The sequence below is a fragment of the Typha angustifolia genome, chromosome 12, assembly GCF_048772165.1.
Source record: "Typha angustifolia cultivar Huaian chromosome 12, ASM4877216v1, whole genome shotgun sequence".
NCBI lineage: Eukaryota > Viridiplantae > Streptophyta > Magnoliopsida > Poales > Typhaceae > Typha > Typha angustifolia.
This window is the reverse complement of record NC_133250.1, coordinates 7564338-7686233: the sequence shown is the minus strand read 5'-3', so window position 1 is coordinate 7686233 and position 121896 is coordinate 7564338. Positions and strand designations below refer to the sequence as shown.

Here is a 121896-nt window from a genome sequence, read left to right as displayed (position 1 = left end):
GCCATCTTGTGTCTCTGAACACAATAAGGGCTTGCGTTCCTTCATCTCTTCGATGAACGATTTGTAGCCGCACTTGAGCCAATCCTATATGGATGGATCTGAAATTACTTCTTTGAAGCTCGTTGTAGCTGTCTTGTTGTATAAAGGGGCGGTCTACTTGTTGGCCGTCCAGGCATGATATGGCCTCTTCAGATAGATGCTGATAAACACGGTGCTGATCCGTGTTACTTCTTGAGCTGTATAGTACCTCTGCAGGTACCATGTTTGCACGTTCTCTGAGAGATCGTTGCAGCTGTTGCTCTAGCTGTAGATGTTGCTCCAGAACTTCTATGTGTGGTTGACGTCGGAGGATGCGGTTGACACCCCTCTGGAGGTTATGCCTTATACGCTGACTAGCTCTATAGTCACGTATCTGGTCTTGGAACTCTGTTCCTACTGGTGTAAGCGTCTGTGATTGGGTTGCTGCCGACCTACAATCCATTTGGCTTGAGTTTCTTGATCTCATCGTTGAAGATGTCTATCGGATCCTTGAAGACCTTGAACTTGCCTTTGGTTTCGGCAGGTTTGCCAATAGATAGATCTTTGAATTTCTTTGTTAGATCGTCTATTAATGTTTTCTCTAAATCTTGATCTTGGCTTTTAAACAGCTCTTTGAGTGTTGTAAGTTCTGAGAGAATAGTGTTTTGTTGTGCTAGAACTCGAGTAAGAAGTTGAGTGATAGTATTCCCTTGCTTTGCTAGACAAACAAGGGATGATCCAGTAGTAATAAGGTTTGCAGGTGAGATGTAAGATAATGAAGGTGGATCTATGGGGTTTGTAGCTTCTATTGCTTTCTTAACAAATGGATTTGAGGATAGTGTAATAGGGATATTGTTACTAGCAGGAGTCTGATTACTCATAGAAGACTAGACAAACTATGATAAGTAAAACCTTCCTCTTCGGATATTTGCCTCTATTCGGTACTTAGGTACGCCGACCTCTTCCCTATGACCTTCTTCCCGCTGGACAAGTTTCTCCTTAGATTTATCGGTTAAACATAAACTAGTATGAACAATCTAATACAAGTGAAACAAAGCTCTGATACCAAGTAAGGAAGCGGAAAAGAAAAATGAGAACCGATGATTTTGTTGTAGGGATTTTGGTGAATCCAACTACAGATTTTTGTATTAGATTAATAAACAGACTGAAAAATAGACAAACAAACGGACGGAAAAACAGACAAACCTTGGGACTAAGAAGAGGTTGTGAGAATGGAAAACTTGAATACACACTGGATCTGATACTGGATGATTTTGGTGTTTTACACTGGATTCGATGTCTAACATCTGATATGGCTCTCCATTTATAGAACATATGGAGGCTTTACAATCCGATCCCCGCTTGCATATAAAACTACCTATATTTCAACCTAATCACAGAGAGCTCCTCCTTTAATATTTCCAAATCACAACACATCTTGTTGTAGATATTTTCTTTTCTTAAGTAAAACTGACTATAATTGCATTTGATTAAATGAAAATAATAAACAAAAGCACCAAGAACACAAGAACCCAATAAACAATCCAAGCTCTGATATAAGTAAATAAATGACGGCCAGCCATTCGTACTAGAACTTGTGATAAAGATTGAAGCTCAATTGTGAACAACAGATTAAACACAAGTATAGTTTATGTGACTGATTAGAGCTGCAAACCAATAAAAGGATGCGGGGATTATAACTCAAAAATTCTAACGTCCCGACATAGTTTAGAAGATGCATTAAGAAACTACTGTGGGAGCCACCATCAAATTACTGACTCATAGCACTCGGATTAGTAAAATAAAGTAAATAAAACCTTAGGCTGCACTGTCAACGCTCATTGGTTCTGTATCTTGCTTTGGCACTGCCTGGCTTCCACCATTCTGCAATAGAAAGAATATGAGTCTTTTACACAGGGAGGGGAGGAAACCAGCGGTGACAACTGAAACTTAACGAGAACTGAAGCCATAAGTCACAACTGAAACTTAACGAGAACTGAAACCATAAGTCATTGATTTAAGGCTGAACCTATCAAGATCATTCTATTTTGAGCTAAAACATTCATTTCTTTCTAGGGATCAAAACCGAAACCAATATAAGCCGAAACTTCAAACCATATAAAAATATTTATATAATTTTACTGTTTACATGAATCTCTACCCTACTTTTCATATATATATTTACTAATTGCGCTATAAATTTTAGTAATATCATAATTTTGATAGATTAAAAAAATTAAGTATGAATACATCCAATATCCAATCTATATCTATCTGATATAGTAATTATATTCACTATTTGAATATGTATTAGGAAGAAAAATAGAAATACGGATATAATTTTATCACTATCTAATCCATATCCAGTCCGTTTTCAACCCTATACACAAGTCATCTTCCCAAGGAGTATAGAAAGTGTCAAAGTGTTGAGCAGCTTACATTAGCTTCCGTGTGCTCCAGCTTGCTCATCTTCGCAAACATGTTGCCATAGAATTTGGCATCTCTCTTGTTATATTCCTTCACCTTCTCCTTCAAAGTTTTGTACTCCAATTTCACATCCCTGAGATGAACAGACCATGAGAACAACTATCTTCAAAATAGCAACTCATAACAAAGATGAATGAGTTGCATGTTTTTCCCCAGTAAGTATACCTATTGTGAGGATCTATCTCCAGTGCTTTCTTAATGTCCAATTCTGCCAAATCAAAATCAATAAGTTGGATATAAGCTTGGGCTCTCCTGTAGAGGGCCTTCACATTCCTGCTGTCAGCCTCCAGCACCTAGAAATTTTGTCATTCATACCCTCGTAGTTAATAATGATTATTCTATCGTTAAAAAAAATCTAAGAAGTGCATGGATGAACAATACCTTGGTGCAGAGTTTCTCTGCCTGCTTGTAATCTTTCAGTTTCAGCTTGCAGGCTGCATTATTGAGATTGCAAGTGACCTTCAAAGCTTTGGACTGTTTCTTTTCATCATCACTGAAAGAGCTATCAAACTCCACAAATTTTGCAGCCTAGAAAGAGAGCAAAAATCAATTATGAATTCGTGAAAAAATGTGGCAGGCACAGCTAGTCAATCAGAAACTACTAATAACAATTACCTTCTCATATCTCTTGGAGGCTCTCTCATATTTACCCAATTTGAACAGCACATTCCCCTCCTCTTTCTTCTTACCAGCAGCCTCAATCTTCTCTACATTGTTCAAGTCCCAAGACTCTTTCTCCTGAATGGAAAATATAAATTCATTAATTTACAGATTGCATGCGACACCCTTCTGAAACTTAACCAAGGGATCATATATAGTTACCCACCTTCACAAAGGAGACTAGTTCAACCTCATAAATTAGAGTAGAGTTGGCAGGTACCACAGCAAGGTCCTGTTTTGACTCGGTGGAGGAGAATGCATACTCAGGAGGGATTGTAACCAGAGCAACCTCACCCTTCTTCATGGTCATAACAGCCCGATCCAGGCCATCAATTACTTGCTCTGTCCATCAATAAAGATATCAAGCTATGTTATCATGCAGAAAGTGTTTAATGAGAGTTGATGCAGAAATACTAGATGTTCAAGGGAAGCTGGATATAGTATTACCTTCATCAGTCTTGAACTCAAATGGTATCTCTTCACCATGTCCCTTCTCTACAAAAACAGTTCCATCTTGCAGCTTCCCAATCAGTTTCACTGCCATGATCATATTTATATATAAATGTTTGGGAACAATTAAACGAGCAAAAGGCAAATGAAGAAACATCTACAAAAACAGTTCCATCTTGCAGCTTCCCAATCAGCTTCACTGCCATGATCATATTTATATATAAATGTTTGGGAACAATTAAACGAGCAAAAGGCAAATGAAGAAACATGGATCATAATGTTTGCATTTTGTTAATACCTGTCACAACTGAACCTTCATTTGGGCGTTCATAGCCCTCTCCTTCCTTCAAAATTTTCTTAAGAATTTTCTTATCATCCCCAATCTCTGTAACAGTCTTCCAGGACACCAACTCAAGCTCCACATGAAGGGTTGCATTTGGTGGCACAGCACCCTCTTCACCGGTTGCTGGCCTACCTTTCTCACCAAATCCGTCTGACCCAAGAAGGTTGTCAACAAACTCGTATCAATACAAAGATAATACATAAGACCTGAAAAGAGACACCGTTTACAGATTTAGAAGATCATGAACTTACATTGTGGTTTCACAGTAAGGAGCACTTTCTCTTCTTTCTTCATTGTCTTCACTGCTCTGGATAGTGCAGAACAGAAAAATCCTGATGACAGAAAGAGGAATAACTGTTAGCAAACCACATTCCATATACACTAGCATAAGTTACATAGAGCAACATCAGGCTACTGACACTGACCATCCTTAACAACGAATTCAACTCCCTCAGATTTAGACACCAATGTTCCATCCTCAAGTCGTGCCTCATATTTTACTGAAGGAAAACAAATAATGTCAGTTCCAACCACAAAAACAAGAGAGGTGGAAGAAAGAAGTCAAGCAATCAAACATACCAAATACTTCATCCAGATCTTTAGGGTTCTCCCACTTTTCTCCTTCCTTCAAGATCTTCTTGAACAGCCCTCCATCCTTGCATATGTCCTTCACGCTAGACCATGAAAGCAACTCAACGTCGAATTGGAGGGTCGCATTGGGCGGGATGGTAGGAGGGGAGCCAGACTCACCATATGCCAACTCAGGAGGGATGGTGAAAACAGCATTCTCCCCCTTCTTCATTGTCTTGATACCTTGATCCCATCCCTTAATTACTTGGCCTGGAGATTTGAGCCAAAAAGAGAGGTGAATAGATTGCAAAAGGAACAACCTTTCACCAAAGTTATTTGACTAATAATACAAATTAAACAGTGCAAAATCACAACATCGAAACAAAATGCAACACCAAGAAATTGTTAGTCCAAACAAAATACGACTAACTAGAACAAGAGAGTCAAAACTCAAATACCAATTATCTTTTGACGTCATCAAATAATAGCATTCAAATTTGATTGCACTATGCTATATTGATCTAGGTACTACTAAAAAATCCAATTGCTTGAATTTGCATTAGTCTTCCATATCGATCCTCAGTCATGAGTATCCAAATCCAATTTTACAGCTTTATCACTGCAAATTATGTTTGGTTGTTTTCCTGCTCAGAAGTTCCTACTGCCACAACCTGAAGTATAAATTAAGAATCTAGAAGAGAAATTTGAAACTGCGTAATCAACTAACTGAAGGGGGAAATATATTTTCCTGCCCTGCTTGAGCTGAAATTTAAAGTCTCTCCTCAAACTTTCATCTGTGGCGGCACTTAACCCCCTTATTATTCTTCCCTATATGTAATTACCAAACAAACATTAGCTTTTATTTAAAAGATTAAAATGCCCCCTTTATTTTTCAGAAATAAATTTAAAATACATTTGCTTGTAAAATTATATAGGTTTCATACTTCTTTCATCTAAAGTCACTACAGTTTATAAAGTTTGAAGACTGAAAACATCCAAAAACATAAAAGATTAAAAGAAAAACATAAATCTTAAAAGTTTGAGAATCTTGACATAAGAACGTCCTCATTGAATATTTCTCGTTGCACACATACAAGCATGTTAAGTATCACAAATAAAAGTTAGGGGGCACTATGAATTCTGGCCAAACTACGAGGACGGGTAAAGTGTATTTTCCCTTGATTGAATGTTTAGAACTGGACAACTCCGGAAATGCCACCCTTCCACTGCATCAACTCTGACGAACAACACTACCTCACACTACCATTCAACCATTAAGTTCTTTTCTGGTGAGCCTATCTTCTATCCATTGAGTTGGACTACATAAATTACTGTTCCTTTACATTACATTCATCTAATCTCCAGCTCAATGCTCAGAGCACTCAAAACTCTATCATCAATATGATGGTTATCGTATAATAATAAGCACTATGACAGGAACGAATCAATAACAGAGGCAACCATCCCAAAACAAAGCTTGAAGGAGAGAAAAAAAAACTTCACCTTGCCCAAGCTTAAACTTGAACGGCGTCCCCCGATCGCGACTCGAGTCAAACTTGGTCCCATCGAGAAGCGTCCCAGTGTAATGCACTGCACCCAAAAATCCCCAAGATGAAATTTTCCTCCCCAAAAAACCATAAACTCCCACGGATCCCATCAGATACCTTCGACCTCGTCGCCATTCTCGGGGTAATCCCACCCCTCCCCTTCCTTGACGAGCTTCTTCTTGAGCCCTTCCTTCCCGATCTCCTTCTCCTGGCCGACTTTAAGGGCCGGGCTGTCGTCGGCGAGATTCATCATGTCCTCGTTCATCATCTCATCGCCCGCGGGGAGATCGAAGTCCTCGTCCATGTCGCAATGCGCGGATCGATCGAGGCTATTGAAGAATTCGAGCGAGTCGTGAAATGGAGAGATGAGAGAGACAGAGAGACAGAGAAGGGTTTAAAGCGGGTGGAAGCGTTGGGGATTGCGATTCTAGAGAGTTCTATAGAAGAGTGGAGGGCCGTGATGCTTCCAGAGGTTTGCTTTCTCTTTGATTTTATTTTAGTTTCTAATTTATTTAATTATATGGATTAGGGTTTTGAATCTTTTGATGCTCCACGAATGGAGTGGGTTCGTTGTGGTGCTCCGCAGGAGAAATATACGAATGTATAGGCATTACATTATCATCCGTAGATACGTCAAAATGATCAAGTGGGTAAGCTCGAGCTCAGCTCCACAAGGCTTTATCAAGCTCGGCTCAACTTGGGAAAGAGATTAATTTAAATTATTAGTATATATATATATATACATAAGATTTGATTTAGTTATGTGTTTGATTTAAAATTTCAAAATGATAAGTTAATCAAGATTCAAATCAAGTTTGATTCCAACGTGATTTATGCTTGAATTAGTTTTAATTTTGTAATATGATTGATTCTTCTTATCAAGCTAAGCTCGAGCTTAAAATAGGCAGAAGTTTTTTTTTTTTAGAATTGTTCGTCCAGGTAAAGCACTTGTTACAATTATAATTCTGCCGGTGGATAAGTCCAAATAGATATTTTATATCCGTGAGAGGCTAGATTAGCTAGTTTCTTAGCTGTGCCGTTGTTGGCATGGCTCGTAAAGCAAACCTTTAGTCTAGAGTAATGGTAAATCCACCTTCTACATTCAAGCACAATCGGACTAATAATCCAATTCTCCTAATTTGGACATCCTTTCACCTCCTTAACTAGTGTGAGGGAGTCACTAAAAATCCAACGGTCTTCATTCTTTAGGAACTTCATCATTATCTTTAGATCCAGCATAGCAAAAGCCTCTCTTGCTAAAGCATTAGTATAAAGCGATAGATGGATACTCTTGGCAACACAAAACTTGTTTGGGTGCCTGAGGAGAAGAATGCTGAGACCATCGATGATGTTACCCCTCTAGGAAGCATCAACCCAATACACCAAGTTGTCTTCTTGAAGGTTACCCTAGTTGAGACTACTAGCTGCACTTCAATCAACAACATCATGCAAGTCCCCTTCTGGCATGATCCGCTCTGTCGCCATCTTTAGAACCAAGCTGGGAGAGTAGTCAGAACCCCTAAAGATTCTCATTTCTTGCTTTCCATATCTCCCACATTTTATTGAAAGCGTGCACGAGCTTATCTGGGGGCAATTGATCCACCATGAGGGAGATCCAACAATCTAGACGAACTAACATGTCCATTCTCAAACTAAGCTCGCTTACAAATCAAATAGCCTAAGAGAAGTTGCAGCTCAGGAGGAGGTGATCCATATTTTTCGGGGTTGATTTGTAGACGGGATTCACATGGGATAGGTGCTTCGCTAACTCTTCTACAACTACAATAGCTCTGTTTAGGCAACGCTAAAGGAATGTCTGAACTCATGGTATAATGTTTTTGCATCCCCAAAAACTTTTCCAAAGTTTATGCTTCGTTACGTGTGAAGATGAGCTAATGTTGAATGCAGTCTTCACCGAAGACTCGCCCGACTTAGTGTGAGTCTAAGCAAGGTGATACTTGTTTGACTAAGAAAGATTATTTTCACTGTCAAAGCCACATTCCTAGGAAGTGCATATTGGAGCTTAGCGTCGTCCCAAGCTACGATATTCATTAGGTCCTTCACCAAAGCAATATTTGAGGGGAGTTCTAGTCCTGAGAGATCTAAGGGAGTCTATGGATCAGATGTGATAGAAATAGAGCATCCATTGCCAACCTGCCAAAAAACACTCTTGCGCAGATGCTCCCTTATCTTTAGGATGGAGCTCAATGACCAAGATGCTTGGGCCTTCGATCTAGCATGCCAGAAAGATTGGTCGAGGAAGTATCACTTCTTTATTATCGTTTCCCAATTTGAGTCAGGTTATTTGATCAGCCTCCACACTAACTTCATGACCAATGCCTTATTCATCAAGTCTAGCATCGGATGCCGAGTCCTTCAACGCCCTTCGGTTTACAAATCTCCTGCCAACTTCTCAAGTAGACATGCTTTTCACTCATTTGTGAATTCTCACCAAAAGTCTCTCATAAGACAATCTAGTTTTGAGAACATCGCTTCTAGGTATATGAATATCGCCATAAGGTAGAAGGGAATAGAGCACAAGACCATCTAGTCAAGATAAGCCTCTCTGTGTGTGAGAGAGGGTTTGCCTTCCAACCGGCTAATTGTTATGCACTAGAAGATCTGGACATAAGAAAATTATAAAAATATATATGGTGGTAACCTCACGAGTTACAAATCTAATGGTTTTAATTTTACGTAAATCGAAGGTCGAGATAAAAAGTTATAAATGAAATAGTGGAGAATAGATATACTTCTAAAAAGATAAATACGATATAACAATAGATAAAGATGAGATAATAAAATAATTTAACTCAAATGATCATTCCACAATAAATAATAATCAACACATAATCACTCCTATTTATAGGAGTAAAAATTCTAGCGTATTGGATCCACATGCGGATTATTTGATTTATTTAAAATTTAAAATAATAAAATAAAGCTAACTAACTAACTCAATTTGACTCGACTCAACTTCACTAACTTCACTGACTTAACTGACTCAACTTCCGTGGTCGGATCATTACATTAGTTTCTGCTTGATTTTTTCTGTAACAAAAATATAAGCCCTCAATTTCAACCGAGGCAACAAGTCAAAATAGTTTATCTAAGCTTAATTCTTTGACTCAAGCTCAAAATTAATTTCAAACTGTTGAATATAACCATCAGCCATGGTGAGAAATCTTTAACAATTTTTGACTTGATATAATATGTTAACTGATCATGTTTCTGTCATCACCCTGCTTAACCCGTAAAAAGATATACATAAAAATAATTAAATAGTTTTAATATGAAATAATAATTTGATTAAATGCTATAAATTTTGTGCTATAAATTTTGGGTTTAAAATGGTTTCAATTTTTATTGCCTTTTTCCTATTTCATCCTATAAAACAAAGGAATATATCATTGGATTATAAAATATGACTAAATATATTTTATCATTTTATACTATGCTTGAAATCACTTTATCCTTATGTATTTTAAAATATTATAAATGGATACTTATAACATAATTATCTTTGATGTGATATAAATAATAAAATATGTTCTTATAAATAATAAAATGTGTTTTTTTTATATAAAGTAAGTGATAGATAAATACTATGAATACTGATATAAAATAGGTTGATAGAATAAATATTAATAGTAAATTAGTAATTAAGTTACTGTATAGTATAAAATATAATTTTGATGTATAATATTTATATCTAAAATATATTTATTATGATATTTAGCTATTATTCTAAAATAAAAAGTAATATTTAAAAAATTTTATTTCTAAAATGAAGGGAGGGTTAATGTATTTGCGAGTTTTCTTGTGATTTGATTTCATATTACATTTTCACACTTTAAATTGGACTTGCAAATGCAATAAATAACAATGATTTCAAATTCTCCATGTACCACACTAACTAAGCCATATAATAGACAAATGCTACCTAAAATATTGATGAAAGTATAGGGCTTTATTTGAAAGTTTTCCTAGTTTAATCTCAAACAAATAAAACGATTAAAATAGAACAATTACACAACACATTGTTGGTTGATGGATTTAACGAAAATTTTCAATTTTTTTTATATATAAGAGAAAAAAATGTGGTGCTATCTATCCCAAAGAGAAAATATAGGAAATTATATAATAAGGTTTTTTGGACGGTATAACTCAAGTTGCTTAAATATCTCTACCCATCGCGAGTTAGAATGAAAAAATTATATTGTAAATGACTTAGCAAATGTACTTAAAGGTAGGATTTTTTTTTCTCATAATATTTGATAAAATTCAAGGTGCAAATTGAAATAATGAAAACTGTGGTATTAAATGAAAACATCCCTCCATTTTTTTATTTTTTTTTCATATGGAAGAGTTTTCTTTTGATTTGTTAATATTTATAAATTGAGCACTATTTTGACTAAATATTTGCAAAAGAAGATATTCTATATGTTTTACCAAATAGATCTATTTGGTCATTTGCACAAAAGCCTTTAAAATAGTAAAATTAAACTCATATGTCCATTATACACATTTTTTATTATAAAAAATTATATTTAATATAAAAAATTAAATGCATTTAGTTTTAACAGCTCTATTACTAAAATTTAAGAGTTCTTTTTCTACAAAAGCTGATACCCATGTACCAGTATGATAATTAATTATTATTATTATTATTATTATTTAAAATTGGCATGTAGGATTGATTAATTTACTGTTCCAATTAAGTTTTTAGATAATTTATATATAATTTTTAACAGTTGAATTAGGAGTGACAAGTTAATAATTATTATACAAAATTGAAGAAAAATAACATCACTAAAAGTTATAACCTAGTCTTATTCTACTTTAGTTTAAGTAAAAAGATAAGGATTTGGATAACTTTCTTTGATGTAGTATTCAACTCTTACTAGATTTCCGTGAAGTGACACCCTCCACCTCTATATATACTCCTAATCCCTCCAAGCAGCAACGTCTTTTCTCTTCTCGTCGACTGCGACTCCGGTGACAACATCGTCGCGTCTACCCCCGGCGACGAATTCGAATCCCTCCCCTCTTTCCGAATCCGGTAAGGATTCTTTTCTTGAATGTGCTTTTCGAGGGCTTTTTTGTTGTTGTTAAAAGCCATTAATTGATCTTGTTTTCTTCCGTTCCGATTAGAGGAAGAGGCAGTCGTGGTAACGGATCTAACGCACATCCGAGGATGCAAAATTCCTGTGAGGGAGAAGGAAGAGGTCGGGGTAGGGGAATTAGTAGCCTTTACGGTAGAACTGAGATAGGTGAGGGTTCAGAAGTCGGAGTTGGAGGCGGAGAAGACTGTAGATGCGACGGACGTGGCGGCGCACATAACGATCGGCACGGAGACGACCACATCGGAGATAAGAAGGACATGGGTGATGAGAAAGAGAAAAGTATGATTAAGGAGGGTGGTGATGAGAAGAAGGGTGTGGCTGAGGGGAAAGAGAGAGGTGTGGCCGATGATGCTACTGCTGGCGCTACTTCTTCTACGAGGTATATCATTGGTGTTCAAATTAATTATAAACTTATTGAATTAATGTGAAATTTTTTGGAAGCATTCTCAAAATTTTGACCAAACTGAGTAGATTATGAGAAGAATGTTTTTATGTTTATTTATTTGTTTATTATAATAAGCTAAGATAAACTAGAAATGTTTATCAATATCCTTACTTTTCTCACGTATTTTTGTACTTTGTAATAATGAGTTTGTTCTCAAAGTTAATTAATTTAAGCTTCATATGTTATCAAGTATATTTAAGCTTCCATGAATTGACATATTGCTATGCAATTCTAAAGTCTAAGAGATATGGTTGATGAATTGATTGACTGAATTTATATTGTACAGGAAAACTTATGAGAAGATTGGCAAACAGAAGGACTTTCCTAAAAGGAAACTAAAGAATGAGGAGGAACAAGAGGAAGATAATGTAATATCCATCTTTAGTATTGTTGCTAAATCTTATATATCTCTGCCTTTTTAATTTATTAATAAATATTGAACTTCTTTTAAGCTTCTTATTAATTTAGTAAGAATACATAAGTAGTTGTTCTACTCTGATTTAGTATTTGTTATCTTTTCTTTTCCTACAACAGAAAATGACTCTTTCAGAATATGAGAGAATGCTTAAAGAGAGAAAAAAATCTCTAGAAGTCTTGAAAAGGGAGGAGAGGAAGGTTGTTGAAGACCAATTTCATGGCATGCTTCCTATTCAGAGAAAGAAGGAAGATGGTTATTCGGTCAAGCTGGTTAGTTGATTGATTAAACTCATAGATAGATGCTCCATTGATATAATCACCAGGTAACTAATTTGCATTTTTTCTCCTGTCTTTTGGTAGAGTTCTGAAACTAGCAAACAGAAGGAAGAGAATGTTCGTAAGGTATTGTGCTAATTTAACTTAGTTACTCTGATTTTGTTGTTCCATTTAATTGTCTAAATAGTATTCATAATGTGTTTATCCTCATATTATTTATTCATTTTTGCAGTCGATTAGTATTAATCAGTTCTTGAAACCTAAAGAGGATGAGGATGTTGTTAAGCCTTTGCCTACTTTTGGAAGAGGTGCCATACCTCGGGGTGGACTCCGAGCTAATAGTTCTGGTCGTGGACGAGCTGCTTCTGTGCCTAACTTTGATGATGCTATTCATTTTCCGGCGTTGAAGGCCATGGATAAGGCATAATTTTGTTGTCTATCTTTTCTCATATTTGTATTTGCTTCTTCTTTTTTCTGGATTATATAGAGTAGATCAATACAATTTTTACATTTTAGGAGAATACTTAGGTACGGAATAGCGTCGGAATAATATTTCTATATTTTTATGTGTGTTTTAGCTTTTCTCTATGCGTTTCTTTTTAGACTCGTAATCATCTTAGCTCATTTGATGTAGCCATTATGAGTCATTATGTATCAAAAAAAAAAATTCTAAATCTTTTAGAAATCTACCGAAAAAATGTTTTCTATAAATATTTAATAGAACTATAAGACCTCTAAATCATAAATAGATTAGAGGGCAATTGAGAATTCGTGGTATTCAACCCACAAATATTTAATAAAATTATAAGATCCCTAAATGATAAATAGATTAGAGGGCAATTGAGAATTTGTGGTATTCAAGATCCGTAAATCATAAATAGATTAAAGGGCAATTGAGAATCCAAACGAATATGTCTTAAATATGAGAATATTATTTGGATATGTCTTAAATATGAGAATATTATTTTTTTGATTTGTAACTATTAATTTTAATAATCTAGAGATAAATTAGAGATGTTTATCACATTACAATTAGATAAACTAAAGAAAAATATTAGATTCATATCAAGAGGATAAGATAAATACAAATTAATTCTTATCACTCTTCTTATTTTTCTCGCATACTTTTATATTTATATGTATTTTTAATTATAGTTTTTTTTGTTTATTTAAAATACTGAAAAATTGAATGATTTCCTATTGAGCCTATTTATTAACAACTCATATGTTAAAAATAGATCTCTAGGTAATAAGTTTCTGAAAATGATAACTAATTTGGTCAAAAACTCAGCATTCTATTTTGAGTTTTTTTTTTGTTTATGGAATTAGAAGGAACCAGAATATTCCGTACTAATCACCAATTTAAAATCTTTAAATTTTGATCTCCAACTAAAGTTTTGATAGCTACTTCATATTAATGAGTTATATTGCTTTGTTGAACAACTTGTATTCTTTTCTATTTTGAACTAGTTAGTAAATTGATTGACTAAACTTATTTTATACTGGAAAAAGGAAATTGGCGCATAAAGGATATTAAAGCTAGAGATTTTAATTCTAAGAAAATAGTTTATTCTTCAAAACGAAACCAATGAGACAAAGAGAATGGGGAGTAACAAGTAGAAGAGAATTTAATATATCTCAGTTATTGTTAGCCCTAATCTTTTATATTTCTATATTTTTATAATTTATTAACTTGCATATGCTTAAGCCTTTATATGCTTGAGCCTTTATGTCATTGAAACAAAACTAGATATTTAATAAATACTTAACATCTCGTCTTAAGCTTCTTGTTAATTTATTGAGAATTTATCTTTTTATCATTAAATTCTAAGTCATAATTAATTATTTATCTTTTTATCATTAATTTCTAAGTCATAATTAATTGTTCTACTCTGATTTAGTATTCGTTATCTTTTTCTTTTCTTTTTTCTATAATAGAAAATTACTCGATGCTTAAAGAGAGGAGAATGAGGTGGCTATGCTTAAAGAGAGGAGAATGAGGTGCTTATATATTTATTTTTTGTATTTTCTGAACTCGAGGAGGATAAATCTTATTAGGCTTTTGCTTACTTTTGGAAAACTTGCGATTATTAGTAGTAGATATTGAGGTGGCTATTCTGGTCGTGGGTGCTTAGCTTTGACGATGATTTCCATATTTCTGGAGATTGTTGATAAGAAATAAATTTTGATTTAAGAGTATTTAGTCATTGGATTGGGTGTAGCATCAATCAAATTTTTATTAGGGAGAATATATTTATTTATTGTTTTTATGTATTTTATAATTTTTTTCTATATATTTTTATTTTAATAAAATTATAATTTGCTATTTGCAAACACCTTAAGTCATATTTAAACTAACACAGTTTAGATAGATATAAATATTATATCAAAATTAAATATATTTCTTAAAAATAACTAAAATACCCATAGTTTATTCTTAAATATATATTCTTCTCTATTCCTCATTTTTAGTCACATGATTACTTCTTCTTTTTAGCCAAATTAGATTCGATCAAAAAATTGGCTTTCTTCTTTTCTTGCGACTCTATCTTCTTCTCCATACATTAGGTATAGCTTGAATTTAATATTTTCATTAGGATATAGCTTAGTTTTTTTATTTAGACATAACTTAGATTTTTGAGAACCTATTTTCTCATTCACATTAAAATTGAAATGAACAAATCATAATGCTTTTTTTGTTACTTAATTGAGATAGAATTTGGTAATCTATTAAATTTAGTTAATAGATCTAATAGTAGAGTGTTTTTTACACTTATTTATTAAATTATAAAGTTTGATTTGTAGATAATAAAAATATAAAATATAAAGTGTAATTTTATTAAAAGGTAGCTATCCCGTGCAAATTATGTTTGTTTTTGTAGCTTTAATAATACTATCCCTCGTATTCAAATTCCAAACCATTTCCATATACTCTCAAAGTAATTCATCTATAATATTAAATATGCGGATAACATATTTCTAGATTACTAATTTTATATTATAATTTTAATCTATTGTATATGATAACTAAATAAAATCACATTATTATCCTCCTAAAGAAAAATAGTAACATTCAATTACTATTTTAAACTTTCATTGATTATCTTAAACTTAAATTATATTATTAAATATCATTAAATTATATTATATTAATTACAAAAAGTTAATCACATTCAATTCAAAATAATTAGAATTAAAATGAAAAGTAATACAAAATAATAGAATAAGTTACATAAAAATATTTAATGACAAAAATATAAAAATATAAAATTTTTAATATAGCAATAATTTAAATAATTATAAATATAAAATACTAATAATATAATAAAATAGAAATAAAAGCTGAGTAATTAAGATTATTAATTTTGTTATTTATATATCTAAATTTATTATTCTTATATAAAAGCAGTAATAATGCTCTTTATCCAGTCCGAACTCGTAATCTCGTACATAAATTTTATACATCAATCAAGGCAAGTAGGTTAATGGTTTTACTATTTGCAATCATCTTGTACGTATTTAACGTTTCCAATATGGCATAGCATGGCATACATAGACTTTTTGTGGGTTTCTACTATGACACTTGGTCACTTGGAACCTCCACTCCTGCAAGCCATAGCAATTGTCGACAAACACACGTTCCCCTATCCCAAAACCTCCCAAACCTTTCAATTTCTCTTAAAAGGCCGGCGACCTCTCATTCCTATCTTCTTCCCCTTTCCTCCTTCCTCTCCTCCGCCTTTCGTCGAACATGTTCGCGGCAATCGGTTCTCTGGGCCGCTTCTCCCTCCTTTCCCAGCCCTTCGGCATTGATGGGTCCTCTCCTTCCTCCATTTCCATCCCAAAGACTCCACCTTTACGTTTCTCGTATCCTAGGAGACCCTTTTCGCCATTATCCACCTGCTTGAACAAGCTCGCGTCGTCGTCAGGGAGCGGCGTCGAACAGGAGGAAGCCTCAAAAGCCGGAGAAGACGAAGCCCGCCAAGTTCGGGTATGATTCTTGCTGCAGGAATTGATAATTGGTTTTCTTCTTTTTGAGCGGTGACCATTGTCTCATGCTTTGTTTATGTGAAGAAGTAGAGGTCTGCCGATTGGAGGGCGGCGCGGGCTTATAAGGATACCGGAGTAATCTTTGATGGAAAGGTTGAAGGGTCTAATAATGGGGGATTGTTGATACGATTCTATTCGCTTCTTGGGTTTCTTCCCTACCCTCTTCTAAGTCCATCTCATTCTTGTAAAGGTACTAATTATTCTTTTCGCATTGAGAATTCATGCACAATGCTGAACTATGCTATGTAGTAGGAGATGATTCCTGGCTATATGCTTTTTGATACATAGAAATGCATCATAATCATTATCATTTATTCTTTCTCCCTCTGAATATAGAGTTGTGTCTCAAGTAACTAGAGGCTCCATTGAAAGAATTAACTTAACTTTCAGTTAACTTGATCGGTACAATGCTTATGATATTGGAGCCCAATATTAGACTTAGGTGGCAAAGGAAGCAATGGGGAACCCTGAAAATTTTAGTGTAGTTGACAGGTGGAAGGACCTAACTTTAGCTGCAGTGTAAGCTCGTGAAAAGAAGGATCAGCTTTTTAAAGTTCTCAGGAACAAGAAGAGGATGCTATGGATGAAGAATTGGATAACTTTTAATATATGGAGCTATTGCTATGATGCATTGGATCTGCATGACTGGCTAAACTAACTATTTTTGTTGCTGAGCATTAGTTCTAAACACTCTCAAATTAACACTCTCAAATTATCACTACATTGATTTCTTCCTTTTGTTGTCTGTCCAGAGGGATGAATTGTATGATCCATAAACAAGACAAAATTCACAAATGTTGTTGTAGGGATCAGTAAATATTGAAGGCCTACAACTAATTTTAAACTTGTGTAGGGGATAATTTGATCTATCAATAGCACCAGGGGTGTTGTATAGGGATTATGATCTTTTAATAACCTTCTTTGTCCATAACTCCTAAATAACACTTCCATCAAAGAGAGGCATGATTGTAATATGCATCAATGGGGGTTAAAGGGAGGAAGAAAGTCTTCACTTTTGCTCTTTTGGATTATCAAGAATATCTTCACTCACGCATCAGTGTATTGTTGTAAATGTCAACTCAAAAGCATAGATTCAAGTATCGGTCAATCCCGATCCGTATCGCCGAAATGGATCGGCCGATATGACCGATTTAGTCGATCCCCGCTTCGAATTGTTTGAAACGGAAGACCGATACAGTTGATACATATCATTTTTTCAAGTACCCGATCCTGATACTTAGAATCTTACTCAAAAGTTATACCTTTTCTAATTGACTTATGATATTATTGGCATATACCCTGATTTTAGAAAAATAGGACATAAAACTGTTAGTTTTGAAGCGGTAACTATTCTATCAATAGGTATGTGAATATAGAATTTTGAATTTTTAGTCATAATTCCAAAGAGATATAAATGTAGTGCATGAACATGTTGAAAACATATTCATTTCACTTTAGTAAAGTAGCAGTTGGATATGAAACTCTAGTGCTAGATGTCTGCACCGTTGTACTTTGAACTGGCTGAGATGATCATATGCTAATTTTTTTAATTTATTAACTTTCATGTAAACTAGATTTATTTGTTGGTTATTGCTGCAAGTCATGTCCTGATGGCTTGTTCTTCCTATAGATCCACTAAGAGCCATTCAAGATATAGCAAAGGATCTGGTAGGTTCATCAATTGCTGTAAAGGTCAGTACATTTCTTGGTCCAAGCAATACAAATGGTTAATTATTTCTCACTTCTGCTACTGTTGACACTAGCTACTCGTGAATATAAACTAATAAAGAGTGAAGTTTAAATGTGACCTAGTATGAAATTTAAATAAGAATACAATTGAGATATAAAGGAGTAGATAATGCTGCAAACATGTTAACATGATAAAAAAATTAAAGAAATCAGATTAATGCTAATAACCAGTCATAATGGAAGTTAAAACAGTGAGATGCGCTAATGTATTTTTCATGTAGTGTTTACAAGTACTCACATCAATAAAAGCAACTATGGTATCTTCTGAAGAGGAGCATATAGCCTTGTACAGTTATCTCATACCATCATTTACCAGTATTGCTAATAGAAGCTGTGGATGATGCACTTACAAGTTACAATAACAGCTTTAGTTTACTTTATTATCAATTGAGCTTTGGTTGGCAAGTGAGGTAGTAACTGTTACAGTGTCGCACTATACATATTGAGTTGAATTCCATATTAAAACCACTAAAATTTCAGGAAAATAACACCTCTCTAGTCATTGGTTGTGCATCGGGATTGCAAATATATATAATCGTAAGGTGGAGAGAGAAAGTTCAAAGTTGATTTTGTGTGTGTGTGTGTGAATTCCAAAGTACCAAGGTCCATTCAATGGTTACCAAAGTGCTAAAATCTTTTCCCAAAAATTTTCAAAAATTGTTTCATGCCATTAGGATGCACTGACCAACATTAACTTAATCTGATTTTTTTCTACTCTTTGCACATTTCAGTGCAAATAAATGATGCAGGTCGTTAGTGTTTCAATATGCTTGTAGTAAATGTGTGAACCTCTAATTGAAAGCTACTTACTATGAAGGGAGCTAATGATTTTTTTTGTAAATGAGGAAGTAATATTTAAAGTATCTTCTATAATTCACATCATCGTAGTGTATCAATATTCTTAATGTGTCATGCAAGAGGGATGTGCACCAGTTTTATAACAAATGTTGGAAAAGGTCTGATACATAACATTGTCTCTTCTGCCAAATAAAACCATTTTAATCAATAATCATCATTCAGCTCATGCCAATGAATATGCATGTTTTGAACTTTTTTCACTTTTATTTTCTAACTGAGCAACCTTGCATAATGTATAATAATCTTTGATTTGCTAACTCTGGTACTTGGGCATAAGTGTTTAATGTCAACTCTAGAATCTAGATCATACTCTAAACCCAGTTATACATGTGCCACATAATGCAACTTATCTGATTGGCATAATTTTAAGTTAGTGAAGTATTTTCTGAATGTACAGTCTTTGTGATATCATCACATAAATGAATAAATTGTATCTCTTAACTGCAGGATAGTAAAAGTAATATTGGTTGCTTCAAATATGCATGTAAGATGAATGTTATTAGAAGAAATTTGGATGGTCGATGGTTGCTAATAATGTGGAAAAGTACATTCAAAAGGCACTTTAAATGACACTTTTATCCTGATATCTTTCAGATACATCCTACACAAGATATACATCAATTTGTGGTGCTTGGAAAATCCTTCATTTCCCATATATTAGGCCAAAGTTAGTTGGTACCAAATTATTGGTGGTTTAAATTGTGAATCATAGTGATCAACTAATAATACATCTTTGAGTATATCTTATGAAACTCCAAAATCATGGCATTACACACACATGACTTTGAATTTGAATAATTGTCAAAAGTAACACTGTTTCAGCAAAACATTTTAGGTCATAGAGGCTAGTGAGGAAGAAAAGAAGCTTATTTTCTCCGAAAAGGATGCTTGTTGGTCAAAGTATTCTAGCCAAGCCAAGGTTGGGGATGTTTTTGATGCGAGGGTTGGTTCAGTGGAAGACTATGGTGCATTTGTTCATCTACGTTTTCCTGATGGTACCTCTTTCTCTTATGATGAAGTATTATAGTTACTCGCACCCCAACCAAATATCTTTAACAATGCTAAAATTAATCTTGACAGGTTGTTACCACCTTACTGGACTTGTTCATGTCTCTGAGGTCTCCTGGGATTTGGTCCAAGATGTGAGAGATTTTCTAAGCGAAGGGGATCCAATAAAGGTCAAAGTTATCCATATAGATAGGTAAGAATGCTATTTTTTCGTTACCATGTTTATGAATCATCAAAATGTTCCAGAAATTGTTGGTTACCACTATGCTGTGGAGCATGGGCAGTCGTCTCACATTGTTATATCTTATCTAAGACAATTTTTGACTTTCAAGTTGGAAAGTGTTCAACTACAATCAGTTCTTCCGGTGCATGGAGCCATGACATATACTATTGGAGTTGATCTTGAACAGTAGCTGCAAGATGATTTCATGAATGCTTTTGAACAAAACAATGGGATGAAGACAATATTGAACTTTGTGTTCCTTGTCGATAACATAGTCGTTTTCCTTGATAAAAATGGCATTAAATTGAACTCTGATATTAGCAAGTTTTTAACATGGTCGACATGCTAAACAGAATGAATTGATGTTTAAAGTTCATATTTGCAAGCATACTTAAAAAGTTTGTAGATACCTTCTTTTGTGTCACAAAATTCGGATATTCTTTGCATTCTGTTTGGACATTAGAAAGTTTAATTATTTCCTTTTCCTTGATATTCTGAGGACCTAATTTGGTTGCTTGCAATTTCTAATTTAATTTCTTAGTGTCTTAAACAACCAGGGAAAAGTCAAGGATTACTCTATCAATTAAGCAGCTAGAGGATGATCCTCTGCTGGAGACATTGGACAAAGTAATCCCTCAGGTTGGTTGTTCAGTATAGATATGTTAACATGATCTATACTACTTTTATAGTGGCTTATGTTACATGTTAAGTTACTTATTAATATTATTGCTCACAGGATGGCGAGCAAATGCCTGATGCATTCAACATGTCTTCTAGTACGAAAATCGAACCACTTCCAGGACTTGAGAGCATATGTAAAGAGCTATTACAAGAGGATGGGTATGGGTTGCAACTTATTCTCATTCTGAGGTTCAAAAAACAGTAAAAGCTATATTCTTTCTTCAGTAATTTGCTTCTAGCAGTAATTAAATGTTAAATTGCTAATATTACAAGGTAAAGGAGGTTTTTAATAGGAAAAATTACAAATATTGTGTTATCTTCTCAATTCTCATATATATTCTTGCTATCTGAATCATCTAATTCAGACACTTTGAATACAAAATTATTTTCATTCATGCTAATGAGGATTGTGCATACTGATTTTCAATTTTGGATTTGACATTGTCATGTTGGGAACAAATGACTTGTTATACCTTCTTGAACTGTTTCCTAATTACTTTTCATTTTTTTACAAACCTCCTACATATTACTCAGCTTATGATTTGAGGAAGTAATATACTTCCTATGTGAATATTCAGCTTTTGATACCTTCTGCGAAAGAATTGGTCTAATGTAACATAAAATATCCACATCTCAGCTGTCGTTGCTTCTGGATGTCCAAATAACGTTATCTTGATTGGGAAAATCCAACTGGAGATTTATTAGGATATTATGAAAGTAAGTACAGGGAAATATTGGATATTACATAAAGATGTAAAGAAATAGAAATCAGAGGGAATATTGAAGTGACCAACATACTCAAACTTCATCATAGTTTGTCAGCTCTTCTATTTTAGGACCAGATAATGTGATAAGATCTTTGGAGTTAGGAATTCTTTTGTTTCCCTGAACTTATTGCATAAGAATTTGAAATTTTATGTCACACATCATGCAACTAATAACTTTTTCTGACCTTGTAAAATCACCTCAGAAGTGAGTGACCTGAAATTTTGATTCTTATTGGCTATTATTTTTTTCCTTTTATGTACAAACTGATTTGAAATTGAGCCATGCGAATGGAGTGACAATCTTCTCCATCTGTTTCTTTACACTAACAATGTGAAGCTTCCATTTCTGAACAGCATAACGGATGTACAGCTTGGGCGCCAAGGATTGGAGAAGCGTGTTGTCTCACAAGATATGGAGCTTTGGCTTTCTAATGTAACATCATAACATGCCAACTCATGTATAAATGTGTTTCTTGTTCATTAAGTACGATCAAACTTAAATAGACAGATACATTGTTATATAGGTACCAGCGAAGGACAAACAATTCACACTCCTTGCTCGAGCTGGAAGACAGGTTGGTGCTTAATTCCTTGCTTTAAGATCTCACTGCAACGTTCAATATATGCTAGTTGTCCATGATATGCTTCTGTCAGCTGCTTTATGGAATGCTAGATTTGAAATATGCCAGTTGCCATTTTGACCAGTCACTGCTTCATCTTCTTGTCAGTGGCATCTTTTGTATGATGTTAAGAACTAGTTACTATGGAATCTTAAGTTTTTGGGGAATGGTCTTCCAAGCTCTGAAGCTCTGAAGCTCTGACACTCTTGATTTTTAAAAGCACATCTATTTTTATTTGTAAGTAAGATAAGAAAATTGCTGTCTATGGATAACTGAAGTAAGAATCGAGATTTCAAACACTCACTTCATAGTTTTTGGGCATTATTTTTGTGACAATATTGCGGATATTTATTTGAGGATGCTAGACCGCAATATTTGTTTGAGGAGATACGGGAGTCTTATTCTAAGTGAAACAAAGTTTGACACAAACTTTAGAGCTCAATGCAAGTCAAAAGCTTTATACTATTAGCTGAGGGATTATTTTAAAAAAAAGTTTAGCTGAGGGCCCAAAAATCTATATAAACTCTCTCATTTTTTCTTCACTTTCTAATGTGAGAACCTTTTCAATTCTACGCATCCTTATCCTAAACCAGTTGCCTTGCTCCATCAAGTATAACCGAACATGCACACTAATCCCGCATGCCTAAGTCCCCAAGAGCCCCAACCTAGGGCCTTTTAGCTCCACTAGTCCCACAACACTGTGACTATTGCATTAACTATGACTCATCCATAAGAACCAGCATATACACCGAAGCCACTAAATTGGTCACATCAAACTGCTTCAGAGTAGTGCAGAAATATTGAATCATCGGCTCTTATTGAAGAGATAAGCGAGTTCTAGCCTAAGTGAAATAGAGTTTGACACAAACTTTTGAACTCAATCCAAAAACTTAGGAGGTGAGAGCCCAAGAGTCTATGTAAACTCAATACTAGTCCCACAACACCGTGACTATTTCATTTTTTTCTCACTTTACGATGTGGGACTATAACTCTCACATGTGATACTCAATACTATTCAGATTATGTGTTGTCTCATTAGTTTTTATCATTTTTAGTTTTTTTCTCCTGTTCTTTCCAACTGTATGCTTCAATGCTTTTATGTATGCAGAATCAATGCATCATGATTTTAATAAGCAATTTGAAGAGTTCTGACTATTCCTATATCAGGATACCATTCTAAATTATCACCATCTTTTACCATATTAACATATCAGAAAGTACAGACAAATTGGTATTGTCTGCAAATATTGTCCCACAATAATCTTTAAGAACTCAATTACCTTTATTTTCACTTTTATATGCTGGTAGTCCTCTTCCAGTATACTGGACTTCTATTACACATTGACCACAAGGCGATAACAATCTCAAGTATGTTGCAATTAGTGCACTCTGAATATTTGTGCATAAGAAAATTACAAGAGAACAATTAAAGTATGGTGATATAATTTTAAGCTTATTTTTGACAGGTCCAAGAAGTTTATTTGACAACTACACTCAACCAGGATGGAATAAAGAAGGCTGTACAACGAGTATTAGGCCGTGTTCCTTGAGCTTATCTGACTGTGGTATGAATACAGGTGCTTTTTCTGCACTTTTTGATGATACCATGTGCCGCCTGTTCCACCTTTTACGTGTTGCGCAAGAATTGCGAAATGAACTGAATACTAGTTAACAAAAGTAGAAAATTCCAAAAGTTCCATAGAGAATGTTTATCTTCCAGATTCAATTTCTGTAAAAAAATCAGTGGGCTACAATCTGTACAGGGGCTTTGGATCTCAGTGCAACCATTCATGTAAACTCTTGCAAATAATTTACTTAATGAAAGACCGAACCAATTTCATATACGAATCTGCAAACGCCTGTCTTTATTGGATGGTAATTCTCTCATGTATTACAACAGCTTGCGTCATTCAATTTAGTTTGTAATCTTACACCCTCAGGGATTATATGTGCTGAAAATGTCTGGGATCTTTTGGATATGTTGGAAGTATGGATATTATTTCCAAGGCAACAAGTTGTACTGATATCATTATTATTAAGTATTAACCACACAAAATATTGGTTTTACCAACAATAATGTTGTCGGCACCACTAATTATCTGCCATGTATCTCATAAATAGATAATCTCTGCATCTTATCCAGCATAAGAACTATGCTAAGTTTGCCAAAGTACTTATTATAATTTATGCTAGGAGATGCTGAAGATCTACATCACCAATATGATTCATGAATTACTTTCTTTGATAAGGTGAGAAGATTTTACACAACTTACCTCTCATGGACACTCTTTTCTTTGATATGGGGGGAAGCCTTGTACAGTGGGACAAACCTCTATGCCATTACCTATGCTTAAAGGGTCATCATCATCATCATCATCTTCCATATGAGTCACGAAAATAGATTTCTTAATAATAGGGTAAGGCTGCATACATGAAAGATGGGTGATGATGATGACAATGGTAGTGGTAGTGATAGTAGCGGAGGAGATGTGACCACGACTTTTTTAGGTCATGGCCCATGTATATGCCCCTATAGGCATCATATGCAGTGCAGGACATACGGTATCTTGCCATAATCTGGTGATGGTAGTCGAGGATACAAACAACTATAGATGCCTCCCCATGTGAACCTTGATGAGTCCCTATTGGGACCACTCAATTCATGTGGACACCTCCTATACCACTCTTCAAGAATTCAGAGGCCCATGACCTCTCCCAGTCACCAAAGTGTACCTCAGGCAGTATTTTCCAGCTTAGCTTTCAAAGACATCTCCTGGAATGTCTGTCTTCCTGTCACTCTCATAGTTAGGCCACTGAGACTTCTCTTAGCCACCATGGTTAGATACAAAACTGTAGGCTGGACCAAACATAGGTTTTAGATGTGAGTCAAAGCTTTAGTCTAGTCCTCCTACATGATATAGAATATAAGATGTGAAGGGTTAATATATGATAGTGGCTTCATAAAATTTTTAAGCTTATTTAGAGATGAGGCTTATTACAGTTTGTCATGTGGGTTTCGTATTAAGTTTTGTCGCGCTTTATTGATTTATTCGATAGAATCATGTAGGTTTTTTGGAGCTAAAAAAGACTGTTTTGATGGTTATTCTTTCCGTTCAAATGTGAAGAGTGAGATTGTTGAAGTTGTAACATATATAAGTAAAGTTAGTGTGATGACACCTTAGAGAACAATTTGAGCAGTAAAATTATGGTGATGGTAAAAGTTGAGGGACTTTGGTAACTACAATATGGGCTTAATACTGAAGCTTATGATGTTATGGTCAAGGGCTCCTTCAACCTGGGACACAAAAATATTGTGGAATCTCTCAGCACAAGATTTATGTCTAACCTAATCTTATTAAGATAAACCTAATTACTCTTGGTTCTTAAGCTGTCTGGATATCAACCTGTAATATCTTCGAGGCGCAGTTCGGTAAAAGTACTTTCTTCTTTCTCTTTTATATTTATATTTTCTTTTTTACCTGATTGTTTTTTATGCTCTTCTGTACACAGGACTACTATTCAGAAGCCAGAGACACAAAAACTCATAACGGCCTGAAAACTTTTTTGAGTGCATGGAATAGAAGAAACTGTAACAAAAGATAGGTATCATCACATCACTGCAAACCAATGTTTTTCCTGTGTTTCAGATGTCCTGAATGCAGATAATGTAAAGTCATGTGTACTTTCAATGCTCAAATAAGGTGAAATCCTTGCTAAAATCATTGAAGAGATTACAGCATCAATGACATTACAATACATCAATGAAGCTAAAGTTACAAAACATAGACCAGGAGATGCAATTCTTTTTCTAATAGCTTCAACTACACTATTGATAGGAGGATATAAATGAAAAAAAAGTAGTGAGCAAAAACAATCTCTCTTCATTGAACTATATGATCCATGGCATACACACAACTAACCCTTTCACTCAAGGTCACCTGTGGCACAAACATTTGTAGTGGTAGGCACTGTTCATGGGATCGTTGGCGTCAACCGGGACTTGCTCCGCGCTGCACTTGAACCGACACCCTCTGCACTCGTTAAAAGTGCAAGTCGGAGCGGCTGAACCTATCATCAACCTCCTCACAGTCTTGCTCTTCCATATCCACATTTCTTCTTTGTTTAAACCCTATATATGAGCAAAACATTCAAAGGATTAATTAGTATGGAGTGCTAACTCAAAAGTCACAAGTAACTCAAATTCATATCTTTCACCTGTGAAGGGAGCTCCTTGTTTTGTAGAACCAAGTCTGGGTGTGAAACTTGTGCTCTATAACCTGCAACAAACTCATATAAATTGAGTAAGATAAAATTCATGAGGAAGTGAAGATAAGATAAGAGGTTACCTGGTTTGCAAAGAGCAACAGCAAGGATGGAAGAGAGGAGGAGGAGGAGGAAGAGGATGGGGGCTTTGGTGGGGCTTTTTATGGCCATTGCTGCTCCTAGTAGGCAGCAGAGAGGAGATAAGAGGTAGTCTGTGCAAAGAAACAGGGAACATATATAAGAATAAATTGGCAGTGGTAAAGAGTGTCAGATAGCACCCTTGATGCTGCCATGCAAGCACAGATTGCCAGGCCCCCCTACAAAGATCTTGCATGCTGTATGTGTGTATGTGTGCGTGAGAGAGAGAGAGAGAGAGAGAGAGAGGGGGGGGGGGGGGGGGGGGGGGGGGGGGGGGGGGGGGGGGGGGGGGGTAAAATTCCAAACCATCCATCAATAATTTTCTTCACATTTTGTCTCCAAATGCATGGCCTAATCTGTAACTTTTGTTCTTGTCCATATATACCTTGATCTTATTCTATCTCAAATTTCACTTCTTATGTTCAACAGTTTCACATTAGTAGTAAATATCCACCAGACTTGATTTAAGCTCCAGGTTAACTACTGCCTATAGCTCAATAATGACAAGAAAACTTCTATTTGAGATCAGTGATTTTATTGGCAAGATAAGATTCACCACTATGTTTAGGATCTGAAAAGCTCAGATACCTGCGAACTCCAACATAGAATCCTTATTGTTTTCGATGCAAACAACAGACGAGCTTTATGTCATGGCATTGGCATCCACCTTGGTTAGTTACTCAGTCTGGACCCCCGTAAAGAGTCGGCAATACTGTCATCATATAACATTTATAGACTGTTGATGAACAGCATTTTTATTTTACTGTCCTGATTGATGAACACCACTTTTTAGCTCTGGAGGTTTTTATGATTGTTAATTATTATGACAGATATTTGCTTCTGCTAACAAAGAGAACAAATCTGGAGGACAAGTCAGGCAATTGAGTTGACCAATGAGCAGGGATAGTGATTAAAATCGTCATCTACAGAGATGTTACTCCTCCTACTGCATACTTTTCCATGAATGAAAGAGGTGATGTAGATCATATTTTGAGTCTTAAAGTCTTTGAACATGACTACATAGTTGTAATTTTTAGACATGATTTAAATAGTTTAAATTACGCTAAGAAAATATGGTGTTTGATTGTGAATTAGACTAAGTCTAACAATTAATTACTTTTAATGTGGCATAAAAAAAGAAAAAATTTGTTGGTTTTGAAGTAAAATAGATGATATATAAAATTAATAGATAAAAATGCCCTTTTTAACTTTGATTGTATTAGATGGAAAATATTATTTTTAAATCAAATCAATTTAGTTAAAATCTAAAATTATATAAAAAAATTTGTTTTCTTTTCAAAAGGCCTAATCCCTTGCGAATCATTATTATAAAAAGAAAAGTTACGAACTTATACGCTAGCAATCTTATATACTGTAACTATACCCTAATATAGCTCGCAACCATACTATAATATCACTGTTTTTTCTATATATTGTGGACTTATAAGCTGTCAAGTTTACATTGCTCGCAACCATACTATAATATCACTTTTTATTTTTCTTTTATATAATTAATTTTAGATTTTTTATTAAAAATAAGTAAAAATAAGTTATTACGGACTTACAACTATTTGTAGGCTTAGAAGCATGCAAAGTTGGTAATCATATTATAAGCTAGGACTTAGTAAATTTTTAAATTTTCTTTTGGAGGGAAATAGAAGATAGAGAGGGAATTTGAAATAGGAGTGTTATTATTATTGTAATGTGACATAAAAAATAAGAAAAATTTAGTATGTGTCAATATACACAGTATCAAAATATTATTATTAAGTTTGTAAAAATTAAATAAAGTCATTTCAAAGATAAAATTATAATTTGAAAAAACTTTAAATTTATACTTATTTATATTTTCTCTCTCCTCTCTTATTCTTAAATTTGGCTAAGAAAAAAAAGTAGTATTTCGTTAATGAATATGGTTAGGGATCCCTAACCGAGTTTAGGGACCAATTTGAACTCAAACTAAACAACAGCTCGATAATCATAAGCTCTCTTAAGAGGAACCCCTTTTCGTTAAGCAGTTAATTACTTAATTACATATTTACCTACTCAATATCATATCGCACTAAACGTGCATAATCTACCCACTGAACTATTCAAAATATCACAATTTCCACCCTTAATTGCATGAGGATATATATATATATATATTGTGCTACATTTTTGTTATATTAGGTCATAGTGTAGAGGGGAAAATATAATTGACCCTTAAGTTAATCCTTATTCTAAATTAATTTCAATTATGTTTAGGAGTTCTGTTTAAACAAGGTATTGTATGTTTAAATATGAGAAGTCCCTTACCTTCATGGATAACTTCTATTAGTAGGATTGCAGCCTATTGAAACCAGCTTCTCCCGTAACTCTAACCTCTAATTAGTTTTGATGAACAGAAATTCCAAATAAATTCTCTCTAGAAGCCTTCGTTAGGTATCCATTGCATCAAAAAGAATAGAGGAGCTTTCTATTGCCATTACCCCAAAGACTTGCCTTTGAACTATCGCCATTTTTTGGTAGATCTTATCTATTTAATATCTCTCACCCCTCGTGACGGATGAAAAACATCGAATGACTATTTATCCTTTTTCTCTTCCTTTTTTCTAATATAATGGCAAAATGATCCCTAGTGATGCCTAGACTTGATCACGTGATAGTCACATGATACTTTTAGCGGATAACTAACGATTTAAATGTTCTATGAAAAATAAATTATAGTATTCATATAAAAATGGGTAATAGTTCCGGGATTTCTATGTGTAAGATATGCATGATCAAAAATTTATTCAAATTCTATCTCCATAAAAAGACCATACATACAGCAATCATAGTCCTGGAGCAACAGAAGCAAGTTAATTATGCCCATTTTTTTTTTTAATGTTTTATGCTTGGATAATTTAACTAGACCTATTCTTCTCTCCAAATACACTCTCCACTCTCGATCCGCAATGATGAATTGCACTAGAGTTGATTGAAATGAGTAGTTTCAGCAAATTTGAAGTCTTTTATCATGCCATTAGACAAAGGCACAAACATCCATTTCATTACATTACTAGCAAATCACAACATTGACACACACTAATTCCCCACACAAATTAAGGAGATGGAACACGACAAACACCTTCATCATCATGACGACCAAATAGAAACTAGACTAGAGATGACGATCAACTCATCCCTTACTTAACAAGAAAAAAAAAAACCTAAACCCAGTTCAACTCCACCAAATTTAAGTCCTCTATGCATGCAATGCATATCCATTAACACTGGGTAGGTGGAGTGAGGTTGCATTTGGCCGGGAGCTGCATGGCTCGGTCAGGATCGATCTCGAAGTACTGCAACAGCCCGGAGTTCTTGTACCTGCACAGGCATTGCAGGTCGGCTTTCGCAAGCGCCGAGCAGCAGGCGTCGGTCGGCTTGTCGACGGGCTTGTTGATGGTGATGCATGGCTTGCATGCCATCAGCCCGTCGTCGCTCATGTTACATATGCCATGCACTCCATCCGCTACTAGGAGGAGTGCAACAACGGCCATGGCCAGAGCTTGGAGCTTCATCTCCATTTCTCTTTTTCTCTTTTCTTTTCTTTTCTTTTTCTTTTTCCTTTTTGTGAGTTAGTCGATCTTGGCAGTGGTGGTGGTGGTGGTGGTGGTGGTGGGAGAAGAGGGAAGAGTTGGATGAGGTTTATATAGGAGGAGACCAGTGAGGTTGGGGGGAGCCCGTGAGTGGTAATTTGTCGTCAATGGTCACGGGAGGCATTGGAGGCCACAAAGATTGGTGGTGGGACTTCTTATTGAATTGGTGGATGGGGGACTACCTAATTAACTTAGAATACTACACATATATATATTTATATATTTGTTTCTTATGATGGATGGAAAAAGAGTTTGCTACTTCAATGTATATCTTTGATATAACAAAGTACTATCAGATGTTAACTAATCACTCTTGTTAGAACCACTGTTTTTTTGCTTTTGTTACTTATAAACATTCGATAGAGGTTGAATTAGACTTCAGTATCTTTTGCTTTGATATTATAAAAGTTTTAAGTTACTAGAGAAGGAACACAATATGTTAACTCACTAACTATTTTAAAAACTTAATCTCTGAGCGATCGAGATGTTTACGACCAAAGTTCGAGTGTGTGAGTGCATGTGACAAAGCTAATGCTTGTGAATTTTTATGAGTGTGACCATGGAGATGGATTTGGTAGGAGATGGTTAAATATTCCTAAACCAGCTAAGCTAATAAGAGGATGCATCCATGTATGCATTATCTTAGTACTTATTATCACATGTGGTGTGGCCGCTACTTGCTTATTAGATGCCATCCAGTCAAATATTTTAAATATTTAAAGAAAAACAAAAAAAACTCCCCTCTTAGTACACTGCATTTAGCTAGCAAACGGTTCATTTTTCTTTCTGGAGTTATATCTATTACTCAAAAGAGTCAAACCAAGTTGCATGTAGGGTCAAGTATAAGTTTGGATTACATGTAGTTGATTCATTTCAACTCTTTTTTTTCCTTTTTTTGAATTTAAACTTGATTTTAACATTCTCAGCTCAGTTACCCCCCCAGTTTGACAACTCTAGTTTTTGGAGTGTTCTAATGTACAATTGGTAAGAATATCAAGATAATCTAACAGCTCGACTCACACTTACCTCATCATTGACTTAAACTTAAAATGAGCCAAGCTTGAACAATAAAAATAGGATTGAAACTGAATAAATCTCGAATTAATTTTTATATTATCTTTAGAAGCCTTGAAAAGAGAGGAGATGAAGGTTATTCCGTCAAGCTAGTTAGTGGATTGATTAAATTCTTAGATAGAGATGGTTTCATTGATATAATCATCAGTAATTAATTTGTATTTTTTATGTCTTTTGGAAGAATTTTGAAAAGAGCAAACACAACACAAGAGAAAGTTTGCAAGGTACTCTTGGCTAATTTAACTTAATTACTCTAGTTTTATTGTTCCATTTAATTATTAGGATAGTTTTTTTTTATAGAGTAAAATTTATTATCGAAATGCATGTTGCATGTTTAGTCTCTACTATTATAGTATAAATAACATTGGACTTGATATTGTTGTAAGTAAATTTTGTAGAGAATTTAGAAAAGAAAGTTAATATTATTTCTTTTTCTCAGTTTTGGACTATACTTGTGAATTGAGTATATATCATTATTACACAGAGAAAATGTGTGTATAATTTGGGACCATGAGATCTTAATCTGATAGTTCATATGATCTTTTATCCATGGATATAATCGGTTCTTTCAATTCTAATAAAGCTTTATTCAATTCAAGCTTAAATCAAGCTTGAGCTGGTTGGCTTGATTAAGACTTGAATTGGACTTGTTTAGGGCTTGAGCTCGAACTAGGCTTTAAGTCAGCTCAACTTGGATAGGCTTGACTTGGGTTCATTTTAAAATTTGAGCTCAACCTCGAATTAGACTCGAAGTGAGCTCGGCTTGATTGATATCGAGAGGCAAGTCTAAACTTAACTTTTAAGGCTCAAAATTAATTGATCATACTCGATTAGCTCGATCAAGCTCGCCTCATTAACACTCCCTTGAATTGCATCAAATAAAAATTAGCTCTGATATAATATTATATAGAGATAAATTATTTTTCACCCATTAAACTATTACTCATTTTCATAATGACCCCCTTAATTTTTTTTTTTGTACACACTGACATCGTGAACTATTAAAAATACCCCACCCCTTAATGCCATTAATAGAATCGATGAATTGACCAAATCGCCCCTCCACTTATTATGGTGGATAGCTACGTGGCAGAGCTAAAATTAAATATTTTAATTTTTGTTTGAAATTCCTACATTGCCATCTACCCTAATCCCCTTTCTCCCAAAAATTTTTATTCCTCTCCCCTCAAAGAGCTTGATGGTGTCCTTCATCGTAGACTTGATCAAACGGCCCAGCTCGCCCGTGCTTGGCCCGACCCGACCCAATTTGGACCGGGCTAAGCCCAGCTCAAACAGAGCCCGAACTACCCATGGGCGACATGGGCCAGCCCTTTGCCCACCGACCCGGCCCAGAAGCCCGCTCGTTCAGCTAGCCTGTTTCGCCCGCCCATTCAGCCCGCAACTAGGCCCGCCCGTTTTGCTATAGTAGCCTGCTCGTTCTGCTACAGTAGCGTGCCCGTTCTGCTATAGTGAAACCAACGAAAATTTTGGTGTTGTACCATTTTTTTTAAGCACACCTTTAAAACTTTTAATTTATTATTATTATTTTTAAATGGAGGAACTAATTTTTTTAAAAAAAATAAGCTAACGATAAAAAATTTCTAAAAGTAGCTAAAAGGTGGGTTGGACCGAGTGATTGGTGGGTCGGGCCAGCCCAGCTAGCTCGATCTCTCATGGGCCGAAGGGCGATAACGGGCTAGACTATTCTAGTCGGCGAGAACATGGCCCGACCCGAGTGATTGGTGAGTTGGGCCATGAACAAATACTTAAGCCCGATTGGTCCGAAAAGCCTAACCCAAATCTAGCCCGACCTGCCCGATGATCATATCTACCTCCTTAGCGTGATCGATGAGGATCCACTCAACCTCTCTAGTTAGGTGTTTCATGGGGCCGAATTCGCACTCGAATCTCCTCGACGGTGCCTTAGTCGGTGATGGTGCTACTTCTGCATCCCTTGGTCTTCTTCCTACAAGCGTCTAGATGTGTCACCACTAGACACTTAGTGGTGGGAGCAGATGCAAGTGAGTGAGAGGTCTAATGACAAGCGATGATCCTAATGCAAACTGAGTCAGATCGAATTACATCATGAGAATATTGGGCTCAATGGATCGAGTCTATTTATCTTTTAATTAATTTATATTTATCTCTTATGTAAACCCTTAAGACAAGTCTAGTTAAGTCATGTAAGTCAGTAAGACAAATTCAATTAAATCACATAAGTTACTAAGATAAGTTCAATTAAGTCATATAAACCTCTAAAATAGGTCCTACTCCGAGTCGTATAAGCCTTTAGGACTAAGTTCAAGTATGATTATTGTACTCAACCTCTATATATAGAGGGGCTGGGCTTCTTTGTTTATTCATTAAAGCATCCAAGTATTGAGAAATTATTTTAGTCTTAAGTTTATCTTAGACTAAAATTCTATCTCAAACCCATAACCACCACCTCCACCATGAGCCACCCTACTGTACGATCGTCCACCACCATCCTTGGCCATCCATCACCCTCCGACAACTGTCGCAACGTCTGATATTACCTTGCTGTCATGTTTTAATATTTCTTTACTATTTTAATTATATCTTTTCATCTAGACATTCGATTAATGTAAAACTAGAGCCATTAGAACCCTGTCTTATGAGGTTACCACCACTTAAATTTTCATAATTTTTTTACATTCGGATCGGTCCAGATTTAGTTCGTAATAGATCCTCATAAGTGGAGTAGAGAGTTAAAGACACTAATGAAGGTGATGGAGTGGTCAGAGCTCATTGCTGGCCCTAGGCACCACAGCGCACTGGAGTGATTAATGGACATCGGGGGAGGCGACGCGTCGCCGCTCACCTATTTCTCTTGCCTTCTCTAGAGCTATGTAAAAGATCTTTCCCTTCTCCCTCCTCTTTCAAGTGGGATGACGAGGGTGGCGAGATGATCGACCGCCTATGTGAAGTACACATCGTCTCCATGAACCCCTCTGATAAGACCTGGTTTATGTTCGGCTTGATTGGCCTCTTGTAGAGTCGGGTCGTGTTGGCTGCCATCCTCACCACCCATAGGAACCGATGCTCGTTGTTCTCCAACCCACGCACGATCCCTCTAATATGCTCCTCTATGAACACCCAAGCTCTTGAAGCAAAGTAACACGATGTTGAAAGGGAGCAACGAGACTAGACGAGGTCGTTGCCGATGTTGGCAACGAGGCGGAGGAGTTGAGGAGGGGTGTCAAGGTGGAGGGAGACGACGTATTGGCCAGTGCTAGAGGTAGCGACAAAGACAATGAGAGCGATGAGAGAGGAGGAAGAGGAGGAAACAAAAGAAGAGAATAAGAGGGTGAGGAAGAAGAAGAAGAAGAAGAAGAAGAAGAAGAAGAAGAAGAAGAAGAAGAGAAGAAGAAGAAGAGATCTAAGGGTACTTGGGTCATCATAAAAGTCAATCTTAAGTTGTCACGTGTATATAAGGATATTTTAGCCATATTATTATCACGTGATCCTCACATGATAATTTATTTATGAAAATATATAATAAAATCATAACAAAATGGGTTAAAAAAGATATTTCTATAGTTCTCGGTGCTAAAAAAAAGTTCAGGGGGTTTAATTTTCTTACAAAATTAAAATTTATATTTGTTAAATTTTTATTAAAATATTATATCCACGTAGTTTAAATTCTGACTGGTTGCATCTAATACATTGAGCAGGATTGGCACTAATATCTAACTCATAATTAACTTACGAACTTATTATCTATGGATAAAAAAACTTCCGGAAAGTCCCGGGATACAATAAAAGTGTCACCGTTGAGTTCGTTTAGATCAGCCACGAATCCCATCATCCACGTCAGCTTTTTCGGCATTCTTGGAAGGGTGGCCCCCTCCTTGCTGTGTCCAATCCTATAATTTCACACCTGGCAGAGAGCATCTTTTTCTTAAAATGAGAAAATAGCTCAGATGTGAAATTTAGAGTGTTGTTATCAATGGCTGCAAGAATATCCTACAGCGAGGGTATTTGGCAGCCCATGATAGCCGGGCGTAGGAAGTTCCTGCGTACTTGTCTGCGGATGATCAAATCTTATTGTTCTTTTATTTTAGGTTACTAGAAGAGATCACTTCTTTGCACAAAGGATATAACCAACAAAAAGAAAAAGGGGGCAAAGGTGCTAATAATAGCCCACTGGGCAACCTGTGGGCGTGCTAAGATTGGAATGAGGAGGAAGAAACAAGAACAAAAAGAAAAAAAATAAAAAGTAAAAGTCTCCTCCTATAAAGTGGTAAAGAAATTATCTTTTCAAAAGCTCACCACTAAGCAACTAATCTTAAGTAAAATAAGGTAATGCACCCATCATTAAAGTAGGGGTTCAAACTCTCTGCAACTAAAATTATAGAGCAACTCTAGCTCGGCTTAGCTCAAGCTCGATTTAGTCTTTAATCGGTTTATATATTTCCTTATAGATGTTATGAATAGTTTGGGACCGTTAGATCTTAACCTAATAGTTTATATCATCTCTTATACTCCTAGTGTTGATCTAAGTTCATCTAATCCTTATCGAGCTTGACCCGATTAGCTTTATTAGGGCTTGGATTAGCTTATTTTAAAACTTGAGCACAACTTATGCTTGAATTGAACTCAGTTTGAAATATACTTAAATTGGGCTCATTTCAAATTTGAGCTTCGCTTGAACTCAAATTAGGCTCGGTTAGGAATCTACCAAGCCAAGCTTGAACGTGACTTTTAGGGCTCATTAGTTTTGAGTTTAGCTTGATCAAACCTTTAGTTAATCAAGCTTGACTCATTTTAACCCTTGGAGGTACATGAGTCAAGCTTGGGTAAGAGCTGGTTCATGCTCGACTCGGCTTGAGAGGTAGATTTTTCTAGCTTGAGCTTAATTCGAGCTAGAAAAGCTCAGCTCGCCTTAGCTCATCTCCAACTTAATAAGGGTTGAGCTCGGCTCTACAGCTCGTACAGAAATTATAAAAAATTAAAAAGATAGACATCAAAATAATAATATCTCTGAACAGAAACTAGAGTTTTAGAAAAGCAATGTGTGATAGTTGATGAATAGGCTCTCCTTTTAATCTTACAAACTTTTATTATGCCCAAAACATTCAAGCGAAATTATAGAAGCATCAAGTTTTGCTAAGAAGAGAAGATTTATGAGAACAACCAAATACAACAATTTGAAAGGAGTAATATGACAGATACCTTTTAAATGTACAGTGGCGATGACTAATGGGAGCTTGGAGTGCTGAAGATGAGTTTCAGCTAAGAGAGTGTGGGGAGGGGTATTGAAGAGGCTAGGGTTTTATTTATGTACATTATACTATTGGTTAGATCTAAGATCTAATAGCTCTAAACTAATTATACAAATATACGAGCCTAATTGAGCCGAACTTGAGTGAGCACGAACTCGCAAACCCACAGACTTTTTCTTATGGCCCTACTTATAAATAGCTTATAAGCTCACAACCTATCAAGGAAGAGGAAAAAGAAAAAAAACTATCCTACCTTTCTTGACCTTTTGTGTATGGAATGTATCTCAATCTTCTTTACTCTTTTTCATCTTTTTTCCTCACGGCTACATTAAGCGTCACTGTGGTCAAAATACGTAAAAGTGGGTTCTTTCTTTCCGAATACATTCATATCCCATGCTTTTATCTCTGCTAAACAACCAATCGGCTGGCTTATTAAGTTTACTTGAGACATGCAACGTATGATGTATCTCATTCTCTCTAACACCCAAATCTTCCACACTGCATACGCGCGCGTATTACTTCCAGAGTTCAGAGAGTCCCACAACCAGAACACTCGCAATCGAGTGGGGTCAAGTCAAACCCCGACAAGGCATTAAAGAAACTCGACAGTAAAAATTTAATCGAAGAGTTTAATTTTTGATCGAAAAGTACTCCCGTGAGCCCAAATCTGAGCATTGGTGCAGGCTAGAAGAAGGAGAAGGAGGAAAGTTGAAAGAAAAAGAAAAAGAAAAAAAAAAAAGGAGCATATCTCTGCTGAGTCCTGGCCCATCCCCCTACTTTAAATTTTCACTTTAGCCCCTCAGGCGTGGGCATAACTGACCAAAAGTTTACTACTTTATCGGCATGAGAGCAAACCAATCGACCTCTCTTTATAACCTCATCCTCTCAACTCCCCCAGCCTTCTATTATTCCATTCTAAGCGCTAAAAGAGATCATGGAGGTAAGTAGATGGAGGAGGGGTTGAGTACTTTGTTGGGTCCTTTTCTTTCTCTCATTCTCTCTTTCTCTCTCTCTCGCATTCTTTTCTTGATGGAGTTTGGGGGGGATTTTGTGATGCAGGAGGTGAAGAAGAGGCAGCAGATTCCACCGTTTGGGAGTTGGAACTTTTGTGATGAGATTCCAATCACCCAGTACTTTGAATCAGCCGCCATCTTCTTTGGAGGAGAAGGTGAAGACCTCTTCAAGGTGGTGAAGCCAACCAAGCTACACCAAGACTACCATAACAAAAAGGTTTGAAAATCTCTAGAATCTACTACATTTTTGCTTGACTTTATTTATTCTTTTTCCATATTTTTGATGTTGTTTGAGTTGATTGTTAAATGCAGGGGAAGAAGGGAGGTGTGAGAAGAGAAGAAGGGAAGAAGAAGCCCAAGAGAGTAGATGAGGACTTGTACAAGGTGCCACCTGAGTTGCTCTATCAAATGCCAAAGAGAACAACAAGTGTATTAGTACCAAAGAAGGTAAAGTATATTAACAATCACTAGTACTCCATTTGTAGTAGATGGCATCAAGTTTGAGAGTTCTGATAGGAGCTTTTGCAATTGCATTGCAGAAGAAGTTGCTGTGGAATTTTTGGACAGGGTGTTTAGGCCTCAATTGCATTTGCCTGAAGGAGCTCTAGAGTTAGTGAAGTATTATAGGATTATAGGCTGGTGTGTCTTTGTATTTTGTACTTTTTCTTCTTCTTTTTTCTTCTTTTTTTGCTTAATTACAATATAATCAGTGGTGAGATATATAATGTAAAGTAGCATGGCTCTGAGAGGAAATAGAAGAAGGTTTCAGTAATTAGCATGCTTGCTATTGTTTTAGTAGGATGGCATCAATCATGCATAATTAAAGGCTATTCTTCTTTTCTTCTTCTCTTTTTCTTTTTTTCCCTCTTCTTTTTCTTCTTCTGATGAAAGTAGGAGGGAAAATAGGATAACAATCCTAGAACAAGCCTCATTCTTCTTACTATTATTATTAGCCAATAGCCACAGATTTTGATCAAGATTAACAATAGTTGTGACTCATTTTAAATACCATAGATCACAAAGAATGCTCATGAGATTTGTTATGCTAGTCCTCATAATTTAGTTAGGATAAATGTCCAATTGGAAAATTGAGTGGTTTGCTTAAAACTCTTTGATATAATCTCACTCTCATCATAACAGAGAAAGCTTGATTTCTCATGTACAAAAAGAGGGGTTCTTTTTTACTCAATTCTCTTGAAAACTTCTAATAAGACCACAACTGCTATTACATTCTTCTAAGTATTAATTTGACTCCTTAATAAAATAACATTGTGGTTCCTAATCGATAGTATTAGGTAGTGCAAACTTTGTTTCAAATAATAATTTATATAAGGATAAAATGGTAACTTCCTAGCTCAGTTTAATTTTAATCTATCATAAGTTAGACAGAGTTGACATAATGGCTTTTTATAAAATAAAATAAAAATTCAGTTAACTATAGAAGCAAAATGACTTTAATACCCTTTAGTAAGTATTTTAAAAAAACATAAAAATAAAAGGGGAATCAAATATTAAAGTAAAATGATAAGTATTTTATTATTTTATTTCCAAAAGTTAAGTAGTATTTTTTATTCCCTCGGTTGTTATTAGGTTAAAATTAATTCAGTCCAATTTTAAGGTATTAAAAAAATAAATATTCATATGTCATAGAGTGCAAAAGATAATAAAGACAAAATATGTGATATTTTTTATATAATTCCCAAATGATAACAATTAGAATGTTCCAAAGAATATAGAGACAATGATAATATTTAATTGGTACATAAAGTAGGAATCTCTAGTTGCTCAACAAAATAAATATTCATATAACCGCGCACTTGCTATCGAAGCTCGGGGTTTTCTAAAGACTTTGGTTTGCATTCAGAATTGTCGGATCACTCACCTTCAGATCGAAATTGACTCTCAGCTCCTAATTAATATTATAAATAGAGTGCATGATACACTGTAGTCCATATCTTTCATCAATATTATAAATAGTTATAATCTACTTATCCTTTTTTTATGTTTATTTACCATATCTATCGTGAGGCTAATAAGTTTGCGAACCGACTCATAAATTACAGTAAAAATATGAGATTTAGTGTCACGTGAGAATGAGTGTTACTCTTCCTCGCTGATTACTCTTTTGGCTATTGATGTTAGCAGCGCTCTTTATAATCGTGACAGTTAATCAATAAAACTTTTCTGTATTTTTTCAAAAGCAAAAAACAAAATTATGCAATTATTAATGAGTATTTAAATTTGTAAAATATTTTTATCATACATCTAATTCACTTTAAAAGTCAACTCAAGTATAAAACTTGATAAATTACAAATCGTTAACTAGGGCATCAAATTTTAAATATAAGTAACTTGCTCCGTCTTTGAAACACCTAAAAATTTATCAAATTTCACACGAAAAATTACTATACAAATCATTTTCTGATTCAACTATATCTTAAATATGAATAGCTAAACAACAAAGTAAATCATAAAAAACTTTCATGTCTATGATTTAGAAATTTTCTTAACAATTTTTAGACTTCCATAGAAACAACCTTGAACATGGCAATTTCAGTCAGTGGTTTTTCTTCCAGTCAGCAGTTCTACCAATTTGGCCCAAAAAAGAAGACTAAAATTATTAATCAATGACGTAGTAAATAGTAAACATCATGAACACGACTACGTTTGTCATATCAGGTGAAGAAAGAATCTAACGATGATCCATCCATCCACCATGGAAAGAAGAGATTAAAAGAAAAATGATCACGACAAGCACTTAAAAAGTAGCAAAAACAGTGGAGCAATCTTTGTGTCGTTACTAAAGCAACAGCCTTTTAATGCTTTTGTGGTCATTCTAGCCCATGAAGTAGACAGACTGCTATCTTTTTCTTGACATCAACTCTCTCATTGCTTTTACTAATGCTTTGGCAAAAGCAATGAAGTCCCTCATGTCATGTGGTCACTACTGCTGGATCCATGTCTTTTGTTTCAAAAAGGCTGTTAGCCTTCCTTTGTTCTCCCCTCAAAAGCTTGAGGAGGGTCTCAAATCTTGACCTGGAGATAGGAGAAGAAGAGGAAGACATAATGGACATTGCAGAGAATGAGAATGGGAAGGGAAAGCAAGCTAATGTTCAACAGTTTTGACTTCTGAGTGTGATGTAGATTACTCCGCTTTTAACTTACCTCTGTCAGGTAGGATACTTTGATTCTGTCAGTAATATTTAAATTGGTATATATTTTCAGCTAAAGCTTTAGCAGGCTAAATTACAAAATTAGATATCCTGTGTTAGACTTTTCATCTCATGAATCAAAGATATGTTTCATATTGCAAGTTCTACTCTTTTTATGTTTTGGTCGATCGATTTGTCTTTGTCTTACCTTTAAAAAAAATATAAATATGAGAGAATGAAATAACTATATTATCCGAATTCACCAAGTGTTTCTCTATACAAATTAAATAGAATGGAAATAGGAAAAAAAATAATAGAAGAAGAAGGTCCGGAATGTATTTCTTCTTCTTCTTCTTCTTCTTTCTCTATCCAAATCAATTTGTCATTATTATCTTTAAAAATTATATATAAGCTCATAAGCATACTACTCGGTCTTTTCTTAAGTTGAAATAAGCTGCTATTAATAACAAAATTAACTTTTATTCAATCTTTTACTTACTGTTTTGCTTATATCTTTCTCATATGAACTTTGATTAATATTATTTTATATGTCTTGAAAAGCTTATTAAGTCTTCTACAACTTCATATAGCACAATAAGTATCTTTGAGTTCTATCATTTCGGAAACTTAAAATTCCACTTCAATCATTTTAATACTAGAATTAATTTTTATTCACTCTTTTGCTAATATATTTCTCATATGAACACCAATTAGTAAACCTATTCAATTCTTTAAAAGATTATCTCTCACAAATATCATCAAATTTTACTATTTCTGAGGCTTAAATTTATTGAAAGATGATAGCTTATAGTAACATAATACGTTGAGAAATAATATAGTCCATTGATCGCTTACGCAATTCGTTACTGCATAACATAATTCACTTTTATTCACTGTTTTATTGTATCTTTATTATATGAACACCAATCAATATTAATCTATATGCATCGAAAAGTTCATTCATTTCTCTATAACTTCATATCTCACGAGTATATTTGAATTTGATAATTTTGGGAGTTTAAAATTCAAATTCGGTCATTTGATAATGGAATTCACTTTCACTCACTCTTTTGCTAATATCTTTTTTGTATGAATTCTTATCGCTATTATTTTATACGCGTTACAAAGCTTATTCAGTCATCTACAATTTTATCTCTTATGAATATATTTACATTTGACCAGCTTAAAGTAATAACGTAATCCATATATAATACATTGATCACTTATGTAATGCATCAATAAATAACATAATTAATTTTGTTAACTATTTTGCTCATATTTTTCTCATATCAATATTATTTTATATACGTTAAAAAGATTATTTAGTCATCTACAGCTTCATATTTTACCAGTATCTTTCAATTCGATTATTTAGTATGCTTAAAATTCCTTAGAAGATGACAACTTAAATAGTCAAATTCTAATAAATTCATTATTTTAAGCCGTCATCTTTCAATAAATTTTAAGTCACTAAAATAGTTAAATTAAAAAGTACCGACCAATATTCATATAAGAAAGATATTAGTAAAACAGTAAATAAAAATTAATTACAGTACTTAGTAACAATTAAGTAAGTGATTAATATTTTGCTCGTATATTTCTCATATAAACTACGACCAGTATTATATTATACACGTTAAGAATAAAATTAGAATCAATAAATTAATATTAATATCTTTTATTTTATTTATTAGTGATCGAACTTCGTTAAGGATAAATAAGAAGTAAAAAGATGTTTGGTTACTGAAAACACTATATAAATTATTTTTTTCTCAATTGTAATTGGCTTTCTTTTATCTAAATAAAAATTAAACGGACAACTATCGAAAAAAGCATTTGAAAATTTTTACATTTGAGGAGCTCAAAGTGTGACAGAAAATAAATATGGATCTAAAATCTAATTTTACATTTTATACCTCATGGTTAGACCAAAAGTATAAAAAAATAAAAATAAAATAAAAAAAATTCCACCCTAATTTCAGTTATGTCACTTAATTCTACTTCTAACATATGTGCAACCATTAATTTTTCAATCCAAAAGTAAACGGTGAAAGTAATATTCTGTACAAGGATTTAACCGTTTTACCTTTTACATTCTCATTTTGAAAGAGTTTCAACGTTCAAAATAAAATGGTAGGAAAATTGAAAGAAAAGAACCACAACACTAAAAGATTTGCAAAAAAAGATTCAAACTCTAAGTTGTAAGATGATTTGATTTTTTATTTAAACCAATGTATGTCGAACAGTTATATATAAATTAGAATTCTGAGATTTTAGACTAACCGATTCAATTTGCATGTCTAGTATACTCCAATACCTTCCAAAAATGAAAGCGTTGACTTTGCAACTTATGTCAAAATTTTAGTATACTCCAACTTAGTTGATTAATGAATAACTTATATTTAAAAGTCACAGAATCCAAAAAAATAACTTTTATAAAATTTTCCTAAATTTTTATATTTTTAAAGTATTAAGTTATTTAAATTTTGAAATCAATATCAATTAGACATTAGGAACTATGAAAGGGTTTTAAATGACACCAAATGAAGTTTAGGAGGGCACTTCAAATTTTAACCTAACCACATGTATGTAAAGTATAATTTCTCTAATATAATTATCCCTAAATTTCTCTAGATTATATTTACTTCCTGTATCAGCCAATCAAACACACCACACCATAATGGTGTCAATTTTATGGTAAGTCAGCAGTCTTCTTCTCCCCTCGTCCAAGTCCAAACCCTAAACCCTAACTCCCACCCCAATCCTGATCCAACTCGTGTTCTATGAGACTCGAGTTACTCTCGGATTAAATCCTATATCTACGCGCATAATGCGCCGATTTTTCCGGCAAGCTTCACTCTCTCGCTCACATGGGTTACCGCAGGTCCCAGATCAAGTTCATCGACGACCGCCGCCGCCGCTCCGTCTCTTACCGTAAGAGGAAGCAAAGCCTACACAGGAAAGCCTTCGAGCTCTCCGTCCTCTGCGACGTCGACGTCGCCGTCATCCTCCTCCCCCGCGGCGGCGGCGCCGCCGAAGCGTGGCCCGCCGACGCGCGCCGCATCCTGGAGCGCCTCGGCCGCCGCAATGATGTCCAACAGCTCGCGCTGCCCGAGGCGGCGGAGTCGCAGACCTCGCGGGCGCCGCCGCCGGACGACGCCAGCGGCCTGGCGGGACACGTCGAGGCGAAGCTCGACGAGGTGAGGGCGCGGCTCATGGTGTACGAGATGCTGAGCGACGCCCCTCTATTCGATGACGGGGTCGGTGGAGGAGACGAGGTGATGGCAGACACGGACTTCGATCCGGCCGACTTCCTGGGTCCGTCGTTCGATATGGATTCGTTCATGGAATTTGTCAACGCGCCATTGGACGTGGGTTACGGTGGCGACCTCGCGCATGCGCACTCGAGTCGTTCGGCGAAATGCCCTCTGGTCGACAAACCCGACGAACTCCTAAGCTTGACCTGGGACTGTAAGGAGGAGGAGCAGTGCGCGTATATCGAGGCGCCGTGTTAATTGGAGGAGTAGCGGTGCGGATGTTCCCATGCCAGAGGAGCTGCGAAAAGGTGGCAATTTTGTGGATAACAAGTAGAATACTTTATTATTCTCTTGCCGTTGCATAGCTTTTATGAACATTAGACAGCAATTTTGTATTATAAGTAGCTGTCCCATTGACATACTGTGTAACTCTATAATAATAAAATAAATATCCTGAAAACTTATCCTGGACCTCTAACGTGATTTAGTAATTAAATATATTTTTTATTTTTTTAACATCTACTTAAGTTTATTCTTAAAAAAAATTAAGATTAACTAATCAAATTCAATACTTAGCCTAAAATCAAACAAGACCTTAAACTCTTCTCTTTGTCTTATAGGAGTTCATCAATTTAACTGTTTAAAAAAAAAAAGGAAGCACCCTTATATTTAATATACAATTAAATAAGAGACTTTCAAGGGTCTGCATGCAAAAAAAATAAATAAATAACTCAAATAAAGTACAATTTGATACATTTCACATTAGCCATGAACATTATTATACATCCATGAATCCAGAAGCAAATTTATCATATAATTAGCTAACTCATTTAACACCAACTAAAGACTTCAAGAAGCTAAGTGTATTGCTTACCTCGACTAGATCCGAGGAGTCCTTAAAAGAGGGGGGTGGTTCAACTCCAGTGAAGAGGAGGAGAGCTCTGAGCTCTTCTACACAGGAAGAGTGTACAGTATCTTTGTAACCCACTACAATTCGGAGTGACTCGATCTGTTGCCATATCTTCTCCTCGCTGTATAATACCTGGGCAAAATTGGCACAGGATTAGATTTGATTTCATTGTTTGGCTTTGTAAGATAGTAAACATTAGAAAAGTTATCAAAAAAACAGCACTACTGTTTATCTTTATTATTATTTACACCATATTAATATCTTATGAATTATTTCTCATTAGATTCCTACATTTTAATTTTAATACCTTAAAAACATAAGTATTTTTTTTCTTTTTAAAACAAAAATAAGATGCTCTTCATTTGATCATAAAACACGGTTACCCTTTTATTCTGAGTTTTTCAGGTAATTAGCACTAGAGCTTTTAAAATATCACAATTACCACTGAAATCTTCTCTTTCAAAATTATCATTCCTAAAATATTGTTGTTAAAACTAATAAACATATTTAAACGCTAAAATACTCCTTTTTTTAAAATATTTGTGTAAAATTTTATTATCAAATAGTATTATATTAGATAGTATTAGGTAGCTTTAGAACCATTTTAGGCAATTTATAGTCTTTTGTTGATCTAAGTATATCTTTAACATTGATTAATTAAATCTAACCATTGGAATAATATTGAATGATATTTTCGAAAGAGTTTGACTTATTACGGTGGCAATTATATTATGGATTAATTACATTGACACCCCTCCGTACTATACTCGATTTTCACGAAGACCCTTTAAACTTTTTTGGGTTAAAATGTCTCCCCTGAACTTTGGATCTAAACAAAATTACATACTGCAGTGACAAAATACAACTAATAACTATTATACCCTGAATAAATATATCACATTATTAATTATTAAATTAAAATAAAATACATAATTACCCTCAACTTAACCTTCTTCCTTTCTCCACACTCCTTCCCTACTGTCATTCTCTCGAGATTCACGCCTCCCTCCCTCTCCCCCACCATCACTGCTCCTCCTCTCCTTCTCTTTTAGCGCAAGCATGGAAGACCCTCCTCCATTATATGATCCGAGTTCTCCACCGTGAATGACCTCCTCGCTTTGTGTCGTCGTCCTCATCACCCTCCTTGGCCACCCTCATCTATTGCCTAATTCAAGTCGTCTACGGAGTGTGACCTTGCCCATGGCTGCACCGCTGTCCTTGGCCACCCTCGCCCTCACTGCCCTTGACTTTGGCTGCCCTCACTCTCACTGCCCATGGCCACCATCGTAGGTGGAAGCTCCTCGCCGCTACTTCCGACAATGAGGCAGGAGAAGGGGAGGACAAAAAGCTTTATTTAAATCCACTTTACTTATCCTAATTAATTATCCTAATCTAGGGTTACAATATAGTTGTATTTTAATCTCTATTAATTTGGTTGAAATATATAACAAGGGCATCTAGGCTATTTTAGAAAAATATGACTGCTACGTAAGTTGACTCACCTAATTTTTCTCATAGCACACTAACAAAAGTGTGACATTAAAATTTTTCTAAAATTCAGCGGGATACATCGTAACCTAAAAAAGTTTAAGAAATTTTCATAAAAATCAGATATAATTCAATCAGCGTAATTAACCCATATAATATTTTGAGGAATGTAGTGCCTATCACTGATACTTAAAATTTGCAATTACGTAAAATCCATTTATTTTTATCTTAATATTACATACTCATTCAACACTATTAATATTGGTTTGCATATATCTTTTAATTTAACCTATCTATATAGTACTTATTTGAAAAAGAGGCATTAAAAGCAAAATGCTCACTAGAATGATAATTATCTTACAGTGTGAACGAGGAAAAGGTACGGTGTTTTTTTTTATAAATTTCCCTAAATATATATATTATAATAGTCACATTTGCAATGGATATATATATATATAATATATTATCCACTTTTCTGGATAAATAATAAAATAAAATTGGCAACCAAATTAGTTCGATTTGGATGAGAATATATAAATGTGAAATGAATCAATAGAAGCACATGAAGAAAGAAATTACAAGGAGAAAATAAACAAAAAAAATTTGGTAATATTTAAGATCTAAAATATATAATTTTTTGGGGGTGAAAACAAAATACCTCTTTGTCGTCTTCGTCTGTTGACGAGCGATCCTCCAACGCGGACGCGTACTCCGATCCCAACTCGCTGAGCTCGGCCTCCGCCCCGATCGAGCGGTAGAAGCTCGATCTCGTCTCCTCTTCTTCTCGCCCTCTGTCGCCTAGGGTTTGGGGAGGGAGGGGGAGGAGGGAAGCCATGAGCTTGTCGGTGCAGGCGACGCCGGCGAGGTAGGCGCCGAAGGGGAGGGAGAAGGCGATGCCGACGGCCGAGAGGAGGAGCGCCGGAGGGAGGACCACGGGGGCGGCGGCGACGGCGGCGCCGGCGATCGCGGCCTTCTTGGCTGCGGGGAGCACCCACCTTCGCCAGCCCGGTTCTTTCCCATCTCCTTCGAAATCCATCTCTCCGATCTCCCTCGTTCGCAATGCTCGGGAGAAGGAGGAGAAAGAAGGGAGAGGGAGGAGGAGACACGTGGGGAGTGTATCGTAGCGACACGATTCGAACATGCGAATCCCAAACTTTACAGCATCTTTTTTTTTTTTTTTCCTTAAGGAAAATTACATTTCCAACCTTCTTCTTTTTGCATTTATGATCCAAATCCATGCTATTTTTTAATCCTAAATAAAGAAAATATGAAGAAATTGTATTTATTATGATTTTTTTTATCTCAGTTAATTAATATCTATTTGATTTTATTTTTTAATTTTTTTTATTCATGAGCTCGAAGGCTAGATATGGGCTGGACAAATGGCTAACCCTCTCTAGATACAGATACACTTTAAGCCCCACCGAGCTTTTAGTCGTCTAGTATAAGCTTCAAGCCATATGCGTCGCCGAACAATTGCTTCGAATCAAACGCCGTCAAGACCTGCTCCAAGTCGTTGCATTGCCAAGCTGTTCTTTCAAGCTAACCGCACTGCCGAGTCATCAACCGAATCGAGCCAAGCCACCAAACTACAAACCACCAAACAATTTCTCCACAATATTGTCCTCCTTGGTCATGAGCAAGGTACCTACCAACTCTACTAGAGTTGGTTGATATTTGATTTTATTTTTAGCACTTCTATTTCAATGACTATATGCTATTCTCTAAAACTGCTAGGAGGCGAAGAAGTAGGATAAATAAGTTAAGATAATAAACACGAACATAATTTAATCATTAACTAGAATAGACGGATTGATCCATCTATGGTCTAAACTTTTTTAAACTAATTCTAAACTAGTTTAAAACTCAAGTTATCGTATCAGATTAATTTTTGCTGCCGCTAAACTAAACTGATGAGCTCAATTCTTTACAAAAATAAGTATATATTGTGCTTACTCGAAGGTTATTGCTCCAAAATTCGTTTCTGGTTAAGATCATGAGCAAGATCATATTTAAAGAAGACTGCGAGTTAATTACTTTTGTTTTTACTTGATAAAGCAAGGATGTATCACATCTGGGCATGCTTAGATATATCCTCAGTTGTTTTTGGTATTTTCTTTTAGATTTCTTTTTTTTTATAGTTCTGTACTGATAATGAGCAACAGTATGTACATATAAAGAGATGGGTAGTAATAATGTTGGTGAAATGTGAGATGAGGTGATTAATCTTGGTGTGTTTCTAAGCTGGGGGTGGATTTACGAGGTTTTGGCTTTTTGCTTGCATGCTTAAGTGTATATTGTATATATAAATTATGTACAGTCTATTACAATAAAATATGCATCGACTATAAAAAAAATTATATATGATATTAAATTGAAAAATCAAATGCAATTAAATTGTTGAAACTCTTTTTAAAGGCGCCGAGTTAAATAACTCGTCTTTAAAGACTTCACTTATAGAATATGACTAATTTTAAAATAAATATTTTAATTTTAATACCAGAAAAAGAGCGGCTCATACCAATATAAGTTAGGCTTAGTACATTTTAACCACTTATTCTTTAATCCGGTATTACTTTGCTCTCTTATATTATTAAAGCATACAAATACCTCCATAGGCTATTAAAAAGCTACAACTAAATTTATCCGTTAGCTCTCCGTGAGTTAAAACTCATATGCCAAACATGCGAATAATATATTATTTTTAGATAGACAAATTACTCTCGTAAAGGGCCAAAAAGTTAAGTTTTAAATAATTTTACCCTCGTCATCTTACTTAGGCTGAACTATATAAAAGACCACATTAAGTTCAGGTGAGGCATATTGAATTCAGGAAGAAGGTGAAGCGTCTCTTCTCTCGTTCTCTCTTCTCTCTTTTCTTCTCTGTTCTCTCAACTAGGCACAACCGGTAATGTGATGGCATTGGGTGGGGTGCATGGTAGCTAATCAGTAGTAGGGGCGTAATCTAGTCCGGCTCTGATCATGTTTGAATTAAAATTAATTTTGAGCCTATATTCTGTGATCAAGCTTAAATTGGAATCATTTCAATTCAAGCCAATTTTAAGCTCAAGCTTAAATGAGCCGATCAATAAATAATTTTAAGTCTTAACCAAGTCAAGCCAAATTCGAGCCTAATCAAGCTTGAATTAAATTAAGCTTGATTTAAACTTGAATCAAGCTTTAAAATAAAGCTTAATTGAAAATTATAAACTAATAGAATAAAAATTTAGAACTAAACTCTATATGATCAGACTAAATAATAATCCACTTAAGTAAATCTTAGAATATAATAGAATTATAGCACAGTCTAAAAAATATTACTCATATATATATATAATAATTATTTCAAATCTTATTGAGCTTATTTGATTGAGCTAGCTCATGATAAGCTTGGCTTGAAATCATTTTCGAGTCTGTTGAAGATCAAGCTTGATTCAACTCATTTTCAAGCCAAGCTTAATCAAGCATTATCAAGCTAAGCTTGAGCCAGCTTGATTATTTTGACAGCCCTAATCAATAGCAGATAAGTGTTGATAGGTGATTTTATGTTATCAGCTAATAATAAATCATAATATTTTCTCCAATAATATAGGAACAAATAGATAATTTTAGGATATATGTTAACAACATCTAAGAGGTTATAGATTCTTAAAAGTTTGAGGGAGATTTATACGCTTTTATAGTATATGAGAGTAAAGTGATACCAGATCAAAATACACGAAGGCAAAGCATAATTAAGCCAATAAGTTATTCTATTATTTAGTTGAATACTAGTACAAAGAATAATAATAACATTTAATATGGCATAAAATTAATACTAAATTAATGAATGATAGTGAATCTATATTAAGAATTGGTGACATTTTAAACCAAATAATGAAAATATTCTTAATTGAATGTAAATTAATAGTTGTCAATAGGTATTTTCAAATCTGGGACAAAATAATAATTTTCAAAAGTTATATGGAACAAAGGGAGAGAGAAAAACTAGAAAATTATAAATAATTTGAAGCCAGTGTTAAACTACTTTTCATTTAAAATAATATTAAATCAAAAAGAAATTTCATCTTAGTTTGTGAAGCTTCGTCCATGAAAATTGAGGACAAAAAAGTATAGTCTTACCCCTAATCATCAAAGAGATTGTTCCTATGATAAATCTAATGGGGAAAAATAGATTCTCGTAGGGACGAAGCTTGCCTGATTAAGTCAAGATATTTGACTCTGGAAATAAATACAAGAACACCAAGATATGGACATGCTACAAGTGATGAATAAACTGAAGCTTCATAAGAGTGATCACTGGTAGCCACAAGCTAATTGCAATCCTTTAGTACATCGAAAACTGTATTCACAAGATATACATTAGGATTTAGCAGTCTGAAATTGATCAATAGAGATCATAAAAGCCTTTCAAGTGACAGAACAATTACTTGCAGTTTACTATACAATTGCAAGTCTCCATTTTCATATTAGGAAGCCATCCTGTTGTTAATTTTTTTGAGAACACTAATTCTCATTTCTCAACAATCATCTTTGTGAGTATCGATCAACAAGCACTTTAGCTGCATCAGGTGCAAAGAACTTTGCCTACATGGAAACACGAGAGAAATGAAGATCAAATGTATAGAGCAAAGTCATTCAAATAAAAAATATGCACTACCTTCACACTCTAGATTCTTACAGAGAACACATGATAATATACAAATCCGCGGTGTGATTAGATTAGATGTTGTCAGCTTCATGCTTAATCGAGGCTCCATCATCAAATATTGGAAGTATAAGTTTAGTGCCTACTTTACAGAAAGTTTCCAAATTTGCAAATATAATGATGGAAAGGATGATCAGGAACATATAATGGACAGCAGGGATTATTACACTTTGACCACCAGAATGATGTAATATCATGATATTGACCTGTATTACTATTTACTACAGGAAATCTAGGAGGTAAAATTAGATTGTACTCAACTCTCGTCATTGTCTGCAAATTTATTTGAAAATTTGCAAGTCAAGGAGGTAAGAAAATGGTCTTCCTCATGATTTTCCAGCTTTCTGTCCTTTGTCATTTAGTATTGGGTAATAGTTCCCCCACTTTCATGTGTTATTTCTGTGTAAAAAGAATCTCGACACACATTAAGTCTAGTAGCATAAAACACTTGAGGGGGAAAACTAGGTTTTGCTAATTTAGGATTGAGGTACATTGAAAAAAAAATGCTGCTAATTACAAGAAACAATGGGCAGTCGAAAGTGTTCCATATGTGCAGTATCTTGTTTATGTTGATCTTGGATCCTGCGCCTGGCAGTTGGTTCTGTTCACGACTCAAAAGTCAAAGAAGACTAACCATGAATTAGAAGAACTTGACATCTAGTCTATACCTAGTCCATCAAATTCAGGAGTGCTATAGCTTATCATTATAGAAATAGAAGTAAAGCATTGGCAGGTTTAAGAGCAAATTCCCATGCCATGGGTTCCCTTAGTTTTAGATTTTAAAATGCCACAAAATTTAGGATACTTGGAACTTCATTTATATCATTAGTATCAATGATGGCCGTGCTGACCGACACAAGTCGTGCTGGTAGCATATCAGCACGTGGCACGAGGGGTGCCGCACAGCACCCTTCTTAGCGGCAATTTGCTCGCCATTGAGCTTCCGTCACCGCCAACCTCACCGTCGTCGTCACCCATCGTGCCAGAGAGCTCCGTCGATGAAGGTATCGTCATGTCGTGGTTGCCCTAGCTCCAATCCAAACTAAGGAGGAAGAGGACCTTGGGTAGGTCGAGCGAGTGAATAAAAAAGTTAAGTTGCAATTCCGAATTGGCATCCTCGAGTGGGATGCAACGATGCCTTCATCTCCAGTAGCAAACGACGACGGCGAGGATGACGAGGTCAAAAGTGAAGCACTGCTAGTCTCCCTCCTCTTTTTCTCTCCCTCTCTTGCGGCACGACCATTTATGATTAGTACAGTGCCCCTAACTACAATTTGTTTGTCATCCAAATGATTTAAGTGAGGAAAACAAAAATTTATCAAAATAGGCCCAATATGGTGTATGATATTCCAAGAATCCAAAATGCATTTTCATAGCCCTAATTAGTTTCCGGTTAAAAGAAAATCTAGAGTAGCTTTTCTAATTTTTTTATTCTTAAAATTTCACATCTAATCTAGAGTAAGAAAATAGGGTGTCTGGTTGTAAACTAGAATAATGGTATAATAAATATCTTTAATGTGATATAAAGTTAAGATAAAAGTACAAAAAAGAAGTGAAAATTGATTCAAACATTTAACATTAAAATTCAAATTAAAGTATTCATTTCGTGTAGGTATGTAATGCATATATAAGTAAGAAATGAGATAGGTGGATGGTAGGAGAGGAGATGGTTGAGAAAAAATTTTTAAAAAAAATTTGAGCAAGAACTTTTGTTTTGTGGAATGAGATAGATGGATGGTATGAGAGATGATTTTTGACATGACATGTGAAATAGCATTAGTCAAATCAACAGTGCAACTGTAACTAGGGTTATGCATGGAATAATTTGAATAGTGTTTCTAATCTAAAATAGGAATAAGTTGATGTTTGGTGACATATTTAGAATAGTGTTTCTTAATCTAGAATAAGAAATTCCTTTAACTTGGAACCAAACAGGGGCTAAGTAAACTATTGAAATTCCCAACCATATGTATTGGTAAGACAATATTTCTGCAGATCCTTCAAAAGACTAATGTATTAAGGTGGATACTAAGAGATGATGTAGCTAAATTATCGAGTGTTACTTGAACCTTTCCTGTGCTCTACCCTAGGCCACTATAACTTTCAAGTAATAGCATAAAGATTGTTCATACACATATTATAAAGTCGTCGCAGTACATATAGTTCCAATTCAATAGTCCTTTCCCTAGAAAACTACTTTACAATTATGGCCACAGTGCAGTTAATCACTTATGTAATACCAATTTAAGTTTCTCAAAAAATTATTATTCACATAACTTCAGTTGTCCTGTTTATAAGTTACCAGAATATAACTGTTATGCAAATAGCTTGTTCAAATATATTTACTTTCTTGTACAAAAAACTACTTCAAAAAGATTCTTCTTGCACGGAAATTGAACTAGATCTTAGAGCAATAAGTTTTAGAAATAACATCTCTCTAGTATTATAGAGGAGAGGATTTACACCATAAGCATAAAGGAAGAGTGGAGCCTTTTGAATTCTTTACAAATAAGATTTAAAATTTCAAACACAACGCACAATACAGTTGAACTAGTGATTAGCTGAATCATAAGCATCACAAGGAGCATCCAAGATGGCTAGTAAGAACCTTGAAATGCACCACTATTAAAACTTTTACATGCTAAAAATTTCCATTCTACTTCAATCCTTTTCTCCTTAAGTTGAAGTTGTATAGATTTAGTTTACAAATAATTAGTAGCGGTACACGAAGAAAATGAGAGCATTTAAATTTCAGAAAGGCCCTTACAAACATTTTATATTCAGAAAGTTAAAATGCTTCAAGTTATTATGGTAACTGATTAGTTCATGTAAGAGAAGAAACTGCAACCGAAAACCCTGATGATAAGGTTGTACAATGACATATACATTTTATGTATTTCACTGAAAGTTAAATATATGGGCATGACTTTCTCTTTACCAAGATAATGGCTGTACAAATATGAACAAACAAAACTTACTTTGCATTAATATCCTCCCTGCAGCTCCAACTTTACATTTTTCTTTCAATATGATGTGTTTTAAGCCTTTATGCATGCATTTTATGTATTTTATGATTCTATCCAAAGTTAAATATGAGGATGACTTTCTTTTAGCCCAGACAATAGAATTATTATACAACAAAGCAAACAAAAACTACTTACTTGAATAAACATCCTTTCTGCATCTCCAACTTTACCATTTTCCTTCAGTATGATTCCCTGTCAAATTACAATTGAAATCTCTGAGACTATAAGCCTTTGGCTCCACAGAATATCATCTAACCTACACTCCATTCAGTAAGTAAAAGTAGAAGAAACTACATTCCAGATAATTTGAGGAAAGGAGAGATAATAATGGATTGGCTAATCAAGCTGCTTTCCAAAACATTTGATTCAGTAATTTAATAATTTAAATCTCACGATACAGAATGAATGGTCATTCTTTAGCTTTTCCAGCATAATTTAATACCCATTATCTACTCTACATATAAATATTGCAGATACTGTGACTACACATCATTTTCTCAACCAACATCGATATGTTAAAATTCTTTCCTGCAACCAACTTTCTGTTGAAACAAATGAAAATAAGCAAAAGGACATAATGTAACCTATGGACAAGTACCTTTGCCAAGTAACCACGGAAATCGTTTGGATGCTCATTAATAAGCTTATCATAAACCGCAACAGCATCACTTATGTGGCCCCAATCAGAATAGGCCTTTCCTAGAAGCAATTCAACCTGTTGGTAGAACGCAATGCATATATGCATCAGGAAAACAAAGATCGGGCTCGCATCTAGAGAAAATGCATATACTTTAATTAGTTTGTGATACACTCCACAAGCAAGATTCTAGAGTTTACGGATATTCTGCCAATACAATAAGGCTGCAAAATATACAAAGGAATTCTTTGACAGAAAGCAACTCCATACATAATGAGTGCTTAATTGCTTATCACTGGCCAGAACCATGTGCATTCACCCACTATCTCCGAAAATATGCAATAAAGCTACTATGTTATGTGCAGAGTGGTTTCGATTGATTTTAGAACCTTCTTAGATATTACCTCAAAAAAAGAATTTTTCCTTGAGGTACCATCGTTGATTGGACACATCATGGAATGAAAAAAATCAATTGCCCCAACAGTAAATCATATAGACAGACTTTTTGAAAATTCACCTCTAAACAGAATCAACCAAGGGATTCAACACAACCTTGTTAGTTTCCGAGTCTCTGACACACACCAATCAAGGCTTCTATGAAACCCTCTAGTGAAACACTAGTTTTAAAATTTTCATTCCTCCATTGTCTTTTTAATACCACATCCAGATTTTATAAAGGTCAATGGTGGCCCTCTTTACATGGACAAACCATCCTGATTAGGTCCATCTATTTATCATGCCAATAGGTAATGCCAAGGCCCGAGGGTGGGAGGGCAAGTAATAAGGGAGAAATTTACATTATTCTGGTAAGATAAAAATCAGAAGTTAGTAACTCATGCTATTATTGATTGTCTATATTATATTTGAGAAAAGTTAATTATCTTAATGGAAGTGTTAAATGTTGAATTTGTTAAGTTCGCAAATAATTTGTCAAGTTTGTGGGATTACATTTTAGTTAGAGGCAAAGCTTCCTAAAGTTTTCAGAAATTCTACTAAAAAGAGAATCAATTTTGAATGCAATGGGTCCTAGGTTTAGCGTGCATGCACAAGCACACACAATATATATATTGTATAGGATCTAATGGTGAAAACTTAATCAAAATAATAAGATGAGACATAAAAAACCAGTGCATGACAACGATAACCACAGATGGATTCTGGGAGTGAACAGAGAGAGTATCAGTAGTCCATGCTCACATCTTTCACTATTAATAAACGTAGAATTTGTGAGTAACTAAAAAATAGCTATTTGTACAGAGGTAAATATAGTTGGATAAAGAACTCACTTGGATAGGGTCAATTTTCTGTTTTTCCTTTAAATCATTACCATTTGAATCTGCCAGATTATCTGGAGGCATTTGATTTTGTTCATTCAATTTTTCCCGGGTTGACAGAAGGACTTGAATTGCCTGTGCGAACCAACAATAATCACAGTAAGCATTATAAAAGCTTGAAAAGCTGTTATTTTAGGAATCATAACAGCACATAAGCAGCTCCATTTAGAAACCTAATTGATGGTTAACCCATCACTAAAGCAAATGAGATGATAATCAAAGAAAATTTAACATAGCCAAGCCTGCGATCTCATGGGGTTAACTATTCTTCATATCTGGTACTGTATAAAATTGAAGTCTAGTCCTTATCTCATGGGTTCCTTATGTAAGATGGGGAATTGAAAAGAGATGAGAAATGTAGCCAAAGCCCCAGCACTGGAACTATTCATGTGGTACTCACTGTTGCTAATAGTAAAAGAGTTGGTACTAAGCCTTACACAACACTAAGTTCTGTGAAGATGAACAACTCCAAGTTTCATATGAAAATCTTTATGAAGTCTTGAAGTGTCCAAGACAATCAAAGACATAGGATAACGAATTAGAATCTTAAAAAGGAGGTTTTCACAATAAGAGATTTCAGTTTGAAAAAGTTAAATGCAACTTAGGTTTGAAAATGTTAACTTCAGTGAAAGGTTAACTTCTGGAGAATTGAGTGTCACACTTTTCATAAGAAGAGCAAAAGAAAACCCTTCAAAAGCACATTTGGGAAAATCTTGCAATAACAGTTATTAAATTATAACAGAAGAAAAGAAAAAGGAGTTACTAATGATACAATTAAGCTAGACCATCTGCAAAGAAGAAATACATATATTAGATCACAAGCAATAGCACCACTTTGCATAACTATGAAGAATGGCAACGAAAACAAAATCAACCTTCACCTAAGCAACCATACCCCAATCTGAAATTAAACTTACTAAGAGGACTAAGATCCCTATGCATAGACCTATTATCATCCTAAGAGATAAGGGGTTTGAATCAAAACGTTCTTTTTCCAATTAAAATTTCTAAATTTGATCACATCTCTCACATTATAAAATCCATTTGTGTCAATTAAAACTCATAACGATCCATCCAGCACATTCATTTCTGGTCTTAAAGCTAAATTATGCTCTTAGTGTTTCTTCAGTATTAAAGATCACCCAAAAACTAGAGAAGTAAATGCAAGAAACAGTACTCTTTTACACATTGTCTATATGGTCACTTGTTTCATTGTAAAGAAGAAAATTTGGGTGAGGAAGGAGGATTTAGAACAAAAATTGAACTGCTTATCACAGGAACTATTAGCTTTAGTAATTTTGTCATTACATTGCCTATGCTAATGTTTTATTCCCTATGAATTAAATGAAAAAATTTTAAAATTTAAGCCAACAATTTCATCAATAAAAAAATAGTGAACTACTGTTAAACGGCTTAAAACAAACCTCATCAGGTCTTTTAGCAGCAAGCAATGAATTAGTAAGCCCTCGAAGAACTTCAAGGTCAACACTGTCAGATAACTGTTAAAGGGTTAGTCAGAAAATAGTGAAAAAGGATATAAATAGTAAGTCTGCAAGAAATAAAATAAATGCTTAAAAAACAAATTATTTTACAGACAACAGGAGAAATTGCCTGATAATTGCCAAAAAAAATTTAACTGCAGAATCAAAAATTTGTTCATACTAACAGATAAAGAATTTCTGTACGCTGAAGCACTCCCTTCGTAATCCTTCAGCTCGTACTTAACTTCTCCCAGCAAACGATATGCCTCAAAATTGTTAGGACTTTCCTGAACATTGTAAATAACATTTTTCAATTAATAAGGACAATGAGGTCAGGCATTATGCTTGTTGAGGAACCTCTGAACAGAAGGCACAATAGAGGATACTAAATAACCATACCTTATTTAACTTCTCAAGAAATGTCGATGCTTTTTCATATTCACCTAATTCTGCCAATGTGACCGCTGCTCCCTGTCATTTACCCAGGAATAAAGAGAAGTTCTAACAAATATACTAGGGTATATGCTTAAATTTTTATAATTATCATAGAGAAGCTACAGGTATCTAACCCATCATTGCAGACGTTTTCTCCCTCTGAGTCTATATAATAATTGCACCACAAATGGCCACAAAGAAACATAGCATAGTTGAAAGACACCAAATGTATCAGCATAAGGAGGCAGCATGCAAAATGTGGTGACTGGTGAGTATTACTCTAGTTAGCCTATTAGTTTGGATAAGATGTAGATAACTCTCCACAGTGAAACCTATCATTTTACTCATTTCTCTAGACACTTTCCAAAGATTCGAAATGAAACCTATCACTAAGTAAACCAGTCACAAAGCTTCGAAATGAAAGATATAGAAAATTAGAAATTGAAAGCATAAATTCCAGAACATCTTGACGCCCCAAAATGATTATTAGACTTTAGATTTGAACTTTTTTCTCATAAAGTATAGCTGTTTTTTAAGTTGACATCTGTTTAGATATATTTAGGAGATAAGAGGCAATGGAACATAATCTAGCATGCTTTTCAAAAAGTTAGTAAGGAGGATGACTGCGACCAGAGCCTTCTCTCCCCATTCCCTTAAAGTCATTCTTTTCTTGGTCATCAACAGGTTAGATTGGGTAGAGGGCCTTTGGAATATCTCCTACCATAAAGGGTTCAATGGTTCTCTGGGTTGTCCGCTCTGTGATGACGCATTGGAAGATATATGATCTGCTCTTTCTTCTTGTTTGATTCATGATGTATCTACTGACTTATTAAAATTTTCAAATTTTATCTTGAAAATAGTGAACTTTTGCAGAAGCAAAGTGTGAGAGTCTGTAAAGATACATGATTACATGAAGTTCACAGATAGAATGGATCTAAACAGCAGAATTTATGTAAAAAGAAGTATAGATTTGCTTCATGTATCATCTATGTATAAGAGTGAAGTACTTACTTCAAGAGCAGTAGGATCTCTAGGTGACTTGCTAAGTGTTGCCTCGTAATCTTCCAGTGCCCTCTGACAAAAAGTATACAACACAAAAGTAAGTCATTTAATGAGTTCTAAGAATGTCACTTCCCAATACATTAATTAGAAAAGTGTTGCTCATGATAATTTTGTCAGAATATAAAATAAACCACCATTCTCAAAGGCCCCATTTTGGTTGCAAGATAAGAAAAAATTAGAATTCGGATAAAAGAAGGATTTATTCTAGATATTTTAATTTTAATTTCTCATTGGGTGTTTGGTTGCAAAACGAGAGAGAAGTGTTGGAACAAAAATATGGAATAAAATGGTGTTTGGATGTAATAGTTGGAATAAGAGATTAAAATGATCAAATTGACTATGCTGCATTTTTCCGAGTTTTATGTAAATAGATATTTATTATTTCTTTTCTTTTCTTTTTTGAGAAAAATAGGAAATAAGTTTAAAATTAAATATAAATCGTAATTTTATTTACAACTATTATATTATCATGTCATGGTTATTTTTACAATTTTTGGCTAAAAAATAATTTGACTTAATTCATCGTAATTCACAATGTAAATAGCATCACAAATGGACATCTTGTATCAAAATATTATTCGCTATAAACAAATTATAATATATTACCAAGTATATTATAGCCACATTACACGGTTCCACCTGAGTCTAAACTAACAATATATAACTATAAATGAGGGCAAAAGGTCATTTGCATTTTCGAAAAAGTCATTAAGATATTTCAAAAAATTTATCCCAATTAAAATCTAGGATAAAGATATTTAGAATGAGAGGGTTTATTCCATTTTTCTATTCCAAAACATTATCCCACATTTGGCATGAATTTTTTGAAATAAAGGAAAGTTTAATCCAAAATAACCTACTTATTCTACTTAATCAAATAGCCCCAAACAATTTAAGCTTTTAAAGTAGCTAGTGCATTAATATGGTATCAGAGCAGAGCTCTTAAGTTTGAATCCTACATTTGTTATTTAAAATATTAAACTTTCACTTATTTAAGTCAAAGTTCACTTCTTGGGTCTCTCAAAATGCCTCAAGTCTATAAATGATGGAGTATTAAAATATAAAATATAAAAACCACTGTGCTCTAACAAGTTAAACTATTAGAGTACTTGGTAAGTTCAAAAAATTCATCTCAATTTGGCAAATAACATTATGGAGAACTGAATTAAAAATCTGTCCACAAGTATAAATTTCTCCAACTTGCTTAGGAAACAGTGAGAAGAGATAATTAATGACCCTTTGCATTAGTCTTCAATTGAAAAAAAGAATATAGGCTATGTACTTATGTCTATTGATTAATAAGCTCGAATAAGGCATAATGGGCTACAACCTGCCATTGAGGAGTTGATATGACCATAACCCATGGCGGCTGCCAAATCCATCATAGGCTGCTATAGCAGCCCCCATGTTCTAATCTACTAGGTTTTAATCTGTCGTTATCTATCACCATGTCAACAGCGCAGCACTGGGAAGGCAATTCCACCATAGCGGATGCCATGACCTTTTTTTTTTAACAATGAATCTTTCAAACCATGTATTAACAATGATAATGCAAATTCATCTTGGTATGATATAGGACATAGGTAGTTAAAAGTGTTTCCAAGAAATCAAAGATTCTAACTTGTAAGGCTTATGAGGAAGATTGTTGAAAATGCATAAGACTGGATCAATCACCAGTTACTTTTTGGATAGTGAAGAGTAGACTAATAATGGATGTACCATTATAGTCTTAAACAACTCCACTTTCACTTTTAGATTAACTTAAATTAATCATTCCACCAGCAATAATTGATATAAGAGCTGCCACATTTTTGTCGGTTTACTTCAAAATATGGTAGCATCTGGCCAAGACAGACGCAAGAAGCAGAATGAAGGATGTTCATGATCACATGATGAAACTATGTCAGCCAGAGAACTTCACAAGTTCATTTCAAGTGGTATACTCTCAAGTTTCTCAAGTTTTACCTATGAAACTTTCTTTTGGTTAAGAAGAGATTCTTCTGTTTTATTCTTGTACTAGAGATGATCTAATTCTTTTTAACTTATTGCTATAAGAGCATTATATAAAGAACAAACAATATTGACAAAATCCAATAAGCTAAAATATTTTATCATTTATACCTGAAAGGTTTCCTTCTCCTTATCAGTAAGTTTTCTCTCAACCACAGTAGCATCCTTGGTAGGGCCAACACTGTCACCAACAAGGTGAATAAATAAGTTGTTTCCATATTTTGACAAAATATGGAATATAGTAAGGAATGGAACATCCAAAAAGTTGATAATTACAGTTCCAAGGACACTTATAAGAACGAAAAATGGTATTGATAATTTAGTGACTTGCATAATCATTAGGGGAATTTGTATGTCGCTTCCTGGACTTTGGCCATGTTTTGGACCATGGGCTTCAGCAAACTCCAAATGCAATCGGCGACGAACGCCATGGCGTGATTGGGTACATGGAGGAGCCTAACTCAATCAAGCCCATGACTTATCGAGCTATCGAGTTGAGCTCGAGCTTTATCGAGCTGGACATAAGCCGAGCTGAGCTAGACTTATCTAGCTCGTCTCAAGTTCAAGCTGAGAATATAATGCTATCGAGCCGAGCTGAGCTGGGCTTAGCTTGCTCAAGCTAGGCTCATTTACACCCCTAATTGTGAGTTCAAGTAACAGTTATATATTGGCAAATGAAGCAATACAACTAAGAAAGGGTCATGAGGATGCACAAAAAAGTAACAATGATCATGCAGAAGAGCTAGAACCGTAACTAGCAATAAGTACCTCGTTTTGAGAACATGAAACAGAGTAAATTCCACTTCTCACAAATTATAGTGAACATTTTAATCAAGAAAAAAGTGCCTCTAAAATAGAATATATTGTTACCTTCCATAAGGGAGAAAGTCCCCGAGAGCAAACACTAAACCAAAAACAAGAACAGCTATGCCAACTCCCACCTGTCTTGCATCAGTGCAGTGTTCTAATAGCCTGAATATTTATCAATCTCAGTTATATGCAATTAAGAGTATCTGATAAGAAGCACTGACCTTGGTACCAAATCCAATTGTACTCTGTCTTGATTCAATTGGTGCATCGTAATCTATAGCTTGATAAATTTTGGTAGCATCAGCTTTTTTTTGCTCAAGAGCAGACCTATATATACAATTGAAAATTGGATCATAATATAATACCAAAATGCAGATACATTTACAGAATACTTAAAACAAATTAAATACATGTGCCAACATGATTAAAGTATAGCTCATATGAAAGGATGCCAGATCAGATACTTGGCTTGACTGAAGTGACTTGGATCAGTAAAAACCTAACGGACTAGAGTAGTACGAGGAAAGTCTCAATCCACTACTCAATGTCACTAAGGACAAGTCTAATCATCAAAAAAACTTGGGTGTGAAACCCTATCTTAAGAGTGGAGATGTGAAACATATCCCTGGATCTGATGATATTAGCTTAATTGAAGTGACTTAGAGTGTTAGAAAACTGTAGGACTGAAACAATATGAATGCTGCAAGGAACACTTGATGGAGTCAAGTTCTCTCCCACTCGGGGAGAATGATGCAAACATCAGCGACATATTACATGGATACGCAATTCTTCCATCAAAAATTCAGTCTTAAGTCAATTATTTTTTATTATACATTTGTTATTTATGGTGTTTAGGGTTATATTTGTTTTTGTTTCAGATATTATTTGCTTATTGTCATTTGTAAAGTATATATGTGTGTGTGTGTGTGTGTGTGTGTGTGTGTGGGTGTGTGTGTGTGGGGGGTGGGGGGGCCAATTTTTTACTCGATCGGGATTAATGAAGATTTAAGATTTATCTCCAATGTGAGTTTTGGGTGTAAAACCCTAGTTGATAAAGGAGGTGCGAAACCCATTTATTTTCTCTTTCTAATCATCATTATTCATAGAATCTATAATGTGAGTTTCACATCAGTTTTCCTATGGTTTTATTCCAAAAGAAGAAACATTAGTTTTGCATTTCAATAGTTCAGTTTATTTGTTTTTGTGTTATTATCTTTGTTCTAGCAATTTAACTACATTCTAATCCTACAATCTAGAGATTCCTCTCTACATCACCTTTCGAAAAATATAGGGTGCTTTTTGACAATACTGTAATATAAAATTACAGAGTTTCAACTACAATAAAGCAGTAACATATGGGGTTACTTGCAAACTTCCCTTACGTCAAGAAGTTAGGATTGTATAGACGTGTATTTATATCTTCAAAAATTTGAAAAAAAAAAAGGCCATGCATATACTTGTAGTCTTGTACCTTCTAACTGCTTCCACCTTCTCTAGAAATTGCTGATCTAAGATGACATTGCTTGATTTTTTACCACCACCAGTATTTAGTTCCGGTATCTCTACAAGTAGGAAGCCAATATAAGATAGAATAAGAAAATAGATGTGAATCAAACAAAACACAAAATACCCAATATCTTGTTATACATTAGGTAAAATTACAAGTGAAGAGCAAAACGATTAAGAAGTTCAAGCTACAATATTAGTTGGATAAAGGATGCCCTAGCTTCCACCTTCCAAATATCAATATTCCAAAAGTGTCTTGAGCACTTCACTTTCCATAACCACAAGGCAAAGTACTTCAAATAAAATAAATGCAATTTGCATGTTCATAACCCAAAACTGAATATATAGCCTGTTAAAGTGGCAGAGATGTATTTAAAAATGCAACCACAAAAGAACCATCCAGGTTAAGGAATATAGTGATAAGCATATTTTTACAATTTCATCTAGATGCCTACTTTATTGTAGGCCATGTGGTACTTAAGAAACAAAAATTCTCATATTCCAAGGTCTTATGTTCTTTTAAAATCTTTACAGGTCAAAGAAAGAAATGGAAGACTGTCATATCTTGCCATGTCATGATACCAGTAGCTATCAAAATTATTCAGAAAAAAAAGGCTTGAAAAAGAACCTTCACTTTCCTAATTCGTCTGTCCATGACTCAATTTGAAATGAGTTGCTTAGAAAATGTTAGGTGGAATCATGTATTGGCAGGTCGCAAAGTCCAACTTAATTAACAGAATGGATCTTGTAGAAATCAAAAGCTAATGTGCTACATAATGCAAACTTCATCAATAAAAGGCCTGTTATATGACTATTATGTTAGGCAAAGTCAGTGTAACATTCAGAAAATTTAAGATTGTCGTTCAAGAGATTGTTATATGATTATCAAGTCTGCATATGGAGAGCCCCCTCTACATCCCATGGATTACAATAACAGCTGCACTTCCCACCCTCCATTCGTCATGCCTCAACCCAATTTTGAACTCATAATTAAAGATCTTAAGACTTAAGCATACAAAATTACAGAAATCTCAAAAAATTGGGAAAACTAACACTGGCCACAGGACTGCAACGAACACCAAAAGTGTTGGCAGCAGAAAGTAAGCCCCAGCAATAGTTAATACTTCACGTTCTGAAGATAAAAGGACAATTCGGCCTAATTCAGATTTCAGAAGACAACCAGAGGACAACCAGTTTGACATCCATAAGAGGTTATACTACCATAGTCCTACCTAGTATAATTAATAATTATCTTAAGGGTTAATTACATCTTAACCCTCTCAAACTATCACTTGGTATCATTTTTACCCCCTAAAGAAGAAAAGTGGGCAGATACACCCCTGGAAGTATTAGAATCCTACAATCCCCCGGAATGCCTTTAACAAAATGACAAATTACAATTCTGCCCCTATTTAAAAATGATTTAATAATGGAGTGAAGTTGGGCATAGTTGAAGTAAAAATATATAAAATACTCTTTTTCACTCATTCCTTCTTCTCATTCCCTTCCTATTCTCTTAATACTTTTCATGGTAACCATGTCAATCACCTCATCCTCCTTTCATATCCTTCTGTCATATCCGTTATCCCACATCTCATTCCCCAACTCTCCTCTCTAATTAAAAAAAGAGATGATGTAAGGAAGAAGGTGAGGGAAGGAAGAAGGAAATAAGAGAAGTAAAAATAAAATGGAAGCAAAAGGTGAGGGCATTTTGTCCATCTATTTAAATAGTCAATATTTTAAGATTATTTCTAATAAATTTCTAGCTAACTACTGACTGAGGAGTCTTAGTGATACACTTAGATAATTCAGAGTTGAAGATCCATTTTTTTCTTGAGAGGGTAAAAGTGATACTGATACACTTAGGTAATTCAAAGGTGCAGGTCCACTTTTTCTCTTGAGAGGGTAAAAATGATACCGACACCCTTATAGGTAATTCAGAGGTGTAGATCAACTTTTTGAGATTTTTCTTGAAGAGATAAAAGTAATACCAAGTGATAATTGAGAGGGTCATAATATAACTAACCCTTATTTAACGTCTTCTAAGATAACAAATGACAGTATCTGTCAGAATCAAAAAAAAAAGAAGTTGAGAGGGGAGGGGTTGCACGTCCAGCACGTGACGAGGCGAGGAGAGAAATCACGCCTAATCCGGATCGGATTAGGTCTAGATTTTCCTTCTAATCTATAAATTAAAACCCTAATCTTTTCTCTCTCTCTCTCTGCTTAATCATCTCAGCTATCTTCTCTCTCTTCTTCCTCCCCTCTTTCGCTTTCTTCTTCCTCACCGTCGGAGTTATCGCTGTGGGATCGGCCCGCCGGAGCCATCGGAAACCACCACGCAACTCGTTGGTAAGCCTTCTCCCACCCATAAATTTTAATTAAAGTTTAATAGGGTAAATCGAAAATACCTAATTTGGGCTTTCGGCTCCACCGGCAAATCTGGCCGGTCGGCGGCTTCGGGTCGCAATGGCATCGTCATCGGAAGCTTTGTGCTGCAAGCCCGGTGTCGGTGATATCTTCTAGGGAGCCCTCGTGGATCCAATCGACGTCGGCCTCGACCGTCGGTGGCGAGTCCTCCACTTAGAGAGAGAGAGAGAGAGCCGAGTGGTGGAGAGTGGTAGTGAACCGCCGTCGACGGGGGTCGCCGGCGGTCACTCTCCCCCCCCCCCCCCCCCTCTCGTTTCTTCTCTTTCTCGCGTCGGTCGCGAGAGAAAGTGGTTGGCTGGGCTCGGGTTAAACCCGAGCCAACCCCTTTTTCCTTTTAAGTCGAGTTCGGTTTGGGTTTGGATTTCGGATCCACAAACCTGACCCGAACCGAACCACTTAAGTGGGTGGGCTGCGGGTTAGCCCATAGCCCAGTCCACTTAGTTTTGGGCCGGGCCTCGGCCCAACCCGATTAATTAAATTTCTTCTTTTTTTTGGAATGGGCTGGGCCAACAGTAGCCCAGCCCAATCCAATGGGTAAATTTAAACCCATTTTAGTTCTTTTTGGTTTTTAAATTTTAGAAATATTGTTATTATTCAAATTAAAATTTTGATTATTATTTATTATTTAATGTGGTGATTTTTAGTACGTGAGCTAGAGATTTGAGATTTCGGTTGTCTTGCCTAGACTCAGGTGAGTGGGTTCACTCACATATTTATTTTATTATATTTCGTATCTTTGTCAGACCATGTAAATTTTCTGTGTGCAAATTATTTATTTCACCCTTCCGTGTAAAAATTTAATTGTTGCAATTTCTATGTGCAAATCTATTTATTTCATCCGTATGTGCGAAAATTTAATTATTATATTTTCTATGTGCATTTAATTACTATACTCAGTGCATCACCATACTTCGTGCAAATATTAAAATTTTTGAAAAAAAAAATGAAACTAGTATTGGTACGACTTAGAGAACAGTCCTGGTATAAATCACTTGCGATTTTCCATGGTGACTCAAGTCTATCTGGAAGTCCAGGGGAAAGTCCTAAATTAGATCACTGCGGTGACTTTCTTAAATGACTCTGACGGGATTAGGGAACAGTCCTAGGATAAATGAGAAAATTTTCTAGATGACTCTAACTTCTCTCAACGGTTAGAGGAAAAGACAGAGTGTGTTGATCATAGGATGATACCATCTGATGACCCTAACCGATTCAGCTATGAATAAAAGTCCCGAGCGTCATTTCGATGTGACTTCTAGTTGATGTGGATCCACAAGGTTTAGACCTATTGAGACATATGACAGTATAAATATCAAAAGATATTAATATATTTAAAACGTGCAAGGTTACAAGTTGTGACATCTCTCTATCGTTATCATTGTTATTATTTAGAGAGCATGCCTATTGCATATTGTTATGGATATTGTTGCTTTTAGTTTAATTTATAGATATTGTTGCATATTCACCTATTTACCTTTCCGCTCTTTTAGATTTTATGCTTTAGATTAGAAGTTTTATTCATTTAGTTTAGAGACTCAAAAACATTAATATTGTTTTATCTTTATTGCAATTAGTTTTAAAATTTTAATAAAGCACATTCTCATTTTATTTATTTATTTTGCCATCGTACACGTAGAGAGTATTAATAAGGCTTCGTGCATCTCAAGCATATTGAGATGCATGGCCGATCATGATTCCTATTTTAGGTCGTGACAGTATCCTTCAGTTAAACGAAAATGGTAATAGCAAGCACAGTAGAAGCCTGGAAGGTATTTTTAAATCTAAACCAATCCAATTGTCATAATATAAGAAAGCACACAGACTTACCTCAAAAAAGAGAGAAAGATATAAAAATTCATGTACTATTGCAAGCATACAAAGAACTTACTTTGATTCCTAGTCTTCGGCTCTCCAGAAATTATTCTGCTGCACCAGAAATTTTGCCAACCACAGAAATAAATGAATGAGACAAAAAGTCTGTCATGCTGACTAAGAAATGACTAAAGATTTCAATGAGTCAACGAGTAATATGATAAAATTGAGGTTTCAAGCATCAAACATCTGTGTATACAAAAGATAACAGGACTTATCATGTACTAACATGAGTATGTTCACTAACCTATGTCTAACAAGCTCTTATATCTCTTCTGAACTTCAAGTCAAATCTCCATTTGAATCAAGGGTGTATAGATAATCAAATTTTATTGTGTTCAACTATACCAATATCACAAGTTCAGCTAGCAGTTAAAAGCGGATTATGTGCATATATGAAGTTGTGCAATACTGCAATGACGTTGATATTTTCACTCACCACTAAAAGAAGAGGACATAATGATTTTGTTGCCTTAGCTATTGCCACATAATTCCTACTGAAAGCTGTATATGATGCTACAACGAAATTAAACTTTATGGGTCATTCAATGTGTTTCTTAAGACATTTAAAAGGTATAAGACTTGATAATATGAACGGTCGTGCCGGCAACGTACCGGCATGTGGCACGAGGGGTGTCGCACGCCACCCTTCCTAATAGCTCCGTCACTCACCATCGACCTCGTCGTCAAGCTACCCATCGCCGATCGGCGAGCGGTAAGCGATGGCGACGGCAACTGCAAAGGTGACAACGACTACGATGGCGAAAGTGAGTATTTTTTATCTTTTTCTCTCCTTCTCTTACGGCACGTGCCGTGCCTGTGGCACGACCATTGTTGCCTGATAAGACATTTCGAAAGATATAAAACCTATTAAGACAATTTGAAAGGTAGAAGACCTGGTGAACCTACAGAGCTGTTAGAAAATAATGTAATTGATGTCTCAACTCTAAAATAGCATGGTATCAGAGAAGGAAGTCCTAGATTGGAATCTTACCAGGCCTATTTGCCGTTTAAACTATAAATCTCCACCCATTTAATTCAAATCCACTTTTTGGGCCTATTAAAATATCTTAAACCCGAAAATGTAGGGGGGTGTTGGAGTATAAAAGAATTACAATCAAGTGAGCGTTACAAAATTCTAAACAAGTGGCATTAACTCCATCCAATTAAAGACAAATTTTCTAAGTAAGGCTCTATTTAGGACACAAAGTACAAGCTCTAGTTACACTACTTGCAAACATATAAACAATAACACCCAACATCAAAACTTTGGATTTGATCATATGATCAAATTTTCAACAGATTAACCTTGAATAATCAAGCATAGTTAAAAATTGATTATAACAGGCAAAAGTACTTATAAAATTCAAAATGTATAATTACATATGCGAACTATGAGGATCAATACTAGGTTCTTACATCCTCCCTTTGTTAAAGAATGTTCGAACTTCAAAATTTGAATTCTTAAGAATAACATGCCTTGGAAATTCTGCAAAAGCCATGGACAACCAAAGATGGCAATTCTCCAACAGCACTATGAAAAAATGTGCTTATTGACAATTGATCAAAATTGTGCTTAATCACAATACTACTTTACTACACACTAAGAATCAAATGCTTATAAAATTTATATTACATGCAACTATATGGTTAAAAATTAAAACTTTAAATACAAAGAGCAAAGGTTACAGGGTCAGCGAATGCAAAAAATTAGTACTTCCAGAGGTGTGTAAGAATGAAATATGGTACTAGAACAAGCAAGACAAAATGTTAAACAAATGACTGGTTCAAAAAGAAGTATAAAATATCTACAAAGAAAAGATAATTTACCTTGGTTCCAATGCTATACGTGTGTTATCTTTTGGTCTCTTCATGCTTTTATTCTAAGAAGAAAAAGATATGAAATAACAACAAAGTATAGTAATAAATGTGAAAAAAAAACAAACATTTCTCATAATTGACCATGTAGTTTAGGATGTCACTCATACATTATATTATACTGAATATGGCTATAACTGTATAACAAAATGGAAATAAGTTTTGAGATATTTAAAAAGAGGGTTTTTCTTTCATAAACAAACTATGTTATACTGGCTAATAGAAATCAATTCAAGGAATAAAAATATCTACTGTTCTTTAGCAAGCTTCCATAAGAAATCAGTAAATAATGAAGAGAGCGTGTAACATAAACTCATAAAGTATTTCTGAGGATCACCATTCTATACCAATTACAACTCAAAAAGAGAAGAAGAATAACAACAATTGAAGATGAAGAAATAACCGTACATAAGCTATAGAATCCTCTTAATACAACAGATATCTTGGCAGTTTCTAAATTTCATAATCCCAGTAGGATTAAAACCTTGGTTGAAAATGACCCAAAAGGTTGGAAGCAAGTCATGAGCTCCTTGCTTATAATAGGAATAGTTTTGAAAGAGTTCATGAGAGAAGGCCAATGCAATAAGTAGAATTACCTGCAAAATTAATACATGGGAATAATATCAAGAGAAAAGGAAAATAGAAAACATCACCAATCTCACATGCTTAGCAGGTAGCTTACCTTATCATTCTTAGCAGGTTCAGTCCCGAAACCACGCCTCTTGGAAGCCAGGCAGATAACATCACCAATCTCACATGCTTCATGATAATCCTTCTTAGAACGGGTTCTTCTAACATGAATGCCCCATCTCAAATTTTGTATGCATGCCTACAACTTAAAGGTTCAGCAAAGATATGAAGAATGTTTACTTCAAAAGAAACTACTATTAGGAAAGTCAAGATCAATATTTCATCCAAAATTTAAAAATGTTATACAATTAGACTAGTCATTTAAACCCTAAAAGTGAAGGGACAGCAATCCTATGTAAAAGGTACATAGGGTGATAAGGGGAAAAAGAAAAGGAACAACATTTGATGATCAGTATTTCACTCTCCAACATTCCAGCAATTTAGTTGAAACTTTTACTTGACAACATTCAAACTGACTTTTCTTTTGTCCTTTGCATGATATAAAGTTTGGCGTGTGTCAAGTAACATAGAAGGGAAGAAAACCATATTTCATGCAGAGTGCCAACTTCAAAGATTTTGACAATTAATTGTTGAATTATATGATGTAAGATGTTAATTGAGTGCTAAACTGTTCTGGCAAAATCAAACAAAAAATTCTCCTGAATTGCAATGGGAGAAGTAAAAAGAGATACTGTTGCGAAGAATAAAGCTAATCTTATAATATTCATAAAGGAAAAAAACCAAATGAAGATGGCTTCCTCATAATGAGAAAGATCAACAAGACAGAGCAACACTAGGGACTATCTTCTACATATTTAAAGACAGTAAGGATTGGAACGATGAAAGTACAAGGTTTTAACTGCCTATTAGAAAGAAAGATGATGCATGACACAGAGAATGGACAAGCGAAATGTGCAACGAGTGTTTATTTGGCAAAAACAGGCATCTCCTATATACTTTTAAGACCAAAACCTCAAAAGAGCATAGTGATCTGCTGATCCTTTAGTTAGCTTTAAAATGTAGTGAGTTCAATCACAGTGCAGCCATTAGGAAATATTCTGTTTGAGTTTATAATTACAACCCTTCTAGAAAAAATAATGGAGTCAGTCCACACCACATCTAAACTATGAAGTATGAAGGGGGCAAACCAAACAAAAACAGTGGAATCAATAGACACCTCAAGGGAAATACTGGCTTCCTTCTCTTTCCTTTCATTCTTTACATTAGAGATGGCAATTCAAGGTCTAGCCTAAGAAGATTTTGTGTATAGTTATAGAGTTCCTAGGTTTAAAGGACAAGAACAAAAGAGGACTCGTTTCAATACATGGTTCCTCTATTTTCTATATCTATCTCTTGTCATTCCTCTTTTGTTTATTTCCTTTTCCTCTTTCTTCAATTATTAAATTCTTGTTATTGGAATGCAAAATTGGTCTTCATTTCCTAATAGAATAAATATAAAACATAATAACAATCTCCCCATAGGAGATAAATCTTAATTTTGATATCAACTTGGCCTCATGTCATTCTTCCTATTTCTTTATGGCTTAGGATTTGCAAACTCAGCAAAACATCCTTAAAAATTAATAAGAAGACTGATCCAGCAATACAAGACGCTATATGACCATACATCATGGTGATTCATGTGTTTTGCAATCAAAGATAGCCAAATTCTTATATATCTCGCTGAGCACCACATTGTGGTACATGAATTGCCATAAGAGATACTGTATGAAAATGTACCCTCAAAAGTTTGAACTTTTGTCTAGGACTCACAGTGGTAGGGTCTCAATAATAAACTCTAATTTGGTTTTTCCACAGTAGCAAAGATGCTATACAATGGTTTCAAACAAGATGTCTGACACAGAGATTCTTACGCTAGACATATCAGTTCTAAATCCTGCTGGATCAGGCCTGACCTAATCTTGATTCTAGAATGGATATAATTGATATGGCAATCCGCCTTTATATTTTCTGCAAATCAACCATTTGAATCACGATTTACATATACGGAACTCCAAGTGGAATCAACTCGATCAAGCATAATCTATAGGTTCTTATTTTATATTCGTGCAAGAAAATCCCAACTAAAAAATTATTCATTTCAAGTGCTCAATCATGCTAAAGCTCCAAAGCATTGGCAACTCTTTCTACAAATAGAAGCTCCTTCAATACAAATTATCTTAAACCACACTGGCTGCAGTCTGCATATCATTCATAACCACTTTGGACATCTCCACTAACCTATTTCATAGAACTGAAAAACAACAAGCACTATAACATTGCAAACCCACAGCCAGTGATTAAGAAAAGTGAAAAGAACAAGAAATCCTATACTAATAAACCAAAAGCTTCAACCTTTAATCGGGAAAAGGGGGTGGAAAGGGAGAAGAGATGAATTCATACATACCGCTGCTGGGAGGCTAAATCCCATTGGCGGAGCACGAAGCCGAAACGCTGAGATTGGAAGCGGAGGATAACACGAAATGAGTACACACTTCGCTCCCGCCTTCCTCCACTGTCCTCGCCTCCTAGCGTGACCCCTAGGGTTACAACTCTTGTTTGGCGCCGCCTGGTTGGGGGCAGTTCCAGTTCAAGCCGCCACCAACCGCCGTCTCCCCGCGGTGGACAGTGCTTCTTGCCGCACCTACTCCGCCGAAGAGGAGTCTATCAAGTATCAAGCACCTTCTCCTAAAGGTGCAATTTTGCTCATTCGTGACCAGTAGCTACGGCCCAGTGGTACATCGCTCTATCCCTTTGGAAGTTTGGACTTTTGCGACAGCGTTTGTGGAGGGTTGCATGCGAAAATAGAGTTACGCTTACGCGCCACCAGCGAAGCTCCGATTCAAGAAAGTCAATGTCTCCGGTGATTGCATCTCAATCATGACTTAGCCATTTAGCCTCTCGAGTTTATCAATATATGAATTAGATTGATATTTTAATGATGGATGATCTCGCCTTCACAAAAATATATATTCGTATGGGTATTATTGGATCCAAATTATTTGACATTGAATTGGTTATGTATCTAACTCAGGATATGAATCTTAATTTCATCTTAATTTTTCGATCCAATATATTAGTCCGAGATATATATAGTTAAGTACTTAGAAATCTTAGGGCCTTGTTTGGTTTGATATTAAGTTTCAAACTCGATTAGTTAGTCTAATTTTTTTTAGTCTTAATGTTTCGAAAGTAAACGTAGTTAGATATGAAAAAGATAAAAAAAAATATTTAGTTAACAATTCTCTAAACTCAAAACAAACCGAGAGTAGATTACTGACTCTTAATATCTCAACACAATATTTTTTTAAATAAGATTCTATCATCGTTATATAAGTAGAAGAGAATAATAATAATAATAATAATAATAATAATAAATAGAAAAATTATAATAAAAGAAATGATTAAAATACAATTAAATAATTTTAATTTCTTTAAATCACATTAAAAGGTAAAATTGTCTTTCGACAACTCTTTCCTTTCCATTTTCTGTAAAGTAAAAACATCTAAACCATCAAAAACCTCTCTAATTTTTCTTCCGTTAATTTCTATCAATTAAAGGTTTCTAACAGTTTAGAGGGTTTATGCATAGTTATTAGAACTAGACCGAGTAGGATGGTTGGATCGATAAACCAACCACTAAATTAGTTTGATTTTATTATCAAACCAGATAAACATACGCCACAGTAAAAATCGACTGACTCAGCGGTTGAACTACTAACCTGTGCAACCTGGCTGATTTTTAATGAACCGAGCGGGTCGTTTAATGCCTGAATAACCAAATTATCCTTGATATTTACTTAGGGTATTTTAGTCCAAAAATAAGCTAATTTTTTTTTTCTTAAAAAACTCAGAGTTTAATTGGGAAAAGGTGAAATATAAATGGGAAAAGGGTGAAATATGAATGACCATCCAAATTCCAAATTCCGTCATCCTTCAATACTGCAATCTCCGATTCTCTAATCTCTATTGTCTGTCTTCATATTCATCACTAAACCTCTTGGCCTTATTGATTGCTACTATAAAACAAATCAAAGGTAAGTAAAATCCATTGCCTCTGTAATCTTTTTTAGAATAAACTATAAACCCATACCGATATTATTTCTTTGAATCTTTTAGATCTTTCGTTTTTGAGTAAATCCAATACCTTTTGTTGATTTATTTTTGGATGCATTACTAAATTTTACATGAAAGTATGAAGTAGTTATAGTATCTGAATTTTAAAGGTCTTCATCAGCCACTCCATTAGAAAATGATTCTATACTTTCACCACCTCTAAGAATTAGAGGAAAAACTAATCCAGCATGGTACCATTGTAATCAAACATATCATTATACTATTTTATAGCTTTTTTTATTTTTAGAATTATATATATTATGTAAATATTTTAAAATATTTTTAGAAAACCGGCGATTCCCCTGGGTGAACCACTGGTTAGACCAATAATCCAGTGAACTAAGCTCTGAACCGGATCAACGTCCGATCTAGTTATGATAACCATGGGTTTATGTGTATCAAAAAAAAAATTGTGCCATTTTATATACTTCTAATTTTATTTATTTTAGTTAATCTTATAATTTACTTGTGAATCTATAGATTGTCTTCAACAGAAATAAAATAAATCAACCAAAAAATTGAGAGAAGCCACACTTGATTACATGTACCAGCTTCACTAAGCTTACCCATTTCTCAATAATAATTGATTTCATTAGCTTCATTTTATGTAACATAAAGTTTCATCCTCATAATTAATTTGATAATATTGTTATAAATAAAAGAAAACATTACATTGTGGACTTGATTAATTTGAAATATTTGAGATAATTTGGTGAAAGAAAGATTAAAAAAAAAAGTGTTAATAGAAAGGCTTAAAAGCATTAGATAGATATCTTTGATTAGTCTTTTAAATAGTTGAATATAAATATGTAATTGAAAGATGTGATTCTATCTTCATGAATCCAAGAAAATTATAATTAGATGTTCAATCTTCTATTTAAGCTACTCCCTCTCGTGAAGAGATTGTTCATTGAAGTCACGAGCCCTAGTAAGCCTAGACATGATCAAATGGCTCAGCCCGCCCGTGCCTGACCCGACCCAGCCCGGTTTGGATCGGGCTAAGCCCGGCCCGGACCCGGTTTAGGCCCGGCCCGGCCCGAGCCCGAACTACCCATGGGCGGCACGAGCCAACCCTTTGCCCGCCCGACCCGGCTTGAAAGCCCGCCCGTTTGGCCCGCAACTAGGCCCGCCCGTTATGCTACAGTACCTTGCATTCTGCTAAAGTAATTTACCACTGCTATAGTGAAATTTTTTGGTATTATACCGTTTTGCATTATTTTAAGCACACCTTTAAAAAATTTTAATTTTTTTTAGATGGAGGAATATAAATATTTTTTAAAAAAATGAGCTAATAGTTAACAAAATCCTAAAAATAGCTAAAATATGGGTTGGGCCGAGTGATTGGTGGGTCGGGCCGACCCGGCCCGATCGGTTAGCCCGATCTCTCATGGGCCGACGGGCGGTAACGGGCTAGACTATTCTAGCCCTGCCCAAACCCGGCCCGGCCCGAGTGATTGATGAGTCAGGCCGTGAACAAATGCTTAAGCCCGGTTGGCCCGAAAAGCCCGGCCCGAATTCGGCCCGGCCCGCCCGATGATCATGTCTAAATAAGCCTGATAATTTTTGTTGTGCCCCTCGAAACGAGATGATCAAATTCTATTACGGTGAAACATATTTTAGAACACATGAGTTTGTATAATATTTTAGATAATAATTTATTTACTACATAAAAATGAATTAAAGATTATTAGGCATCTTTGTTTTAGATTATTTTTGCTTTATCTAATTGCTAATAAAGATAGGTAATAATTATTTATGATCTTATTCAATGACATCAAATATATGCATTTTAAATGATTTATTTTTTGAATTTCTACAAGATACCAACCTTAGATAATTTTAATAGTTCTTTCTCAAGAACTTGCTAGAGTGTGATATGCTTTTATGTGTCACTTACACAGTCAAATCTGTTATATAAAATTATATTGAATTAGTTAATGAAATGTTGGTTTAGTTTGTCATGTACTTCATAAAGAAGTTATTATGTTTATGAAGTTAATTTTGCTTTGTTAATATAATTATATGTTCTTTTTAATTTTGCCTACACCTTCACAAATATCTTCAAAAATTAATTCTATTGATCTCATCATCGTTTTTTGATTCTGTCTTCTATTTGGGAGACTTGACTTATTTATGGGAGATTAATCATCACCCATGAAATAAAAGTGTTCCCTTTTCGTGTTAAGATCGATGCAATTAATGAAGCTCAACTGTGATCCTTTAAAAAAAGCTGGTAGGATCGGCCCACTTCTTAGTATTCTTAACTCTTAAGAATCGATCAAACATTACGAAATTGAAACCATTTTTTTTATTAATTTATTCTCCATAAATGTTGTAATATAACAGAAACCATTAGATAGATATCTTCTGAATTAGATATCGTGCTATGTCTAATTCAGAAGCATTATTTGTTTAAGTTGCTTGATACTTCGAATGTAATCCTGAAATTTGTTTAAAAATATAAACCAGCATAGAAGGAAGAAATTTTTCAACAATTAATCGCATCTAACCAAAACAAGCAAAGAAAATATAAATGCTATATTCCTGGCCATATGACAATCAATCGAGGGAGAGAATAAGGTAACACCTGCACCCTCAAACTACATATTATTTATCCAAGTTGAATTCTTAGTTCAAACAAATTGTAACCTTCTATTCTTATTGAAATACGCATATATGTCTTGAGGAGTTATTTAATGATAATAGAGCAATCAAAGCAGCATAACTCCTCTATAATATGTGTAACAGCCTATCTTACCTCAGATCTAAGATTCGTACCGATGGCGGTTGTAACAATGATAGAGGAGTTAGTGCCATTAACGACGAATGCAATATATGAGCAACAAAATCAATAGGCTAAAGTGTCAATCACCTCCTTCGTCTCATGCCGTCGAGTTTCCTAATGAGTCGACAAACTGCAATTGAATGAATGTAAACTAGAATTTATTAAGTTAGATTAGATGTTGTAGGAATGTAGTTTAGTTTTTCCTTTTTGTCTTAGTTATATTAGTTGTTTCATAGTTTTAGATACCTACATATGAGGAGCATACTTTTCCTATAAAGTTCAATGTAGGAGGAGTATATTCATTTGCATTGTTAATGGAGTAAAAGAGTGCAATAACTTATTTATGCAAAACAATGGTGGGAGTAAATTAAATTATCAATTTTGTAAAAAGTAATAACTATGTATCGCGTAGGAAGATCTAAGATAGAAAAAAATTATTGAACGATTATTACGGAGACACGAATGAATGAATACAATATTTTGATGTAATTTTTTAATTATTTTATATTTGATGTGCTTCATTGTTTGATGTTTATATTTGAATGATAGTCGACGTCACGAGGATTTTCTTACACTTGCCTATTTTAAATAACAAAAAATAAATATATTTATTATTTAATTTAGAAACCAAAATTTTTAAAGTACTTTAAAATAATTTAATATAAAATTCATTTTGAAGTTCACAGTAATATTATTCCCACAGTATTAGTTTTATTTAAAAAATTAATTAGGGAAACTAAATATACACTAGTTTAAATAATTATTGTATTAAAAAAGATATAAATCGAATTTGAAAAAGATATTGTATGATGCGAATCGGGTCAGATCGGATCACATTAAGGAGATATTTGATTAGAAATTGTTGGTTAACTAATTCAGCTCTGCACAGTTTTAAAAGAATATTTAAAGGATATTCTACATATGACCAAACATTATGAAACCATTTGGAGAAATCGAAGACGTCCTGATCTACCACCTCTGTATTCAATCTATGGAAGAATGAAGAATCAATTTCAGAAAGATAAGGAAGGCTAATTTAGCTAAGTTATGTTTATTTCTAGGTTATGTTTATCTCTTATGTAAACACTTAAGGTAGGTCTAGTTAAATCATGTGAGCCAATAAGGCAAGTTTAAGTCATGTAAGTCTTTAAGGCAAGTCCTAGTTTAAGTTGTATAAGCTTTCGGGGTTAGTCTAAGGCAATTCATAGTTCGAGTTGTATAAGCTTTTAAGGCTAGTCTGAGTAGAACTCATTGTACACCATCTCTATATATAGAGGTTTGGGTATCTTTGTTGGGGAATCAAAGTAAATCCAAGCTTTGAGATTAATTGAGTTTAGTTATCGTAACCATTAGATCGTCTTTACCTTTCTAAGAGCATATCATAGCCCTAGAACTTTTCCACCTTCAAACCCTAGCCACTATCTTCCTTCAGTAGCCACCCTACCATACGACCGTTCACCACCACCCTTGGCCGTTCGCCACCTTTTAACGATCGCCACAACGTCGGATATGTACTATTTTATCATATTCTGACCTTGCTCCACTGTTTTAATTATATATTTCCATCTAGACATCCGATTGACGTGAAACTAAAGCTTTTAGAACCCTATCTCGTGAGGCTACCACCACCACCAAAATTTTCATAATCATTCTACGGACGGATCGTTCCAGATATGGTCCGTAACATTGTATACTTTTGGAGGGCAATTTTGAGATTTAAAAAATATATGTAATGTTTGGTTCGTGATTAACTTATACTTATTTATAAATTATGACTCTCTTAAATAAATTTGGCAACCAAACATTTATTTATGCAATTTTTGCTTAGATTTTATATAAGATGTATCTTTAATACATTTATTTATATTTATTAACTAAACATAAATTTTTATATAAACTTATTTAAGATAATCATTACATTTTAACCAACAACAAATTCTGAATAACATTATATATGTATTTAATTTACATTTAAGAAAGAGATGCGCTTAAAGTAATCTTAAAAAAACTTTATGTACAAACCAAATGAAATTATAATAGTGTTTTAGAATCGAATAAGCACACACACTAAATTTAGAGCCCAATTAGAATGCACTGAGCTCTAAATTTGAAGTTCCGAGTTAAAAATGCTGTTACTGAGATAAAAATGATTATGATATGAAGATTTCTAATTTTGTAGCTTAGGGTTATCATATTTAGCTTAGAGAAAGAATTTAAAAAGAAAAAGAAAAAGAAAAAGAAAAAACAACTAGTTGAATTATCTAAAATTAAGTAAAAAACTAAAAAATTATACTTAAAAAAGAAACTCGGTGAAATCTATGTGCCGTTAGATTACCGCTCGTACTAATCTTGATGTACAGATCAAATCAAAGTCAACCTAGGGTTCTAATATAAAATAGAAGCAGCTGTCCTGATAAGAGAGCACCCATTCGCCGCCTCACATTTTCGCTTTCCCCTTTGTAGTGTTAGGTTTGATACAATCGGGACCGCAATCTCTTCCTCCCCCAAATCTCTCTTCCTAGGTCTCTACTTCTTTCCTTTGAATCGATCATGGAGATGGAGTGCGTCACCGAGTTTCCTTACGTTCACATGGATCAGCGCCCCAGGAAGCGTCCGAGGCTTGGATGGGACGTCTCGCAGCTGCCTAGGGTATAATTTCTGTTTTTTCTTCATCGATCACTTCGAAACTCCTCTAGTTATAGGCTCTTTTGCACTAATTTGATAGATCAAAGGTCTTTTATTATCCTGTTTGGATTATATCAGAGATGCTATGGTCTATGTTGGTTTTTTTTTTGTGGTTTCGTCATTATCCGCAGATGGTTCTGTGAGGAAAAAAAATGTAAATTTTTGTATTTTTGATAGATCGGAGAATTTTGCTTCACTTCTTTTCCGGTTTTATCAGATATATTGTTTCGATTCGTGTCGTTTTTTGTGACTTGGTACTTATTGACGATCCCAATAAGATCTGCGAGAAATTTTTGCACTTGCGCAAACTTTGTTCCGGAAAACTTTAGATCTGGAAACGATCTTTGTTCTCGTCCCTTCGTATTAAAAATTAGATCTGGAAGAAATCTTTTGTTGGAGTCGATATTTCTGGGATATTTATTCTTAATAACTTGGTTGTATTATGTTACATCTCTCAGTTTTCTGGAACGTTTTTCTTTTCATATATTGGACTGCGTCTATGCGAATGGTTTTTTTGACTTATAGGAAATAATCCTTATATTTTTGTGAGATAGTTTGAGTTACTATGTTAAAGATGTAATATGTTAATGTCTAAACATTGTATTGTAAACACTGTATTTCTGTGAGATAGTTTGAGTTACTATGTCTTTCCTTGTTGTCCTATTGTTCCATAAACTAAGTAGAACAACTTTTTAGTTATCTATTTGATCTTCATTGTTTCTTTAAATAAAAGTTTGTTGTAGATTCTACACTGGTTTCTCTTCTGCTTAATTTCTTGGCTTTTACTTCGTCATTTTGTTTTTCCATGGTTCTCTTCATTTTTAATTATTCTGTCGGAGGTTGTCAAAAGTTTGGGATAGGTTGGGCTGGAAAAGATGTGTAAAAGGAATAAATTATATTATTGTTTTATTTTGTTAGTGGAGAAAATGAATGGTCGCTGTGTGTAGGCTCAGATAGAAATTTTATGTGGGCAAGAAGTTGGAGATGTGGCCAGCTTAGTGTCTTCTGGGCAACCATCGGGCCATACTTGTTCTTCTCTGTATTCGAAGGGAGTGTCACGAAATGCTTCCCCTCCATGGAGAGAAGATGATAAAGATGGACATTACATGTTTGCGGTTGGGGAGAATTTGACCTCTCGCTGTAATTACACTTGACTACAATTATCAAAATCTTAAATATCTGAGTATTCTTCCCATTCCTGTTTGTTTTTCCTCACTTTAGGTATTTCTGTTTTTCACATAACCTTTATTTGAAAGATTAGTATATTGAGACCATCTCTCGTTAGGAATTCTGATCCTTGCTTAAATTTATATATATGTCGGCTTTTCTAGCAACAGAGTGTTTTCTGACTTTATAATCAATATGATTGTTGTCAATAGTATTTTTATGCCACAAAATTCGTGCATATTCTTTGCTATGCTACATAATAAATTTTCTTTTGACAGTTGCATGTGTCTTTTTCGCATTAGAATTTCTCAAACTCCTTTGCTATCAGTCATAAAAGTCTTCTACTGGTTTCTTTATTGTTATGAACTTTTCTGTTCAGTATTTTGTTTTTTATTGTTTTATTTTGTAGTCAAGATTTATTTTAGACAATAGCACTATTACATACAGTTATGGATTTTAGCTTTCCAATGATTCATATTCCAACTCTGTTTAATGCTGTATCTTTAACCATTATCCTGTGATAAATGTAACATTTTCTCAGTGCAATTTGTTATGTTGTCTCTTGAGTGCTATGATTTGATGTCCAAATTAGCAATTGTTCTCACATTATTTTGACCTTTTCTTCTGTGCAGATAAAATATACGGCAAAATGGGTGAAGGTTGGTTTCCTATTCTTACAGAAAATTGTACCAGGAAGTCTTTATTGATGCTTTAATCTTTTCTTACCTCCTGTAGAATAGTTGATATAAAATTAATTTTTGATCCTGTAAATTTGTTCTACAACCTCCATAAGAAAGTTCTTAGTCTTGAGAAAATTAATCATAATCAAATTTTAGGATTATTTTTGTGCATCCAGGTACCTTTGGCCAGGTTTTGGAATGTTGGGACAGGGAAAAAAAAGAAATGGTAGCTATCAAAATTGTCCGGGCCTTGAAAAAATATCGGGAGGCTGCTATGATAGAAATTGATGTGCTCCAGCAGCTCGGAAAGCATGATAAAAGCGGCAACCGGTGAGTTCTTTTAAAAGTTTTCCCTATAACATTCAGTGCTTGTATTTGGTTGTTGTTTCAGTAAAGGATAAGGTTACATCTCTGTAAGCGGTTTTTGCAGTTGTGTGCAAATACGGAACTGGTTTGACTATCGTAACCATATTTGTATCGTAAGTATATGATTGTTTTACAATAATTACCCAAATTTAACAAGTATCCCTGGGGATTAAAACTTGTCAATGAATGTAAATGACCTCAACAGGTATTTGAGAAGCTTGGGGCAAGCTTATATGATTTTCTTCGGAAAAATGGTTATCGCTCATTTCCTATTGACCTAGTTCGCGAGCTTGGCAGACAATTGTTGGAATCTGTTGCATGTGTGTGAACAGTACTTCTGCAAATTTACTTTACTTCATTGATGTTCTTCTATTATTAGCACCATTTCTTGATCATTTGGAATTCTAATTTAGTATCTTTCCCTTTGTTATGTCCCAAGTACAAGAGCTAAACATGCTTAGGTTTTGTGGTACCCATATCATAGGTTTTTCCAACTTTGTTAAACCACCATCCTTTTGGTAATGTTTTTTTTCTTTTAACTCCCTTCCCCAGGGTTAGTTTACCGATTTATTAAGAGTTGCAGATTAGGTGGCTTGTTGGTCGAGATTATAATGGTATTCATTTTTAATTGTTCTTTTTCCTTTACAGTTATGCATGATTTGGGTCTCATACACACTGATTTGAAGCCTGAGAATATCCTTCTCGTTTCATCGGAATACATTAAAGTACCTGATTACAAGGTAGGCATTTGGTTGAATCATATTATTAGTATTGTAATTGCTCTGGTACTTCTGTATTTAGTCTCTATAATTCTCTTTGGTGAGTGGTATGCTTGAATGAGACTACTGCTTGATGTAGTTGATAGTAACTCTTCTTTATGTTGCTCTTTGGTCATGCCATTAGATGATTGCTGAATAATAAATTTGATATTCCTTTCCTTGAAGGATGATTCGTGCTCAAAGAGATTACCCAAATCAAGCGCAATTAAGTTGATTGATTTTGGTAGCACGACTGACATTAAACAGGATCACAGCTACATAGTATCAACTAGGCATTATAGGGCGCCTGAGGTTATATTAGGTAACGAACCAGGTGGCCTTTTTTTAATATTTTTCTTGACACATCTTATATTCTTGTTGAACTGAACTTCTGCACAATTTCCTATCAGGACTTGGATGGAGTTATCCATGTGACATATGGAGTGTGGGCTGTATTCTTGTGGAGCTTTGCTCGGTAGATATTTTTTCTACTAATTTACTATCTATCTGCTATTAATTGGTTGTCTCTGATGGACTTAGTTTAAACTTCTTTGGACTGTTATAGGGGGAAGCCTTATTTCAGACACATGAAAATTTGGAACACTTGGCTATGATGGAGAGGGTATTAGGTCCACTACCCCAGCATATGTTGAAGAAATCTGAGTAAGTTCTTTTCTGACTGCACAATGAGCTATAGTAGTCTGAGATATCTATGCCGTCTCGCAGTTGGTGTGTGATAGCATTTTGCTGGCCACTGTTTGACATGCTCTCTTTGATTTTTTTCTTTCAGCCGACATGCAGAAAAATATATTAGAAGAGGTGGATTGAACTGGCCAGAAGGTGCTTCTTCGAGGGAGAGCATTAGAGCTGTTCTTAAGCTTCCTCGCCTTCAGGTAGAAGAAACAACCTCAATGGAAGCATCTAATTTTTTGTTTGCATCTCTATTTTTCCACCATGTTCGATGAATGCGGTGTTACAAACTTAAGAGAGGTTGCTGGTCTGAATTAGAAGAACTTCATTGCCTTTAAGTTGTTTGATGTTAATGATTACTGCATCGCCTGTCGCTGAGCTATTGCCAGTTTAGCTTGTGTGCTGCAGCAATTCCTTTGATGTGTCATTGGGGTTGAGTTATCTATCATTTACTGGATTTGCTTTTTTTCATTTTTGTTTTGCAGAACCTTGTGATGCAACATGTTGATCACTCTGCAGGAGATCTTATTGACCTCTTGCAGCACCTTCTGAAGTACGATCCGAAGGATCGTCTGACTGCTCATGAAGCTCTTAAGCACCACTTCTTTACAAGGAATCATCACCATCGTCGGTCCCGTTCATAGTTTTAATGCACTCGTTCTTTGTTGTGTTCTATTGTACCATTCTTCAAAGATGCAAATCTATGTCAGGAGTAAAGAGTAAAGAGGTTGCGAGATTGGGAATTTGCATCCTAGGAGCAACTGTGATGACCAGGAGTAGTTTGACCCGCACAAACTGACCTGACAAGTGTAAAGATATGTTGTAATGTTTGTCCTCCTTTTAAGTTCCATCCAGTTCATACTGCCGTGTACAAGACTCGATCAAAATGTAACGAAGTTGAAGTTCTCTCAATGTTGAGACATGTATTAAATGGGATGTCGGTGTGGAGGTTGACTATGGCTCGTCTTTGACCAATCTACCATCAATTCGCCCCCCAAATTTTATAATAGTTCTAAAAGTATTTACTGAAACATTAAAGTTATTGGCATGTAGCATCATGTTAGTAAATGACAACGCGTATATGATAATTGTCTGCTACGCTATTTTATAGGCTTTTTTTCTTAAATTTTGGGGCAATGAATAGCCAAAAGAAAATAGTTCAGATCAAAGACCAGAGAATTTGAGGGTCCCAGAATTTGTAAGCGACTCGAAATTGATGGCCTATGAGCTTTTTTAAATTCTCTCCAAGCATCGTCCGAGTAGTTTATTTGCAAAGCTCTGAATGTTATTTTTACAAAAAAAGAACGAAGAAAATTCCCTCTTCCTATTATTAGCATCCAAGCGAGGTTGTCTAGATGGATCTGGACGAGGTTCTCTGGATGGAGATGACGAAATCCTTCTCATGTTCACATATGACGTGGCAAAATTGGGACGAAGAACAAAAGCTGACGAACTCTCTCATCATCACACTCTTATTTCTTGGGGCGAAGAAAAAACCACATTGACTCTCTCATTTTCATACATCTTTTCAATCACACGCATCCGCGTGCCATGCAAGGTAACGGCATCACTTTGACTTTGGAGTATTTACGCCGTAAATTTTATCCCGAGAGCTCGCCAATATCCTTCGCAGTGAGTCGAGGCCTCCTCGGCGCATTAGAAATATGGTAGATGAATGTAAAACTCTGCTGAGAGAATACAGAGGGTGGAGAGTTTCTAATGTGCACAGAGAGAAGCGAATAGAGTGGCGGACCGGGCAGCTAATCGTGGGAAGGTGGCTGGGTCCACTGTAATTTTGGGTCTGACAGATCCTGTCCCCTCAGACTTATGCAACATCTTGAGTGTGGAAACCCGGGTTAGCTAGCTAACCCGGGTTAAGCCAGCTGAACGAAGCTCCTTAATTTAAAAAAAAAGATTTACACCGTAAATTTCACTGTATATAAATTGAGTTATTTAATTTAATAAATATATGTAAAATATATTTTGAGTTAGATTTGAACTAATAACACCGTCAAACTATTTTATTAGATGGATATATTTTAAAATAACTAAAATATTCTTAGTATAACTTAGTTGATGATATTTTTCTTAGTTTAGTTAAATTAACTCAAAATTTTAATTAAATTTAACTAACTGATCTAACGATATAATTTTTTTTATACATATTTACTAAATTATAGGATCAATTTGTAAATAGTAAAAGTTTAAAGTGTAAGTCTCAATTTTATTTTATTAAAAGACTACGTGTTCTATCGTGGAGTTCAATCCATGTTAAACGAGTAACGTGTCTTAAAAGACTTGAGTTGCTTAAGAAAAGGACTCATCAGACATAATACGTCGCAGTTAACTTATTATAAATCCGTCTAACTTAACCTGAAATTTTGGACATATAATTATATTTTTATCATCGATAAGTTAGACGTTTAATATGAATTCCAAGTGACATTTTGGAGAGCATTGCCTAGCAATAGCATGCCCTCTTTTTATATAAATATACTTGTTTCAATCCACCACTCTATTATGACTTTTACTTACCACATTGTTTCATGGTGTATATAAATATAACAATTATTATTAGAATTGGCATTATAGTTAGTTTTTGACGAAATATTTATAGAATATTCTTCACACATAATTGCTAGAGTTAATAAATATATTTAAATAATTAAATATCTTTATCATTTTCTAAATTTAGTTTAATTAATTAATTAATTTTTTTAAAGAGTTTAATTATTTTGGTGTTAATTATGATATTTTTTAAAGAATGGAGTGGCTGTTTTAATATTTTGAAAGTTTTTAGGTGTAATTTTATAAAAATCCCTAAAAATAAACACACGTGAACAACAAGTGTTCAAGATTGGTTGCTTCTCGTATCCACTTCAGTTAATAAATAAAAAAAAGGGGAGATTAATTTCCACCACCTCCTCTCCAAGCAACGAGTAGTTAATAATTAAAGAGAAAATTACAAATAACACCCTTTATTTTTGTTATATATGTATAAAGCCTTTTTCTTCTTATTATTTATGAATAGAGCATCCTATTTAATAAAAAAATGTGGAGCCGTTTAATTTGGATATTTAATTAATTTAATATGATGTCAGATTAAATTATTTATATCTATCTATCTATCAAATTTTTAGCAAAATAGGAGGTTCTATTTCTAAATAGTAAAACTAGAGGGATTTATCTGTAATATGGTCAAAATATAGGATATTATTTGTAATTTTCCCGTAATAAAAAAGCCAAATACGACCACCTTTTCCAAAGTCTTATAACAAGTCTTCGACGTGTAAACCAGGAAAGACGTAATCGAGATGGTTTTGAACGCTCGCCGCCGACTTATCGCCGCCAAAGTATTCTTGCTTCGAAGCTTCGCGGAATAAATCTGTATGAATACCCAAACCGATCTTCCATTTCTCTTGTTTGGAATCGATGGGAGCGAGCAATTCACGAGAGACGGGCGCAGAGTGGAGTTATCCGCAGGAGCCATCTTGGGAGCAGAGTTATTCCCAGGGAAACCCGAGTTATCCGCCGCCGGCGTATGACTATTCTGCCACTTATTCGCGCAATCCCCCGGAGACTTCGCAGGCGCCGGGAGCTGGTGGCAGGAGGCCGAGGTTGGATCGGAGGTATTCGAGGATAAGCGATGATTACCATTCTGTGGATCAGGTAGGCAAGTCCTTTTTTGGAATTGGTAGAGTTTCTTTTATTTCGTTTTGTTAGGTTAGGTTGTGTGGTTAGGGCACAAGAAATCATTTGGAAATTTTAATCTTTTTTAATTTGATCAAGTATACTTGACATTTTGAGAAAAATGAAATGGAAATTGGTTGGTGGGAATTCTAATTCACAGCAGGAGAGAGATTGAGGTTATGAATATCTCCTGAGTTGCAGCCTTGCGATTCATGTAGATATAACTTCCTTCGTCATAGGGACGGAAGAAGGTAGGTTTCTTGTAGGTTTTTGCGAGGATTTTTTTAGGGATTACGTTGGATTTTTGTTGACTATGAATTATGTACGCATCTTCCTTCGGAGGGAAGGGAAGATCGAAGCTAGATTTGGTAAGAGAAGAGAATAGAAGTAGTCAATTTTTGTACGTCAAGTTCAGATAAGGGCTGACCACTCATGCACCACAAGGCGCTAAAATATTGGTTGACATAAGTGTCTTTCCTACCTAAGCTTACGCTCATTGATTGCCAAGGAACTAGTTTGTGCTGGTACATTGGACTTGGTATTCTAGTGTTGGGTACAAGCTGGTGAGTTTGTCAATGGCAGAATGGAACAAGAGAATCATCTCAAGGAGATGATCTGCCAACGAGTTGCCGCAAGCCTGCTATTCCAAATTTCCAACTACCAGTGGGCATGCCGTTGGCACAGCAATTCTTAATATTTCGTGCTCTTTTTGTGATGCCATGTGGATTTGGCTCCTTAGTAGTTGGCATGTTCACCAGCCTGGGATTTGGCTCCCTCGTGGTGGTCATGCCAATTGGCAATAGAATTTTGACATGCGTATGCACCTTGGGAAGTCAATCCTGTTTAGGGCACCCATTTCTCCACTACTATTAAGCATTAAGTTATCTTTATGAAATAAGAATAGTACTTTTTATAGTTATTTTAAAGGGAAAATTTTAATTTACAACCCTACAGTTTGACCCGATTGCAACTTACTTTCATGTACTTCAAATTGAAGTACTTAATTCCTTTGTGGTCCAGATCAAATTGCAACTACTAGTCAATCGTTAACTGGGACGTAAAAAATCTTAATTATCCTCATAAAAGATAGTCTAATTTGTAGATCAAGAGATAGGATGGTCATTTTGCTATTTATTTATGGTGAAAATAATGTTGGCACCAATAAAACACTGTTAGGTTTGGATGAAAAATGTATTCAATATCACAAACTGTTCGTCTGTTTGTGAGTTGTATACTAGTTTTGCCGTGTGGATTTGTCTCCTTAGTGGTTGGCATGTTTAATTGTCACATGTATTTGATTACTTAGTGGTGGGCATAGCAAATACCAATAGACTTTTGACATTCCCAGGTAGGCAAATCAATCCTTCTTGCAACACCCATTTCCCAATATTATTGACACTAAAGTGGCCTTTATGAACTAACATTAGTAACTTTTGCATACATTTTTGAAAAAGAAGGGATCATTAGGATTATATACACATTACCACCAACTTCATGTGATCTGTAAACTTGTACTTATTTAACTTGCATGTCTACTCTTCTAAAGGCCATTGCTTTATAAACATGGAATGCCATGCATAAAATAGAAGTGCTTCCCACCTTGATCATTATATGTCTGACTTGCAAGCGGTTTATGAGATTTTTAAAAAAATTAGTTGTTGTTTTATAGATAAGAACGTGTAAGGAGAAAGTGACTTAAGAATTATGAACAAAAAGGAGAAGTGCATGATTTATTTGGGACGTTTTATATCATCAATGTTTCTATTAATTAATGAAACAAGTTAACTGTATATTAAGGCAAATCAACACAAGGTCTCAATGAAATATATGTAATGCTTAATGTTTAAGTGTTTAGGTAGCTACTTACCTACATTCTATGCCTAATCTTTTTATATTTAGCTTTAATTTCCTAGGAAAAGGCAGTCAGTTGTGTTCCTTAACTTGCTGCCTAATTAAGGAACCACATATGCATGCGGTTACATACTGAGGCACAAAATACATCGTAATCAACTGTTTCTAAATGTATTATTCATTATATGTGGCTCTTCCTGCTAATTCCTTTCTTTGATGCGCTCCTTGGTGTTAGTTCCAGAAGAGAACAGGGAACAACCACATTTTTAACTGTTGCTCGACAGAGTCTATAGACATTAAGTTTTAATCTATCTTTAATGCCCAATCTAATAAATTAGAAAATATATATGATTTTTTTTGTTTGTATTTCTTCTTATGGAAATTGTGACCCTTCACAGGTCACCGAGGCTCTTGCACATGCTGGCCTTGAGTCGTCAAATCTTATTGTTGGCGTTGATTTCACAAAAAGCAATGAATGGACAGGTTTGTATTCATTTACTGAAGGTTTTCAGTGACATTGTTGGTGAATTTATGTATATTATGGTTTTTCATCAGGTAAACACTCATTCAATAGACACAGCTTACATCACATTGGTGATGCACCAAACCCCTATGAACAAGCAATATCTATCATTGGACGTACATTATCCAAATTTGATGAGGATAATTTGATTCCATGCTACGGCTTTGGAGATGGTAACATTATTTTTTGAGGTTCTTGAGGAATGCCATTATTCTTTCTGTGGTTCACTGAAATGATGAGCGCTCTGTGTTTTGACAGCATCAACGCATGATCAAGATGTCTTTAGTTTCCGCCCAGATGGGAGACCCTGCAATGGATTTTCAGAGGCTCTTACGCGATATAGAGAACTTATCCCACAGTTGCATTTGTCTGGTATTTTATTATGGATTTTTTGGATGCTTAGTGCTGAGTATGGAATTTGATTATTAGTGCTTTTAGTTTTAATAAATTTCTTTTTCCTTTTCAGGTCCTACCTCCTTTGCTCCCATTATTGAAATGGCAATGACAATTGTGGAACAGAGTGGTGGACAGTACCATGTTTTATTGATAATTGCTGATGGTCAGGTATATAAAACTTTACATCATATAAAAGGTCTGTAGCTTTTGATATGCTTAGCTTGCATTCATGTATGCATGATAGGTATATATACACAACAATTGCCATGCTAGTAGCACATGCGACACCGACACCATGTTGGCACATTTCTAGTGTGCCACTAGCACATTGACATGCCTCTAAATAGGGTTTTTAGGATTTTTATATGTATTTTTAAGTTCTAATTTATGTATTAAAGCCTACGTTCTAATAGTATACGTCTATGCATATTCTTTTTTGTGTGTCTATATCTATATATATAAGACTGACTTGGTAGTAGGTGTTACTAAAAAGAAATTGATACAATATATAAGATTAAGTTGATGCAAATAGCACTAACTTTCGGTAGAAGGAACTTTTGATGTTGTCTCATGATTACATCATAGTTTGTAATGGTATTGACATATATATTTTGGTGAAGGGACAAGAGATTTGGATGATCAAATCATAGTTTGTATGCAAGACACATTTTGCTAGCTACAAACTTGATTTGCTCTATTCTCATGTATTATTACTTTTTGTATACGACTTAATTTGACGAATTATTGCCTTTTTAGTGTCCTTTGATTTATGCTATGTTATTTGTACAATATATGTTTACTGCATATAAAATGTAATCCAGAGCTCAAGACCTGCTACTTTTGATTGTGTCTTCGTTCCTATTTCAATTCCAAGATGAAGTTGATGAAATATTTATAATTGGGTGGTACAGGTTACAAGGAGTGCAGATACTGTACCTGGACATTTCAGCTCCCAAGAGCAAAAGACTGTTGATGCCATTGTAAAAGCCAGGTATTTATCAAACTGTTTTTGTTCCCTGCATCATATAATATATGACCTTGCCCTCATGGCTTTTAATAGATTTGTTTTCTATTTTGTATATATATCATGCTTTATGCTTTCACTTATACATGGCAATCAGTAATCTAACTTTTTTTTTTTAAATCATGTCTTTAAATGTTGTAGTGCTTTTCCGTTGTCCATTGTGCTGGTTGGAGTTGGTGATGGACCTTGGGACATGATGAAAGAATTTGATGATAACATTCCAGCTCGATCCTTTGATAACTTCCAGGTAGGAGAAAAGCTAGACGTTAACTCTACTGTATTTCTAGTGTGTGGTGGTGCCTTCTAAGTTTTAACCTTCTGAAATTGTATTCTCCTTTTCCAGTTTGTGAATTCTACAGAGATAATGTCTAAAAACATGCCGCAATCAAGAAAGGAGGCTGCATTTGCTCTTGCAGCTTTAATGGAAATACCCTCACAATATCAGGCAACAGTGGAACTGGGGATATTAGGGTATGGATGCAAAACCTTGGCCTAAAATAATTTTAGAGTAAATTATGAATTGTCTTGCTTGTTGTGTTGTCTAAAATCAAACTACTTCATAAACTTTTATTTGTATCACTTTGTCTCCATGTGGTTTAGATGAATATGGAACTATTAACTTTCTCATCCAAACTTAACAAAAAAGTACAAAAAAGTTATTAGAGTGAACTTTTTTACCATTATGAATATTTATATTCTATTTTTAAAATTTAAAATAAAATGTACTTTCAACCATGGATGACTGTGCCGATCGCCACCTACCTTGTCGTCGTTGTTGCCGCCTGCCGCGGCCCGAGCTCTCGCTGCTTACACCCATCGGGTGACTTAGCCAGAGAGAGAGAGAGAGAGGGTCGGTCGTTTAAAAATTTAAGTTGTGCATTTTAATCTGGTAGGGCACTGACGGGGGTGCGAGCGGCAAAGGCAACTCAATGAGCCAGTGACGGCGAGCGGTGAAGGGTGAAGATAAATAGTCCTTTACCTTTTTTTCTCTCGTTCTTACGGTACGGCTGGTGGTCGGCATGGTCCGTGCCTATGGCATGGCCATTGTTGCTTTCAACCTCTCCTATCTTCTCTTATTCATTATATGTCTTAAATCTTGATTATTATCTAATTATTATGATATAAGATCAAAAATGAAAAATTTCAATCATTTTAAAAATATGAGTAGGAGATTTATATTTACTTAAATAATAAGATTATTAATATAATATGGGTATTATAGTAATTTTACTTTTTTTTGGTTAAATTTAGTTGGAAAAGTTAATAATTTTATATTAACCTAAATTAAATGGGGGTAAAGTGATACAACTAAAAGTTAGTGATTTTAGACATAACTACTAAGGTAATCTAAAATATACCCTATTATTAGTGTCATTTATTCTGTCGTATTGTTAACATATGGTGACTTCTCTTGTTATTATTCAACCAGACGTCACTCTGGTTGGTCTCCGGAAAGGGTTGCGCTTCCACCGCCGAGTGCTGCTTATTCCTTTAATTCTAGAAGTTTTAGTTCAAACAGTTTCAAGCAGAGTGCATCAACTTACCCTTATCCTGGGTATAAGGTGACGCCAAGTACTACTCCTGCACCCAGTGATTCATCAGATAATCAGGTACACTATTTTAAAGGCTTAGAATCGATCATTTGAGCTCTCTATTTTCTCCATGCGTACGTTGAAATGACCAGTGAGCTTGGGATATCTCTAACTGCCTTTTTTTTTTTTTTACTGTTGGCAGGTTTGCCCCATTTGCCTTGTGAGCCCGAAGGACATGGCTTTCGGGTGTGGACATCAGGTGAATTATTTTGATCTTATAGGACTTTATCTTCGTCCTACTTACTACATCTATAATCAATTGTTACTTTACCTTATATATATATATATATATATATATATATATATATAGTCAATTGTTATGCCTAAAATCAGATTATTTTTTCTAAACTTTTATTTGTATCACTTATCTTCCTGTGGTTTAGATTATGAAACCGTTTAAATCTTTTTGGAGTCGATTGTTGTTCAAGACTCCTGATTGTGAATTTTCTGCTTGCAGACTTGCGGGGATTGTGGCCAAAACCTCCAATCATGCCCCATCTGTCGTAGTGAAATCCAAATGAGAATAAAGCTGTACTGAAGCAACAATAGAACAGTTTTTGTTCAAGCCGTCGAAACTCTTGGATGTTCTAAAGTCAACATGCCCGAGGTTGTAGTAATGGAAGGGGCGGTGTTTTACGATCAGCATGTGTCGTCGCAAAATTGATTATTTTTTTTGTTTTTGTTTTGTTGTACATATTCTCAGATAGTTATGCTTTCTCTATTTTATCATCTTCAATTCTTCATGTCTAACAACTAGGCACCGGGAGACTTGTCTTTTCTCCTTTTTATTTCTTATTTGATTCGTTCATGGTGTGTTCTGTAAAATGCTATTGATTTTTATTGTTCATTTCTTGTTGATATTGATGAAGTTATTCATCCATACACATCTGGGTAATTTGGTGGTTCAAGAATATTTTTCTGGTTTGGTTATATTTTGCTCCTCTAAATTATGATTCCGGATTAAAATTATTTTTTTAATTTTTAAAATAGAAAAGATATTATAGATTAACTATCATGGTTATAAAAAGCTCCGTTAGAATCAAAGACTAAAAATTAAGAAGATTTAGAAAAAAAATTTCATCCAGGTATAACTATATTTAATTATAATTAGCAAATCAATCAGCAGTTTGATTAGTCTTTCTAAGATGTGAATAACTTTATAATTTTAATCATTTTAATATCAGCCACTATATCAGATAATTTGATTTTGACTTGTCATCAATTTGTATTTTCCACACCGGGCCCTACATAACATATATAGGACCCCTCCAGTGTCATTTGAGCTCTTTAAAGATTTGCATTAACCTTCGACTAGGAAGGCGGCAGAAGTTCGTAGTGGATCAAGAGGTGAAGGATGTAGAGGTATAAATCATTTTTAATAATATCTAAAAGTGTAACGTTCGGCATCCCTTTATAAGTATGAATATTATAATAATTTTAATAGTTTAAGAGTAAATGGTACACTTTTAGGCTTCAATCACACGTAGAATAAAGCCAATTCTAAAATATATTTTTTAATATAAAAAAAATTAATATCAGTATAAATTATTTTATTATTTAGTTGAATACTAATATAAGGAGCAACAATTATAAACATAAAATTGATATTATAATATTAGAGATTAGTAAATTTGTATTGATCTAAATAATAAAAATACATTTGATTGGATGTAAACTAGTGTTAATAAAATATATTTATTATAAATGCGGACTCAAATTCCTTATATATTCATACTAGGATGAATATTGACTTACAAATACGTGACAATATGGGCATATAATTATATAGCATATGACATCGCGGACATAACTATATAGTACGTGATAATGTGGATATATAGTTATTTAGTGTGCAACAGTGTTGATATCAGTTATGCGGTGCATGATAGTATGGATATATAACTATATAGTGCATGGTAGCGCAGATTATGTTACTGCATTGTAATACGAATATAATAATATATTTATGTGACATGACTACTTTTTCGAAAAGAGAAGTAATATCAAATGTAGCTAAAATGATGTGTAAATAAATAATATTTAATTTATGGACAAAATAATAATAATGAGTTATTATTAGTTTATTCTCTAAAAATTGTATAAACTAAGATAAAAGAGAATAATGAATTAATATACCAATAAGAGTTAAATTATTTAATTACTACACCGTTATAATGAGGCATATTCTAGAATAAAACTATTACTATTCCACGCGAGTCAACGGGAGGATAATAATTTAGAGATAATTAAACCAAAAGGAATTTAAAAATGGAGGAACAATCACAGTAAAATCTCTAAGTTGAAATGGTTTAGACTTTCTGTTTCTTCATATTTTGTAATCTTTAAGATAATTAAACAGACCTTTAAATATTACTTATTTTTATATATTTGTGATAAATTGACCCTTTTAACTATGTAAAAATCTTCAAAATGTGTCTTCGGTTAGTTAAAAAGATATCCCGTGATTAATTTTACAAGTTCTGAGGACTAGTTTAATCTTATTTAGAAATAGAGGAAAATTGAGAATAAATAGCCATTTAATATTTTTCATCTAGGTTTAATTAATCCTTAGTTTTTATAATCCCAAAACACAATAAATGAGCGAAAGCTTGCCATTTTTAACAGAAAGTTTCTAGTTTAATAATATATATATATATTCTCGTATATATTATTAAACAGTTAAATAACTTAAATAATTTAATATTAGATTCATTTTAAAGATCTCGATGAGATTTTCCCAATGATACCATATTTGTTAAAAATTAATTAGATTACTCAAGGTATATATATATACTTCTCGTATATATTATTAAGCAGTTAAATAACTTAAATAATTTAATATTAGACTTACTTTAAAGATTTTGATGAGATCTTTTCAATGATATTATATTTGTTAAAAATTAATTAGATTATTAAACGAAGGATATAGATAAAATTTAAATTTTTGGATTAAATTTTTATAGGGAAAAATTAAAATTTTTAAATAAGACTTCAAATTTGGAGCTCCACCTTAGCGGCTCTAAATTTGGAGCTCCATTTAGAGCCCGTTTGGAACTCAGACTCCAAATTTAGAGGGTTGGAGATGCTCTTATTGAAGCCAAGTTCAGATTTGGCTGGAGTAAATCGTGTAGCGTGCGAAACAAGTTCAAACCAATGGCAGCGCGTCAAGTATCCGACTGGAGAAAACGCCTACAACCAAACTTGCAGACAATCCCGAATCATACCCTTGCCTTCCCCTCTTAAAAGTTAAAACCCAATCTCCCCCATTCGTATACCAACCTCTTCCCACCTCTCCTCTACTCCCCCCTTATCCCCTCCTCCCTCTCTCTCTTCCCTTCGCAGCCATGTCGTCTTCTCCGGCTCTGATGAGGTCCTCCTTATCCATGGTGGAGTCCTCCCTCCCCACCCTCTTCCCCTCCTCCAAGCCCTCTTCCCTCCCTTTCCTCCCCTTCCCTGCGAAGCCCACCACTTTCCTCCACCTCTCCCTCTCCTCTCCTTCCATTTCCCTCAGAAAGAAGCTTCCTTTGGTCCCCCTCGTGGCCCAGACGTCCGATTGGGCTCAACAGGAGGAGGAGGAGAACGAGGTGGGGCTCGCCCCGGAGGGAACCGAAGCCAGCCTCTCGGATTGGGAGGGGGCGGAGGCGGCAGTGGAGGGAGGGGTTGTTGAAGAGGGTGTGGAGGAGGAGGAGGCAGAGGAGGAGGCTTATCAGGAACCTCCCGAGGAGGCGAAGCTATTTGTCGGGAATCTCCCGTATGATATGGATAGTGAGAATCTCGCGCAGTTGTTCGATAAGGCTGGTGTCGTCGAGGTCGCAGAGGTATGATGTATTGTAAATATCTTGAACTGAAGCTAAGATTTGTTTTGCTTTACTAGTTCATCAATTTTATTATTTGGGGGATATCATAAATATTACTTCCCTTTGAAAGGTGTTGTTGTGTAGAAAAAAATTGAGAAGGTTATATATATATACATACATGGTGTACGATAACAAGAGCGTGAAATTCTGCTGAATTCCGGGTATTATCAAGGTTGACGTTATATATAGTTTAGTGAAGAGCCTCAATTGAAGCCAAGAGACTAAGAGTTTCCTTACTGTAATGGTTCCTCAGTTTCCTGCATTGGATTCTTGATGCTTCTGTAGTTAACAGGGCTTTTTTTATAAATTTTTTATTCTCTGAATTTGGTTAGGGCATGTGTTGAGATTATTAGCAAGTGCTTTGTTTTGTGGGTAAGCAAATCGATAAGGATATTTGAGCGTGTTGTAAGATAATGAGAGTATGGGATTGTGTTGAATTTCTGTGTCGTTTGTATTTGTTAAATATCTGAGATGTGAGTGATGTAAATTCTTCTCTTTTTTTTTTTCTTCTGTTTCTGTGTTTGTAGGTTATTTATAATAGGGAAACAGATCAGAGTCGAGGCTTTGGGTTTGTTACCATGAGCACAGTTGAAGAAGCAGAGAAAGCTGTGGAGATGTTGAATCGTTATGTAAGTTTCTTGTTCAAGCTTTTTCGTTTATTTTCTTAGCATGTATTCCTCTGGTCGTCTGGAGTAGCTGAGCTTATTGATCATTGAATGATAGATTTTCTCAGATAAAATAATGCTTGAAATATTGTTAATTAAGAATGTTAGTGGATTTCCTGAGAGAATATTTTCTCATAGCATGTTTCTATTGGATTTCATTTAATATATTTTCCCCATGATTACTCTTGATCTATCATTTTTTTACATGTTTCTAAAATTGTTTATAACCTGTCTTGTGCCTCTTGTCCTTGAGTCAAAATGTTATGCTTGGGTATTCAGATTCTATATTTTTGTTGGTTCCAGGATTCCTTGCTTTGGGTTCTCATTGTTAGGTTCAGAGGAGTGGACATTTTCTTATGCTTGTTTTTGAAAAAATGTCCATCTTAATCATCTATTAAAGAGATCAAATAGAGTTTCAAAGTAATATTGGACTGGAACTGCATTAGCATGTTTAGCTTTAGAGTTGAATAGCGAATCTTTCTCATATGTTCACAGAAGGAAGATTCACTGGGTTCATGTTTTGTTTATGATGGAGTTTATCTAGAATATATTTTGTTTTACTACTTCTAGGATTGTTGTTCTCAGCCCCTAATATTTCATTGATAAAAATTTGTTAAAAATGTAAAAATTTTGTTAGGTATCCTAGATTCTATGAATCTACATGGATTTTTAATTTAGAAAGCCCTATTCAGTTAATGTGCACCCATCGGAGTAGGTCTCATCCATTGTAGTATATTCAATACATCTTTTACCTCCCTCTCTTCGTATATATTTACGTATTAGATATGTTTTTATCTATTATTGTTTTTATTGATAGAGAGAAACGCTACTTGCCTTCCATATTTTTGAATTTTTTCTATCGTCAGATGTTTTTGGGATGGAGTTTAAAGTTTTAACTTTAAAGCTCCTTCATTTTGCTGATTCAGAAAGTTGTGTATAGTACATCTGGAAAGAATTATCAAACAATGAACAATAATGTGGGTTAATTGGATTACAAAATGCTGTACAATTACGACGCAGTGGTAGACTTTAATGGTAGCCTCCTGGAAGTTCTGTTATTCAGATCTGATATTCTCATTGAGCAGTATTTTTTTAACCTATGAGCCTGACTAATGCATTGCGGGTCTTGTTCTTCTCTGCATCGAATGAGGAAGTTAGATACCCCTGCCTCTAGCAGGTGATGGTCAGAAGAAACAATTCCCAGTAAGCCAACTACTAAAGCCATGAGCAATGCTTCTAAGTTATAATCGTTGGTGTCGTTATGAAAAACTAACAATAAAGACATTATACAAAAGGCCAGTAATTGGACATTCTGCTAGTGTCATTATATATAAACACAGAAACACATGCTAATGCTCATAAGTAGTAAAATAACTAACAAGAATCAATTGGTATGTGGCTAAGTTCCAACCTTTTGGTTTTGGGCCTTTTGGCTACTTGAATAAATGTTCTCTTTCTCCAATTTAATGCTACTTGGAACATGATTGTCAGTCAAGGGACTATCACGTCAAATCTAGTTTCCTACTTCCACCTCGATCAATTTTGCGCTCCCTTTTAAGGTATCTTCATCTTGGACTAAATCACTTCTTATTAGTTCAATATGGTTAAATGTGTCCAGAGTAAAACATCCTGAAACTTTTCACAGCCTTTAACTTATCAGGAAGAAACTCCTGTGTATCTTTCATTGTAACAAATATGGTTAATCATTAAGGCTTTGTTTACTTTAGGAATAATGTCAATTTCAAAATAATTTTTTTAAAAATTATTCCTAAAATGATGTCTTTATTCTAAGAATAACTATTTATATGTTCACTTATATTTTATGATAAGAGTATAGTAATTATCTTTGATATGATACAAAGTGAAGGAAAAGATGATTTTTTTTTCTTTTATAAAATAACAATGAATATTCTTTGATTTGATATAAAATAGTTTGATGAGATAGATATTAAGGGTAAATTAGTAATTGGGTTAGTGTGTGATATAAGATATAATTTTGATGAATAGTGTTTGTATTCTATAATGAAGTTATTATGATGTTTAGCTAGGGGTGAAAATGGGTCGGATTAACTCCGACTTGACCTGCTACCTGATTTGAACCGGATACAGGTGCAAATCTGCTATCCGTTCTGGGTCTGGATACGAATAGAACTTGGCAAATAGCCTGGATCTGGATTCAAATACGATTTATATAAGTTAGTTAGATCCGGATCTGGATACCAGATATTGGATATCCATTAACCCGCTTATATATAATCACTTAATCCCTCTATTTCACAAACCCTAGCAGTTGCCTTCTATTTTTCTCTTCGCTTTCTTCGTCCCAGTGCTGCTTCACTCTACCACCACTGCCTTCTTTTTGCCCCACCCACTATAACCACCGCCATTCCATCTTCTCCCCCTCTATCGTGCATTGCCTTCATCACCTTCGCGAACCACCCATCTCCTCACCTTTGACCCATCGTAGCCACGATACTGAGCTCTAGATCATGGTGGTGGTGGGCAGAAGGTGGCGCACGGTCCCAACCTTCTGCAGGAGCTCAACCAACCACCGCCACCTCCATACGTTGGGAATCCAGCGTCATCAGCATCGGACATGTTGAGGACGAACTAGGGCTGGAGCTTTTACAACGGCGAAGCGAGGAAAATGATAGGAGGAGGAGGGTTAGAGTTTTGGGCATTGGCATTGTGATGATGGCAATGTGAAATGGGATTGGGTGCTCCGCGGATAAGCGTAGCTAGTGCACGCACGATTTATTTTTATTTATTTATATTGGTTGATAGATATTTATGTTTGTGTAACAGTGGCTTCCTGATCCAAAAGAGTTGTAGGCTTTTTGTAGCAATAGTGACGGATAATGTAATAATAAACTGAAGCTTATCTATTGCCACATTGCAAAATGGATGGTTGCTTTGTGGAGCAAGACAAAATTTGTCCGTTGTTATTGGGAATGGGTAGGTTTGATAGTAATTGTCATTATTACTATGTGAACATGGTGAACTTATGTTTCTACGTCTTATGTTTTTGTAATAGATGTGTAGAAATTATGAGTTTATTAGTTGCAATAGATATGTAGATTTTCTAGAAGTATGCATCTTGTAAAAGTATCCAGTAGATGTGCAGATTTTGTGAGTTTATTAGTTGAATTGTGAGTTTATTAGTTGATTTTGTGAGTTTTCTTGTTTATGTATAGATGATAGTAATAAATTCATTTTGTATTCTTATCCAATTAAGATTTAATTTTTTATCCAATTTGTATTCGTATCCATATTTTCAGATTTGTATTCGTATCCGATTTGTATTCATATCCGAAAAATAATTTTTGGGGATAAATATGTTGGCTTGGTCTGACAAAAATATTGCGAACAATATATCCTAGTGTCAGAGCCTGAGAATAGCATCATAAGCACAATCTTCTAGGAGTGTTTTATTGGGGAAGTTCTGAGAACTTCCAGTAAAACATTGATGGCAAAGCGTTCTTTGGGCAAATAATATATATGTTTTGATTGTGTTGTAATTATTCTGTTTGACTAAACATTCTGATATAATCTTGAATTTAGCTGTCACATATTAAAGATTGGTCCTCATTTATCTTCTGCTTCCTTGAACTAGTAATTCTTTGATAATCTATGTACTGCCAGCATTTTGTTTTGAGTTGTGATAATTAAGGATCAAGTAGTGTACAGTACAATATTATAAGATAACTTATACCAAACTAAAAGTAAATTGGAAACATATGACACTCCCATTGATCTAATGATGAGTGTGCAACAAGCTATTCTATAATCGATGTTGAACCTAGTCTATTATCCTATAGAATAATTCAACATAGCAAATTGGCTTATATGCTTGAGGGCTCGCTCCTCTCTTTTCTGATTTATTGGATAACTTAGGAAATGTCTAGTAAAAGTAGTTTCTTCATAAAATGGATACTTTAGTTTGTATGATTAATTACAATTCTGAAAACTTCACTAGGGATCCACTCTAAGGATATATTTGAAGCAAAGAAAACACCATATCCCTGGCCTGGTCTCCATAGTGCTCATATAAGCTTCTTTTCTACATTGTGAGCAGGACGTCAATGGCCGGCTTCTGACTGTAAATAAGGCAGCTCCAAGAGGTGCTCGCGTAGAAAGAACTCAAGAATCTGCACCTTCATTCAGGATGTATGTTGGCAATCTTCCATGGCAAGTGGATGACTCACGTTTGGAGCAAGTATTCAGTGAACACGGCAAAGTAGTTGATGCAAGAGTTGTGTATGACCGGGAAACTGGACGCTCACGTGGATTTGGTTTTGTAACAATGGCGACACAGAACGAATTGGATGATGCAATTGCTGCCCTTGACGGACAGGTGATTCCTCATTGGTGTGGTGTATTTTGGACACATTTCTGGCCTAATTAAATTATATTTAAATGTTGAAAGACTAGGGCAACAGGTTGTTCATAATCTGATTGAAATACTACTACTAGTGGTATATCCACACCATTTTTAGCCATCTTTTATGATTTATTCTTATTATTATTGTCATCGTTTATTTGGGTTCAGATATTATAATGAACTCTGCAGAGTAATAGATCAGTTGATCAACCAACCCTATCTACTCATGTCTTGTTCTATTTGCTGGTGCTGCAGAGTTTAGATGGTCGAGCTTTAAGGGTGAACATTGCCGAGAACAGACCACGTCGCAGCTTTTGATATGACCAGTAAGGCAGCTTCTGATACTGGAGAGCACAAGAACATCTATAAAGATGACAATTAGTATCGTATGCAGCACTCAGATTATTCGTATAGCTTCCATTAATTTTGTAGTTTACCATCTGGTATTTTCTCCTCCTTGCGCACAACACTGTCACTATAGGTGATCTCTTTTCTTTTCTTCCTTTTTGTTTTCGTCAGTTAACTCTGCAACTTTGGTACTCCTATTAAATTTGCTATCTGAGACTGTCGTTTGTTTTGGATTTTTGTTGTTGTCATTGTATGATACAGAGGCAAGCCCTGTTTCTCTAAGTTCATCCATTCCATCCTTCTATTATGGATTTATGGACAACTTCTAAACTGGTTCTCCATGTGAAATGAAGTAGGGGAATAGTAGGATCTTATTTATTTAATTTTAAGAAAAGTGGGAATCCGATGGTGGTGTTGTTTCGTCAAATTTTGAATCGAGAAGCATTCATACATAAAACATGAACCCTTTTAACTATCTGAGTACTATTCTATCGGTCTTTTAACCATCCGAGCACTATTCTATTGGTCAGGAGAATTTGTATGTTATCTGCATTTTCTTGTATCTTAGCAACAGATTGACATCTTCTAAGGATTAGGTTGGTTTATTTCTTTTAGAGTGCGCCATTTTTTGTATCTATCTTTGATGGAAGGCAGCCTATAGGTGTGAATTGATGCTAACAATGCCTTCCATCTGAATTGATGCCTAATAGAAAGATCCAGGAGTGAAGAGAAACATTATTTTATGAGAAAGATCGCAGTAGCGTTGGTTGAATTGAGACACCACTTGTTTCCACCTCTTTATATCTCTCAAAGTATAAAATTCTAAATACATGACTACCCAAAGCTCGACTTAGGCTATGGTCTTCAATTACATCTTAAGCTTGTCTTCTCTTATTTAATCATATTTTCCCCGTGTTATTATTCGTACTCTTACCACATAAATATTTATTCAACTGCTATATTATAATTTTAATGTTTCAAAAATATTTTAAGTTAATTTTCACCTAACCTCAAGTACGAGAATAAAAAAAATATTTTGTTGACGATACCCCTACTTGTATCTTACATAATTGATTCTCTTTTACTTTTTACCTTAATCTTAAAAAAATTTACTCGAAAATTTAAAAAACATTTTATATTTATAGTTTAATTTTAATATAGTTTAATTTTAACTCAAATATTTATAATAATTGTTTGAAAATAAGGTAAATTACAGACTTCAAACAATCAATATTGGTATGAGATGGCGTGAATGATAATAAAATAGAATGTAGGGATTTTTTTTATTTGACCGATTGATTAAATATTCAATTATTATCGGTGCTTATTCTAGATAAGTTGGGATTATTCATGTATAAATCCCCTCTTATCGAGGAGCCGACAGTCGCTAGAGTTTACTATGGCTTTTGGGGTGGCGGGTATTTGTAGCCAAACTCGAAAGAACAGCGAGAGGAAAGAAGGATTAGAGTGAGCCAGGGAGCGGCAATGTTGAGGGTGGCGACGTATTTCGCGATGACCTTTGCCGCCTTCCTTTTTTGGCAATCCATGGATAACCTCTATATCGGGATCACTCTCCATTAGGACGTGAAGGTCTCTTTCTATCTTTATTTCTCCAATCTATGTTCTTATTTTTCTACATTGTGATTCGTCTCTTGAAATTTCTTATTATCAATTTAGCTACCGGAAGAAGATTTAGAAAGATCATTACTTATATCGACAACTTGGCAGAAATCATTACAGTTATCTAGTAAAACAGAGCTTAGATTTGCCGAGAAAAAAACATTTTGCTTTAGTTTTATAATAGTTATTTAGGAGTTTTTTCATAGAATGTTACTATCCAGGTTGATTTAGAGGATGGGCCATAGGCCAAATTGGTCCACTCAAAGGGTATTAGGCTGGGCTCAATAAAATTATCTACCCTATTTGCTTATTATTTATTGCATTTGCTTTAGTTTAGTTCCATATTTGGTAACAGGCTAAACCCAGTTGTATCTCCCATATAAATAGAAGGGCTGATCTTCATTTGTAGGTATCATGGATGAATTATTATAAAGCTTCTGACTTAAGCTCACTTCTCCCCCTTTTATTAGTTTAGGACTTGAAACTTATCATAGTTATGTCTCTATCTCTCGTATTTAACCAGTCGTTTCTTCTTAACCTTGAGAGTCGACTTCTTTTTCCCTCATCTTCTCTGCTTTGAGTAGCACCTTGGTCTCGCCCACACAATTTCATTCACTTTCTCCACGTCTTAAGGTCTTCCCTACGCCCATCCTCAAGTTCCATCTTTCACATCCATCTCACAACTATTTGACATTTGGTCGGTATTTGCACAATAACTCTTCATCTATTAATTTGATCGACCTAATTTGGATTGTATTGGATCCTTAACTTCCACGGGAACAATCTGTTAGAATATCATATCTTTTGGACGATTAGATCGATTGAAATTTATTTTGAAATATCCACCTTTAGATTTGTTCTAATCCAGTGTAGAACAAATCGCTCTAGAACCCATCACCCCATTCCGGAAAGCTAACTCAGAGATCTATTTTCCATCTAAATCTGATAAGTATCCTCCCACTGTTGGATCATCGGTTAGCTGTATTGAGATCAAAATCAGATCTCAATCTTCTTCTATTTCGAATTCTTTTCTAGATTTTCTTAATTATCCTTCCATATCTTTCCTATCCCCTTCCATCAGATTTCATCTACCATTCATAACCATTCTATGTCTACCATTCATCTCTAATCCTCTATAATCATCCTCTATTTAGCCACTCAGCCATTATATTCTAAGATCCGACGGTTGGTTTTAATGCGTTTTACTAATGCATTGAATTATGATCATAACACAAAAGTATTGCTACATTAATAAATATTTACTAATGTATGTCATTGTTAAAACTATTTTCAAAATTAATATAATACTGAAATTGCTATTTCTCAAACTAGTACAGTAATAAAATCAAATTTTAGTGGATTAATTAATTTTCTAATACATTGAAAAATTGTTAGGAAAATCATACATGGTTGGAGCAAACTATGGTGCTTGCCGACAGTGCCGAGAGTTGTCACTTTCTGCTGGAAGCTATTTTGTGAGGTAGTTGCTAACTCTTGTGCAGTGGCACTAACCAACTATAATAGAGTTGGTAGGTATCTTGTCCATAACCAAGGAGGTCATGGGTTCAACTCTAACCCTAAATAATATTATGGAGAAATTGTTTGGTGGTTGGTCGTTTGATAGCTTAGCTTGGTCGTTTGATAGCTTAGCTTAGCTTAGTTTGGCAACGCAATGACTTGGAGCAGGTCTCAGCGGTGTTTGGTTGTTGAATCTAATAGAGTTGTCTACCATTTGATTAAGGATGAGGCAGGCGGCAAAGGAGTACAATTTGGTCATTGAATCTAATTGCTTAGAGGCACTCAACTTGTTAAACCACAAAGGAACAAGCCCATGTAGAGTTAAAGAATTCGATTGTAGAGTGCCAAAGGTTAGTATTGTGATTTTGAGATATAAAATTTTCACATGTGTGTAGAGAGTGTAATCGGTCGACTGACTGAGTAGCCTGCCAAAGTAGGTTATCTACTAACATCTGTATTCTTGGGCCTAATGACCCACCTGACCTAGAATTTGTAACCTTATTCTTCTAGATGCTCGATCGCCTCCATCTGTATAAGGCTAGGCAAAGCTAAATATAACTCCTATTGCTCAAAAAGAAAAAGAAAAAAACCTAGAAGCCTATGCTCTCTTTTGTGCCACTGAGATTCTATCTCACTTCGTAACAACAAACATTATCTTGGAGATGAATTACCTTGGTCTGCTGCAGATAATAAAAAATGAAGATAACCATCTTTCGCATAAAGGATTAAACTTAATATTTCTTCTTTATCAAATGTAAAATATTTTCATTCCTATAGGGAAAGGAATAAGGTAGGCGATCGAGTTCTTCATGTGAGAGAGAGGTCATTTTACCGCTTAGACCTTAGAAAAATTTGTGTTTTGACTTATCAGGTTGTTGGTCTCTCTTTTGATAGAAAATAAAATAAAATAAACGAAAGGGCAATGATTGGATTAAAAAGAAGATTTTTGGACTATTTTAAATTTGCTAAACTTTTTCACGACGTGTCTAATTTACATCAAAACTTAAATATGAGAATAAATGAATTATAAATTTGTCTTTTATATTCACTTATATTCTGAATTAATAGTATAATTATTATTAATACAAAGTAAAAAAAGAAGATGGTTTTTTTAATAAAATTATTATAAATATTTTTTGATTTGATATAAAGTAGGTTAATAAGTAATTATGTTACTGTATGCGATATAAGATATAATTTGATGAATATTATTTATATTATAATATTTAGTTATTATTTTAGAATAAGAAAAAAATTATTCTTAAAGTGAATAGGGTTTATATTTTAGTGATTATAAGATTGAGCTCTTGAAACCGAATGTATTTATTTTTTATAATAAAGTGTACCTAATTTACATAAGAGATGCACACAAACGTCCGCAAGAACCTATTTTTATTATTTTAAAAATTAAATGATTATTTTATGCAAATGACCCAAGGTGAAATTAATACCAAGGCGAGGGTGTTAAATGAAAACAAAAAGAAATCCCTTTAATTAATGAACAAGAGGCAATGCTTTTCTATTACTATATGTCAGAGGACCTGAACCTGTTTGTTGTTATGCGCGACCGAAGAGGCTACGATTACACAACTAAGTTGGCGCTTCCCCTCCTCGCCATTAGCAATATTCGCTAAAACAAAGTAGACTTCAAAGAGAGCGCGCAAAAGATAGACCTGGTCGTGGTCGTACCTTCCTGCTCGATCGAGATCAAGGGAAGGGAAAAAAGGAGAGAGAAAGAGAAAAGAGAGAAGCGCGCAATCCTATGATTCTTCGATCGACGGCACCGCCAGCGAGCTGACCCTTGCCATGTGCGGATGCCCCGCGCCGCTCTCGGATTCTCCGCGTCGGATCCAATCCAATCCCCTCCCCCCGAATGGACGCTGCTTCTCGACCGGCCGTCGTCATTGACAATGGAAGCGGGTACTCTTTTCCTTCTCCTTTCTTGGATCTGTTTATCCCAGTTGGGCCTCGAAGATCTGTTCTTGCTAATGAAAGCATCTAGACGTTTTTTTTTTCCATCCATATGTTTGTGTTTTGTGCGAGTAATCTGATAGCTTACGTTGCTATGCATCGGTCAAAGAACTGTTTGTGTTTTCAAATAGGAAAGAGGATTAGGCATCAGTTTTGGTGGGAGGATAACTACTTCTATGTTATGATTACATTCGACGGATTGAGTCGGGTTACTCTTCCTTGTATATGTTGCTGCGCTGATTGCTTAGTGACTTTGTGTTGATTTATAAGCGCAGAGTAGCTTCCTAAAGTCTAACTATGGAGGAATGAGGATTATGGATAAGATTTGGCATGTCAAAAACAGACAATTTTTAATGAGAGGATATTCCTGATTGGCTTACTAGCTCCAGCAAGAACCAATTGGTTGCACAAAAATTGCATTGGTGTGATCTCTAGGCAAATGAAGGAATCATCAGAAGAAAGGGATAACAGAAACCTGCCAAACCCTAAACTTGTTAAATATCTGTTTTTTCTGATTCTAGAAATCTCCTGCTAATTGATGAACTCCCATTTCCCTTTTCTTTCTTCTTAGCATTATTTTAAATTGCTTGAGTTGTATATAGTTGGCAAGGCTGCCTCCGCCTACATGGTAAAGCATTAAGCAGGCCTAGTTATGGGCTCAAATTATAGATTGAAAGATAAAAGAAATTACTAATATCAAAATATTGCAAGATTTTTGTGGTAAGACAACAAATTACTTCGTTGCAACATATACTACTTATTCATAGACCTATCTCATCGTATGCTTAAAAAGGCATGATATTAGGCCAACAGCCTGAGAATCTCTTAAGATTCTTGCTAAAATGTGAAATAAATCATGAGAGATTGTATGTATTGTGGTTTGTGAATCCACAAGAAATTGTAATTTATGGTTTATACTTGATAGTTCAGACAGTTTGCTTTACTTCTTTCATCCTCATTGTAGGAGTATACATCCTCAGGGTATGAAAGCCAGGTAGCTTACTCTCATTGCATCTGTTGAATGGAAAGTTTACTTGCTCTTTTCACATTGATTGGATTGATTTTACTCTAGAAGCTTTTAGTTTGTTACTGTGAAATAGAACTATCTTTGCTGGGTTAATTGATTTAAGACACTGCTTCCTTAATACATTTATTTGAGCTTCTCTTATGTGCATTCTTGAAGTTGACATAAATTGAAGGCTAGATTTTTCTGCTTTTGTTTAAGTTAGGTTCTTCCTTCAACTTTTGGTATTCTGGCCTGCAAGTATTCTTCTCTTTCTGTTGCAAGTCCTTTTAGGTAAAAAGTCACAGGCACCATGCTCTACTGCTGATCTTTTTGTTGTTCTTTTCTTTTTGTTGGCATTGCTCCTCAGCTAGAGGCACATCCTTTCCAGATACACATAAATCAGTCTCCAATTTTCCAATTTCGTGCTTCATATTCTCTCCTCTTGATGAATCTAGAATTATGTGCTCAACATGCACATGACTCCCTCTCTCCTTTTTTTTTTCTTTTTTTTTTCTTTTCCTTAAAGTTTCTGGTTTTCTTGCGTTAGGTATTCGAAGCTGGGATTTTCTGGTAATTCAGAACCGTCATTCACCATCCCAACTGCTGTAGCAGTCAATGAATCATTTTTGAATCAGTCAGATAGTTCTAGTAATGGAAATTCGATAGCGCAATACAATGCGGGCATTATGGCTGATCTTGATTTCTTTATTGGTGAGGAGGCTCTGTCTCATTCTAGCGGCATATATAATGTAAATTATCCTATGCATCATGGTCAGGTACACATCTAACTACAATACATCAAGCTGTATAGTGCATACTACACAATTTAACTAATATTGTTTCCTTCCAGGTTCAGAATTGGGATACAATGGAAAAATTCTGGCAACAATGTATTTTTAATTATTTACGATGTGATCCAGAAGATCATTACTTTCTTTTGACTGATAGCCCAGTCACGACTCCTGAAAGTCGTGAATATGCTGGGGAAATTATGTTTGAGACATTTAATGTCCCTGGGCTTTATATTGCTGTCCAATCTGTCCTTACTCTTGCAGCTGGATATTCAACTCCCAAGGTTGGTTACATATGACATTACCATGTCTGTCCCTTTCCAAAGTTCTCTTTTCAAACAGACACTTTTTATGTCATTGTATATCTACGTCATGCCAATTTATTTCTCTAAAATCCCAAGTGATATATTTGGTCACTTGCTATATTGGTCTCTTGTGTGTTTACTTCTCTTTCTAGACTTCTGAGACCAAAGTATTATTTCCTGTGCTTGTCTGCCATGGTTCTATTTTGACCAACAATTATGCTTCCAGTGCAATTAGTTTTGTAATATTGGTGTGTTATCTGTGTGCACAAAGCAGATGTCATAAGAAAGTCATAATATGTAACAATTCATGACTAAAGCATGTATCTTAATGATTATAAGCTTGAGTTTGAAGTGTAGAACTCTCCTTTTGTTGTTACATTGTAGTGGCTAGTGAAGACTCTATGTCTACATGTAATTATGTAATGGTATGGGATACTTGAGACTCTTGAGACTGAAGATATGTAATTTTTTTTAAAATACTTGAGACACTTCTACATATTTCCTTCATTTGCAAAATTGTACTGAGGACATCATTCATTTCCTTCTAATTTGGATCACTGTTCTTCAGCTATTCTTTTCATTTTGAAGCTCTGAATGTCCATGTTGTTGCTTTAGACTTTGCACTATTTAACATTATAATTTTATTTCCGTTTGTCTGTGAATATATTATTATCCATTATTTGTGTTATTACAGTATAATGCCATAGTATCACATTGTGACCATTAGCTACACACTATGTGACTTGTTTTTGGTGAGGACCAAATTGGCAATATTATCATAATTAAGCAAGGTGCAGATAGTTGATGCTTGTTTATAAATTTGATAGCTTACTTGCTGTTTGCAAATAATTGCATTATCAATCTTATTGTCATAAGGTTACACCCTTATAGATCCTTATAGGGACATTTATGCTTTCTCATTGCCAGAGTAGCTTCCCTGTCATTGCCAACAGATCATATAGTACTCAACTAAAGAACATTTTGACATAAATATCTCTGCTTGAGATTATTATGGCATATGAATTACATTCATACAGTACTGGAAAAAGATTTACCTTTTGCTTTTATTTTTGGACATTTATAAGTAAATCTAAATATCTTCCTTTATTGTTAATCAACACATTTTTTCAGTCTGATATGACAGGTGTTGTAGTTGACATTGGAGATGGATCCGCACATGTTGTGCCAGTTGTGAATGGCTATGTGATTGGGAGTAGCATAAAGTCTTTTCCTATTGCAGGCAATGATGTAACTCAGTTTGTTTTGCAACTGTTACAGGTACAGTCTCTTTAGCTCACATCTTTTGGCATTACAAAGCCCCTTTGTTTAGCATATTTACCATAGGTAACTGAATGTTTCTATTATGCTTGCGATGCTCTTAAAATGATTTTGCTTCATGTCTAATTGCTCACTAAGCTAATTGGTACTATTTGAGTTTTGAACTCCATTAGTTCTTGATTTCTAGATACGATTCTGTGGATGTAATGTATTCTATATTTTATGCCTGCATCAGCACTTTAAAATAAATCATCTTCTCTTTCCACCTTTCTGTGATCTGCATACTGTGCATATATTCTGTAATTGTATGAACACCACCAGAGGTATTGAGGCATTTGTCACATTGCAGCAAACCAATACTTATATTCAAATGAAAGATGTGTTTTCTAAAATCTCTTCCTATGGTTGCTGCAAAGTAAAATATTTCTTGGGTGTTGTTAGCTGCTGGCATACTATTTTAGTATACACAGTTCTGGTGAAGAAGTAGAATAATGTGAGGATTTTTAATGGTTGCTATCACTGTTAAAATCTTTTTCTATGTGATGCCTAATATTATGATATTATCCTCTCTGAAGTTCAAAGGAAAAAGAGTGCCTTACATGTTCTTATATTTTATTTGAATGCAATTATCAGCCAAATGGAAAAGCATGGATATCAAATATTCTGATATGTACTTGCAGATGAAAGTAATAAACTCTGAGCAAGTCTACTACTTGTACTTCCAAGTCTTTTATTGTGACTCTGAATTGGTGAGATAGGACCTTCTAATAACTTGACATGGATCTTAGTTCCCACTGCGATGCCACTTGATTTCAACATTTTGAATAAAAATATCACTTAGCTTATCCATAAGCTGATTGATAGATATCACCAATAGAAAATTAAAGAAGGAGGACATTTCCCTTCTTGAAGCAAAAGAATGTGCTACTCCGACATGGAATATGGAGCATCTTTCTCTATCCAGCTTGATGTTGGTATGCTAAACAAAGGTGATGTCTGACTGGTTATTCATGTAAATCAATAGTCAATCCCTTTCTCTTGGCAGATGACTTACACTCTTATACCAATTACCAAGACTGTCATTGATTTCAACTTTGGTTTCAATTCTCTACATTGTGCATCATGACAGAATATAGTGCCTAACTGGAAGCTCATCCACAAGGTATGAAGTAGGACAAGAGAAATGTTATGAATGTTCTAGAAAAATTGGACCCTTGGGGTATATTTTGGTGTTTGCAAGAAATTTATTCTGGAACTGAGTTTAGATAGTACTGAAAGAAGATATTTGAAATTTTTAAGAAGATATAACGTGTTATTAGTGTAAGGAAAAATTCCAGGATTTTTATCTGATGGTTTTCTAATCGAGCTCTATTCAAGTGCTTACTAGCACAACTATCTCTAGCCAATATTATGAAAGTACCTTGCAGTAGTGGGCCCTGAATTCCTGCATTAATAGTTATCACCTTAAAAGATAACAGATGTTACACATTTTAGTCAATGTAGACATGCTTGACTTTTTTCTCAAAATTTTCTTACTGATTTTCATTGTTGTACTATCTTCCATGTCATAAGTCATATGAAATTATAAATGGCTCCCGCTCCCACATTGCAAAATATATCAAAAGTTCTAATTTATTTGGAAACTTGAAATTATGATTTTCTCTGTTAAGAAAATTGGTGTGCAGATTCATTAGGAATTTATTCTGTTCTGGAAGAGTATCATTATGAGATACGGTGTGCTGACCTTATCTTTGAAATATTATACAGGAGAGGGGAGAACTTATACCACCAGAAGACTCTTTTGATATAGCTCGGAAGGTGAAAGAAATGTACTGTTACACTTGTTCAGATATTGTCAAGGTAATTTTGTATTTAATTCATAGTATGAAGTATGATCTATCAGTCTCATGGTGTACTTATTGTTCCTATGGACGTTATTTAAGGAAGTGACTAGTGTTAAGGATATTAATGATATGATCGACTCATCTAGTTTGACTTGTTGATAGTTTGGAAAGAAAATGATTTGAATTCCCTTCGACATCATAGTGTCCCCTCTGTTTTATATTCCTTCTAACATTCTAGAGTCAGTTGTCTCTTAATCTGATGTAGAAATCATCACTTTTACGTACAATTTTGTTAATTATATTGAGTGCACGAAATATGCTAGTATTTGGTTGCCTGAAACTTGACAGTCCTGGTTTTGGTTGGTACTTTTAATCTACATATTTTTTTTTTTTTGGGCAAGCATCTCTAAAGCCATAATGTATATGCTTCTGCCAAAATTCAAGCATAAACTAAAACATTTGTTGATTGACATGTACATAATTTCAGGAGTACAGTAAGCATGACAGGAAGCCTTCCAAGTACATAAAGCAATGGTCTGGTGTCAAACCAAAAACTGGGGTGCCATACTCAGTTGATGTTGGATATGAGCGTTTCCTTGGACCTGAGGTTGGTTTACCTCTAATGCAGTTCACCATTTTAGTCTTAAAATTAGTTCTCTTTCAAAGAAAAATTTGTTGTCCATAAAGATCCACTTCAAATAAAATGGCAATATGGCATTATATACAAATTAGAAGTCCAACAAAAATAGAATTTGATGCAAACTGGGTCAGATCGGATCGCATCATAAGGACATTAAGTTTGATAGATCGAGTCTATTTATCTTTTAATTGATTCATATTTATATCTTATGTAAGCTCTTAAGATAAGTCTAGTTAAGTCATATAAGTCACTAAGATAAGTTTATTTAAGTTCAAGTAAACCACTAAGGCAAGTTCAATTAAGTAATTTAAGTTTTTTAAGATAAGCCATAGTTCGAGTCGTATAGGTTTTTATGGCTAAGTCCGAGTAGGATTTATTGTATCCAACCTCTATATATAGAGGGGGCTGAGCTTATTTGTTTAATCATCCAAACATTGAAAATTATTTTAGTCTTAAGTTTATCTTAGGAGTAAGTGTTAGATAATTTAGGAGTAGAAGTAAGTTAATTATAGCCGTTTATTTTTTTAGGAGTTGATCTAAGTTAGAAGCTTTGATTTTACCTTCAACCGATAGCTACTACCATCTCCAGCAGCCACCCTACTTTATGGTTGTTTGCTATCACTCTTGGCCATCCGCCCCCCTCAAACGACCGTCACAACGTTGAATGTTTACTAATATGTCATGTTTTGACCTTCCTCTACTATTTTATTTATATCTTTTTATCTCAACCTTTGATTTACGTGAAACCAAAACTATCAGAACCAATGATGGTTGTGCTAATGGCACGTGCTGTGCTCTGTCACTATCGGCACGAGGCATGCCGAGCGGCACACCCCGCCGTGCCAGTAGCACGCATTTAAAATATTTTTAATAAACTTTTAAGATATTTAAAGATGTTTTTTGGCCTTCGATATGTCAATATTTAGTTTTTGGTTTAAATATATGTATTAAAAGTTTAAAACCTATATTACAATGTTTTATCTTTAGATTATTTTTGTAAATGATATATTTTATTAAAGATAAATCAATAGTTAAATTTAAATATTATTCAACGCATACTATGATTGAAGATATTTATTAAAACTAATATTAATGATTGAACACTTCATAATATAATTGAACACATAATATTAATCGATAATAGTTTAATAATTAAAATTAATATCTAATTGAACATAAAATGACGAGGAGAATCAAATACTTCATTTGTCGGCACAAGAATAACACGAGAATGTTGTATTAAATACTACCGATATTCTTCAAAACTCATTCACCGATAGTATTGCTCGTTGTAACGTATCACATAGTCTTCATGCAAATAGAAATTTTATAATTTTTCCGTGATATGATATGAATATTGAATATACACGAAAATGAACGGTATCGACAGACATATCATAAGCATATGTAGATTGTAGATATAGAGTATAATAATGGTGTTCTGACTTTAGTGGGTGTGATTGATATGATGGTAATTATGATGAACTCATATCATCTTGTGGGTGCACTTCTCCTAATGTCTTGTTATCTATAAACTCAAGTCCTCTGTAAAAAGAATCTCTCTGAGAAGGTTGTATAATAGGGACGCATGCCTCATCTCCATTATCACCTCAACCAAACTGAGTCTCGTTATTATTACCATCGCCATCACCATCACCATCATCAATTTTATCTAAGTGTTCTAAATGATCAATTGATCAGTTGATTTGATAACGATCGATGAAAATAGAACAAATTTAAAAAAATGGCTCTACATAGCACAATGACTAGCACGGGGTCATGCCAAACAGCACATAGCCATGCCAGCTCGGCACGGCTCGATAGGGCATGCATGCCGGTTGGCATAGCTCAACACAGGGGTGTGCCACTAGCACACCCCGTGCCAAGTGTTATGCCATTATTGGCATGGCAAGTGTCGGTCTGCACAGGGTGTGCTGATCGGCACAGCCATCCATGATTAGAACTCTAACTTCTAAGCTTACCATCATCTATATTTTTATATTTTTTTATGTCTAGATTGGTCCAGATCTGGTTTGTAACAGAACCTAGTTATCAAGTTCATGGTTGTTTATTTATTTGCCTCTTGGAGCATACTGCATGCTACTTAAATTTGAATACCAAAGTGGAATATGATTTTTTTTAAAAAAAAACTCATTTACATGTTTTATTGACTAACTGCTTTATTATCAAAAGAAACTATAGCTATTTCTTTCTCCAAGGACCATGTCTAAGCACCTAAAAAATTCATGTTTAAGGATGGGATGAAATGTTTATTCCCTGATTATCCAAAAATCATGGTGAAATTAAGTACAACACCTCGAGGGACACGGAAACCTATAAATGGGAATGAAACGAAGGGAAATATTCTACAAGTATTATAGGTAAGGTGAAAGAAGTGAAGGAGATGACTTGAAATTAGGGGTGAAAACAGATCGGATAGTGCTCAACTCATATTTAGATCTATATTTTTGGTATAGATACAGATTCAGATATAAATATTAAACAATAGCAAAATTTAAAACCAGATCCTAACTAAACGAATACGGATAATTTTTGGATAGAGAATTGGATCTTAAACGAATGCGAATTGAATTTAAACGAATTATGACATTTCTTTTGGAGACAATTAACACAAAATATTAAGAGTTTCAAAAAAATAAAAAAATTTCTTGCATGTCAAATATATATAAATTAGCAAAATTGATCTCTAAACAATATATAACACATCTTTAATAATAATTTTAATTTTCACTATTTAATTAAGCAAACTAAAAACTATATATCATTGAAAAGCAGGTAAACGGCTATTCAATATCCGTATTTGCATCCGAAAAATTATATCAGACTTGTATCCATATCTGTATTCGGGTTAAAAAAAAAAAGACCTAACTGTATCTGAATCAATATTTGAGTATATAAATCCTATCTATATCTGGATCTATATTCGGATTGAAAAGAAATTTTTTACCTGAATCATCGGATAACGGGTTGGGTCAGATTAATTCCGACCCGCTTTCGACCCTACTTGGAATAGAGGAATTTGGTATTTGATTAGTCAATCTGGCTGGTACCTTTGATTCTATTACAAAACAAGAGCAAAAATAGGTTGCTGCCACTCTACCAGTTCTTGTTCCTAGTTACAAGAGCAAGTGGAGAACTGGACATGGTATGATCTTGTTCAGTCAGGATAGGAAGAGGCTTAGAGGGCGTGTAAAGGGAAAATCAGGAAAGACAAATGTTAGGGAATAAATAAATTACAGCAAGATGTCTTGTGTCTGTGGAACAGTGGAAGTGTCTTTTTGTGGGGTGCTTGAAGTAGGGTTGTACATCATGAAGGCCAACAATTCTGGAAAATCTTAATAGTATACATTTTTAAAATTGGTTTTACAGAAGCAAGTTGAGATGGTACAATCTTCTGCAGCAAGTGTAGGAAGAGGCTCCAATAAGAGGGCTTTGTATTAGGAAATTAGGAAAGAATATGTTAGGGAAGGTGAGACCAAAATGACCTGTGCTTGTGGAGGTGATCTTGGATGGTTGTTTGAAGAAGGATTCACATATGAGGACCAAAAATTCTGGATAGTCTTAATATTTTTGTGATGATCATGTCACATATATATGAAGTTATTTGCTGGTGGTTACACATAAGGCACTTCTCTTTTTCGTATTCTTCTGTTAGCTCCTACTTTTGGACATAATTTACATCCTTTGATATTGGTCCGTTGAAAGATGATAGTGACAATTAATATTGGAGAACTTAGCAGGAGGTCCATTACTGTAGCCATTTTGACTCTTCATTGCAGGTGGTTAAGATTACATTCTTAAAAACTGTCAAATTTTGACCATGAAATTTTTGGTCTTGCATTCTTGAATGTAGGCCTATAGAAACTAGAAAATATGGAGTTATTATGGAAGTCTAAAGAATTCACATCATACTAAAGGGCTTTGACCTGGAAGACGTATAATAGGTGGAAGCATTTGAGAATTTGTGTTATAGGCTGGTAGACTGCTAGGTTTCTGTTTTTCGTTCTTTTTATGGTAAATAGTGCTTGATGATTGTTGATCTTGTGTGAGCGGGGCTCTTTAGCATTTTCTCATGTTACAAAATACTTGGAATACATTGAGTTCTTTATAAAATCTTAAAGGTTGGAAATTTACTTTTTTTTTTAAACATTGTTTGTTTGAGAAAATTACAGATAATACCCTACATTTTGACTATATTAAAGCCCTCTCTTTTTGTTATTTATAAATACAGCCTCTGGTTTGCCAAAAATAACTGAGCAACATCCTGAGTTATGTTTACTTAACAGGAACATAACAAAATGCCATGAAAAGTAGAATATTTTGTCCATTTCAAATGAGATTCTTATATTTTGTAAATTACCCTTTTCTCCCTCCTCTAATATGACCTTTGAGATTAAACAACAATAGTTTTGAATCTGTTAAGTTTGTGGGATTCAATATTTGGATGTGATTTTAGTGTTTTAAATGCTTTGTTTAATCCTATTATGTTAGAAATTGGTGTTTTGGTTTGTAGCCAAGCAATTTTGAAGACTTAATTTAGTTATATAATTAAGTTAACGTGATGGTTGAGTTAAATTATATCTATCTATCAAATGGTAGGGTGTTGTTTGTATTTTTTAAGAAAACAGTTGCCTTTATTTTTAACAATAAAAAAAGAGGGCTTTATTTGTAAGGGATTTTTATAAATCACACCCTACATTTTGCCTATTTTGTGATTCGCACCCCGTCTTTGGAGATTTTATAACGCGACCCTTTCTTTTTATAGTAATGTTCATTTAACACCCTGAGTTAATTTAACCTAACTATAATCAAATAGAACGATACCAGAAAGAGAATATTCTGTTATAATCTATTATATAATTTATAATATTCCTAAATTACCCTTGTACTCATCTCTAATTTTATTCATAACTTAAACCTCTATAATTTATTATCTCATAGCTCCCCAAACTATGAAGAACATCCCTAAATGCCAAGCTGACCTCAAAACTTCCAAACCCCAAGCAGTAGCTCCCTAAATACCAAGCCATCGGTGTTAAAGGAGCTTGTAGTCGGAAGGTTGCAGCTTGGAATTAGAGCTTTCTAAAGCCTACATCACCAAAATACCAAGCAGTCGAAGGTTGAAGGAGGTTGCCTTCCGAAGTTGCCCAAACGACAAGAGCTTCTCCAAGCCTACATCACTCCTCCTAAGTTGGGATTTTGGGGTTAGTTTCTGTAATCATTTTTGGTTGAATGCCATTTTGGGGTTTTAGGGTTTAAAGACAACTCAACCCTATTTTGGGATTTTAGGGTTTATAGATGATTTCTTAAGGGTATTTTAGTAATTTTTGAACTAAAGTCACATAAACCATATAACATGGTTAATGTCAGTTAGCTAAAGTAATGTTAGGGTGTTAAATGAATATTACAGGAAAAATGAAGGGTCGCGTTATAAAATCCCCAAAGACGGGGTGCGAATCATAAAATAGACAAAATGTAGGGTGTGATTTGTAAAAATCCCTATTTGTAATACAGAGAAAATGTAGTGTGTTATTGATAATTTCTCTTTTTGTTTAAATCCGAACAGTGAGAAAGCTCCTTCTTATCCTATCTAACCTTTTTCTTTTTCTTGGTAAGTTTATTTATTTCATGCTTGGATGAAAAGCTCTATAAGGATTTATTGTTGGACTTACCAAAAGTAAAATTCTTGTGTAGATCTTCTTTCATCCAGAGATTTACAATGATGATTTTACTACTCCATTACCTGATGTGATTGACAGTTGTGTTCAATCATCACCAATTGATACAAGGAGGGCTCTATATAAGGTACTTAAAGATTTTCTGCTGACATTATTTTGATATATATTTATCAAGAATAAGTTTGTCACTTTGAAATCTGGAATTGTTCTCAGAATATAGTATTATCTGGAGGGTCAACCATGTTTAAGGACTTCCATAAAAGATTGCAGAATGATGTAAAGAAGATAGTAGATGACCGCATTGCTGCATCCACTGCTCGTCTTGGCTTGGATGTAAAAGTAAGTAAAGCTTTAGTCAGTTCTTTTAGTTTTTATGTGCAACTCTGATCTTTTATTTCTTTTTTCTTTCCAGCCTCAACCTGTTGAAGTCAATGTTGTCGCTCATTCTATCCAGGGATATGCTGTTTGGTTTGGAGGTTCTGTAGTTGCATCTATGCCTGAATTTTATGAGGTATATCAATCTTTTTACATTCTTTTTCTGTCAAATTCTCTCTTGTTTGTATATGTTGGTTATTGCATATCTCTGAAGCAATAAACTGGAGAAATAATCATATTGAAAAAAATGAATGCTCTGTTGAAGTAGTAGTAAAGCCTGTAACAAAGGCTAATGAAGATTCCCAGTAGTACCTGCTTATTTGCTACGACAATATTAATATAGAAATTAGAATAATTACTTACAGATGTAAGTAAAGAACAAAATAACAAGGTTTTTCCGACCACAATAAAACCAGTATGGGAGATATTTGATTTAATAATTGAACTCTGAATGAGTAAGTCTTGGATTTTATGGGATGCAAATTCTTTGCCAACTTGTCAGCTTCACATTCCTATGCTTGGTGGCATACATTATCATCCTTATCCTGGACTATTTGATATAAATGTTCCTTTCCACAAATACAAGTTATAGGAAGCAACCAGAATACTTACTTCATAAATCTAGAATAATAGTGAGAAACTAGAGTATGGGAACTCAAACTGTGCTGCTGATGGTGCATTATTCTATATATTAATATTAGAAGCGGTGTCATTGGCACTATTCAATTATATTCCTCCATCCTCTTTCTATTTTTCTGTTTATTTGTCAAGATTCTTCATCTTAAATGATGAAATTAAGATACCTTGAGTTCAAATCTTTCCTTTTTCTTTTCCAGTCGTGCCATACAAAAGAAGATTATGAGGAATATGGAGCAAGCATATGCCGAACAAGTCCAATTTTCAAAGGGATGTACTAACATTCAGAAAGATAGCTAATTTATCAGTAGCTGATTCACCTCATATTTTGTGGTTGCATATAGCATTCTTTTATTAATTACCTTTTAATTTAACCTACACATCTGACTTTGTAAATTACCTTTTAGTACACTAGTTGTATACTAGATACTGTATAAAGCCTAATTTTTGTGTGCATTTATTTCAACAAAATACCTCTTGATGCTTTATAGTGTCAATCTATTGTATTTTTTGGTCTTCATTGTTTTTTAGACATTGTGTTTGGACTACATTCATTGTTGATTGGGCTACTTACACTTGTAAAGCTGTACTGATACAATTAGTAATTGTTAATAACAACAGCAGGACTTGTTCCAATCTAGGGAGCTCTCCATCACCACCTTTTTTTTTTTTTTTTTCTCTTTTCTGGCTCCTTAATTAAAACTTAACTGCTATTTTCAGCTGACACAGTATTGCTGAAACAATCCAATTTTTTTTTGTTATTCCTGAGATAGTAAATTGCATCTCCTCAATTCAATTGATTTCATTTGGAAATGAATTCTACTGTTAGGGAAAAAAAAGGAATTGGGATGAAATTCATCTAATAAAAATTAAAAATTAAGCCTTCATTCACTCGTACTCCTAGAATAGGAATAGAATTATTTTAGAATAAGCTTATTTCTAAATGTTACATTAATATATACAGTATTTAATTTAAAAACTATTATTTAGTTTAGTGCACAAAATCTAAAAATAATATTTAAAAAAATTAATTAAACTCAAATGTAATCTTTTGGCATCTATCTGGACACCAAATTGTATTCAGCCATTTTAATCTGACTCATATTTCTCCTCTCATTTCAGTCTTAATTCAATCCCAACTTATCTCCCTCTTATTTAGATCTCAATTCAAACCCTAACTCATCTCTCTCCTCTTGGTTTCATCATCAATTCTAGCTCATCTTTTCTCTCCCCTCTTCTATTCTCATCTAATCAAACATTTCTTTACTAAATATGTTATTATAAAATAAAACGAACTAGGCGTGTATTTAACAAATACAATGTTATAAAATATAATCAACCAAATAAGTTATTTATTTCTCTAGATACAACATCTAGACAAACATATATATATATATCAATACACATAGTATTTCTAAATATAAGAAACCAAATTACTCCCCAGTGTAAGAAATTTATCAAATCTTTGGAATGAGATATAGGAATTCATTTGGTTATGTTTTTTTTTTTTAATTTATCCCTAGGCAATATGCATCGATAATGATGTCATAAAATAAGGGTTAATTTTGATATTTGATGGTTGATTCTACGAGCGTCCTATAGGACAAATTTGTAACTAATTATATAGCTTAATTAATGATCACCCATCTTCTCATAATTAACTTTCATCTCTACTAATACTTTATTCTCATGTTTAAATTTTTATATCTACCGAAAGGACACTCACAACACGATCTATATATTAAAGCCTCATCTAGGTTTGTGCATAAATTTGTTTAAGGACAACATAAATGAAGTATATCTATAACTTTATTCACATTTTATTGTTTAATTATAAATATAATGATTGTCTTAAAAATTTATGTAAGAATTTATATTTGATTAATACGTCATACATAAGTATGTTAATTATAATAAAATTTTTACTTAGAAAAATATGTATAATTTTACTGCACTTCTCTACCTGTGATGAGATTTTATGCATAAATTTTGATCAAAATATATATAAATAAATATTTGGTTGTAAAATATTACTTAAGAGAAAACTAATCATGATTAGATACTCTTTTAGATATCTCTTAAGCTTGTTGGAAATTTAGGTAGGTATCCAAAATATTATTATTTCTTTTTAAAAGAAGGCAGGCACTAGTTTAATGCGCCAACTTTGGTGTGGGCTAATCACTCTCAAAGTAGGTGTTCCCCTTGGTGCCATTTTTTTATTTTTGGGTCACCTAATCAATAGTTGATAGTTGTGAGATTTATATTTAGATTTGGGGTTTGGGAGAGAGATGATGATAATTAGAAGGATTAGTGATGATGGTTATGGTGGTGACATTTCAATGCACTATTAGGGTTTGGGAG

General features: G+C 34.5%; 13 protein-coding genes across 24 annotated transcripts; 8 read left to right on the top strand and 5 right to left on the bottom strand.

Annotated features, from left to right (window-relative positions):
• Window positions 1-1599: 1599 nt before the first annotated feature.
• On the bottom strand, window positions 1600-6510 carry LOC140772372 (70 kDa peptidyl-prolyl isomerase-like). The gene is made up of 13 exons (XM_073114422.1): window positions 6193-6510; window positions 6032-6118; window positions 4538-4798; window positions 4384-4458; window positions 4210-4290; window positions 3914-4108; window positions 3613-3702; window positions 3332-3507; window positions 3121-3243; window positions 2887-3033; window positions 2671-2798; window positions 2458-2578; window positions 1600-1902 (listed from the first exon to the last, which is right to left on the bottom strand). Exons 1-13 carry the CDS (start codon window positions 6377-6379, stop codon window positions 1837-1839), a joined length of 1737 nt encoding a protein of 578 aa, XP_072970523.1. The 5' UTR covers window positions 6380-6510; the 3' UTR covers window positions 1600-1836.
• Window positions 6511-11069: 4559 nt separating this feature from the next.
• Window positions 11070-12876, top strand: LOC140772482 (uncharacterized). Its single transcript, XM_073114570.1, has 6 exons — window positions 11070-11137; window positions 11230-11580; window positions 11933-12014; window positions 12181-12333; window positions 12424-12465; window positions 12572-12876. The coding sequence occupies exons 2-6, from the start codon at window positions 11273-11275 to the stop codon at window positions 12764-12766; spliced, it is 780 nt and encodes a 259-aa protein (XP_072970671.1). The 5' UTR covers window positions 11070-11137; window positions 11230-11272; the 3' UTR covers window positions 12767-12876.
• Window positions 12877-15931: 3055 nt separating this feature from the next.
• LOC140772287 (uncharacterized) lies at window positions 15932-27743 on the top strand. 6 transcript variants are annotated; one of them, XR_012106277.1, is made up of 12 exons: window positions 15932-16330; window positions 16420-16579; window positions 18020-18081; window positions 19832-19991; window positions 20077-20197; window positions 20785-20866; window positions 20964-21067; window positions 22030-22108; window positions 22200-22250; window positions 23762-23860; window positions 25806-25898; window positions 27527-27743. XR_012106277.1 is itself a non-coding variant. In XM_073114279.1 (11 exons), exons 1-10 carry the CDS (start codon window positions 16091-16093, stop codon window positions 23843-23845), a joined length of 1143 nt encoding a protein of 380 aa, XP_072970380.1. In that variant the 5' UTR covers window positions 15932-16090; the 3' UTR covers window positions 23846-23860; window positions 25806-26076. The 6 variants fall into 6 exon arrangements, 4 of the variants coding, with proteins under 4 accessions (XP_072970380.1, XP_072970378.1, XP_072970379.1 ...); XR_012106276.1 differs by having other exon boundaries at window positions 23762-23872; window positions 27527-27742; XM_073114279.1 differs by lacking the exon at window positions 27527-27743 and having other exon boundaries at window positions 25806-26076.
• LOC140772288 (uncharacterized) lies at window positions 26216-26902 on the bottom strand. Its single transcript, XM_073114280.1, has 3 exons — window positions 26642-26902; window positions 26511-26572; window positions 26216-26424 (listed from the first exon to the last, which is right to left on the bottom strand). The coding sequence occupies exons 1-3, from the start codon at window positions 26727-26729 to the stop codon at window positions 26230-26232; spliced, it is 345 nt and encodes a 114-aa protein (XP_072970381.1). The 5' UTR covers window positions 26730-26902; the 3' UTR covers window positions 26216-26229.
• A 2204-nt stretch (window positions 27744-29947) lies between the features above and the next one.
• Window positions 29948-30247, bottom strand: LOC140772047 (putative lipid-transfer protein DIR1). Its single transcript, XM_073113934.1, has one exon. It carries the CDS (start codon window positions 30245-30247, stop codon window positions 29948-29950), a length of 300 nt encoding a protein of 99 aa, XP_072970035.1.
• Window positions 30248-37427: 7180 nt separating this feature from the next.
• Window positions 37428-38424, top strand: LOC140772410 (uncharacterized). The gene is made up of 4 exons (XM_073114471.1): window positions 37428-37579; window positions 37699-37869; window positions 37965-38099; window positions 38192-38424. Exons 1-4 carry the CDS (start codon window positions 37574-37576, stop codon window positions 38258-38260), a joined length of 381 nt encoding a protein of 126 aa, XP_072970572.1. The 5' UTR covers window positions 37428-37573; the 3' UTR covers window positions 38261-38424.
• A 1931-nt stretch (window positions 38425-40355) lies between these two features.
• LOC140772203 (uncharacterized) lies at window positions 40356-47654 on the bottom strand. 2 transcript variants are annotated; one of them, XM_073114146.1, is made up of 3 exons: window positions 47118-47654; window positions 44936-45103; window positions 40356-40688 (listed from the first exon to the last, which is right to left on the bottom strand). In XM_073114146.1, the coding sequence occupies exons 1-3, from the start codon at window positions 47598-47600 to the stop codon at window positions 40677-40679; spliced, it is 663 nt and encodes a 220-aa protein (XP_072970247.1). In that variant the 5' UTR covers window positions 47601-47654; the 3' UTR covers window positions 40356-40676. The 2 variants fall into 2 exon arrangements, with proteins under 2 accessions (XP_072970247.1, XP_072970246.1); XM_073114145.1 differs by lacking the exon at window positions 40356-40688 and having other exon boundaries at window positions 44740-45103; window positions 47118-47653.
• LOC140772204 (uncharacterized) lies at window positions 43514-44353 on the top strand. Its single transcript, XM_073114148.1, has one exon. The coding sequence runs from the start codon at window positions 43675-43677 to the stop codon at window positions 44317-44319; it is 645 nt and encodes a 214-aa protein (XP_072970249.1). The 5' UTR covers window positions 43514-43674; the 3' UTR covers window positions 44320-44353.
• A 3070-nt stretch (window positions 47655-50724) lies between the features above and the next one.
• Window positions 50725-73135, bottom strand: LOC140771942 (uncharacterized). Of its 4 annotated transcripts, XR_012106239.1 has the most exons (17): window positions 72686-73135; window positions 70331-70477; window positions 69601-69653; window positions 67787-67824; window positions 63434-63524; window positions 62184-62289; window positions 62023-62093; window positions 61264-61333; window positions 59092-59154; window positions 58045-58116; window positions 57831-57932; window positions 57589-57663; window positions 56117-56239; window positions 54792-54908; window positions 54329-54385; window positions 50890-51046; window positions 50725-50801 (listed from the first exon to the last, which is right to left on the bottom strand). XR_012106239.1 is itself a non-coding variant. In XM_073113791.1 (16 exons), exons 3-16 carry the CDS (start codon window positions 69642-69644, stop codon window positions 50987-50989), a joined length of 1089 nt encoding a protein of 362 aa, XP_072969892.1. In that variant the 5' UTR covers window positions 69645-69653; window positions 70331-70483; window positions 72686-73135; the 3' UTR covers window positions 50725-50986. The 4 variants fall into 4 exon arrangements, 3 of the variants coding, with proteins under 3 accessions (XP_072969892.1, XP_072969890.1, XP_072969891.1); XM_073113791.1 differs by having other exon boundaries at window positions 50725-51046; window positions 70331-70483; XM_073113789.1 differs by having other exon boundaries at window positions 50725-51046.
• A 6473-nt stretch (window positions 73136-79608) lies between these two features.
• LOC140771743 (serine/threonine-protein kinase AFC2-like) lies at window positions 79609-84482 on the top strand. Of its 3 annotated transcripts, XM_073113393.1 has the most exons (12): window positions 79609-79828; window positions 80812-81004; window positions 81664-81690; window positions 81888-82041; window positions 82142-82190; window positions 82283-82397; window positions 82726-82817; window positions 83022-83157; window positions 83246-83310; window positions 83401-83498; window positions 83626-83728; window positions 84011-84482. In XM_073113393.1, the coding sequence occupies exons 1-12, from the start codon at window positions 79730-79732 to the stop codon at window positions 84167-84169; spliced, it is 1290 nt and encodes a 429-aa protein (XP_072969494.1). In that variant the 5' UTR covers window positions 79609-79729; the 3' UTR covers window positions 84170-84482. The 3 variants fall into 3 exon arrangements, with proteins under 3 accessions (XP_072969494.1, XP_072969496.1, XP_072969495.1); XM_073113394.1 differs by lacking the exon at window positions 80812-81004 and having other exon boundaries at window positions 79687-79828; XM_073113395.1 differs by lacking the exons at window positions 82142-82190; window positions 82283-82397 and having other exon boundaries at window positions 79682-82041.
• Window positions 84483-86825: 2343 nt separating this feature from the next.
• Window positions 86826-93485, top strand: LOC140772600 (E3 ubiquitin-protein ligase RGLG2-like). Its single transcript, XM_073114747.1, has 11 exons — window positions 86826-87194; window positions 89465-89549; window positions 89622-89762; window positions 89848-89961; window positions 90056-90153; window positions 90897-90976; window positions 91151-91256; window positions 91353-91480; window positions 92439-92619; window positions 92744-92800; window positions 93059-93485. Exons 1-11 carry the CDS (start codon window positions 86958-86960, stop codon window positions 93137-93139), a joined length of 1308 nt encoding a protein of 435 aa, XP_072970848.1. The 5' UTR covers window positions 86826-86957; the 3' UTR covers window positions 93140-93485.
• Window positions 93486-95873: 2388 nt separating this feature from the next.
• Window positions 95874-102085, top strand: LOC140772169 (28 kDa ribonucleoprotein, chloroplastic-like). The gene is made up of 4 exons (XM_073114097.1): window positions 95874-96419; window positions 96986-97087; window positions 101199-101477; window positions 101760-102085. The coding sequence occupies exons 1-4, from the start codon at window positions 95946-95948 to the stop codon at window positions 101820-101822; spliced, it is 918 nt and encodes a 305-aa protein (XP_072970198.1). The 5' UTR covers window positions 95874-95945; the 3' UTR covers window positions 101823-102085.
• A 4450-nt stretch (window positions 102086-106535) lies between these two features.
• LOC140772720 (actin-related protein 3-like) lies at window positions 106536-120055 on the top strand. The gene is made up of 10 exons (XM_073114923.1): window positions 106536-106910; window positions 108515-108743; window positions 108818-109042; window positions 110195-110341; window positions 112109-112201; window positions 112673-112792; window positions 118541-118651; window positions 118738-118863; window positions 118937-119035; window positions 119736-120055. Exons 1-10 carry the CDS (start codon window positions 106864-106866, stop codon window positions 119814-119816), a joined length of 1278 nt encoding a protein of 425 aa, XP_072971024.1. The 5' UTR covers window positions 106536-106863; the 3' UTR covers window positions 119817-120055.
• Window positions 120056-121896: the final 1841 nt, after the last annotated feature.

Excerpts from the sequence above, each read along its gene's own strand:
- LOC140772204 (XM_073114148.1), top strand. The coding sequence starts at position 43,675 with ATGGGTTACCGCAGGTCCCAGATCAAGTTCATCGACGACCGCCGCCGC.
- LOC140771942 (XM_073113789.1), bottom strand. The coding sequence starts at position 72,709 with ATGGGATTTAGCCTCCCAGCAGCG. Across the intron at positions 67,825-69,600 it reads CGTATAGCATTGGAACCAAG|CAGAATAATTTCTGGAGAGC; the intron begins GTAAATTATCTT and ends TTTCTGGTGCAG. Across the intron at positions 51,047-54,328 it reads CAGAAAGGATGTTTATTCAA|GCAAAGTTCTTTGCACCTGA; the intron begins GTAAGTAGTTTT and ends GTTTCCATGTAG.
- LOC140772047 (XM_073113934.1), bottom strand. The coding sequence starts at position 30,247 with ATGGAGATGAAGCTCCAAGCTCTGGCCATGGCCGTTGTTGCACTCCTC.
- LOC140772372 (XM_073114422.1), bottom strand. The coding sequence starts at position 6,379 with ATGGACGAGGACTTCGATCTCCCCGCGGGCGATGAGATGATGAACGAG. Across the intron at positions 4,109-4,209 it reads CCTTACTGTGAAACCACAAT|ACGGATTTGGTGAGAAAGGT; the intron begins GTAAGTTCATGA and ends TTCTTGGGTCAG. Across the intron at positions 1,903-2,457 it reads TGGAGCACACGGAAGCTAAT|AATGGTGGAAGCCAGGCAGT; the intron begins GTAAGCTGCTCA and ends TTTCTATTGCAG.
- LOC140772410 (XM_073114471.1), top strand. Across the intron at positions 37,870-37,964 it reads AAGACTACCATAACAAAAAG|GGGAAGAAGGGAGGTGTGAG; the intron begins GTTTGAAAATCT and ends TGTTAAATGCAG. Across the intron at positions 38,100-38,191 it reads GTGTATTAGTACCAAAGAAG|AAGAAGTTGCTGTGGAATTT; the intron begins GTAAAGTATATT and ends ATTGCATTGCAG.
- LOC140772288 (XM_073114280.1), bottom strand. The coding sequence starts at position 26,729 with ATGGCCATAAAAAGCCCCACCAAAGCCCCCATCCTCTTCCTCCTCCTC. Across the intron at positions 26,573-26,641 it reads TGTTGCTCTTTGCAAACCAG|GTTATAGAGCACAAGTTTCA; the intron begins GTAACCTCTTAT and ends AGTTTGTTGCAG. Across the intron at positions 26,425-26,510 it reads ACAAGGAGCTCCCTTCACAG|GGTTTAAACAAAGAAGAAAT; the intron begins GTGAAAGATATG and ends GCTCATATATAG.
- LOC140772482 (XM_073114570.1), top strand. The coding sequence starts at position 11,273 with ATGCAAAATTCCTGTGAGGGAGAAGGAAGAGGTCGGGGTAGGGGAATT. Across the intron at positions 12,015-12,180 it reads AGGAACAAGAGGAAGATAAT|AAAATGACTCTTTCAGAATA; the intron begins GTAATATCCATC and ends TTCCTACAACAG. Across the intron at positions 12,334-12,423 it reads ATGGTTATTCGGTCAAGCTG|AGTTCTGAAACTAGCAAACA; the intron begins GTTAGTTGATTG and ends GTCTTTTGGTAG.
- LOC140771743 (XM_073113393.1), top strand. The coding sequence starts at position 79,730 with ATGGAGATGGAGTGCGTCACCGAGTTTCCTTACGTTCACATGGATCAG. Across the intron at positions 82,191-82,282 it reads ATCGTAACCATATTTGTATC|GTATTTGAGAAGCTTGGGGC; the intron begins GTAAGTATATGA and ends TGACCTCAACAG. Across the intron at positions 83,729-84,010 it reads TTAAGCTTCCTCGCCTTCAG|AACCTTGTGATGCAACATGT; the intron begins GTAGAAGAAACA and ends TTTGTTTTGCAG.
- LOC140772720 (XM_073114923.1), top strand. The coding sequence starts at position 106,864 with ATGGACGCTGCTTCTCGACCGGCCGTCGTCATTGACAATGGAAGCGG. Across the intron at positions 106,911-108,514 it reads GTCATTGACAATGGAAGCGG|GTATTCGAAGCTGGGATTTT; the intron begins GTACTCTTTTCC and ends TTCTTGCGTTAG. Across the intron at positions 119,036-119,735 it reads CTATGCCTGAATTTTATGAG|TCGTGCCATACAAAAGAAGA; the intron begins GTATATCAATCT and ends TTTCTTTTCCAG.
- LOC140772600 (XM_073114747.1), top strand. The coding sequence starts at position 86,958 with ATGGGAGCGAGCAATTCACGAGAGACGGGCGCAGAGTGGAGTTATCCG. Across the intron at positions 89,962-90,055 it reads CCCACAGTTGCATTTGTCTG|GTCCTACCTCCTTTGCTCCC; the intron begins GTATTTTATTAT and ends TTTCCTTTTCAG. Across the intron at positions 90,154-90,896 it reads TGATAATTGCTGATGGTCAG|GTTACAAGGAGTGCAGATAC; the intron begins GTATATAAAACT and ends TGGGTGGTACAG.
- LOC140772287 (XM_073114279.1), top strand. The coding sequence starts at position 16,091 with ATGTTCGCGGCAATCGGTTCTCTGGGCCGCTTCTCCCTCCTTTCCCAG. Across the intron at positions 16,580-18,019 it reads TCCATCTCATTCTTGTAAAG|ATCCACTAAGAGCCATTCAA; the intron begins GTACTAATTATT and ends TTCTTCCTATAG. Across the intron at positions 22,251-23,761 it reads TTGCTCGAGCTGGAAGACAG|GTCCAAGAAGTTTATTTGAC; the intron begins GTTGGTGCTTAA and ends TATTTTTGACAG.
- LOC140772203 (XM_073114145.1), bottom strand. The coding sequence starts at position 47,600 with ATGTTCGAATCGTGTCGCTACGATACACTCCCCACGTGTCTCCTCCTC. Across the intron at positions 45,104-47,117 it reads CAGACGAAGACGACAAAGAG|GTATTATACAGCGAGGAGAA; the intron begins GTATTTTGTTTT and ends AATTTTGCCCAG.
- LOC140772169 (XM_073114097.1), top strand. The coding sequence starts at position 95,946 with ATGTCGTCTTCTCCGGCTCTGATGAGGTCCTCCTTATCCATGGTGGAG. Across the intron at positions 96,420-96,985 it reads GTGTCGTCGAGGTCGCAGAG|GTTATTTATAATAGGGAAAC; the intron begins GTATGATGTATT and ends CTGTGTTTGTAG. Across the intron at positions 101,478-101,759 it reads TTGCTGCCCTTGACGGACAG|AGTTTAGATGGTCGAGCTTT; the intron begins GTGATTCCTCAT and ends CTGGTGCTGCAG.